Source organism: Mauremys mutica, chromosome 4 (genome assembly GCF_020497125.1).
Source record: "Mauremys mutica isolate MM-2020 ecotype Southern chromosome 4, ASM2049712v1, whole genome shotgun sequence".
In the NCBI taxonomy this organism is placed as follows: Eukaryota; Metazoa; Chordata; order Testudines; family Geoemydidae; genus Mauremys; species Mauremys mutica.
In genome coordinates, this window is record NC_059075.1 from 91,729,816 (window position 1) to 91,864,743 (window position 134,928).

Consider the following 134,928-nt stretch of genomic DNA (forward strand, 5'->3'; position numbering starts at 1 on the left):
CTTATGCCTGATTTGATGACTTGCACAACTAACCAATATAGTGCTAATTGTAAATATATAAACGTGTGGATATACAACATGCAATTCACTTTCAGCCAATATTCAAGCATTCAGGGTTAAAGTTTGCTTTTTGCAAGATTCTGTGTTAGCAAAGCTTGAATCCTTACATTTTTGTGCTCAACTCTGTGGGCGTGGTGGTCAGAGGCACCTTGTTTGAGCATAGGTGAACATGTATTACCTAGGACTGTCTGGAGATGGCATAGGTGAGAACAATCATCTGGAGGTACTGTGGAATGCCTTGAAGCAGAAAGAGAGAAAAGGGTGACACGGAGGGGTAGAAAAGGGAGGGTTTGGAGAATAAAAGAGTGGGGGAGAGAAAATGCAGAAGCAATAGATGGAGAAAAAAGGATTGCCACTTGAAGGAAGTTATGGAACAGACACGTTCACTGGAATTAGACTGAGATAGGCCTGAACAAGAAGCACCAAGCACAGACTGAACTGACAAGGAATCTAAATTCAGGAGGTCCATCCAGCCAAATGGAGTGAAAATCTGAGATTAGATTTTAGTGATACAAACTGTCACCTAATCTGTTTAGTTAGAAAACTGTGTTATTCAATTCTATGGTGCTCCTAATAAAATGATTGGGTTTAAACTTTCTAAAATGGAGTGAACTTATTTGATATCTTAAGAACACTCTCTCACTGTGAGACCCCAGTTCCTTAAATGGCTCCCTCAAGGATTGAAGTCATAACCCTGGGTTTGGCAGGCCAATACTCAAGCCACTGAGCTATCCCTCCCCCTGTGCAGTCGCCTAAAGAAAATAATGGAAAACTTATCCACATTGAAAACTAGATTAAAAAATAGATTGTAATGGACAACTCTGCAGTGGCAATGTATAGCTTGGAAATAGCCTTTTCCCAGCCCAATCTTTATGGGCAAAACACCTCTGGTGATTTAATACCCCAAATCTAGCAGAAGCTCTGCAGAGGCATCTGAGAAGTAGAGCTAGTGATTGCAAAGCGCAAACTGTTGGATTGTGTGAAGTAAAAGGGATTCAGTGGAGACCATGGCCAAGGTGTTCAGGGGCCCTGTAAGCCTGCCTCCTGACTCCAGTGGCCAGCAGGGGAACCCAGGCCCACCCATTAAACCATGTTCCAGCCCAGGAACCCTACAACCAGCAATCCATGTCTGCTTAGACTCAGTCCCTGTTGCTGTTTCCCTGGGCTCCATCCTCTCTATCTTCTTGCCTGTTTCTGGGTTTACCACTGGAGCTTACACGACTCCCTGTGACTACTACACCCTCTCCTAACCCTCCCCCCCCTCTTGGATACAAGGGATTACTCTCCTTCTGGACTTCCTCCTCCTCCTCCTCCTCCTCCCCCTAGGCAGAGACTGCAGACTCCCCCCACCCCATAGTCCCCCTTCTACTTTCAGCTTCCTGGCTTTATAATAGTGTCCCAGCCCTTACTCATCTGCTTCAATTTCAGTTAACCCTGGCCCCTCCCTCGTTCAGGTGATGCCAGGTAATCTTATTGGCCTCAGGGCCTCATTAACCCTATCACGGCTGGTGGAACCCATAATATGGTCACTGGTGCCTTCTTTCAGCAAACTCTTCCCAGATATCTTTTAGCTCAGATGTCCCTGCCAGGATGACTCACCCTGAAACTCTAACTTAATGTGTCTGTTATCAGTGGGTTAAGAGAAAACCTGATGTGCAAAGCAGTCCCATATAATGAAAAAGAAAATGCTCCAAACACTGGCTTCTGCTTTACCAAGTTAAACTGAAATTAAGAAAAGGCTGAATTTATTGAACATGTAGTTGGTGTCATTTCCCCCTCAGTGGGATGGGATACACAAGTAGACACACTCAACACAGATTCCCAAGGACAATCAACTTTTTAATTTTAGGAGAGTGGAGAGCAAGGGGGACAAAACTGCTCTACAATTATTAAGAAGCTACATTCAGGGCAACCCACTAAGACCAAATCCAGTCATCACTTATATCTTTGCAACCCCACTGGGTAAAATTTGGTCCTATATCAGACTCTCGTGATTGTGTAAAACAGATTTTCTTTTAATTTTATAAAAGCGGACACAAAAATAGCAACAGAAGGCTATAAGTCAATTAACACCCTCCTTTGATATTTGACAGTCCCAATCAACTTCTTATAGTTTGGAAATAGATCACCTGCTCACCTATGCAGAAAGACTCCTTACAATTATATAGACAGCTTTGGTTTGATAATGCAAAACAAGAGCTATTTTCAGTGATGTGTGAAAGAGTGTGTGCTTACAGATCAGCATATTGCTCTGCCTTCTGATCTTTCCATGTTTCCCCAGGAATTACAAAAATACATGCCCATCACAAAACCAACATATGGATTGCTGACCACACCATTATTCCAGGATATAACGGACACCCAGTTAATAGCCAGAAAATACAGGATAAGCCTTTATTGTAATGTCCTATAGTTTGCTCATTTCATAAACTGTGACCATTCAATTTCCATTTAGGATTATTCAGAAGTCAAAGCTCCAGCTATTTTTGTCGGCAAGATTCGGTTTGGAGACTTCAGAAGCTTAACACTCTAACTGCATGTCACTGCCACCATTGTCTCCTGTCACAATCCTAATTCTATGTTCTGATAATAAAATTTCATTAGTGTCTGCACATCCTTTGCCTTACCTTTGAAGTACTGTCTTGTGCTGAAACGATTAGCAGTACTTTACGTCATATCACTTGACTATTTGACAGCCATTGTGAGTGAGCTAAATGGTGAGAAATTAAAATTTCTGACAATTTTCATTACATCTAAATTGCTGAGAAATTAAGGGATATTTACTTTTACAAATATTAAAGGTTGTTTAAAATGTAAACTGACTTCATTTTATTAGTAGATTCCACAATGTGCTAATTCAAAATGACTACACAGATTTATTTGAATAAATTACCAACTCATTTTCCAAAAACGAAGGACATTTCCTCCAGGCTGGGTTTTTGACTGTTTGTGTCAGTAGGAAAAGAAAATAAAACTTATGAATATTTCAGAACGGAAGATTGGTGAATCGCTTCCTTGTTTCATATGAGTAGAATAATGAGTTTTATTATCATATGATCCTGATTTTTAGTTTACTCATCAAGGAGCATGCTATGAAATATTGGTTTAATGACATGGCATTAGCTTACCTTGGGGAAAAATACCAGAGATTAAGTCAATGAATTGTTTTTAAATATGATGACATTTTTGAGTTATCTGAAATGGGAGGTTAAGGACCATTTGTTCTCTGCTAAATGGCAACTGGCTGGGAGTGGGGGATGAAGGGGTGGTTCAGGAAGGTGCTCCATTTACAGAGTTACACAGTTGGGTAGTGTATTATGGCAGTGGCAAGGGAGGCTCAGGCATTCCTCTGAAGCACCAGGTATTGGTTACTGCTGGAAGCCACAGGCCAGACTAAATGGACCAATAGTCTGATCCACTGGGAGAAATCCTGTGTACTTAATAGTGTCTCAATCCATGTTCACAAAGCATTGCTTTGAATTCTATTTTTACTTTGGTCTTCCATTTTAGCCAATCAATCATATGAAATAATTTTTTTGGTTGTAATCATACTATTATAAAGTGGGTGCATTACTGGTTGGAAAACCATTCCCAGAGAGTAGTTATCAGTGATTCACAGCCAAGCTGGAAGGGCGTATCGAGTGGGGTCCCACAGAGATCAGTCCTCGGTCTGGTTCTGTTCAATATCTCCATCAATGATTTAGATAATGGCATAGAGAGTACACTCCAAGTTTTCAGACAATACCAAGGTGGAAGGGGTTGCAAGTGCTTTGGAGGACAGGATTAAAATTCAAAATGATCTGGACAAACTGGAGAACTGGTCTAAAGTAAATAGGATAAAATTCAAGAGGAAAAAATGCGAAGTATTCTACTTAGGAAGAAACTATCAGTTGCATACTGTAGCGGGGTGGATCCCCGCTCCTGCCCTGAAAGGGTAAAAACAGCCCTGGGAGGGGGCTGTGGCTGGAGAAAGCAGCTTTTAGGCTGCGTTGATTGGGGGAAGTGGCTGACGCTGGGGCCATGCCCCAATGAGGCCCAGCTGGCCCCTATAAGAGGCTGTGAGCCAGCAGCCCAAACAGAGAGACAGTCTGAGTCTCTGTAGAGAGAGAGGGGCCTGGCTGGAGGGAGCTAGACACAAGGTACCTGAGTGAAGCAGGGCTGGGGAAAGGCAGAGGAGCTGGGGAGCTCTAGCCTGCAAAGCCCCAGGCTGTGGCCTAGCATTGGGCTAACAGGTACTGGGGGTTGCAGAGGGCAGCCTGGGGTAGGCCAAGGCAGCAGATCCAAACCCAACCTTGCCAGTGGTGAGTAGGCTGATACTGCAGTCTGCCCCAGGGCGTGGGGGCTAGACAATGACTGGCAGTAGCCTGATACTGAGGCGAGGTGGGAATAGTGGGTGGGGGTTCCCTGGGGAGGGGAGACCCTAGGACTGAAGGGTTACTGCCAGGGGGCAGAACCCCAGGTAAAAGGGCACCGGGTCCAGGGAGGTACACGGGGGCCAGAGGACAGGTGGATCACTGGCCTGCAAAGGGTGCTCTGGAGCTGGAACTGAGCTAATTCCCAGAAGTCACCAACAGGAGGCGCCGCAGGGGTGAGTCCGCTCATCTACACACACATACAAAATGGGAAATGGCTGCCTAGGACGGAGCACTGCAGAAAGGGATCTGGGGGCCATACTGAAACACAAGCTAAATATGAGTCAACAGTGTAACACTGTTGCAAAAAAAGCAAACATCATTCTGGCATGTATTAGCAGGAGTGTTATAAGCAAGACACGTGAAGTAATTCTTCTGCTCTACGCTGATAAGGCCTTGGCTGGAATATTGTGTCCAGTTCTAGGCACTACATTTTAGGAAAGATGTTCTCCTCTGGACTTTCTCCAGTTTGTCCACAACAAAAATGATTAAAAGTGTAGAAAACATGACCTCTGGGGAAGATTGAAAAAATTGGGTTTGTTTAGTCTGGAGAAGAGAAGTCTGAGAGGGGACATAACAGTTTTCAAGGACATAAAAGTTTGCTACAAGAAGGAAGGAGAAAAATGTTCTTCTTAACCTCTGAGGATAGGACAAGAAGCAATGGGCTTAAATTGCAGCAAGGGCAGTTTAGGTTGGACATTACAAAAAACTTCCTGTCCGGGTGGTTAAGCACTGGAATAAATTACTTAGGAAGGTTGTGAAATCTCCATCATTGGAGATTTTTAAGAGCAAGTTATATAAACATCTGTCAGGGATGGTCTAGATAATACTAAACCCTGCCATGAGTGCAGGGGACTGGACTAGATGATCTCTCAAGGTCCCTTCCAGTTCTTCGATTCTATGATCCTATAAGTCAAATATGCTAAGTGTGCCAGAGCTATCAAGGAAACTCCTCCCATGGCTCTAGCTCAGATGAATAGTCCCACTGACGTCTGTGGGCTAACCTTTGTTTTTACTGACACTGATGTAAATCCAGAGTAACTCCATTAGCTTCTACAGAACATGAGTATCTGAAAGTGAACTTCAATTGTACCACTGACATGAGCAAGAGTTGAATTTAAGTCACTTCCTCCTAACTATACATATCCATTTTTTATTCTCCTTCCTTTCTTTCAGGGTGATCAGTAAGTTAGGATGTTTGCCTTATAGCCAGATACTAGATGGGAACAAGAAAAATAGCAGAAAAAGGTAACAAAGCAGATAATTCATATTCTGAGTTCAAGAACAAGGAATGCTAGAGTTCCCCACTGTTTTGCATTCCATTTTAAATTTTTAGCTAAATAATCTCTTTCATTAATTAGATTTTCCTCACTACTACAAAGTTTATTGCTGTAAATCAATTATAGTATAACATGATATAAGCTTATGAAGCAAACTAAAAGTATTCTCCATTGCAGCTGAGATATACTGTACATCAGTAGTGCTCAACCAGGGGTCCAGGGCCCCTTGGGGGGGAGGGTGCAAGCAAGTTTCAGGGGGGCTGCCAATCAGGACCAGTGTTATACTTGCTGGAGCCCAGGACAGAAAGCCTGGGGCCCTAAGCCCCGCCACCTGGGGCTGAAGCAGAAGCCTGAGCAACTTAGCTTCACGGTGCCCCCTGTGGCATAGGGCCCTGGGCAATTGCCCTGCTTGCTACCCCTTGCTACCTAGTTTTTATATGCAGAAAGCCAGTTATTGTGACACAGGTGGACCATGGAGTTTTTATAGCATGTTTGTGGGGGCCTCAAAGAAAAAGGTTGACACAAGGATGTCAGGAGATACAGTTCCACTGTATATTCACTGCACAGCTGTAGGCAAGTCACTTACCTCCTCAATGACTTTGCTGTAGTCATTGACCTCACCCCACTGTCAGGTTACAGCTTTGGTTTATCTGCTGGCTGACAGGTTTTATTGGTGCAGTTGGTGCATTCATGATTTTACTTCTCCAGCCAAATCAAAAGATCTCCCCTTCCAGGGAAAAGGAAAGTTTACAAAAAATAGACCAAATAAAACAAAAATCCAAATCTTCCATCCAATCTCTTTGTCACGTCACACATTCTTCTTCAAACCCCTTCCCCTTGCAGGGTTTTCAACACCTCCTCTAGGAGTATTATAAGGAGACGAGGCTCCTGTCTACTTTGGGCTCTGGCCCAGGGACATCAACCATTCAGTGCCTGTCCACTCCACTCCACACCCCTGCTTCACTTTTCCTCAGGCCACTTCCTACACTTGCTTACTTACCAGCCTCCTGCACTTTTACCCCAGTACTTTCTCAAGCTTCTTTCCAATAGCCCATTTTGAGTTCCTTCCTCAGACTTCTCAGACCTCTCTCTGCACCTTTCCCAGCTTCTGACCACACCCCTTCCCCCCGCATCTCCTTTTCATGGCATCTTCCCCACACCACAATAGAGACTCCCTAAGTCTTTCATTGTTCCAAGTCGCAGGCAGCTCTTTTATAGCGTAGACCCCTTCCTTCAGCAGGCTTTGTTTTAGGCTGTTGTCACAGGATCCTTCTGGGAAGCAACGAATCCCAGAACAACTGTTCTTAAAGGGCCAGGACTTGGGAGATGGACTGGACTCAGGCCTGCTTTTAAAAAGACAGCTCACTGTGATATTCTTCCTCCTGTAAAATGGGTGTAATAGTTACCTACCTCATAGGATGTTACAAGGCCTAGTTAGTTAATGTTTGTAAAACCCTTACGATCTTTGGACCAAAGGTGATATGGAAGTACATTATCTCAACACAGCTAGTTAGGCTTGCTTAAGACCCTCTTATAATATTGTTCTAGTTTGAAAAACAAATGAGGCTGTGGTATTTAAAAGAAACAGAATGCTTCCACGCTTTATCATTTTTCCATTATCTCCTTTAAAAAAAAACAACTGCTGCTGCTTGAATTTGTTTGGCATCAGCATACATATTCTAAGTGATAAAGAGGGAGGAAGAATAGAGTATGTCTAATGCATAAAGCACATGTGAATAAAGGATGAGTTAGGATGTGGAAGAGCATGCAAGCAATGTTCCATTGTTAACCAAGTGCATGCACCAAGAGAGACAGATGTTCAAATATAAAAACTTTTAAAACTTTGAGTCCTTCTGATTAATGCAGAGCTTCATGAATAATGCAAATTGTGTAAGAAATACTGAGACTTGATTGTGAAGTTGTTAAAGGAGAAAGATTACAATGTTTTTGATGCCTTAACAAAAAAAAAGGAGCAAGAATCACAGCAGGAAACCCAGAGAACAGACCTATTTCCAGGGACTGCTATCAGAACTTATTGTAGTTGAAATTCTTTTTAGGAGGTGTTCAAGCACAAAATGCACCGTTCTCCAGTAAGAATTTCCCTGGTGGAGCTGTGGGTAAACGAGTCTAATGAATCACACAAAACCAATGAGGAGCAAATCAGGCTCATATTTCAGAAGAAAGAAAAATAAACATTTTCTAGAGAAACAAGTAAAGAGAGTTTTGTGACCTACTCAGTTCCCAATATAGCAATGAACCTGAGCATAATCCCAACCCTATTCAGCAAAAAACGTAAGTGCTTTGTTGAATCAGGCCTTAGAGCATATAATATATTTTGATCCTTTACAGTGCTTCTAATCTTTTTCTTTAAAGTCAAAAACATCTTTCATTTCTTTGGTTTAATGCACCACCAAGTTCATTCACATTCTTTGTCAAAATACTCCAGTATAGATAGAAATGTAATAAATTGTTCTCATAACAAGCTAGGTGAAATTCCAAAATAAAATATAAGAAAAAAGAGAGAAAAGAAAACACCTCAGTTTTTTTAAGCAACCAGACTATCACAAAGGCAAAAATAATTTGATTTTTAAAAAATGCTATGACACAAAACGGGTTTGGATGAACTGAACATTTTTTGGTAAGCATACAGCAATATACTAAAGATGAATTTGTGATCAGAAACCATATGCCATAAGAGTGGCACATCTCAAATTTTCCTCTGCTTATTCAAATAGATATGCAAGTTCCAGATACTCATCATGTGGGCAGTGGATAATAAGGGTTTCTGCTTGTTCATATTTGACTTTTTCCTGCACTCCATGTCACATCCAAATTATGCTCACTCTCAAAGGAGTTAGAAATAGAAATATACCAGAATAAAAGTTGGTTTTGTGACGTTTCTGACCTGCCTAGAAGATAAAATTTCATGAGGCAGCATATTTTCTCATGAGATTTCCAGAGTCCAATAGGGTATTTACATACTTAAAATTAAGCACATATGTAAGTCTTTGCAGGTTTGAGGCTCACATTTTGACTCCTAGATTCATCGATTTTTAAGGCCATAAGGGACTTTTATAATCTAGTCTGATCTCCCGAAAGACAGGGCCATAAAATTTCCTGCATCAAATTTAAGAGGTTCAGCGAAGCATTTAAACTTTTGGAAGTTTACTCAACTCAAACCTCCAAAGCTTTTGAGCTTAAGAAGGCAATAGGATAAATTGATGGTTCCACTTTTTTGCAATATCTGGAACAAGGGGTCACATGATGATATGAATGGAAGGTAAGGCAAGAAGTTAATGGTATATAATTATCCTATGAAATATGCTACAATGTAGTTGGATTTCAAAAAGGCTTGAATGACCAGAAATAACATTGTAGTTTTATATAAGAAAATGTAAATTTATATAGGCTCTATTGACATTCATTTATTAAATATTTGGCATTATATCAGAAAGGTTTCAGTTTTATTACTACTTAAACAGTAGTTAATCTCTAGATATTTATAGAGAGCATACTGGTTGGCAGTAGAATTGTGATACTTCCACTTGACTTTGTAATGTTGTTCCCAATGAAACTGCAGTACTGCTATTCCCAATAAAGCTGCAGAATTTATGCTCCAATAGCTTGATCCTGCAAGCAACGACTTTCATTGAAATCAGCTCCTCCAGGAGCTGCTTAGCACTATGCAAGATTGGGTTTTCAGACACAACACCCTCAGAGAAATGCATGCAACTCTCATTGAAGATGGTATCAGAGAGCAAAATTTAGTCCTTAATTTGGCTGGCCTGAAGCCGTCACTCATATTTCCTTTTCAATTGTATTAAACAATTAAGGGTGGTATTTTCAAAAGCATCTAAAAGAGTTACATGCCCAACTCCCATTAACTGTTGCTTTTGGAAATCCCACCCCAATGCAATACTTCCACCGATTAAACATTACTTAATGGTCTCTCCTGTTCAAAGGGCCTGCTTTTTAACTTGAAGAAAATGTAAGTGTACCAGCAAAGCTAACCTCTCTGAAAGTCACAATATTTAAACAGCACTGCTGCGAGCACACCGGCAGAGTTGAACTGACACAACTCTTCAATATTCATTTAGCTTTCAACTTGGCAAACACTGCCACCGGTTCTCCTTTCTGTCTCAACCCAAAATGCCACATCCAAATGCTGCTGAGCTTTGGGAATATTCAGATCAGTATTTTTGGAGTATAGCAACCCCAGCCAAAATCCCAGATCAGCGCATCACTCAACTTGTTTGGCTTGAGCCCATCCCTACATCACTCCTCTTCCCCCACAGAACATTCTTAAACTGTACGCAGACATGACAGAAGCCCACATGAAGACAGTAAATGTACATCTATTAAGCTGCTGGTCACACTTGCTCATAGGGTTCCACTTATAATAATTTATTAGCCTTTTATAAACTATTTAATAGATGTTTTAATAAATAGTTGATCAATTGTTATAGGCCAATAAGCTGACTGATAAGTTTGTGTAAGACCGTGGCTTTTAATTATCTAAAATACCTTCTACTGATGTGTTTTTAACCTTCTATAATGAATATACCCATGTCTGCAACACACTTAGCACATCTATAAATCATTTATCAAACTTCCATAAACTATATAAACCTTATAATAATAAAGCATGACCCACTTGCCTACAGAAGTCCCTAAACCATAAACAGACTTCAGTTATCTCATTCCCTCTATTTTCATTGTCCAGAAATAGAAGTATGTTTTGTGGTAGCTAGAGGGATGTAAAAGTTTAACTGGTTAACCAGTTAACCAATAAGCATCAATCTTATCGGCTTTGGTTCACGATTAAACTCACTGCCGCCCGGCGCCCAGCATCCCGGCTGCTGGCCCTGTGCCCGCAGCCGGGATGCCAGGCCTGGGGCGGCAGCAGAGCCCTGCATAAAACGTGGGGGTGCTGCAGCACCCCCTGAACGCCTAGTTCTCCGCCTATGTGAACTCCTTAAGGGTTAACCGTTTAACCAATAGAATATTAATAGGTTAAATGTTTACAATTCTTAAACCCTATTTACATCCTAGTGGTAGCATATGAATTTTTTGGGCACTAGGACACATGTCACAACACTTAGTTGCCACACAGATGTCCCGCTAGACCCTTGGTTAAGTGAATATTAATATTCCCATGAAGTGAAGGATAAAGTTGTCTATAAGTAAAACAAGCACTTACACTGTTTATATGCTATGTGGTAATAACATGAAATCAGTGTCTAATGTACCTAGAAGGATAATTTAAACTGACATTTTCTTACATCATGTGCGATACAGGACTGTGAATGGTGATTGCAGTTTGTGAGGTCACAGTGAGAAGTATTTAAGTCGAACACACTCAGGTGGGACTTTCCAAAAGCAAAAAGTAGTGTAGCCATATTTTCCTCTTTTCTTTGTTATGCATGTACATGCATTGCATTTCTGGAATCACTACAATCCATGACACATTTACTAAATTAAAAGTCTCTCCCTAATTCACATCATGCAGAAAGCCAGCACTAGGCCTATGCACCACTAGAGACTCATTTAAGTCTTTAAAGTATGGCTGACTTCAGGGGGTGAAAGTAACTTACAGGACTTACTGGAACAGCCGGAGTCCTGAGGGGGTGTGTGGCCTCACCCGGAAGAGGCGTGGCCTCAACAGGAAGAGGTAGGGCCTCTCAAGATTTAAAGGCCCTGGGCGTGGGCTGTGGCTGGGAGCCCCAGGGTGTTTAAATCACCCCGGGGCTCCCAGCTGCAGAGGTGGCTGGAAACCCCCAGGGCTCAGGGGTGAATTAAAGGGCCCAGGGCTCTGGCCGCGATGGAGCCCCGAGCCCTTTAAATCCCCTCTCCCCCGCAGCTCCGGCAGCCGGGCTGGGGCCGGGATTTAAAGGGCTCGGGGCTCCCTGCAGCGGCCGGTGCACCGGGCCCTTTAAATCCGCCCCCCCCCGGAAGCTGGTGCAGTCCGGCACAGCGTACTGGCTCTTGCCGGTACGCCATACCAGACCATACCAGCTTACTTTCACCGCTGGCTGACTTTCACCCACTAATCACAAAGACACAAAATGGATCAGTTAGAGGCAGAAACAGAAAAGCTTACCAGTCTAGGAAATCCAAGCCTTTCTCCTAAAAGCTAAAGGGCCAGACTGTCTGTCGGAGGCAAATTGTACTATGATTGATTATGATGAATGCCTACTTACACCAGCTAGCACTCTGGCCCTAAATATTTTTGGTTTTGTTAACTTTTGAACTCCTTCCCCATCTATTAGCACTCATTCCATACATGTAGCTGAAACCTTTGAGAGAGACAGTCCTCCTCCCACACTGCATAACATGCAAACACTTAAAATAGTATGATTCTTTTTAAAGCTGTATGTATAAGCCAGTCTTGCCGCGACAGATTGATTAGATGACTCAGAAGAAGCTCTTTCCTTTTCCTCTCAAAATAGTCTCAGAATTGAACTGTATTCACATCACTAATAAATGAAATTAAATTAACACCCCAAAACATTTTATTTTTACTCTTAAGTTACTAAAACACTTAACCTTAGCTCCATCTTAACTTAGTTATTTGTTTGGGAATATAAGCCCACACATTGCTCATTCCTAGGTAGAGATGGGTATAAACGCCTGTGAAATATAGTATATTTGGAATCTGGTTGCAGACTCAAATTTTGCAGCTTGAACCATCTCAAATCCCAAGATGCGATGTAGACTGCCACGTTGCAGACTAGGGAACAGTTCTAAAAATAAGGTTGTTATGGAGATGCTGACAAAGTTAATGTAGATTTGTTCTTGAAAGAGGAAAATTGAGGGTTTTAGGCCCTGATTCAACAAGATACTTAAATAGATGTATACTCCCGTTGACTTCAATGAGACTGCTCATATTCTTAAAGTTAGGCACATGCTTAAGTTCCTTAATGAACTGATGTCTAAAAATAGCAAAGGTGAGAGAGAAAAGAATCACAACAGTCATTTCCTGCTCCAAAGTTGTCTTATTCTTTTGTGAATACAGTATGCTTAATAAGTGCTATTACTGATTATTAAAATTATCAAACACTTAAAAAATAAATAAATAACTATAACAAAGAGTCCACAAATAGAGTTTAACCATTGATTTTTTTAGAATTGTAGTTCAGCAGTGGAGTCTCTCTTTAGCAGATTCTCTTTCACATTTTTCAGGCAGATATTTACAGTGATTTATTTATTTATTTTAGAAAAACAAATATATAAAGCAGCGCTCCTTAAGTTAGTTACAAATCACCTTAAATACCCTAATTATTCGGTGATAACATTGCTATTTTTTTCCTCATTTAGATTCACACAGAACACTGTGAATGCATAGCTAGTAAAAACAAAAGATCATTGTTATTATTATCAAACATTTATATAGTGAATAAATTTACACAGTGCTTTACAAGCATAGATAAGACATATTCCCTGCTCCAAAGAGCTTAGAATCTAAATAAGATAAGACAAATACAAGGCAACACACATGATAATAGTTCAGGAGGGAGGGTGTGGGTATTATTAATGAGGAAAAGAAGAGAAGGGGGGATTGTTTGAAGAAGTGGCATAATATAATCTGCTAAAATATAAAATTTGAAGTATGCTATTATATCTTTTAAACCAGAATGAATTAAATACATACATACATTCTTCTCTTTTTATCCTCCAGCAGGTGGAGCTACTGCAGTGTCAGCCTTGACTAGAAGGGATAGTTGCAGTTAATAATGTCATTTCAATCTTGAAACTGAAGTGAAAAGGATACAGGGCGATATTTTCAAACCTGGATGTGTAAAGTTAGGCTCCTAAATCCATATGTAGGCACTTAAATAAAAATATCAGCTTGATTTTGAAAAGCACTGTTCACCTCTAGCTCCCATTGGCCTCAATGAGATTTGTGGGAATTCTGGAAATCAATCCACTTTTATATAAGTGGATAAGTAAATATTTAGGTGACTGATTTTAGGCACCCAGGTTTGAAAATATTGGCCCTAATTTCATACCCCATCTGGGTCAGATCCTCAGCTTTGTGTAAATTGGCAAAGCTCTGTTGGCTTTAATACAACCAGCTGAGGTTTGGGTTTTAAATGTATTGCTCCATCCTACATATAAAGTGTGACAAATCATACCAGACATTGCAGAGCAAAGTCAATTAATTCTAAATACAAGAAAACCCAATTCTGTGTGCAGTTACATTCATGTAACCTTAATAAACCTTCACCTTGTTAACCTTACTAACCAAATCTTAATAGAGTTAACAGGGTTGTGGGAAGTGCGTTAAAACTGGTATCCAGGAAGGTACCATTGAATCACAATTTCTTAGCCCAAACATTGAGATTACATTTCATGAAAAGTGGCATTGAAGTTGTTGAAACTATTCACATAAGGGGTGCAGGAACAGGCTCTAGATGTACTGTAAAGCAGAAGTAGTTCAGTGGTGAGAGATTTTCGCTTGATTACAAGTAGGGTGACCAGACGTCCCGATAAAATTGGGACCGTCCCGATATTTGGGCGGTTGTCCCGCATCCCGACCGATCTTTGGTCAGGATGCAATTTGTCCCGAAATTTCGCTCTGCCAGCAGCACTGTGGTTTTTTGCTCTGCCGGCGGACCCCCCCGCCATGTGTCCCAATATTTTCTTCACCATCACCCTAATTACAAGTGAACAACATCTGGATTGTCCCAGATGTTTGGTTCGATTCAGTGGGACTTCACTGGCACAACAACCTATACAAGTGATGCCAAAGCACAGAAAAGGGTCAGAGCTTACACAAAACGACCTGGGGAGGGGATGAGGGGGAGGAGGAAGAGCAGGAGGATACTTACTGGGGATGTGGGAGACCCCGGCTCAAGTCTCCCCGGAAGCCTGGACGTTGGCATTTATCTCCAAGAGAGGGGCCGGGCTTAGCACATATCCCTCTGGTTAGCATCTCCCATTGGCTAGTTTAGGCAAGGAGTCACCAAGTATGAAGGCTTTTGTGAATCCCATTCTTGGGTGCCAATCTGTCCCCACCCAGTCATTGTATAAGGCGCGTAGGTACAGAACTCAAGCCTTGTGAATCCCAGTGATTTTCCAGGTGCCTAAAAGTTAGGTGTGGCAGTGCTCAGCATCACCATGCCGAAATTCCTTTGTGATATCATCCTCCAACAGCGCTCACTCCACGGCCGGCCGGCCGGCCGGCCAACAACTCTCATGAGTCATGGCTGGCTGTAGAACACTCATTTTAATATGCCTGCAGCAGGTGACCTTGCCCTTTACTGCCACCCAGGAGTAACACGGGGCATTCTCACAGCAACCCAAACAGCAACATCTTTTAAATGACACGAAATGTCAAGTCCATTTTTCTCTTTGTCTCTTCCCATGATAACAGTAAGAGTTAGCCTTGTTTATTTATCACTGACCGTGTATATAAATCAGAGATAACACAGCACCTGCCCCAAAGAGATCACAGTCAGAGACAGATGCATGAAACACCAGCCACACTGGGAAATTCTTAGGCCATTATCTACCATAGTTTTCCTAGAGGGCAGATCATCTGTTTGATGTCACACTTCATAAACAGCACACTGAGTTGAAAGACACTAAAATTAGCACCAGATAAGCGCCCCCATCCTCTATAAAACCCCTGTGAAATAAAACTGTATTACAATACAGTGCACAGACAGCCTCAATGTATGCCAGAAGGAGCCAACAGCACAATTTTTATGCAGGAGAGCACAGTCCGGGAGGGGTCAGTCGGGGGTGGGGGCTGGTGCCAAGAGTTGGGAGTGGATCCTCCGACACCCCTTTCATAGGAATTGGCACACATTGAAACTTCACAAGGGTGCCCACAGCTGGCCAAAGTGTTGGGACCGGAAGTGTGGCAGTAACACCAGTTTTTCTTTTTTAAGGGGTGAGAGTAGGGGGAGTGTGAAGGGAAGAATCTGATCAGCTGGTGCCTTGTGGTGCAGCTGGTGCTGAGAGGAAACTGACTGAAGAAACTGGTGCCCTTCCATCAAGTGATTTTCACACTTACTGTCCAAATACATAGAACCAGCATTAGGCCCACCAGAGAGAGGGGAGAAGCAGAAATATTTGTATTCTGGCAGAGGCTAGCTATCAGAGCCCCCTCGGCTCAGACACCATGCAAACAGATTCTAAATGACAGATCCAGCCTCCAGAACAGCAGTGGAATACTGAACAGTATTTGGCCTGGTAGAATATAAGAATAACACCCCTCATGCTTTCTGCTCACCCTCAGATATGAAAACTGGGGATCAATAGTGTCCCATTCTCCACCAGCCTGTACTAGCGCAGAATTGTAAGGAATCGTTGAAATCAAAGGGCCTGATTCTTCTCTCATCCCAACTTTACCCCATTTTCTTCAGTGGAGTTAGTCCTGATTTGCACTGGCACATCAAAGCAGAATCAGCCCCAAAAGTCTTTAGAAATGCAGTGATGCTGAATTAGTGTCAACACTTTCTCGAGAAGCATCTTTCCAAATAGACGCCCACCCCTCACAGAAGATGGGGGTGCTCTAAATGCAGTAATTAATAGGCAGCACCACAATAAATACCGTAAACATCAATAATACTAAATCTTCAGCAGACTTTTTGCATCTGCTTGTCGAGAGTTTGTTTTTCATGGAAGACAAAGCAGTGACTGTGTGGAAATTACACTGTTGCCCGTGCTGAAATACAATAATGTCGCATTCTGAATCATATAAAAATTACAGCTTTGCCATGTATTCTGTACTATATAGGGTAATTTAATCATTTTGGTGCAGCAAAATAGGCTATTATGAATCCTCAGTGTAGCTCTAAAGCTTGAGTTCTAATAGCAAGTTATGCACCACTTCATTTAAGTCACTGTTCACTTCATCCACATAAAACCTGAGTCATCAGAATCATATGGGGTAGGGAGGCAAAACCCAACCCGCTCCACCAAATTAGGTGCAGGGCTGCAGTGCAGCTGACCCAAGGGCATTATTCCAGTTCACAAAGTTGGAGCAATGTCCACAGCCTCACCTCACCACTTGTGCCAGTGTTAGGGCTGCTATATCTAAAGAATGATGGACCTCATAGCTCCTCCCCCAGCCAATCCTCAATATTGCTCTCTGTGGAGGGTTATGTGGGATGAGTGAGAAAACAGTTCCTCCTCTCAGCAGCTCCCTGCCCCTCTGAAGCCCAACTGGTGGGCTAAGGTGCTACAGAAAGTCTAGCATGGGTCCTTCACACCAAGGTAAATTTCACACAAAGGGAATTTCTTCTTGTTATTCATGTGTAGTTTGGAAATGCTCCAGGGAACATCAAAATCACAATCTGGTTCCTTGGGGAACTGTCTTAGATTAACCAAGCCAGCCTTTTTTCATCCCTGGCCAGCTTTTCTGGCCCATTCCACTACCTTTGCGCTACCCAGTCACTGCCAAGAGAAAAGAGACTACTTGTCACTTGCTTGGTGGGAGGAGTCAGCAGTGGGCGTAGAGTTTGCCTAGACCAATACTGTGCTTCGTTCCTGCAGTCCCAGTCACAGGGAGCAGGTGGGATTTGGCCAGAGCACTATGCATTCCCCTATGCCCTCCCTGTCAGACCTTTAGAGACCTGGACAGCTAGTGTAAGGTACAGCAGCCCTAAATTGCTCTAACGTACTCCAGGGCCACCCAGAGGATTCAGGAGGCCTGGGGTCTTCAGTGGCGGGGGGCCCCCGCTTTGACAATAATTTGAAGGGGGGTCCTTCCGCTCCAGGACCCGCCGCCGAAGTGCCCCGAAGACCCGCGGCGCGGGCCCCCCGCCGCCGAATTACTGCCGAAGCGGGACCCAGCACTTTGGCGGCAGGTCCCACTTCGGCGGTAATTCGGCAGCGGGGGGTACTTCCGCGCCGGAGTGGAAGGACCCCCCCACCGCCGAAGACCCAGAGCGGAAGCTCGGGGGGCCCAGGCCCGGTGAGAGTTTTCCAAGACCCCCAGAGCGAGTGAAGGACCCAGATCCAAGAGGCTCCGAAAAACTCTCATGGGGGCCTGGGGCAAATTGTCTCACTTGCCCCCCCGACATTCTCTGGAGTTGAGGCAGAGAAAGTGAGGGTAGCAGAGAATCTGATCCTCCTTTCCTTCATAAAAGCCTATTTACACTGAAGTCAATAGCAAAACTTCTGCTGAGTTCAATGGAAGTGGACTTCCCAGGGTGTCTACACTGAACTGTAAGCCCAGGGTAGTGGGAGTCACATCAGCTGACCCGTGTTAGGGGACCCTGGGCTTAAGAGTCCACATTGTATTTTAACCCTGGGTTAAGAATTTTTCTGACCTCTGCTTGAACCTAGGGCTCTGGTGTTCAAACTGCAGTGTGCAGATCTGCATCTCAAAGTAACCGCATCCCAGAATCCCTAGCACACACCCCTCCCAAAATGTGGCCATTCTAGCTCTAGGAATGTGGTGCATCGTGGAAAAACTTTACTGCCTGCCCTGCATGCTACAAGGAAGCAGCTTGTTTTGCAAACGTCTTGCTCGGTTCGCTCTCCTTTGCAAACCCAGGAGGCTCTCTGATAGTGTTCTTGCAGATCCACGATCAGAAGACAACCGGTTAATGCTAGCCTGAACTGCTGCTGCCGCCAATTGCCTATGGGGAGAAGTGGGGGGCAGTTTCCATTTCCAATAGAATCGATGCAGATTGTTGAGATAGAGAGGACAAAGGAAGTTGTCTCATGGAGTTGTGGATACTTCTGGCTCACTCCCAGGACCTGAGTCAAGCTGGGCTGTAGCTACACTGCAAAGCAATAGGGGTCAGACTCTAGGTCAGGGGTCGGCAACCTTTCAGAAGTGGGGTGCCAAGTCTTCATTTATTCACTCTGATTTAAGGTTTTGCGTGCCGGTAATACGTTTTAATGTTTTTAGAAGGTCTCTCTCTCTAAGTCTATAAATCATTGTTGTATGTAAAGTAAACAAGTTTTTAAAAAATGTTTAAGAAGCTTCATTTAAAATTAAATTAAAATGCAGATCTTATCATTTAGCGCAGTGGCTCTTAACCTGGGCGCACACACCCCCTGGGGCAGGGCCAGTGCAAGGATATTTTGCGCCTTAGGCAAAACTTCCACCTTGTGCCCCCCCCTGCACACTGGTTCATTGAGGGGCAAATCCCAATGAGCCTTTATAGACCCCAGGGGCCAGCCATGCCCAGGGGCTGCTCCCCAGACCAGGTTCCCCCCTCCCCACCCCCTGAACTCCCCTGGAGGGTGCACAGTCCCCCCGCGAGCCCTCCCAACCCCACCCAGGTGGCCCCCGCCCCGAGTCCACTCACTGGCTTTGCCGGGCTTGGGCCGCTGCAGCAGCTCGGCAGGGAGGAGCCGCCTTCCGGTGGCACTGGAGAGCCAGAGCGTCCCGCTTGCGGCAGCAGCGAGCCTCAGCCATGGAGGAGCCGGCATGGTGCAGGGGGGCAGCAGCCCTGCAAAGGCAGCAGCATCACTAGCGGGGAGCAGCTGCGCCCCCCCCCGCTCCTCCTGCCCAGGCTGTGGCCTGGCGTCCCCCCGGGGGCTCCTGCAGGCTGCAGTGGACGTATGTGGGTGCCAGCTCCCCTTGCCTAGGGTTACCATATTTCAGCAATGAAAAAAAGAGGCGAGAGCCCTGCCCTAACCCCGCCTCCATCCACTCCCTCCCACTTCCCACCCCGATTGCCCGGTCAGAACCCCCAACCCACCCTGCTCCTTGTCCCCTGTCTGCCCCCTCCTGAGACCCCCCAGGGACCCTACCCTGCTCCCCTAGGACCCTACCCCCTACCTGTCCCCTGACTGCCCCAACCCTTATCCACACCCCCGCCCCCAGACAGACCCCTGGGACTCCCACGCCCCATCCAACCACTCCCTGCCCCCTGACAGGACCCCCAAAACTCCCAACCCATCCAATCCTCCCCCTGCTCCTTGACTGCCCCCGGGACTCCCCTTACCAGGCCCATGCCGGTCCGACGCTGGCTCCACGTGGAGTGCTGAGGCAGCGGGGGAGGGGGGGAGCGGGGGAGCTGCAAGAGGGGCAGTGGCGGCGGCTCACGTGTCCGGGAGCCGCAGAACCCGAGCACGGTGAAGGGGGAGCCAGGGGATGCGCCTGCCCGGGCTGCAGCGGATGCATGTGGGCGGCGGCCCCCGTGCGCCCCCCAGCTCCTCCCTCACCGCGCTCAGGCTCTGCGGCTCCCGGGAGTGTGAGCTGCTGCCGCTGCCCCTCCCGCAGCAGGCTGAGGGCCCCGTGCCCCGGCGGCTCACACTCCTGGGATCCACAGAACCCAAGCATGGTGAGGGGGGACCCAGAGGGCACACCTGCCGCTGATCTGCGGTCCCAGCCGCCGGCCCCGCTCAGCCTCTGCCGGCCTGGGGTTCCGTTCACTCAGCTGGCCACGCGCTGAGCAGGGCTGGCGGCCAGGACCCCGGCTGGCAGCCGCTTGCCAGGCAAAAATTGGCTCACGTGCCAAAGGTGGCATGCGTGCCGTAGGTTGCCGACCCCTGCTCTAGGTCCTGGCTTGACTTGAGCTCGGACCCTCCTGCCAGGGTCCTGGGATCCTGGGTCAGCGTAGATGCAAGGGTGGGGTAGCCTTGAGCCAAGGCCCACAGACAGGCTTACATTGCTGTGTAGACATAACCCCATGCCATAGAGTGGCATGTTCCGAGTCAGAGCATTGTATTTTGTTTCAATGGCAAGCAACAGCCTTGAATCTCCTATTGTACCATCCAAAACAGGCCTGGTTACTAATGTCAGCTCCATTTCTACATACATTAATTGTGTTTTGGGATGGTACTATCTTAGGTGGTTAGCCTCTACCATTTGCTAATTTATTCATTCATTATTGTTCAGGTTAGTCAAAAAAGTTGTAATGATTTATTCTTTTCATTAATAAAAGTAAATACAGAAATAAAAATGTTAACTATTGACAGCTACAATGGAACTCTGTCAATTCTTGCATAAAGCAAATAAGATTGCTTTTGCAGTTCCTGCATTTTACAGACCTTCCCTAACAAAACATGCAACTCAGCAACTTGGAAACTCTAATACTTTTCAGTTAAAAGCAGAAAGAAGGTCAGGGTCCCAGTGAAGGTTCAAAGTAATGAGGATGTGGTTCTGAACAGTGACGAGTACCTGCAATGGCTCTGGAAGCCAATGGGAATTGAAGCAGCAGTCTAGGTGAACGGACTGGAATATCCACTTTAGACCATATACAAGACAGTGTGTGTTGCACAGACCCTCTAGAAGATACAGCTTTGTTGGTTCTTTTAGGAAGGACCATTCCCACATCACATTTTCAGTCCCCTTCTGGAAGTCTGGTCTTTTTTATTATTTTGGAAAAAACAGGCCCAGTTTGCTGAGGTCTAGGCTTCCACACTCTCTAGACCGCAGCTGAGCTTGAATAGCTAAACTCCCTCAGCCCAGGGGTAACAATTATTTCTGACAACCAGAGCCACTTCTTTTTATTTTTGACCAACACTGCCCCCACATCAGGAAACAAGAGCATCTGCAAAGCTGAAATCTCTACATCAAGCATTATTTAAATTTGTAAGGCTATTTAATGTTCACCACACATTTGATCCTAATAGTGCAAGTGGTTTTTCTATCAGTGTATTTTTTTTCTTCATTTTAACAAGGAAAACTGCCCCTCCAAATATAAACGCCGCTTGTTATTTTGAGGCAGTGATGCAAAACATACAACACGTGGACCACGTTTGGCTTGCTGAGCAGATGTCTACAGATCACTTGATGTTAATTTCAACATAAAAGCTATTATATTTCTGGCCTTGCCCTATTAGTTGTTAAATAATTATTTATGGTTGGCAGATAAATTCTAGGAACCTTGAATAAAGCCCATCAACCCTACTAAACTAACTGTATTTGACATAAACAGTTTTCAGTCATGGAGGACCCTCGATGTAATGTTTATTTCATATACAATTCCATTTCACGACCTAAGAGGTAATCCTGTATTTATATTTTAGCATAAACCACATATAATGTGCATACTAACACTACTTCACAAGCAAGGAATTAGCCTGTCTGGCTCATTGACATTTACAACTGTGTACTATAGCTATCAGATTATTTAGATAAACTAAATAATCTTCTACTCACTTCACAGCTCTGGCACTTGCTAATATGTGTTTCTATAGAAGTTGCAGCTTTCTATACCTACTACACCGCTATACATGTGATGAATTAAGAGCTGGTGTGTTGCAGCTTTGATAGCTGAAAAACAAAAACAAGATAATTGTTAATTAAGGGAAATCCACATTCCCATTTTTAAAGGTGCCAACCCTTTTTGCAAGTTTGTGCTTACACACAAATACAAAATTAGAACTTTGCAACTATTGTGTATTCTGTTTGACTGGCTTGTAAATTATGAACAGCCAATATACTACGAACCTCATAAAACTTTTATTGTGTGCAAACATGAGTTAAATGTGCAAGGCATTGCATGAAATCTTTCAAACAAGTCTTTAGATGTTCATATGTTATTGTCTGAAGAAATTTAGATGATTTGTTTCCTCTTGCAAGCAAGCTTTTGTCTAATTAAACTTTTGCATCCTTAACAGTCAAGTTAGAATTTTAAAGATCTAAAGGACAAAGAATTTGAATGTGATATTAAGTACAATTCAGTTGAGATGCCCATTTCAATGTAATTTGTTTGTTTAAAAGAGCAGCCTTCTCCATTATTATAGTAATGTACATTACTTGGGTATTTAAGTGTCTGTGTAGTTTATTATTTGTTTATAATTTTTCTTTGAAATGACCTTAGTGATCCAAAAAGAATTCAAATGTAGATTTTTCTAGTTTATGGTATTCTTCACTGTCTGTCCTAAACTGTTGTGCAGTGTTACTTTGCACAGCTAGGAGCTGAACCAAACCTACTGACAGCAGTAGAGCCCTTTCCATTGATTACAGAGGACTTTGGATGAGGTCCTTATAATCACCAATATGTTTCACTTCTGAAGTGGCATTACTTCAGTGGTTTATAGTTATTAGATTTTATTAGCAAACAAAAACTACATTTACTGACAGTTAAGGTTGTGGCAGGACACATCCCATCCACCCAAAATCTTAAAAATACAGACATAAGAAGTTAAGGGGAAAGAATTGGCCATTCCTCTGCAACTTCCTATTGCCTACATCACTGTTAATAACGTATTCCAAGGCTTCATAATGCTGTCAACAAGCAATGTGTACCCCAACTTAATCAAACTTGGACTCTACTGCAAAACCTTAACAGTGAAATTATCATCTTTAAGGCAGAATAACTTCCCAAATGCACAGAATGTGTGACAGCAACTTATTTCCACACTGTAATGGGGTGGCACCCACCTCTTATGAGCACCCCGACCCACTGTGTGCATGCCTGCAATTTTTCTCAGTTTCTCCACTCATAGTGTCCCATCGGACGCTGCACTCATCAGGAGGGTCTTCAGTGACTCAGTCCTCCGGCTGAGACACAAACAGTCTGTGTGCGAAAACAATACAAACCCCTTCCAGAGTATACGGTCCAACCAGGACTATCTCAATGTCTTCAGTAATGTCCTGCAGCCCTCCCCAGGTTCACTGCTTTAACAGTCCAACAGGGCCCATCACGATACCCTCAGCTGGAGTTTGGGTACCTGGCAAAGGTTCCTGCTCTGGAGTGGAGCAGCACCTCCAGACTTCCTCCTTGGACGCTTTGTTTTCATGTTAGTCTTCAGGGATCCCAGCTGAGTCAGCCTCAGTTCAGCCCCCTTCTGGTGGTGGTAGGGTAAAGGGACTGAGGCAGGGGAGAAAGAGGAATCGGGAAATAAATCAGTGACAAACTTTCAACCGGAGCAAGCAGTTTTCAATTCTAATGATATTTTGTGAAAGAACAGAGCTACAAATGAAAGCTGAATTTTCCCTGTAGCTATGATCTTTGTGGGCCCAAAGGCCACCTCCTCGCAGTGCCTATGTAGTTTCCTGCACAAAACCCATTTATATTTGGCCTTTGTGCATGGTGAAGTCACCCTTGATTAAAGCATTCAATAGATGGGGGGGGGAGAGAGAGAGAGAGAGAGAGAGAGAGAGAGAATGTCACTTCTAGTTTCAAGAGGTTGTGGTCAAGAACAGGTTTATCATAGTTTTATAATTATTACTAATGACAAAAGAATTTCTCTCTTCAGGTGTGTTGCTGCATGTGATAATGCAAAGTTTCCTGGAACATCAAGCAAAAGTGAGCAGCCAGTGAGGCAGGAAACTGTGAGGAGGAGGAAAAGTAAATAAAAATTATCCACATAAATCATTATCTATTCAACATGCATCATTTTGACATATAGTTCCAATTTTTATTTTTTAGCCACCTGTTAAGACATAGGTGCTTTGCTAACTTGTATATCTGATCAACATAGCACTTTCACATACTGGCAGACTCTTCCCTTGATAACTTTTAACAAAAAACAAAAACAAAGGTTTAAGCTGTGAAGTATAGTTAGGGAAACAACATTGTTTAATGGTTAGAGCAGGGGACTGAGAGTCATAAAACTGTGGATCTTAATTCCACATGTGGCACCAACCTGCTGGGTAACCTTCTGTAAGTCCCTTCTTTGTGCAGCAGTTTTCTCATCTGTAAAATGGGATAATACTTATCTACCGTACAAATTAAGCTTAAGCAATTCATTTCTGTGAAGTGGTTTGTGATCCTTAGATGGAAGTCATTATGGAAGTGCTAAGTATTGGGTTGTTGTTATTATTAAACTTCCCCAGAAGTTCTTAATAGTTGTGGCAGACATTTCCATATTACACTCGTCTCTTTCATTTTTAATTCAAGTGTTAAGAGTATCTCTCTCCAACACAAAAGCCTATACTCTAAATACCAAAGTAGAGGGGGGTGCTTGGGGGCGAGGGGGGGAATAACATGGTATTATGCAACTGCTGGAGGCCTGCCATCAGACTGAGACCGCACAACCTCTTGAAAATTAGCTATGTTTATTTTGAAAGATATTGTCCCTCCCTGAACGAGTTCAGTATTTCTCCAGAGAAGTCAACCTCAGAATGGGGAAAAAAAACAACCCAAAGAGATGGATAATTATCACCAGAACAAACTGGCCAACTGGTTTCAGAAGGTTTCAGGGGTGCAAATATTAGAAACTTCATTTTGAAAAGGTTCTTCACTTTCATTGATTCCAAGTTTATCTAGTCCCTGGAAACTGAAGGAATTCACCATTCTCTTCATTGTCATCTGGAGTCTGGTGAGAGACCACCCTCAAGGCACCACTGCAAGATTTTTAAGACTGAAGACAGAGAAAGAAAGAAATGACAAATAAGTGTATGGTATATGCAAGGTCGATAAAAGTAGACAAAACTCCAGCTGTCAATTACTTTCAACAGTCTCTGTCAAATAAATTAGATCACTGAGTTTGTAAGTTTCTTTGTGGTGCAGTCCATTTTTATTAAATAGACATTCCATTAGATTTTTGTTCAAAATCTCTAGCTCAAGTCAGGGACCTTTGTAGCCCTGAACACTGTTAGGAGGTTTAACAACAGACTTGATTAACAGTAAATGGGCTAAATTCTGCTCTCAGATTTCACTGAAGTTAATAGAGCTACTCTAGATCTATGCTGGCATGACTGACCAGTATGTGGCCCAGTGACCAAAGTACTAGGTCTCTCCTCAAATATAAATAAGAAAGAAAAAGATTAAACCTTCCAACCTGGCCTTTACAGGCAGATCTGTAAATTAACAGTTCACAATCTCTCTGTACCATACACTCGAGGATACAGATTACTAATATTTTAACTCCATTTAATTTACACTCTCCAACTTTACTACCTTTGGGGTAAATCAGGCTGTTCAATTATTTCACTAATTCGGTCTCCATTTTCTACCACAAGAAGCACAAGTTGTAGTTTGTATTTTTATGACAGAGCTAGTTCAATGCTGGCCTGATAAATAGTTCAATTTGTTCTGACAGTATCTTCCTTGCAAATTGGAATCTAGCTACATGTATCTCTTTCAGCTCCCAGCAGACTCTGAATCTGAAAGTTACCAGAAAGTCCTCTTTAAAATCTTACTCTCTCATTAATGGAAATATCATGACTTAATGGTCTGGGACAGATCAGCCTTTGGCAATCAGTACTTGTGACACTGATCACAGGAATAATACTCACATTACCAATATTTAACTAGAAAGGTGAAATTAATCAGTGGATCACATTCTTTACCATAAAAAGAAAACCTTTACCTTTTCCTGCTTTGGTCTCTACCTCTTTAACAAAAGCCACTAGTTATATCTAAAGTTATTTCTATTATAATCTCACAATGTTATAACTAAAGTCACACAAGGAGTAGCTTATAGGCAGATTAGAATCTGTATAGATTTATCACTCTCAGTGTGTGTGTGTGTGTGTTTGTGTGTGTGCGTGCGCTAGTGCTCTGATTGTGACTCAAAAGGAGTAGTAACTTTTAGCAGCTTCCTCTCTGCTTTCTTCATTTTGGTGGCAATAAATTGGCTCTGCTAAGGCTTCAGCCACAGCAGGATGCTTTGAAAAACAAAGCCACTCTCTCATCATCTCTGTAAATGATTTGGGGAGGTTTACACCTCAGTGAAAACATCTGTGGTTAACCCCCTGCCCAGGTTCATCCCCCACTTCAGTTTTACTTATGTAGAACCTGTGCTTCCAAAATGTACCCAAGTATCTGGACTTTAATGCCCTATGTACACTATGGAAGTTCCACTATGCATACAAAAAGAACAGGAGTACTTGTGGCACCTTCAAGACTAACAAATTTATTTTAGCATCCGAAGAAGTGAGCTGCAGCTCACGAAAGCTCATGCTAAAATAAATGTGTTAGTCTTTAAGGTGCCACAAGTACTCCTGTTCTTTTTGCGGATACAGACTAACACGGCTGCTACTCTGAAACGTATGCATACAAAATTATTCAGGACAGAACCACAGAAGGATTTTCCTACTCCCCCTCTATGTGAATATCAATGAGAAACTAGGACGAAGTCTTATTCTCCCTTTTGATCATAGTGAGGAGGTTGAAATCAAATTTAAAAACAACATGTATCCGGGGGAGGGAAGTCTCTGCAAAATGTTGAAGACCAGGGTGCAAGTACATGCTGTATTAACATCTTCTACCCCCGGAGCTGCAGTAATTTGCACGACATTATCTACCTGGGATGTTGCTATGGTTATCACCATACATAAGTAATTACCAGGGCAAAAGTTGCTTGTCTCATGGCACATGCAGTGCACAGAGCCTGTCAGAAGCAAAGGATCTTTTGATATACTTGAAAATGTAAATGTTTGAACAGACATGAATAAGGAAGACTCCTGATAAGGGAAAACCTTTCATGGGTGCTCCTTAGTGACCTAAGAGATGACATTGTACTGGTTAACATTAACCCTTTGGGTTTCCATAACACGAGAGTGCATCACACATTTATATGCTCGCCACACATTTAGGCCAACATTTTCAAACCTGAGAGACTGAAGTTAGGCTTCTACATCTATATCTAGGCACCTAAATAAAACCAGCCTGATCTTCAGAGGTGCTGAGCTCCTCCGGCTCGTAGAGACTTGAATGAACTTTCTGAAAAGCAGGCCAAAATATGGAACTTAACTCTTGGCAAATTGAAAATGTTGGCTCTATTATCTTTCCACATTATTCCTCTCTCTTGAATGACTGCCACTGAAGAACAAGTCTCCATGTCATCTGATTGTGTGGCATTGTATCATAGGACATTTCATTGTGGGAACAGTTTTGATCCATCCCATTACTAGTACTGAGCTTGATCCTGAGAACTGTTGACTTGACTGACGTCAATGGGGATTGAGGATGCTCAGCATCTCTAAGGGATACCCAGCACCCCACAGGATTCAGCCTACAGTTTGGATATCAGGTTCTCGCTCTGACCCTCCCCCCACCCCAATATGATGCAAAAGAACACACTCGGAAACATTGCTGCAACTAAACCTCCAATAAAAGGCAACATGATTGTGCACTGAGGGTCTGATCCAAAGCCCATTCAAGTCAATGGGAGTTTTCCATTGATTCCAATGGGCTTTTGATTGAGCCCTAAAGAAAAGGTGTGACCCTGAAATATACACTATGCTGTGATTATCTAAGGTTTTGTGAAGCACCTTGGGCTACTAGGAGTATGAAAAGTATTACACAAAACCAACTTCTATTCATTTAATCTAAGTGTGACATTGTCTCCTATCTATCCAAAACAACCCTTCAGCTCGCATACATGCCCATGTATATTACATTACATCTACAGTATAATGTGATGTATTTAATTCCCAATTTACAGTGGTGTAACAGAGTAGAAGTCGGCTTTTTAACACCATGAGCAAATATCCATGATCTTCTTTGCCCATTTGCCCCAGAAGATTTCAGATCCTGATTCTGGGGCCACAGTGCCAGCTCAATTTTGTAAAAAGTCAACCCACCAAAGATGTCCATAAATTGACCCCTAAAATGATAATCTCAAAACTTTACCCATGCTGATGTTTCACACCCAGCCCTCCAAGTTTGTTGATTTATTGCTTAAACCTCAAAACTTCATATAGTTGTGTGGCAGGAACAGAGAAAACTATCTGTATTTTTCTGTAGGTCCATCTTCAGGTTGTTTGGATTCTCCTTTTCCAGCTTTCCTCTGGAGGATAAGTCTTCTTTTACTGATCTTCGGAATGATCTGCTTATTATAGCCATTGGCTTTTCCCTCCCATTAATACTAGGAGAGGAAGAGGCCAATTATTATCAAACTTCTTCTCTCTGACTGAGCTGCAGAATAGATCTGACAGGCATGGAAGGGACCACCATTTCAGGCCATGACCCCTTTAATATTCTTCCCTGGGCAACTGATGTTCTGAGCTGATGGAGGTATTAACCCCTGAAAACCATGATTTTCACTAAATCCTCCACAGCAAATCAGTTTACCTGTGCCTAGATTCCCCCCAGAAAGCCTATGCTTCATAATAATGAAATGCTGTCATTATTGCCAGGACTGTGGAGCTGAATATACTTTCTCAGTCTCCTGATTTTGTGAGGTTGCCTCAAGGTACTGTTAATCATAATGAAACTGGCTATTGGAATGAACATGATTTGTTGATGAGAAAAACAGAGTAATAGATCGACATTTTATCTATGTATCTAGGTATCGAAAAGGTACTAGTTACCATGATCTACTGTACATATTTTGATCACAAAACAAAACAAACCTGGAGCATGAGAAGAAACATTTCATCTTGTGGGAATCTGCAATGGCAAATAATCTTTTGGATAAATGTTATCAGACCCCACAGCAGGAGAAGGAAAAGGATTCCCAGATGAGGAAGAGGATTGAAAGCTGCTTTATAATTGAGGCTTTTTAGCAGAAGACACATAGGTGTAGCATCAGCATCAATTTCACCATCTGCACTCTACCCAAAATTTGTTGGAGTCTTTGGACCCGACTCCACTTCCCGGTTTTATACTAGTGTAACTCCATTGACATTGTTGGAGTAATTTCCGATTTACATTGGTGGAAATGAGAGTAGAGTCAGGCTCTTTGTTTTAAAGATGAAGTTTGCCTTGTCCAAGTAGTTCAGATATTTCAGTGAGAAGCACTCAAATGTTGTCCTCATGGAGAGGAGATGTGCTCCTGAAGGAACAGTGTGGCTGAGACAATGGTAAGAACAGGTTATAGTCAGGAGAGAATGTGGAGACACAGATTCTCCAAGGATTGGTCCCCTGGGATCCACAGGTTTTAAGAGCTAAACTTTTTGCAGAAAGAACAGGAGTACTTGTGGCACCTTAGAGACTAACAAATCTATTTGAGCATAAGCTTTCATGGGCTGCAGGGCTGTAGCCCATGAAAGCTTATGCAGGGCTGTAGCCCACATAAGTACTCCTGTTATTTTTGCGGATACAGACTAACACGGCTGCTACTCTGAAACCTAAACTTTTTGGTTATTCTATGAACAGGCAAAGTTAGTTCAACAGCCCTCTCTCCCTATTAGAGCATCCAGTGGACTCAGGTGAGAGAACCTTACACAGATTACTGTTCCCTACATGAGAGGAGCCTTCTTTGTTTCTTAGTATGGCATAATATAGTTTACAACAAAAGTTTAAGGAGACCTGCAAAGGATATTTAAAAACTGGACTGATGCACTTTCTGGCTTTATTCCCCCGTTTGTTTCTTTACTTTAGGAACACTAGAAAGGTCAAATCTGGTTCTCTCTGGTTTTGCTGGAGGATTTACTGGATGTCTCAGATGATTTATATTGGTAGCTCTCATATTTTAATTCAAGGGACAGTGGAAGTGTGTTTAATCTTTAATAAAAATATCTTGTGTCCAAAATGTTCATTGTAACTTAGAGGTGTTAACTAAAAAAAAACCATTTTAAACAGTCTGGCTAAGGCCTTGCCCATGTTACAAGTCACACTGGTTTAAATTCAAATCAAGTTTTAAATTGATTTAGTTCTACTGCTGCAAATCCTTCATGGATACACTTAAACTGATTTGTACCTGGTTTATAGTGACTTTGTTTAAGTCGGTATGGAATTTACTTAAGAAAAATTGATATAAGCCAAGTTTAAATCAGCATGTTCACACTGGGAGTTGCAGCAGTTTAATGAAATCAGTTGAAAAAGAGAGCTTTAGTTAAATCAGTGCAAGTTATAATATAAAAAATCACATCCAACCTCAACTGCTTGTGATGGAATCATATCACTAGCTCTCTAGTTATCATAGAATCTTCCAAATTAAACAGGCCATGAAACTATAATGTAAACAAATGAAACAAACAAACAAAAATAAACCTCCAAACCAAATAAAAAAACATGCCTCAAAAACATTATAAAACCTTTAAAAAAAACCCAAACCCTCATGCATCTATACATGGTAAAGGAAAAAAGTAGACAAGCCTATTTTTTTTTCTTCCTCTAGGTGACCTTTAAAGCCTGATTCAGAAAAACACATGTTCACAAATGGCCACGTTACATTTTCTGAGGGATTTGCACATAAATCATAGTGCATTTGTGAAAAATGACATATGTTTGACTAAGAGCCAGAATTCTGACATACACAGCAAGTTACGCACAGGAACCAATCTTAATCCCTTTAAGGTCAATATGCAATAGCAAATGTCCCATGGATTTCAACAAACTGAAGACCAGGCCATAGATGTCAAATACAGGATAGATATATAGGGTTTCATGCTGATAGAAGTTAAGTAACTAATCTCGAGCATCTGAGAATTTAGGCCCCAGGAAGATAGGGGCCTAAATACCTTTGAAGATATGGACCATAGGGACAATTAGTGATGATCCGAAATACTTAATCAAGGTTTGGAATGGCTAAATATATCCTTACTAGGATAAATCCAGGCTTATGGCAGAACCATATATGAAGGACCAGCATACCTGCAGCCAAATCCTGCAGATCAGACTCAAAAGATGCCAGGCATACTGTAGACATGGGTATATTGAGTACACACTATTTTTGTTTGCTTTGAACATATCAGTGAAAGTCAACAGGCGATGAGCCAAATGCAAGATGTAAAAAGTGGGATAAATATTGTTAGATTCAGAGGGGGGGAAATGTTATAAACACTAAGCAAAGCACTTTGATTTGCACTGTTTTCCACCCCATAAAACCCTAATATCTGCCAACGTTTCATTATGAGCTTATATACTACTCAGCATGCCTGCGGCTGCATAAATGTTTTGCTAAAGAAATGTTATCCATGTTGCAGATCCAATATTTTGCTATGTACAAAATTTACAAAGCTCAGATGAATCATTAAGAGAAGCGTAGCTTAGGAAAATAATATTTTGAAGTCTAAACCTGATGAATAATCTTTGAAATTCAATAGCAGTGGGTTTCTCCCAGCCAGAAAAGATTATACTTTTATACTATTATGTTCATTAAAATATTTTTAAATCAACTAGCCAGCGAAAACTATGCAATATTTTAAGAAGAAAATATCTGTATTTTGTTTCAGGAATTTAGGGACAGGGGAATCCACAATTTTGTAAATTAAATGAAATGGTCAGTAGAAACGGTGACTTTTCATTGGCTCCTGAGAGCTAAAGATCTTTTATGAGATCATGGCTGCACAACTCCAAACAATATATCTTGCATCTCTGACCTGTGGGAATAAGAAACCTGCAGCACTGAGATTGGATCAATAGTGGTTTCTGATCAAACACAGTTTGCTTTCAGAGTGAGAATCTAAGGAGTAGAGTTCTCCAATCCATTTCTTTTTTAATGGCTACCTCTTTACAATAAACAGTAACAGATCATTAAGATATTTATTACTGCTAGAGAGGGTCCTGTATCAAATCCCTGGGGATCTGAACACCCCTGATTCTCCATCTGTCTAGGTACTTGTATACTGCCAAAGTATCTGAGCGCCTGTACTTGATTTGAACATGGATTTGAATTAAAATTTAGCAAATGGCCCTTTCTTTTACAATAGTCAACCCCCTCAAATCCCAGATGCAATCATCCCACATTTTGAAGTGCGTGAAATGAATAACCATGTTTTGCAGCTTGGGCCCATTTCTGATTATTACTAATCTCTTCCCATAGAAAGAACTCCAAATTTTTGTGGAGGAATCTGTTACAATATTTATTCAGTGTGATTTTCCCACTACCCTCCCATCCCCCCGAACTTCTTATTCCTTTACTAATAAGAACATGTATCAAGCTACAGCGTACATAATTGACTAGTGTATGGGCAATAAAACCAGTTTGTAACCCAAACCCTTTGCCAAGGACTAACTGCATTGCCATTAGCCACACAGCAAATATATCAGCAGAGTAACCATGCTTTTTCCTTCTCAGTCAAGTGAAATGGATCTGGATCCACTAGGATCTAGAAGGAGATCGTGCTAAAGCCCTGATCTTCCACTGTGTTACATCTGGAGGAGAACAGCAGAAGGCTGGAAATATGGAGGTTCATGGATCAGATTAATGTGCTAGAACATGCTCAAACACCTCAGTGATGGGCACAGTATAAGAATCCGAATAGAATATAATAGACTGAGATCAGGGAGTATGGGATAGAATGGGAAATAGCAGGAACTGGGCTGGATATAGGAAGGAGCAACAAGGATCAAGCCTTGATGTCAATGGGAGTTTAAATAACAAAAGTCAGAATATGCAATTGAGATCCACAGAGCAGAATGGAAAGGAGAATTTTGCCCCTTGTTCTGTCTGCCTGAGCATGTTGGTTTGTATTGGAAAGGGTGTCTTAACAACCAAACAGTGCTTTTTTAAAGCTTTAGAATCTGACAGATGCAGCAAGGTCTGTGAGAATGCTAATTACAGGAATTTTCAATGTACATGGATTTCCAGTGTCCCTGAAAAGTCTAACTGAACATTCAGATAGGAATCCAAGACATCTGGCACAAGAGAAAGTAAGCACCGAAAATGACATAGTAGATGTTGCTGAAAGACTTAAGAGAGAAATACAGCCTTGTGGTAATACACACATTTAATTTAATACAAGTTTTTAATTTTAAAACATATGAGTAGTCCCACTGAAGCCAGTCTGCCCACCCATCCCTGATCTGAAATGGGCTACTAACATGCTTAAAGTTAAGTAGGTGCTTCAATGGTTTGCTTTATCTGGGCTTATATAATAAATGCAAAGTATGTTTGGCTTTTTGGATATCTGACACCTGCAGCTGTTGCATATGGTCCCCAAGGATGAGACGGCTGAGCACCTGTATAACTTTCTGTAGACTCATAGCTAAGGTCAAAATGGTTGAAAGCGAGAGAATGTCTTCTGGTACCATAATCATTGTCATTGTAAGTGTAAATAGTTCATTTCTTCCCAAAGGATCTCAGCACACATTGCAAATATACAAGACCACTCACCAGGGCCGGATTTAGGGGCAGGTGACCCAGGCAACTGCCTGGGGTGCGGGACTTGGGGGGTGCCGGGCTCAACGTACCACTTTTGTTGTTAGCGACAAAAGGGAAAATAGAATGTTTGAAATAAAATGTTTCAGGTATTCTATATATGAATTCATTTTTCACAAACATCTTAAAATGTTCTGGACCTTTGTAGAATCTCATGGAACCTCACAGACTTTCTGAGAACTACATTTTCCTTGAACCTCCTAGAATATTGTCAGCCATGCCCTTGCTGATATATAAGGTGCAGGGCATTGCCAGTCAGTCAGTGAGATAGAAGAACGAAGTGAAGTGAAAGCCCACCTGCGATATTGTGAACCTTGTTTTACTGTATAATTGTGAAAGTGTACTTGTGTTTTAAGACTTGAAGAGTGTAAGTAGTGACTAATAAAGGACATATTTAATGAGAGGCTGTGCTTTAATTCATGAGGACAAAGGCGAGAAAAGCGACCTTTTGAACTGAAGGACTAGGGTTAACATTCTATGTCTGTCACCTACTATGATGCTATTCAATACTGGTCCACCCAATGTTGACGCTCAGTTCATTTTCTTGATGTTAGTACCTTTCAGTTATTCTTAAAAATTAAAAAGTTTATATAATCTGAGAGGAAACAAATTTTATTTGCTTATATATGGCATGAAGAAATACAGATTTACAGATCCTAGTGTGCAAATGTATTGTCTTATATGACAGGGATAAATCATGCATGTAAATTGTGCATTGAAGTTGTGAAATGGGCTACAAATGCAATATAAACTAAGGTATTCAAAAGTTTAACAAATGGAGGGAGGACGCCGAAGACGTTCCTTGCCTGGGGTGCCATTTGGTCTAGGGCTGGCCCTGCCACTCACTGCAGTTGCCTCATGTGGGTGTGGAGGGGGGCAGCAATTAGCTCTCAAACAGCAAAGTGCACAACTCAGGGAGAGGGAAGTGTTAGCCAAGGAAACCAGAATAAATCCCCACTCCATGGGATTTTGATGTTCCTGTAGAGCTGTCAGGTCTTGCATTTTTTATCATCTAAAAGACACCTCCACAAGAAAGTGTAGGGTTCCCTGCTTATCTATCTCAGAGGCAAAGGGCACAAAGCAGACTTAAAACTCGCTTTAGAGGCCAGCTAAGGTTTCCTCAACACGGGGACGAGGAGGGGATTGGGGACATGCCGGGGGTAGGGGCACGGCTGGAATGCTGCTACACTCTGGAATCTCCGGACTGATGTAACAGTCCTTAGGGGCCATTAGTATTTGGCATAAGTTAGAGAAGCCCTAATATTGCTCTAACTTACACAATAGACTGATCTGTCTCTCCCCAGAACTGAGGAGCTAAGGCTAGCTTTTTCCCCTTACCCCCCACTCAGATCCTCTGCTGAGTGCAGTTCAGCCAGACCTGAGGATTGGTTCAAACTGATTTATGCCAGTGTAAAACAAGTGTAAGTGAGATCAGATTCAGGCTCAGGTCCAGGATCTCCACACTTCTCCAAAATAAACAATACAGAAAGGAGAGCATGTTGGACTAAGCCCAGGTTCCATTATTAGTAAGCCCCATAAAAAGATACTATACATACAGAATTACTGTGTATATACCAGTTAGAATATCATAAATGTGACTCATGTATCATATGGACTGCACTGAAAGCCAGATATTTCAAACATAAAACTAAATGGGTCTCTGTCCCACTAAGGGAATTTGAAATAGTTCTGATGGTCAATTCCAGGTATCAACAAAGAGAACAATAAGTCAGTGTTTTCATGTGTAGGGCTATAATAAAGTACTAGCAAGGTTCAACTCTGTCTACAGTGATCAGTGTCTCAACATGAAGGAATAATGTGTGTGACGAAGGGGGGGGGTGTCTTGTTTTTTCCTTGTTTTTTCCAATGGTTTGCATGCAGAGGGCATGGGACTCAGTTTCCATGGGTGTTACTAGTTTAACAAGGTGACGGGAGAGAGAGTTTGTTGTTACAGAGAACTGGCAATGGAACTTAGGACCCCAGCCAATGGCCTGGAGAATGGATACCTCAGCGACTGGTGACCGGGAGGCCCAGCTCAGGGGTCACAGACGGTTCTGGCCAGTGGGAGGACAATGGGATGTGAAGAGAGGACCCTGGTGACCTCACCAGCCAGTTCTAGCCAGAGGGGGCCAGAGAACAGAAGAGAGGAGAGGAGAGGAGAGGAGAGAAGAGAGGAGAGGCGGTCGAGGCAACCCTGTTTACCAGGACAGAACACAATGGACAGAGGCGGGGCTTGGGGCCAATGATATCAGATGCCCAGTTGGGGGCTTGGGACTGGAAAGAGAGAGCAGGCAGAGCTTACCTGAATGCAGGGGAGACTTCGGATGTGCTGCGGTGAGGAAGGCCAGGCCTGAGGACCCTGAGAGTTTCCTATGTTGTGTTCAGACGCTCAATAAACCCTCCTGTTTTACGCTGGCTGAGAGTCATTCTGGTCTTGAGATCAGGGCTGCATTATTCCCTCTGGGAGTGGAGGCCCCAGGCGTCCAGAGCGAGGTGGACTGGCTTAATCCCCGAGAGAGAGTGGACCCCCAAAAAGGCTGTCTCACTGACAGGGGTTCCCCCCAGGGACTGCATGGGGCCGAGAGTGGGCACAACCTGTGAGTCCATGACAGTGTGCCTCTGGGAAGTCCTACATTTCCCCTCCTATGTAATATCAGTGATAGATTCCTCTTTCCTCTGCCTGTTTCCCTTCTGTGATGCTGACAGCTGTGTTTTCACTTCAGGCTCTGAGTTATACAAGGAGAACTTCTGAGACATTTCAGGGGTGTTTTTTTCTATCTCCAAAGAAAGAGAAATCAGGAACATTGTAATGGGGTGGTCTGTCCCTTTAGGGTATGTCTACATTTGCCCCGACCCTACCCTACCTATTATAGAATATCAGGGTTGGAAGGGACCTCAAGAGGTCATCCAGGACCAATCCCCAACTAAATCATCCCAGCCAGGGCTTTGTCAAGCCTGACCTTAAAAACCTCTAAGGAAGAAGATTCCACCACCTCCCTAGGTAACCCATTCCGGTGCTTCACCACCCTCCTAGTGAAAAAGTTTTTCCTAATATCCAACCTAAACCTCCCCCACTTCAACTTGAGACCATTATTCCTTGTTCTGTCATCTGCTACTACTGAGAACAGTCTAGAATCCATCCTCTTTGGAACCCCCTTTCAGGTAGTTGAAAGCAGTTATCAAATCCCCCCTCATTCTTCTCTTCTGCAGACTAAATAATCCCAGTTCCCTCAGCCTCTCTTCATAAATCATGTGCTCCAGCCCCCTAATCATTTTTGTTGCCCTCTGCTGGACTCTTTCCAATTTTTCCATATCCTTCTTGTAGTGTGGGGCCCAAAACTGGACACAGTACTCCAGATGAGGCCTCACCAATGCCGAATAGAGGGGGAATGATCACATCCCTCGATCTGCTGGCAATGCTCCTATTTATACAGCCCAAAATGCCTTTAGCCTTCCTGGCAACAAGGGCACACTGTTGACTCAGATCCAGCTTCTCATCCACTGTAACCCCTAGGCCCTTTTCTACAGAACTGCTGCCTAGACATTCGGTCCCTAGTCTGTAGCAGAGCATGGGATTCTTTCGTCCTAAGTGCAGGACTCTGCACTTGTCCTTGTTGAACCTCATCAGATTTCTTTTGGCCCAATCCTCTAATTTGTCTAGGTCCCTCTGTATCCTATCCCTACCTTCCAATGTATCTACCACTCCTCCCAGTTTAGTGTCATCAGCAAACTTGCTGAGGGTGCAATCTACGCCATCCTCCAGATCATTAATGAAGATATTGAACAAAACCAGCCCAGGACCAACCCTTGGGGCACTCCGCTTGATACCAGCTGCCAACTAGACATGGAGCCATTGATCACTACCTGTTGAGCCCAACGATCTAGCCAGCTTTCTATTCACCTTATAGTCCATTCATCCAGCCCATACTTCTTTAACTTGCTGGCAAGAATACTGTGGGAGACAGTATCAAAAGCTTTGCTAAAGTCAAGTAAAGTCCACTGCTTTCCCCTCATCCACAGAGCCAGTTATCTCATCATAGAAGGCAATCAGGTTAGTCAGGCATGACTTGCCCTTGGTGAATCCATGCTGACTGTTCCTGATCACTTTCCTCTCCTATAAGTGCTTCAAAATTGATTCCTTGAGGACCTGCTCCATGATTTTTCCAGGGACTGAAGTGAGGCTGACTAGTCTGTAGTTCCCCAGTTCCTCCTTCTTCCCTTTTTAAAAGGTGGGCACTACATTAGCCTTTTTCCAGTCATCCAGGACCTCCCCTGATCACCATGAGTTTTCAAAGATAATGGCTAATGGCTCTGCAATCACATCCGCCAACTCTTTTAGCACCCTCGGATGCAGTGCACTCTTTAAGTGTGTTTACACTGAAATCACAAAGTGTGATTGCAGCTTGTGTAGACATACCTGAGCTAGCTTTAATCTAGCTTGCATGGGTCTCAGCATGAGCTGTATAAGCCCACCAAGAACTCTGGATAAATACTGAGGTCGCTAACCCACACTGAAGCCTGTGATGCCATGGCTTCACTGCTCTGGTACACAAACTAGATTGAAGCTAGCTTGGGTATGTCTGTTTGAGCTGTAGTCACAGCGCATGATTGCTGTGTAGACATGCCCTCATACACTACTGAGATGTCACCTCTGCCTCCATTCCACCAATGACAGAAGTCCTGGCTGCCCATTTGTAAACTTTACAAAGGAGCATCTTTGCACTCTTTCCTATATCCACCCTTTATTGAAGGAGGTGCTCTCTGCAAAGCCACCTTCTTGAAATACCTCAGTTGAATTCAGGGCTGCCCAGAGGATTCAGGGGGTCTAGGGCAAAGCAATTTCGGGGGACCCATCCATAAAAAAAAGCTGCAATACTATAGAATACTGTATTCTGGTGGGGGCTCCTGCGGGGCCTGGGGCAAATTGCCCCACTTGCCCCCCACCCCAGGCAGCTGTGGTTGAATTTCATTATTTCCATACTGTTTCCATCTTGAGCATGTATTTATGTATGGTTTGTTTTGCTATGTGTTTACATTTTATATAAAAATAAAGTTGTTTTTTAAATTACCTCCTTAAAACGTCCCTCTCTCATGATGCCTACAAAAAACTCAGCAATGGTTAGGCTACTGCTTAACATGCTGACCAGTAGCGGGAGGCGACATTAAATTAAATGGGGCGAAGGAGCAGGGCAGGGCTTGGAAAATGGAGACAAGAAGGTTGAAGTTGAGGAGTTGAAAATGGGTTTAGCAGCGGACAGATTCAAATGAATGGGGAGGGAGGGTGCAACGGGGTTAAAGTGACAGGAAAGGAAAATAATGGCCAGGACTTTTATTTATTTGATGTACACGGTAAAGGCACAGTAATAAATACAAGATGAAACAGCCCAGCCCTACTCTGTGGTGCTGGGTTGTTTGTCACGCTACCCCAGGAGAGAGCTCCAGACTCGCCGGTAATCAATGCCTCGCAGAAGCAGGCCCGGGACGAGCTGCGAGGCTGCAGAGAACATCTGACTCCTGCAGCAGCCAGAGGAATCAGCCGGGCGGCTGACAGCCTGAAGCCTGGTCTACACTAGGCGTTTAAATCGGTTTTAGGAGCGTAAAACCGATTTAACGCCAAAACCGTCCACACTAGGAGGCACCTTATATCGATTTTAATGGCTCTTTAAACCGGTTTCTGTACTCCTCCCTAACGAGAGGAGTAACGCTAGTATCGGTATTAACATATCGGATTAGGGTTAGTGTGGACGCTGATCGACGGTATTGGCCTCCGGGAGCTATCCCACAGTGCACCAGTGACCGCTCTGGACCGCAATCTGAACTCGGATGCAGTGGTCAGGTAAACAGGAAAAGCCCCGCGAACTTTTGAATATTTCCTGTTTGCCCAGCGTGGAGCTCCGATCAGCACGGGTGGCGATGCAGTCCGAAATCAAAATAAAAAAAGAGCTCCCGCATGGACCATGCGGATGTGATCGCTGTAAGGACAGGCAAATCCGTTCTATCAGCGCTCCGTTACAGAAGATGAAATTCAGAATCCTTTTTAAAAATCTCCAGACAGACGCCATAGCAGGGACTCAGCGCACTGCAGCGTGACAAGCGTAACGGAAAGCCAAAGAATCAAATGGATGCGCATGGACTGGAGGACTGAAGCTATCCCACAGTTCCTGCAGCCTCCGAAAATTATTTGCATTCTTGGCTGAGCTCCAAATGCTTCTAGGGTCAAACACAGTGTCCGCGGGTCAGGGCATAGCTTGGCAATCTACTCACCCACCCCCCACCCACCCCCAGAAGCGAAAGGTAAAACAATCCTCTGACTCTTTTACATGTCACCCTATCTTTACTGAATGCTGCAGATAGACGCGATAGTGCAGCACTCAACACCAACATCCTTGCTCCCCCCCCCCGCCATGGGCGGCTGATGGTACAATACGATGGAAATCCATCCTCATCATCAGCATAAGCTGATCGTACAAAAAGATGGAAATCCATCCTCATCATCAGCCTCAGCTGATGGTACAAAAGGACTGGTAACCGTCCTCGTCATCAGCCTATTGGCCCTAATTTTTTCTGGTGGATGGATGGTGCAATATGGCTGGTAACCATCCTCATCATAGCAACAGGGGGCTGAGCTCCATCAGCCCCCACCCTTCATGTGTAAAGAAAAGATTCAGTTGCCCCTGGACTAGCAGTGGGATGCTGGGCTTCTCTCCTACACACTGCTTAATGTCCTGTCTGGACTATCATAGCAGCTGGAGGCTGCCTTCCACTCATTTCTCACTAACAAGTCAGTGTGTCTTATTCCTGCATTCTTTATTAATTCATCACACAAGTGGGGGGACAATGCTACGGTAGCCAAGAAAGGCTGGGGGAAGAACGGAATCAACAGGTGGGGTTGTTACAGGAGCACCCCCTGTGAATAGCATACAGATAATAATTTCTGCAGGCTCTGACACAGAGCAGCTGTGCTCTCTGGTTCTATGATACGGTGGTTCTCTAGCACACTTGCCTATATTAGGCAGCACTGATTCTATTTTTAGATACCGAAAAGGAGGGATTGACTCAGGGAGTCATTCCCAATTTTTGCTTTTGCGCCCCTGGCTGATCGGCCAGGGGCACTTATGACAGCAGCTAATGGTACAAAACGATGGAAGGTGCAATATGGCTAGTAACCAATCTTGGCTTTTGCGCCCCTGGCTGATTGGCCAGGGGCACTAGCAGCAAATGGTACAAAAGGACTGGTAGCCATGATCATCCTCAGTTCCAATTTATGGAAGGGTTTGGATGGTGCAATATGGCTAGTAACCATCTCTGCTGTCATGCAAAAGCAAAAGCATGCTTCTGTGTAGCGCTGCTGAATCGCCTCTGTGAGCGGCATCTAGTACACATACGGTGAGAGTCACAAACGGCAAAACAAGCTCCATGATTGCCATGCTATGGCATCTGCCAGGGCAATCCAGGGGAAAAAGGCGCGAAATGCTTGTCTGCCGTTGCTTTCCCAGACGAAGGAGTGACTGACGACATTTACCCAGAACCACCCGCGACAATGATTTTTGCCCCATCAGGCACTGGGATCTCAACCCGGAAGTTCCAAGGGGCGGGGGAGGCTGCGGGAACTATGGGATAGCTAGGGAATAGCTACCCACAGTGCAACGCTCCAGAAATCGACGCTAGCCACGGACCATGGACGCACACCACCGATTTAATGTGCTTAGTATGGCCGCGCTCCACCCGATTTTATAAATTCTGTTTTACAAAACCGGTTTATGCAAATTCGGAATAATCCCATAGTGTAGACGTACCCTGAGAATTTAAACCTCCCTTCAATGCACAGCAAAAGGCTTCACCTGCTTTAAACTGATCCCAAATGAGGGCTCGCCCTGCAGATTGGCGAGATTTGCGGGGTGACCACGCGCTGTTGCGGTCCGAGCTGCGAGGCAGCAGGGAAGGTTCCCGTTGGTCTCCCTGGGGCTCTGCAATTAGCTCTCAGCTTCGTCAGCTTGCGGGGTCACACAACAATCCCGTTCGCTTTCGGGTGTCACTGTGGGGCTGCAAACTTTAGAGTGTTGGGTGAGTGAGAACAAGTTTAAAAAACCGCCCCCGTGTGTTAAACTTCCTCTGTTTTGTGCAGAGCAACTGAGCTGTGCCTAGTCTGGAGCCGGGAACTCCCCAGCGGAAACCTTACACCCTGCAGCTCAAATCCAGCGCTCTTTGCAGCCTCGCTGAGGAAACCCGAGCCGCCCTGCAAACGTGGCGATCCAGCCCCCTCCCGCAGGCACACAGCTTCCCCTGCCCAATAGCAAGCGCGGTAACATCGGGGGACAGAGCAACCTTGCCTTGCAACCTCTCACGTGACTGGTTGGGGAGGAAGGCTGAGGGGCTTGTGATCACAAGCCCGCAGTGGGTCATTTGCAACTTGCAGCTGCGTTCCCAGGGCTGCCTGGGCGATAGACTCTCAGCAACAGCTGGTATGTGGCAAGGGGTGCCGCTGGCTGTCTGTCCGTCCGTCCAGATGTGGGGAGCGTGAGTGTGTGTGTGCCTGGGAGCTGAAAGGTACCAGGCTCAGCTGCTGCATGTAGGGACCGGTGCTAGAGGTCCCACGCGTGCGGGTGCTTTTGGAGGTGATGCTGCACGTTGGATGACTTGATCCATGTGTCATAAGTTGACATTTCTTCTCCCCTGATTCCTTATTTGTAACAAACTCATGTAGCACTTTTCTCTCCCTTTCTTTCCCCCGGGCTGTGGCGGATCCCGCCTTGCTAGGATCAGAGAATGGGCTTCCAGGCTGCTTGCTGTTTCGTGCTGCTGCTTTGCACAGGAGGGTCACTCAGCAAACCCACTCTCAGGAAGGAGAGGGTCGTTCATCCAGACCCTCCGCTCAGCGACCAGCTGCACGAAGATAACCAAAGCTTCCAGTATGACCATGAGGCTTTTCTGGGCAAGGAGGAAGCCAAGACTTTCGATCAGCTCACCCCAGAAGAAAGCAAAGAGAAGCTAGGGTAAGATGGGCTCCTAGGAGTGGAAGGGAACGGCCTCTCCAAGGAGATGCATTACAGGGACCCTGCCGCAGTAGTTTAATGCATAACTTTTTTTTAAACAAGTGGAAGTGAAATGAGCGTATCGAAATAATAATAGGGCGTTGCACTAGCAAGAACCTGAAAGTGCTTCTGTAATTGTAGGCTGGCTGAGCGCGAGCCCTTGAAACGACACGAGCTTTTACTGGAGAGGGAAATGCCCTTGATTTCTGTGGCTTTACACCTATGTTGCAACAGCCCCTAGTGTGAGGGAATATAGGCTTTCCCAGCCTCGGAGCCTCACTTACTGCAGCAGGGGGAGAGAGGACAGAGGAGGCGTGTCTCCCGCCCCATCAAACGCTGATAACGTGGCAGAGGGGAGGTCCCCTTGCATCACTGCATAGTAGGGAAAGGATTATTTCTGCAGAAAAAGAGCCGGGAAGAAGCGTCAGAGACAAAAGTTTCAATATTACTTTCGCTTTGTGTTTTTGTAACGGAAACTTTGCACCCGAGCTAAGGCCAGGCGTGAAGGGTTGTGTGGCAGTGGTCAGGAGTGAGAATTAACTCAAGTGCCACAGGCATTATGCAGCGCTGGGGAGGTTTACTGACTCCCAGCTGAGTGACAGGGCTTTCTCGAGCCGATCTCCAGTGGCGCTAGTCACTTCAGAGCATTGCCCGTCCACTCACAGGGGACTTGTGGGAAAAGTTACCTGGCAAAATTGAACTTTATAGGGTGACATTTGTTTGACCTCTGCCTCTCCTCCCACAGCCCAAACTGATTTTACAAACAAATGCTGAAAACTCAAGGCTTAGTTTCACTCCTTCTGTTTAAATTATCTTTTTTCTCTTTCTCTCATCCAACTTCTCTGGCCTTGCACTGAAGCTCTTCTTCCTCCATTTGAGGCTAGCTATATGCAGCACCGTACTGAGACCATAGCATTCAAGCGTTCCTTCTCCCATCACCTGAGTGCACTGCTTGCAACTCCCTCTGCACCAGCTCAGCCTTGTCCAGTCCATTTAAAATGCAGCTGTTAAAGTCACTCTGCTGGCCTATTGCTCTTACCCTGTCAGTCCTCACTTTGCAACTCTCTAGCATCGCACATCTAAGCTTCCTGTCCTCACTTTTGCTACCCTTTACAACTTGCCTGTTCATGACTTACAATTAAGGCTAAGATTTAGTCATGAGTTATTTTTAGTAAAAGTCATGGACAGGTCACAGGCAGTAAACAAAAATTCATGGCCCATGACCTGTCCATGACTTGCACTATATATGCCTGACTAAGTCTTGGGTGCTCGGGGGTGGGGAGGCGCTGCTGGTGCTCTGGGGCAGAGGGTGGCCTGGGGGTGCTGCTGGTGCTCGGGGCGGGGGGGGGAGGAGGAGGAGGCGGCGGCGGCGGCGGCGGCTGCGGTGTGCAGCCTGGGACCTCTGCTGGTGCTCGGGGGGTGGCAGCACACAGCCTGGGGCAGCCACTGGTGCATGGAGGGGGGAGCACACAGCCCGAGACCACTGCTGGTGCTTGTGGGGGTGGGGGAGGGACGCCAAGACTGCCCCAGCAGCGGCCAGGGCGGCTGGCCTGGGAGCCGCCTGAGCTGCTCGGGTGACCCTGGGGTCAGTCGCTCCGGCTGCTGCAAAAGTCATGGAGATCCCAGAAAGTCATGGAATCCATGACTTCCGTGACAGACTCACAGCCTTACTTATAATGTTGTCCTCTCCCCTTGCTAACTATGGTAGCTTTGTCCACCTCTCCCACGGTGTGCCTGTTCTTTCTTCCACGTTGCCACTTATTCTTGGGACATCCTCCCTGATCTAGTCCATCACCTTCTCATCCTTCTGATCTCTCCTTAAGACCCACTTCTGTTGTGACATCTATAGGACGGGTAGGTTTAATGGCAGTTGAAGAGAGCTGGTTTTATTGATTTCGTAAAGGAAAAATATTTTCATATTCTTTGTAAGCCTCAAGTTGTGCCCTGAGCTATCTTGTAGAACCATATGACAGCATTACTATTAGCCTCAGCCTGCCTCTCCCTTCCCTGGCATTGTTTGTTATCCTTACTCATTGCATCTTATTTCAGCTGTGAGTGTAAGCTCTTTGGAGTAAGGACTGTCTCATGTAGTACTAAGCACAGTGGGTCTGTGATCCTATTGAGTGATACTGAAATACAAGTAATAATAGTAATAGGTGCTGTAACAAAAATATTTAAAACATAATTAGCATAAACGGGTAACTTGTCCAAATTATTGAAAGGTCTGGAATTAGCAAACTCAGCACTCCCAACGTAAAAAAGCAAACCGTCTCTCTGATTCACATACAATATACAAACATCTTAGGCCTTCTTAGTTTAAACTGGAATCACTTTTTGACCTGAGCTACACTTGAAAGTTATACCAGTATAATTATTGGTATTAAGTTATATATTGGTGCCTTACACCAGTATATTTATTCACCTTCCATATGGGAATAGAAGTACAGATATAACAGGTACAGCTTTCTTGTGCAGACAAGCTTTACTATTTCCATGGAAGGAAGCAGGAGCTCCATGTAATTGTATATAAATAGTATGCAGTAAATTTTATTTAATATTCTAAATCAGCACAAAGTGAAATTTAATTTTCAGTTATTTCAGTTTTCACCCCATGAATCATGTAGAGGAGATACAGACAGACACATGGATAAACACACTAAACCAACCCTACAATAAATAGCATACTAAACAGGATACACAGAACTCTTCAGACTCTCTCACAGAAATACTGCCAATGCATTGTGGTGAAGATTGAGGGGATAATTTATCACTGGTCATGGTGGATTCTCCATCACTGGCAATTTCAAAATCAAGTTTGGAGGTTTTTCTAGAAGATCTGCACTAGGCATTTCTCAGGGGGAGTTTATGGTCTGTGTTATACAGGAGATCAGACTAGATCAGTAGTTCCCAAACTTTAACAACCTGTGAAGCCCTTTCAACAAAATGTCAAGTCTCACGAACCCCCTCCTAAAAATGAGTATTTCCTGGTATTTTCTCCTTTACCTGAGTATAAATTATGAAAGCAGTGATCTTGGAATTATAAAATTTGTTTTTATGACATGCTTATTACACACTATTATTAATTATTTATCATTACAGTATTTTTATTACATTATGAAAATGGCAACATTCTTCCAAGATCTCACTTTTGTAGCTTGTATCACGTTGAATAAGCCTGTTATAAAACAAGTCTCCTATGTTTCATCAAGGAATATCAGATGTGAAACAGCATGAAGATATTTAAGAAGCCAACTCAAGTAGTTTCTCCTACACAAGCATTCAGGGCTTGAGCAGTCCAGGCAAGCAACGCACATTACAACAAAGCTTAAACTTGTTCATAATAATTTTAAAAGCAACACTAGCTGCCTATTTAATTTAAAAAACAGCAAAAAATATCCACCTCTCTTTCCATTTCTTATAAGGAGTCTTGAAGTTTAAATCTCAGTGTAATATATATGCTTGCTTAGCTCTTGGAAGTCCAGGGGCTCCAGGCTGCTGGCCCTTTGCTGCCGGGGTCCCTAGGGACAGCTCTGTCCACCATTAGGGAATTTTTCCCTGAGAACCCCCTGTACCATTTTACAAACCCCCAGGTGTTCACAAACCCCAGTTTGGGAACCACTGGACTAGATGATCACAAAGGTCCCTCCTGGCCTTGGAATCTATGAATCCAGAGTTGTGGTTCCCCGGATGAAGAAGGCCCTTTCTAGATTACACTCGATGAAGTTCAGCATCTCCAAATGATACTGGGATGCAGGGCAGCAGGCACTCTTTCAGTTATTCTGGTCCTATACAGGATTCCATTCCTAACACTGTGTCATATTCACTTATGACTAATAAAAAGCTAGCAGAGCACTAAACTCAGGACCTGAACTCTCCTCTCTGGCACACATGGTTCATATTTTGTCCTTTTTAAACTGAGCTTTAGTTAGGATATTACACCTCTCCCTTTGATTGTCCCCTTGGACACAGATCTGAGGAACAAGGAAGTGTACTGGAGTGTTGCTCAATGACTAAATATCACCTAAGGTAGGACAGCTTCCAACATGCTTCTCCTGTCTACTGTCCATACTGCCTGGGTTTTGAAAGCTCAATCCAGAACTGAGTGCGGCCTCGAAAGAGGAAGTTCCACAGTTTAAACATCCATGAATTAGATATGGAAATACAGGAATACTTAATACAGATATGTTTGAACCATCTTTTCCTTTCTCCACCTCCTCCTCCCTAGTTATGTACTTTTTGGGTTCTTTAAAATGGACGGTGTTGCAATGCCTTTTCAAATCTCTACTATTCTCACTTTCAGAATCAGACACACCCATTGCTCTTTGATTTCCCTAGTGTTGTTGATCGTTAACCATTACTTTAATTTGATCCTGCAGCTGCCTTTCTTTGACAGCATCCAATAGTCTGTACAATATTTAAAGAAAAAAATCAGCCTTGGTATCTCAAATTTCAGACTGCTCTGGGGCAGGATGGTTTGTGACTTCCTGTCCAAGCAGAATTTGAGTACTCTCTGATAAGGAAAACATCTACTGCATTTTTGCTATCAAAACAAATCTCTCCCCAACTCATCTGCCGACAGACTAACTGCTGCTTGCCCCCAGTTCACTTTGGGTAGCTGGAGGTTTGGTAGATGGACTCCTGGCCCCCTTTTGTGGGGTTCAAACTCTTTCCCCATGATGGGAGAATTCACAGGAAATTCTCCTATGCGTTTGCATCACTCTGTATGAGAGTAATATGCATAAAGGAGAAATGGACTGTAAGCTAATCTCTAGGGCTCCAACTTCAGCTATAATTACAGAGGCATAGTTCTGCTTTTTGATTGATGGGTTGTGTGAAGTACAATGCCTTCTGATTCAGTACAATATAATCTTTAATGTAACTAATGTGTGTCACATAATTAAGGGAACATTTGGCCTGATATGGCATTTCTGAGAAATGGGTTTATTCTATGTTTCTTAAAAGAATCCTGAAGTGGTTTTGCTTATACTCCTGGGGGAATTCTGTGTCACTGTGTATGCGCAGAATTCACGTTCCCTGCAGATTTCTTTGCTTCCCCACAGAAAATGACTTCTGGTGGGGAAGCAAAGGGAAGCCCACAAGAGCAGTCATGTGCCGCTCTCTGGCAGCACAGGCTGGTTGGTTCGGGCAGCCGGTAGAGACGTAAATCACCACTGGGATGGGGGGCGGGAGGGCTGGGCAGTCGTGCGTGTGAAAGGGAGAGAGATACTTTGTCCCTCTTGCTTGTTATTTCAGCGTGCTTGGCATGGAGAGGCAGGGCATTGGGGTGTTTCTGAGGAGGTAGGCATGGGGCAGAGCAGAATGTAGCAGCCTGCCTGCTTAGTGAATTGCTCTCATTGTCTTTATGAATTATAAAAATGAAGTATAAAACAGGTGTGAAAGTTTTAAGGCTTCTTTATGTTGCCAGAGTGGCATAAAGGACAGGATGGCCTTATAAATGCTTATGGTGCTTTAGTGATTAGAACTGGTCTAAATTTTTGGACTGAAAAAAAATTCCAATCAAAATGTGCTCCATGAGCTGTTTGGTACTTGCCTTTCTGGAGATGGTCAGTAGCCAATATAAATTGTGATTTTGATTCCCCAGCCCTCACTTGCTCTTCAGTTGCCTATTATGTAACACTGAGCACATGGCTGCATATGTTTGTTGACTAACAACTAGAAATAAAGGGTCAAACCTAGCTACATTACTATTAGACAAAGGGGGCTTGCGGATTTCCTCCAGTGCTCCCCATTCCCATGCTTCATCCATTGTATTGTAGTTTAAATAATTTACCAACATAATTGAAACTTACATGATAATATTACATTATTTTGACAAATAAAATGTGTAGAATTTTGCAGAATTTTAAAATATTGTGCGCAGAATTTTTCATTTTTGGGCACAGAATTCCTCCAGGATTACGCTTACCAGCATTTTGAACAGTCTCAAAGTGGAAAACACATCACAGGACACAAACTGTGCAAATAAAGCTTCTAACTCGATTGGGCATTTTTAGGCCTTTTGCTGCTTTTCACACTTTTGATTAAAATAACTTTTACAACAGAAGAGGAACTTTAAATATTAAAAAGAAGCTTATTAAATCAGGACAGAAAGTACCCTATGCTTTTTAATGCTATGATCCCCAGGAGCTTTAGTCACAAATGGTATCACTTTTCAGCAAGCTGTTGGCTTTAAGGAGGAGGACAGATTTAATTAAAAACATTATTTTTAAAGCCATTGTCTGGGAAATACTTTTAATTAAGCATAAGAATATTCATGACCCAACTCTAAACAAACTGAGTGCAGCTTCTTTAATAAGTAATTCTCACACAAATGAGATGGGTATAAACATAACAAAGTCCGTTGTATACGACTGATTTATAATGGAAACACTTAGGCCTGGTCTACACTTAAAAGTTAGATTGACACAGCTCTGGCACTCAGAGGTGTGAAAAATTCGCAACACCGAGTGCCATAGTTAAGCCAACCTAACCTCTGGTGTAGACAGCATGATCTTGATGGAAGAATTCTTCCATTGACCTAGCTAGTGCCTTGGGGAGGGGGATTAACTACAGTGACAGAAAAACTCCTTCTGTCACTGTAGGATGTGTCTACAATACTGGCACTACAGCAGCATATCTGCTGCACTGCAGCTATGCTGCTGTAGTGACTGTATTGTAGACATGGCCTAAGAAAGCCATGTTCTGCTGTTGCTGCCACGCAAAAGAGAGTTGACTAATATACTCTAAACTTAGGCTCATCTACTAGCGAAGAGAAATCTTCCTGACAAAAAACCCAAACAAACAGACACAAAAGCTGTAGAGTCATGTAGGCCTTCCAGGCCAGCCCAGTGTTAAAGCTGCTGTGCAGTCTGATCCTAGTGTAATAAGACATTCAGGTCTGTTTATTGGTAGCAAGATGCTTATTGAGCTTCTGGCACCATATATGGGCCCAATGTGGCAAATCTTGCTGCTGTGCATCAGACCCAGTCCAGAAGCCAGCAGTGACACCCAACCCAGCAACTAGGCATAAGCAGAAAAGGCTGAAGTTCAGAATCCCTCCCCTTCCAGCTCACATTGTAGCTGTGAGTTGTCTGGCCCATCCTTGTTTCATCTCCAAACAGAGGTGAAAGTAAGCTGGTATGCCCCGGTACGGAGTACTGGCAAGAGCCGGTGCGCCGTACCGGAACGGATCAGCTTCCCTTGGCAGCAATTTAAAGGGCCTGGGGCTCCCAGCAGTGGCTAGAGCCCTGGGCCCTTTAAATTTTCGCCAGAGCCCTGCTGCCAGAGCCCTGGGGAAGCAGGGGGCTCGGGTGGCGATTTAAAGGGCCTGGGGCGCCTGCTGCAGCTACCGCCCCGGGCTCTTTAAATCATCCCCGGAGGCCTGGGGTAGTGGCGGCGGGGTTCCGGTGCCTATTTAAAGGGTCTGGGGCTGCAGCAGCCAGTACCGCCCCGGGCCTTAAAATAGCCGCGGGAGCCCTGCCACCGCCTCCCCAGGGCTCCGGGGACGATTTAAAGGGTCTGGGGCTTCGGTAGCCTCTGCAGCTGGTAGCCTCTGCCCCGGGCCTCTGCAGCTGGTAGCTCCGGGGGTGATTTAAAGGGCCCAGGTCTTCCAGCTGCTGCTACCACAGCCCCAGCCCCGGGCCCTTTAAATCCTGATTTAAAGTGCTGGGTATTTAAAGGCCCCGCCTCTTCTGGTAGAGGCCCTTCCCCCTCCTAAGGACTCCAGAGTACCGGTAAGTCCTTTAAGTTACTTTCACCCATCTCCAAATATCCCCGCTACCATATGTAGTGCAAGGTTCTGCACCTGTAGGTTCTGTGCACCCTCTGTGTCCTCTTCTGGATTTGCCCTCCCTTTGTGCAACAGAATTGAACTGATTTCACTGCTAGAGAGCTGGGGGCGGGATGTTCCCTAAGTGCTTGTATTGAACATAGTCCCACTGAAGTTGCTGGGAGTATATGAGGTTTGGTGCAGCAGGCCCTTTAGCCTTGGGAGAAAGGTTTTTAGTTTTGTGGGCTTGTGGGGACAGCTTAATGAGTATTGTGTATAGTTTTGGTTTTGTAGCCTGGTGGCTGTGTAACCTTCTCTGAATTTTCACTTTGTTAAAGAATTAGCCACTTTAAATGGGGACACTACGACTTTTGTGATTGAAGAATGAATTTTAGCTGCATTGCAAAGCAGTCAGAAGGCTATTGCTCTCTTGCCACATCATCCTTAAAAAGACCTAAGACTTTGTTTCTTACTCACCCTCATTTTAGTGGGAAGCAGCCATAAGTCATATAGATCATGGCAGAGATGCAATTAAGCTAGAAAAATAGAAGACTGCACTTGAGGGAAAAATAAACAGTGCTGACTACAAGCAGCACAGATCTTGGCTCTGACCAGTTCTGGAGATACTGAGGAAGTGTTAAAAATAACAATAGGGTAAAATATTTCCTAGGCCTCTGGCAGAAACATTTCAATTACTTTTAGCATTTAACAATAGACCGAAATGTCAGCCAACTCACTTAGGTTAAATTCATTGTGGGACAACTCCATTGATGAATATGTCCCATTGTGGTGTCAGACTTTCAGGGGAGATTCACTGAGGGGTACATACAAAAAGAAAAAGTCTGGCCAATCAGGTAGCATGTTCTTTTTTTATTTCTCAGGTGAAATTTAGCAGCACTTCTTTTCCGCCCCCTTCAGAAAAGTCTTGGTTATGAATGCAGAAGGCAGACTCTGCATGTGTCTGTACCCTGTGTCTGTAATGAGATCTGTAAAGATGTAATGTGCTACAAATCCAATGACGATAGCAGATCAAACGCATCATTGCTGAAAATTAAGTAAAACCTGTACTTGGTATTGAACTAAAGCAGCTCAGAAAAGAACACTGCTTTCGATGGAGAGCAATTTGCTGCCCTAGGTGGAAGGAGCAGTTACGGGGGAAGACTCACCCATCCTTTTCTCCATAAAAGATCCTACAGAATCATCTAGTCTTCATTGAACAAAATGTCAGCCAACTCACTTAGGTTGAACTCATTGTGGGTCAATGAAGACTAGATAATTCTGTTGGGTCTTTTATATTGCTTGGTGGTGGCTGAATTAAATAAAGCCAATCTGGCTGCACCTGGCAGCTGAGACTTCAGTGACTACGAATTAACCTAATTTCAAGAGTAGGTGAAGACACCACGGTAAGTCGATCTAATTACATCGACTTCAGCTACGTTATTCATGTAGCTGAAGTTGTGTAACTTAGATCGATTTCCTCCTCCTCCCCCAGTGTAGACCAGGCCTTTGTTATAGAGCATCTCTCTGCAGCTTTGGCTGGTACAGTAACTCCTCACTTAAAGTCGTCCCGCTTAACGTTGTTACGTTGCTGATGAATTATAGGGAGCATACTCATTTAAAGCTGTGCAATGCTCCACTCTTACGTTGTTTGGCTGCCTGCTTTCTCCACAGCTGGCAGCCTCCCTATGGCCCCCTCCCCCCAGTGCCTCTGCGGCTCAGCGCCTTCCCCCTCCTCCTCCTGCCCGTGGCAATCAGCTGGCTTGTGGTGTTTTGAGGCAGAAGGGAGGGGGAAGGAGCGAGGACTCGGCGCGCAGGCTCCTGTCTCCTGCCGGCAGCAATCAGCTGGCTTGCAGTATTCGGGAGGGAGGGGGAGGTGCGCCGAGTCCTTGGTCCTCCCGCCGCCCTCCTGCCCGGGGCAATCAGCTGGCTTGCCACGTTCGGGAGGCGGGGAGGGAAGGGGAGCCTGCGGGCCGAGTCCTCGCTCCTTCCCCCTCCCTCCTGCTTCCAAACTGCCCCGCAAGCCAGCTGATTGCCCTGGGCAGGAGGGAGGTGGGAGGAGCGAGGACTTGGCGCACTTCCACTCCCTCTCCTGCCAGCAGCAATCAGCTGGCTTGTGGCATTTTGGAGGCAGGAGGGAGGGGAGAGGAGCGAGGACTTGGCATGCAGGCTCCCCCTCCTTCCTGAATGCGGCAAGCCAGCTGCTTGCCCTGGACAGAAGGTAAGGGGGAGGAGCGAGGACTCGGCGCGCCTCCCCCCTCCCTCCCCTACGTGGCAATCAGCTGGCTTGGTGTTTAGAAGGGAGGGGAGGGAGACAGGAGGAGCCAGGACGCAGTGAGTGAAGGAAAGGGGGAGGGAGGTGGGTCAAGGGTGGGGGTTTGGGGGAAGGAGTGGAGTGGGCGGGCTGAAGGTTGAATCCCACGCCTCTGGTGCTTGCAGAGTAGGGGAAGCTGCCCTGGAACCTAACCCCCTCTATTTACATTAATTCTTATGGGGAAATTGAATTCGCTTAACATCATTTCACTTAAAATTGCATTTTTCAGGAACATAACTACAATGTTAAGTGAAGAGTTACTCTTTGTGGAGAGAGGGCAGGCACAGTCAGGGTCTCATGTAGATTAGCAAAGCTGGACAGGCATGTGCATTTTATTTCTTTTTACCAGCTCTTAAAAATGTCTCTCTCTTTGCAGGAAAATTGTTGATAGAATAGATAACAACAAAGACGGCTACGTCACAACAGAGGAACTGAAAAACTGGATTAAGCGAGTGCAGAAACGCTACATCTATGAAAATGTGGCTAAAGTCTGGAGAGATTATGATGTAAACAAAGATAACAAAATATCCTGGGAAGAATACAAACAAGCCACGTATGGTTATTATCTAGGTAAGATTAGTCAAAAGGCAACATTTTAGGCTGGAATTTTCAAAGAACCATTAGGGAGACTGAAATTTTATGTCTATCAAAATCACTGGACACAGGCACCTAACTCTCTTAGGAGATTCTAGTCTTATATGAAATTGTAAAATTAACATAGTTCAAAGATCAAAAGTTCCTCAGTTGTGCATTTGAAAAATATAGCCAATCTGTACCATGGTCACCTCTATGCATAGGGATTTCAGGAGGGGAAGAATAAGTGAATAAAATTTCAAAGCTAAGTTAAAAGCCTCTGCTCCTATTAGTAAACTAAGGGAACTGTGTTGTTGTTTTTAAACCATTCTTTCAAAAGAAATATGTTGAGACTAGTAAGTATTTGCTGCATTGTTTCTCTGTTTTGGTTTGGATGCTAAACATTTATGTAAGGTCTAAATAGAATGTAATTATTCTGTCAGAACATGCCACAGATTATGATCAATTATAAATGAAAACCCCCTAAAAAGCAACATTTATTTGAAAATATATTTGAAAGATGTGATTCTTTTCTTTTGTCCCCATGGAAGATTTAACCTGATGTGCTTGATATGGCAACAGTTGAGTTTTAGTGTGTTTCATGTACAGAAATTGGATGGCATAAGGGGTCAGAGTGTCTCGATCCAGTTCTTATTGGGCAAGTGTCCACCATTGAAACCAGCACTTCTGTTTGCAATTTCAACAGCAAGGCTTTGGATTAAGGGCCTGATCCAAAGCCCATTGAAGCCAGGCCCTGAATGAATTACAGTTCTCTTCTCCCTCCAAGATGGATGTGGACCCTCCATCATGTGGCTGATACGTATTTGGGTGGGGTGAGGAAACTTGTGCTGCTACTATTGATACTCCAGTTCTCACCAGGGCCATAAGCCCAAGCTCTTTCATAAGCACTGAATTCACTCTGAAAAAAGTGAACCCCCTCTGCATTTAATTGTTTTAAAATGAAAACTGCATATGTATGTTTTAAAAATGGTTACACAAGAAATAAAGTTAATCACTGATGACACAAGGTTAAATAAGCTACAACTGGAATATTCTACTGCACATTTTATTAAAAAAAGTACAGCTTTCAGATGTGATCAAAGGAGACCATCTGAAGGTTCTTTAATTAGGGCAAGTTGTAATCAGAGAGAGACCCAAAGCACTTGAAGGAAGGTATTGATTGAAGTATATGTCAACATACTGACTTTCATTCTGGAGGAAAAGGCCTCCTACAAACTCAAAGGCCACCTCACACTGCTCTACATGACTGGATGAAATTCATGTCTGTGCAGAGGGTCAGCACAATTCTTATGCACCACTTTGATCCCATTTTGAGGGTGTAAGTGAGACTCAGGATGTGCCCAGTTTTGTGCTGACTTTCTACACACACATTTCACCGTGTGCGAGAGCCAGGCTTTGGAGAGCGGCAGATATATCTTGATCTTGTTTTAATGCAAAATTAAAATTCACAAAACCATTTCCCAAAGTAGTTATTTAAAAATCAGATGAGTCTATAAAGGCCTTCATTTTGAAATTGTAAAAGCAGCAAAGAATCCTGTGGCACCTTATAGACTAACAGACGTTTTGGAGCATGAGCTTTCATGGGTGAATACCCACTTCGTCGGATGCAAGTAGTGGAAATTTCCCGGGGCAGGTATATATATGCAAGCAAGAAGCAAGCTAGAGATAACGAGGTTAGATCAATCAGGGAGGGTGAGGCCCTGTTCTAGCAGTTGAGGTGTGAAAACCAAGGGAGGAGAAACTGGTTCTGTAGTTGGCAAGCCATTCACAGTCTTTGTTTAATCCTGAGCTGATGGTGTCAAATTTGAAGATGAACTGAAGCTCAGCAGTTTCTCTTTGAAGTCTGGTCCTGAAGTTTTTTTGCTGCTAGAACAGGGACTCACCCTCCCTGATTGATCTAACCTCGTTATCTCTAGCTTGCTTCTTGCTTGCATATATATACCTGCCCCGGGAAATTTCCACTACTTGCATCCGACGAAGTGGGTATTCACCCATGAAAGCTCATGCTCCAAAACGTCTGTTAGTCTATAAGGTGCCACAGGATTCTTTGCTGCTTTTACAGATCCAGACTAACACGGCTACCTCTCTGATATTTTGAAATTGGTTTTTCAAGATCTTTAATTAGTTTAGTGATGCTGTTTTTCTAGAATTCTCATTCGTTTCATACCACTGAGTTTAAATCTCATTGTTTTAAACAAAAATATTTTTTAGGTTCCACCTAGGAGAGAGGTAGCTGCTAGATAAACATTAGCGAGTCTGCCAGTTTCTGAAACCAGAACTCCCTATTCTCTTCAGTTTTGTTGTTTCTGGATGGCAGGGGTACCCCATAGCTCTCAGCTACCACGGGAGGTGGGGATACCATACAGCTCCCAGCCATTGCGTACTGAAGTCACGGATTCTGTGACCTCCGTGACCAAATCGTAGCCTTATTCATGATGTAGGAATTGGAGATGGTAAGGATTTTTTGCAGGCCAATCAGCAGTTTCCTCTAGCTAAGCATTTTATACTGCATTCATCACTGTGATGCTGGCTGGCTGAGATTTGCAATATAAAATCTTTATGATTTCTTTTTAGAGATATTAGATAATGCTTTTCTTTTAAAAAAAACCAAACCAAACCAAAAAAGAAAAGTGAGCTTTTCTAAACTGCTCACGCGTCGTTAATTACCTTAAGAAGATCAGTGGAATCCTTACACAATCAGACTTGGGCAAAAAATCTTTGTGCAGGAACACAAGGACACGGTTAATTTTGTGCTTATCACAGTCCTGAAGCTGCTTGGCCCAGACATAAAGGATTTCTCCCAGTCATAAGCATAGAGTAAACAGAAATCAATTCCCATCATTGAAAAATATTATCAAATCAAAACGTGCTTGCAATAACCTGCACTGGTGACTCTTATGTGACACAGACTTAAGAGATAAAGACCGAGTGATAAAAGCTTCTGGGTCAACAGATCCACCCAGAATGACTTCCGTGGGATTTGAATTGGGACCCTAAACGCCGTAAAGGCGCACTTTCAGCTGGAAGGGGCAAAGGTGGCAGCACCATCCCCTGCTAAACAGAGGAATCTACTTCTCTAAATCCTGTATATTCTATGCAACAAGATCATGTCCAAAACCAGGAAAAAAACCAGAACAAACATCTCCCTCCTACAAGCTGGGATACAGACTCTTAACTACCTCATCAGCCCTATACAGCAAGAGTCTAAAGCTCTGTACAAAACTCAGCAGATACGTAGATAAACTGGATCTAAACCACAGTGGTTGTTCGAGGACCTTAATTTCTTAGTTTATGGTAAATTCCACTTGCCCACCTGTAGACCACAATTACTACTAAACTGAGCCAGTCATTCGTAAGCACAAGTCCTGTGATCACAAACACACTTTAATGGCTGGCCATGAATTTAAGATTTCACAAGGGAAATCCTGACACTTTAGCAACCATCCTGACAATGAACTATTGTAATTTTAGAATCTACAGGATCTAAGTATTTCAGCAGCTTTTTCTATACACTATCATTGCAGTATTGTATGGTGACAATGCAGCAATATTTTCAGAGATACGCACTTCTGAGATTCTGTCTAATTAATTTCTAGAAAATCCAGAAGAATTTCAAGATGTGACTGATCAACACAGTTTTAAAAAAATGCTGCCCAGGGATGAAAGGCGATTCAAAACTGCAGACCTGGATGGAGACTCAACTGCCACTCGTGAGGAGTTCACTGCCTTTCTTCATCCGGAGGAGTTTGAGCATATGAAAGACATTGTCGTCTTAGTAAGTAGAGTAAAACCAGTTGAATTCCTTTGCTTTTATTCCTCTGAGCCTTGATGCACTTCCCTAAACTTTCAGTTCAGGATTTTAGAAACAGGCTTGCACATAAGTAGTAGCCAGCTCGGGGACAGAAAGGAAAGTGCTTCATGGAATTCACTTCTTTTAGGGCTCGTCTACACACACACTTGCAGTGAAATTAATAAGTAAGAGTCCTATTTCAGTTTAACTAGAGTTTTTTTTTTAAAAAGGGGGGGAATAAAAGTATCCATGGCACCAACTTTCACCGGAATAGCAGGAGTTGTGAACAGAATCTGATTTAGATGTGTTGATGCAAGTTTGTATATAGACAAGCCCTTACTTAAAACTTGGAGTTGGTGTCTGGATACAAGAGTGATAGGTGCCACCTAGATAGTTCAACAGCAAAGTGGCCAAATCCATTCATATGCATGGAATTTCTTCACTCTGACAGGAGATCTGGGCGTTCCTTTGAATACAAAACTCACATTGGAGTTGGTCAGTGTCAAGATTTCTGTGCACCAGGAATACAAGAGCAGGCCATCTCCCAAATGTGAAATCTTCCAAAAGGGCAGTGAGGAAAGCCAAACATGGTACAATAACTCAGGATTTCCCTTAGGATTTCAGTTTTGATAATTTTGAGAAGTGGTACCTACTAATAAAGAGAGTTATTGGAATTTTTGGTAATTTCTTGATCATTTTGACAAAAAAATGTTTTCCAGGAAACACTGGAGGACATAGACAAAAATGAGGATGGTTTTGTGGATCAAGATGAGTACATTGGTAAGTGCTGGAATGGGGTTGACTCGCCTTAATATTTAGCACAAGTACTTTAGAAATCTCCACTCCACCAGTCCATCTCATCTCAAATCTAAGTCAACACTTGTATCACACCTCCATGCCTGTACTCAGTCATTTTAAACAAAGAAAACCAAAAAGTTTGTCAATTTTAGGCATGTAGTGACACCTATAGCAAAGTCTGCCTAATGCTTTCCATTTATAAGACTCTGTTTTTAGTTTCTTACAACTTTGGCAAACTTAAAAGGTGAGGGCTGATTTTTTTCCCCCCATGCCCGTTTTCTGCCTAAAAGTCTCCACCCCCCCCCCCCCCCCGGGAAGTCAGGTAAAATGGTTGTCATTTCCAAGAAAAAGGTTAGAGGAAAATGTTGTTTCTCCCATGTTTAAAAAAAAAAATTACCTGTTTCCTTGTGAAGCTCTAGTCCTTTCATGTTTTGGAGTGAAGACTTAAAATTTGGTGAGGGAGGGGTGGAAAGCGTCACCCTCTCATCAGGGATGTGCCTTTTGCAGCGCCTGTGAAAATATGGCTAAATTGCAAGTTTCTGAAAAAAAATCACAGTTCCCATATGCTTGGTCTTGTTAGCATTTGGCAACTAAATTCTCTGAAGATTCCATCTGCGCTGACCATGATTCATCTTCACGCAGTTCCGTTCAGGTGCGATCCCCATAGTGAGTGATCATGCTCCAACCTTCTGCTGCAGGAGCTGGGGATATGTTGCTCCTCCTAAGAGCCAGGGCTCCCTGCTGTGATGTCAATGCTTCCCCTGATGGAACCCAGGCAGCATGGAGGAGCCTGGCTTGAGTGCAGAGAGACCGCGAAGGGGAGGAGGCAGAGTGCATAGGCAAGGGAGGGGTTGACATTTGGGAGGGAAGTGGATTGGAGCAGGAGCAGAGGTGGGATAAGAACAAAATGCTCAGTGAGACAGGAATGGAAAAATGTGTGTGGTGGAGAGAGCAGGAGCTGGAGGTGGGGAGGATACAAGCAGATTGGGGATTGTTGGAGGTAGGAGGTCCTGGCAAGAGTTGGGTAAGGGGCAGAAGCAGAGGAAGGAGACGGGGGGGGAACAGGAGTAGGAGCTGGGGAAGGCCAGGAGTGAGGGTTGGGGACTGTCAGCAGGGAAACAGGGGCAGAAGCTGGGGAGGGGGTAGGGGCAGAAGAGTCTATAACCATTAGAAAACACTCCCTTACAGAACCCAGAATCGAACCCTTTATGTCTGAGTCTCATCCTTCCTTTGCTGTCGAGAAAATAGCTGTGAAACCCACTGACAAAATGGGCCTCTCCATCCTTTCTAGTGGCCAGTCCATATAAGATAACAGCCTTCTACTGCTACCAATCAGGGCTGTCGATTAATCTCAGTTAACTCACGCAATTAACTCAAAAAGATTAATCACGATTAATCGTAGTTTTAATTGTACTGTAAAGCAATAGAATACCAATTGAAATGTATTAAATATTTGTGGATGTTTTTCTACTTTTTCAAATACCGTATTGTTCCGAGTATAGGCCGCTCCTGATTATAAGCCGCACCCTTAAAGTTTGGTGCTATTTTAAAAAAATTAAATTTTTAACTTTTTTTAACTTAAAGAAAATCTCAGCCGCTGCCGGGACTCAGAGGGCTCTGGGCTGTCTGCCGCGGCGGGGAGCCCAGAGCCCTTTAAATCCCAGCCACGGCGGGGAATCAGAGCGCTCTGGGCTGCCCGCCGCAGCGGGGAGCCCAGAGCCCTTTAAATCTCAGCCGCGGCCGGGACTCAGAGCGGAGCGCTCTGGGCGGCCCGCCGCGGCGGGGAGCCCAGAGCCCTTTCAATCCCAGCCGCGGCGGGGAATCAGAGGGCTCCGGGCTGCCCGCCGCGGCGGGGAGCCCAGAGCCCTTTCAATCCCAGCCGCGGCGGGGAATCAGAGGGCTCTGGGCTGTCTGCCGCAGCAGGGAGCCCAGAGCCCTTTCAATCCCAGCCGCGGCTGGGATTGAAAGTATTTGTATTGGGTTTTTTTTGGCAAGATCCCGCTTATAGGCCGCACCCCTAGTTTAAAGACTTAAATTAGGGGGAAAAAGTGCGGCCTATACTCAGGACAATACGGTATATTGATTTCAGTTACAACACAGACTACAAAGTGTATAGTGCTCACTTTACCATTTTTACAGTGCAAATATTTGTAATAAAATATAAACAAAATAAATAGTATTTTTCAATTCACCTCATACAAGTACTGTAGTGCGATCTCTTTATCCTGAAAATGCAACTTACAAATGTAGATTTGTTACATAACTGCACTCCAAAAGCAAAACAGTGTAAAACTTTAGCGCCTATAAGTCCACTCAGTCCTACTTCTTGTTCAGCCAATCACTAAGACAAAAACATTTATTTACATTTACGGGAGATAATATTGCCCACATCTTATTTACAATGTCACCAGAAAGTGAGAACAGGTGTTCTCATGGCACTTTTGTAGCCGGTATTGTAAGGTATTTACATGCCAGATATGCTAACGATTCATATGCGTCTTCATGCTTCAGCCACCATTCCAGAGGACGTGCTTCCATGCTGATGACGCTTGTTAAAAAAAAAAAATTAAATTTTTGACTGAATTCCTTGGAGGAGAATAGTATGTCTCCTGCTCTGTTTTACCCACATTCTGCCATATATTTCATGTTAGAGCAGTCTCGGACGATGACCCAGTCAGCACATGTTGTTTCTTTTACGAGCACTTTCACTGCAAATTTGACAAAATGCAAAGAAGGTACCAATGTGAGGTTTCTAAAGATAGCTACATCACTTGATCCAAGGTTTAAGAATCTGAAGTGCCTTCCAAAATCTGAGAGGGACGAGGTGTGGAGCATGCTTTCAAAGTCTTATAAGAGCAACACTCTAATGTGGAAATTACAGAACCTGAACCACCAAAAAAAGAAACTGAACCTTCTGCTGGTGGTATCTGACTCAGATGATGAAAGTGAACATGCATCGGCCCGCACTGCTTCGGATCATTATCTAGCAGAACCCATCATCACCCTGGACACGTCCTCTCAAATAGTGGTCGAAGCATGAAGGGACATACAAATCTTTAGCGCATCTGGCACATAAATATCTTGTGACGCCGGCTACAACAGTGCCATCATACGAACACCTGTTGTCACTTTCAGGTGACATTGTAAACAAGAAGCAGGCAGCATTATCTCCTGCAAATGTAAACAAACTTGTTTGTCTGAGCGATTGACTGAACAAGAAGTAGGAGAGAGTGGACTTGTAGGCTCTGAAGTTTTACATTGTTTTATTTTTGAATGCAGTTATTTTTTTGTACATAATTCTACATTTGTAAGTTCAACTTCCACGATAGAGATTGCACTACAGTACTTGTATGAGGTGAATTGAAAAATACTATTTCTTTTGTTTTTTACAGTGCAAATATTTGTAATAAAAATAGGTATTCTATTATTTTTAACAGCGCGATTAATCAAAAAAAAATTTAATGGTGCGATTAATCACGATTAATTTTTTTAATCGCCTAACAGCACTACTATCAATTCTGTTAGCTCAAGTGGAGGACAGTGGTGTAGCTCCAAAGATCCCAGTGCTGCTGCTGATGCATATGTGGGGTTTAGGATGACACCACAGGATGGAATTTTTGGTTTTTCAGTTTTGACTTTTTTTAAACTTAAGAACTGGCATTAAAAATAAACCATTACCAGGACATTAAGTTTGCAAAGGCAAGCACTCAGAAGTTGTGAAATACCTGTATTAAAGCTTAGTCGTGCACCACTCTAGTGGCACAAAGGGAGCAGAATGGGAAATGTAAACTGCAGGTCTATTCCTGCAAGTTATTTTGGTCAAAATTCAGGCACACGGGGTTTTTGTTTGCTCTCTTGCTCTCAGAGCCAGGAAGGCACAGTGGCAGCATAAGACAGGGGCTCAGCAGTACAGGATGTGTGTGTTACACTTGTGAAAGGTCATGCTGACACTGAAGCTACTGTCTCACTCTGTCCCTTTGTGATTGATTTTTTTTTTTAATCAGGAAATTCGCACCATAAAAGCATTGGACCAAACTCAGATAAAATCTTTTTGTTTTTAATGCTACTGTAAAGATCACTTCATCACATACAATCAGGAACAATATCCACACCTTAATTAATCATAGGAGGTTCTATTTCTTGAAATTATATTTAGCCTTAAGATGTGAATGCTTTTGTATGGCAGAAATAACAGAGCAGCATAATTTCCCCGGTAATTTAAGTTTATTCAGTGACACTACCTACATATAATTACAAGGTAGTTGTCAACATTCGTTACCATGTGAATGCTGGTTCCTCTTGTCTTCTATAGATAGGAGCATAGAATGTTCTTGTCACGACCACCTCACATTGGCAAAGATGATAAAATCAAATTGACGGGACGTGTCAGTTGCTTCAGATAAACAATGTAACTCTTGTTTGCCTGCACTTATTGAAAAATAAAATAAAGAGTAACATTGCGTGGTTCTTGAAGTTTTCTTCAACAGTTGGGAAAATTTGTGCCTAAATTATCTCATGTGCTTTGATTAGACTAAATAGAGCAGCAATTTTTTTTGCTTTAAACAATGGCTACAGTACGTCATACCCACATTTTGGCTTTGTGTAGATTAAAAAAAATAAATCCCGCACAGACATTGCACAGCTTGTTTTTCCCCCCCCATCAAGGGCCCAATCTAAAGTCAATTGAAGGCACTAGCCCTTCTCCATTGACTTCAATAGACTTTGGATCAGGTCCCAAGAAAGTTTAGAAACTAAAAATTCCCAATCATGTTACAACACCTAGATAGAATGGGCCACATTCTCACTAAAATGGGCATACACCGTTCTATTAGTCATGGGAACTACACCCACTTACGGCAGTGGAGAATCCAGCCTAGTACAGTACATGCATGTGGTTTTTATTGCTAATTTTGGACCAAATCTTCAAGAGGGTTGCATCTGCACCTCCCATGGATGGAGCTGGCCTCAAGCTTAGCCTGACCTAGAACCATGTGAATAATCTTGACAACCAAAACCATATTGGGCTGCGAGCAGAGGCCAAAAAATAGGTTTCAGTTTTAAACAGGACAGTAGAGGTTGGGGGTGGGAAAGAACGAGCCTCGCTGAGAGGGGGAGTTGATTGGTGTGCGAGTCCTGACGGGAGGACCAGGGCAATGAGCAACAGAACTGATCATCCACTGTCTATCACAAGTTGTTTCCCTAGCCCAGGTCGCCGATGAGTGGGCTGTATCATGTCCATAAGGTGTAGTTTCCGCACAGTAGGTATCTCTCTGATGTATATCAACTCATGCTGCATCACAACTCTTCTGATCTTTTCCTAGTATAGCGCAGCCCCTTACCTTCCAGCGGAGTTTGCTGCAGTTTGTTCAGTAGTCCAGGGTTAAAAAAGGAACATATCTACTCAGCTGTATTTCTCTCGCACAGAGACTTCCATAAAAGCAGGACAAAAGCCATCCAGTTCGATTTAGCAGATTTTTGTTTCCTTAAGTTTTCCTGTGCCTTTTATTCCCTCGTCCACTCTCTGGTTGGATTCTGATGTTAGCGACAAAGACACTTGCTGGCAGGGACAAGATGCAGTGCAGCTGTGGGTCCTCTCCTCTTTCCCTCGTACATCTGAGCTCATCTTGAAAGAGCATGAGTGCAGATTAAGAGAGGATCCCGAAAGAGCGGTACATCACCACATGCTTGTAACCTGGGTAAAAAAAATCACTGGGTGAAGACATTCGGGGCCAATTTGCTTTTCAGTTACAGCTGGGACTGCCCATTAACTTAAGTGGCATTGCTCTGGCATCCTAAAAGGGTGATCTTAGAACGGCTAAAACTAACAATAGTGAAGCCATTTGAGCAAAGCAAGGTGCATATCCATGTGCCCATTCCTTTTCCACCTATGCCCTGCCCCACACAACATACAGTACCTCTGTGCAAGCTATTACTGTGATATTTCTGCTACTAGCCTGTCTTCATTTTGTGCCTAATTTGCAAGCTAAATAGGACTTTGAAACCTTTGTTTCCCCTCTAGCTGATATGTTTTCACATGAGGAAGGTGGACCTGAACCTGACTGGGTAATTACTGAACGTGAGCAGTTTTCAGATTTTCGAGATATAAACAAGGATGGGAAGTTGGATAAAGAGGAGATTCGTCACTGGATTCTCCCACAAGACTATGATCACGCACAAGCTGAAGCCAGGCACTTAGTCTATGAATCGGACGTAGACAAGGTACTCATTGCTCTGGTATATTTCATAAATGTTAGATTAAGAGTTTAACTGGCTCCCTTTAGTGTCAGCCAGCAAGAGATGATTCTTAGTGACTTTTCTTATTAGTACAGTCTGAGTAGAGCTTCAGATGATAAAAATGGTTTTACTAGTGCCTTACTGCAACAAAATAAATTTGAGTTGATAAAAGTAAGAAACCACAAGGAATAGCTGATAAAATAACTATGAACTCAGGTAGGCCCATTGGCTGTCCTAGTGTTAGAGAGCTTCCCAACCTATGTCCCTACACCCAAAAATTGAAACAGAGATTTTTCTCTTTTCAAAGGGGGCATGGACATTTATGTATTAAACTGAACTAAGAGATAAATAGGAGAGATAAAAATAGAAGACTATAAGAAATAAGACAGATTTGCAGCTTAAGGTCTGGCCCATCCCTTCTGCCTCCACTATGATGGGGACTAATAATTCAGCAGCACCTGGATAGGAGCCATTGCTCAGCAGGATTTTTCCCCTCTCTCCAACCCTGCTGATGCTCCACTGCTGGAGTTTGGAAGATCAAGACATCCTTATACAGAGCTGACTTTAGAAGGATTTTACTTCAGTTGTTAAATGTAGGTGATCATCATCACCAACACCAAACAGACAAAATATTTTCCATATTAATAATAAAAAAAGAAAAGTTAAAAACATAGGTGAGGTTGCACAAGTAGACGAGCGCCACACTCCTACTGCTGAAAGTTCTGTGTAGGAATCAGTTAATTATGAAATACTATGAGTGAAATGCAGACCTTAGTGAAATCAATGGGATTATGCCATTGACTTCCACTAGGGGCCAGCATTTCACCCACTGTCTGCAGCCTCTTTGGAGAATTTTCTCCTACTGGGCATCTCGGAAACCTGTACTGATGTTTCTTTTACCTGGTATTTAAAATGTTCTAATAGAGACTTAATTTTTTTTCCCCCTCCCAGGATCAAAAGTTAACCAAAGAGGAGATTCTAGAGAACTGGAACATGTTTGTTGGCAGCCAAGCTACCAATTATGGGGAAGATCTCACAAAAAATCATGATGAACTATGATATTTTTTACAATTCAGTGTGCCACAGACTGTTCAGTTTCTAACCACATTAATGAGGTCACTGTGGTTTTTTTCCAGCTGAATAACTTGCACCAATATGTTTTTAACATAGCAGCTTATTACCTCAGAAACGGGGTAGAAATAGCCTCTTACTCTGCACCATTAAATGCAAGAGCTAGTCATTATGATTTTATTTAAAAAAGACCCCTCACTGTTCTGAATAGATTGCAGTATCACTTTGGGAATGAATGTCTAAGACTTAGATCTTAGGCACATTAGAAGTTTTTCATATTTTCTTTAAATGCTGTTGTTTTTCCTGTAGGGAAATGCAGTTTTGATCAGGAAGAAACTTATTGAATGTTTCAACAGATTCCAAGTTTAGTGTTTCGTTTTTTTAAAAAAATAGTAACTAAGAATTTAGAACCATATTCTCCCTTTCCCATGTAAAGGAGAGATCTTACCTGATAAGAACCATCACCTTTTTTCCTCCATGCTGTAGTCTTTCCTCCTGGTTGGGTCCAGAGGTGCTGAATGAATAAGACCTCTTGGAATACAGGCATGTGCACTAGCCCTATGGATCTTAACCATTTGAGAGCAACACCTACAACTACTCACTGCCCCAGTTCCCTTTCACTAATCAGAAGTAGCACATCTGTCACACTGGCTGTCACTCCAAGGGTGTTCTTTGATGAGCACAATAGAGTCCATGTTGACAATTACTACTACTAACAGCAGAGGTAATATGGGATGGTTGGTGGGCTGTTGGTTATGCTGTTTCCTGAGCAGAATTATGGCACATGGCCCTGTTTTCCAACTCATCCCACACTTTGTATGAGCGACACACTCTACTTTTACTATGTAGGGCCTTTGCTGACTCATTCATGTCACGTGGAAAAGAAATGAGACATCTACCCTCTGGACCCTTCTTGAGATTATGGGCCTTCTGTTCTCTTCTGTGCTGCATCAGGGATGCATGTGGTTTAAAGTGCTGGTTTGTATATATACACACATATCACCAAATTGTACCATAGGTGAATGGTTTTCCTTCAGAACAGTAAACCTTCCATATGGCTGCATTTTTTACTGTATAATATGAGCTGTTCTTTTTTTATATACATGTGTGTGGGTTTTTTAGCCCCTGTACTGAGTTGACATGCACAATAAAACCATGACGTTCTTTTTGATACTATGAACATGCAGAAATGTTAACAGAGGAGTCATATGGGAGGGGGAAGTAAAGACAGGAACCAACAGCAAGCTTTTAAACAGTAGCTCCCAAAACTGTGGTCTCCAGACCATAGGTAGACCACGAAGCACTTGCTGGTGGCCTACAGAGAGCTGGCTGGGCACGTGCCATGGTTCCTTCTTATTTCCAGCTGATAAATCACACCAAAGAAAGCTAAAAATATGTTATGTTCCATGTAAAGAATGGCTGTAGTTACCAGTAGGCTCTAATTGGATCACCCCTGGCAGGGGAATTTATCCACACATGCGTGAATGGCAGGGGAGGCATCCACAAGACATTCCCTCTAGGATGTGTGCTCCATGTTTTGAAAAAAGCTTGAGAACCCCCATTTTAAACACTGAGCAGGGTCATTCTGCTGGTGACTCCACACTTGGGGATATTATTTTTGGATGCAAATTAATTTCAAGGCCAGCTAAAAAATTAAAAAATGATAATCTAGGCCAGAGGGAAAAAATCCTTAAAAATATATTTCTACTTTGAAAAGTGACTAATAGTGACTGTGTAAAAATGGCACCATTTTATTCAATGGTGCATAGGCCTTGTTCTAATCCTCTGCATGAGGTTGAATTTCCCCCCCGTGCATATTCTGAATTATATCTACAGAGTTAAAACAACAAAGAAAAGTTGTGCTCCTTTTTACTCCAGTTGGCAATGCAGAGTCAATGCAGCTATGGGAGAATGAGCTGGAGTCTGTTCTGATTTATGCATTATCAGTCAACAGAATTGTCAATTAAGTTCAAAATGTAGGCTCAAATTCTTTCTTCAGTTATAACCATGTGACTCCAAGGTATACAAGGCATGCATGGGTATCACTGGGAGTGTAACCTGCCTTGCCTAGTCATACACTGGTAATAATACAGAGAGCCAGAAAGAACACAGCTTTTATCTCTGACAGATCGTGTGTGTTTTTTCTGTTTGGTTAGGTTTTTTTGTTTTTTGTAAACTGAGCAGATTTGTTCTGGAAATTGCTGAAAAGGCAACCCTGGAACCACCTCTTCCATAAACAATGTCATTTTTACAGGGTCACTTTTCAGAGAACAAGTGCACTTTAGGTCATCCTCTGTTTCAATTCAAACTAGATTCCATCTAGTTTACGCTAGTATAGATAATTTTGATAACATGTTGTAGCTTCTTGGTTTCTGCCTTACTATGACATGTAAATATCTAAAATATCTGTTAAACCCCCTGCTTCTTACACTAAAATGCAGTAGGACAAAATGTGATAAGCCACAAGCAAACACTTTTGTCTCTGCTCTTCCAGTACCCATGAGTTCAAAGTGATGCTTCAATGCAATGTTATCTGTGAAACAATAAAACTGGGTCTTGGCACAGAAACAGAATTTCTCTGCAGTGTTTAGTTTATTATTTGACTTTGTAGCCACGTTACTGCATACTTCATTAGTCATAAACATCTCTGGGAGTGTTCATCTTGAATAGTGGTTTCATATTTAGATTTTGATTTTTTTAAAAAAACCTTGGAATGCTTCCCAAACACAGCTAGCACATGCCAATTCTACTGCATCTCCTAAAGGTTTCAGACAAAATGCTCTTTTTAAAAAAAACAAAAAAACTCAAATGGGGGCTTGGTGCTGATACATGAGGCATCAATGTCTCCATCCAAACATGACGCTGCTGAATATACCATATTCTGTTCATACAGTGCTGCATGCACGTTTTGACAAGGAAACAAAGTTTCTCCTATAATTTGGATATTTGAGAGCACTAAGATCAAACAGGACACAATTCTGCAGCCCAGCGTCTTCTGAATGTCTAATTATGCAGGTAATATCCAAATACAAAAGTAGGCTCCATTGACGTCAGTGAGATTACTCACATGAGTATGGCCTGTAAGCTTAGGCCTATGAAATTTTACCGAAAGATTTAAATCAAATAAATGAAAATGCTAAATAGATTTTAATATGTCCATTTGTGGAGAAAATTCATCACCTCTTTAAAACTAGATTAAAACAATTAGTTAATCAATATTAGTGAATAATCTTAACATGACCATGCACATTTACATTTTGCTTTACAAAATATTTAAAAGGTATTTAGAAAGGCAGCTTACGATTTCATTCTAAAGGCTTCTCTTCTTTCTGCAGTTCTTTCAAGTTTCACTTACCAAGGCTCAGTAATACAGAGTACATTTTGTGTACTAAATCTTTCTTTCAACCTCAATGCACTAAGAAAGAGTAACTCTAAAAGAGACTAGAGCTTCTGGGTTTAAATTTAACACTATTTAAGGAAAGCAAACCTTTGCTAGGGGATATAACTGTTAACATTGTGATTTTTCAAACCTAAGGTTTCTAATGGGGTTTGACTGTTCCAGAGATAACATATTTTTTCTAGGTAACATATTTCAAGTTCGATTATGAGCAAATGTTACAAAATTTTAGTGTAATGTGAAATACTGTAATGTCAGATAGCATTATTTATCTGCTTAATATGACTAAAAACATTAATTGCTGGGAGCCACAATTCATCCCAGCAACATGAAAATCCATTTTGTGCCTATCTTGTCAGTTATTGCAGATTTTCATAATGAATTGTGAAATGGTGAAATTCTTTTGGGAAATGTGTTTGTATATTTCCACTTGCAGGTTCTGTACGGTCACTTTTATTACACAGATCCTCCATTAACTAAATGTTTTCATTATGGCGGTGCCATGACACATCAAGGATGCATTTTTATCCTTTTAGATATCTGGAATAGTCTTTATTATTGTACATGCAGTTTTAATTATTAGAATTTATGAAATGAACTAAGTGGCTAATGTTCATTGACTTATATTTCCATTTAATGATTCAATCAGGTTAAATCTGTCACCTCTTCCAGTCAAGGTACTATATGTAACTCCCTGAGGAAAGGTAAAATACTGCACATACTGATCTAATTACTTTCCACAATGCTATTAAAATGGTTGCCTAATGCTTTACTATTTGCAATACAGAAGCTAACCTTGCTCCCACTAAAGTCAATGGCAAAACTCCTCTCTTCCAGTCACTTTAAAGAAAGCAAGATTGAGACTTAACTTCTACCTGTTATATAAACTAATGGTAGAACAATGGGCCAATCAGAAGCGAGAGTAGAAACAATCTTGTGCCCGCTCAGGTCCTGATTCTGTTCTCACACCAGTGTAATTCTATTAACTTCTAGGGAGTTTGTCCTGATTTACACTGAAATAAGTTAGAGCAGATTCAGGTCAGGAATCTCCATTTCAGTGAAGCTAAGGTACAATGAACTGTCAGCCTATTTGAATGACAAATCTACTTACAATAGTCTCTTGCTTGCCAAATCACTGAGTGGTATTGGTGCCATTCTTACAGTGCAAGTAACTCCTACCAAATGTAACCAACATTCCTTAGCCAGTCAGCCAATAAGCAGCAAACTGGTAATGCCTATAGTGGAAGGGGCAGGGGGCAATCTTAGCTTCATGGCTGGTCTGACATATAGTGGGAACAGAGGACTTGCACTCAAATGCTTAGAGGTTTCCATCATGAGCAAGCACCATCTTAATTTTGCTCCACCTATATAATTCAGTTTATGCTTCTAAATCAAAGTACCAATGTGTTCTTAGTCAAAAACTGTTTCAGTGTCTTGTGCACAGAGATGAGTGGGTGAGCCAAGGCTGACGACTGCAAATGAGGTGTTAACGTTAGTTGCTCTACTGAAGTTTCTCAGAAACCATGGCATTTTATTTATTTTAAGCCCAGTATTGAGTGCCATTATTACAAATCTGATAAACTTTAGAGCAGTCTAAGCTAAAGCAGGTATTAGCATTCCCGCAGTGAAGTGTAATGTACTGGTTTTTGATTGTGCATGCATGTGTGTACAAGCACATGTGCATCTTCCGCTTCTCCACTTGACGGAACGAGAGACTTTTTTCTAGTGCTTAGGGGTTGCTCAATGTAGGCTAGTCACAACCCCCCCACACACACTATCTATCTATCTATCTATACTCCCTCCCTCCTAAGAGAGATTCAAAATGTTAGGGACTCCTGTTTTGGGAGCAGAAGTTCCCGAGTTCCATTCCTCACTCTGCACATATGCCATTTACATTGGTCACCTTTAAAATCATGCCTATTTTGTCTTAGATAAATATATACCATTTAGCTCAGTACTTGCAATATTACCTAACTTTCTCTGTAGTTATTACAAGAATTACAGAATACTGCAGATATTACAGAAAACTGCAGATATCCAGATAAAAAAAATACTTTTGTCTACACAACCACTTATGTCCGTATAATTTACATCACTCCAGGGTGTAAAAGTAATCATACCCCAAGCGACATAAGTAAACTGACTTAAGTGCTGGTGTAGACAGCGCTATGTTGTCAGGAGAGCTTCTCCCGCCGACATAGCTACCACCTCTTGCGGAGGCGGAGTAATTAAGTCGATGGGAGTGCTCTCTCCCGTAGGCTGAGAGCATCTTCAGCAGACACACTACAGTGGCACAGCTGCGCTGCTGTAGTACTTCTAGTGTAGACTAGCCAGTTACCTGAGGTAATTGGCAAGTTTTTAAGTCTGACAAGTTCAGTTGGTGATAGTGGTGTATAGTGTTTGAAGCTATGATTTGTTTACAAGAGTTTTTTATTGCATGTGAAACAGACTATTTTAATTCCAAGATCGCTATATAAAGCCAAAGGCATGGTATTGAATCTGACCATTAAGCAACAGTGGCATTAGAAATATGTTTGACATTTCATTGTAACAATAGAAACGGCGGTATCTATCATAGAAATCTTTCACTAATTAAATGGGAAATCATTTATTGACATGAACATAGATGGACTGTCCATAAAACAAAAGTACATAGGATCAACGTGGAAAGAAAGGTAAAGACATTATTGCAGCTTCTGAAAGCATCTCTTAAAATCATCTGGTAGGCTTATTGGTGTTTTTGTGGTTGGTGTTACAAAGACATGAGTTGATAATCCAGCACATGCTACTCTCTCAAACATTTCCAGTACTGGACTGTCTAAGAAACAGCCATCAATAAGGGTGTTGTGATGTAATCCAGGTGGGTTCTGATGAGGTTTAGGTAGAAATAAGGCTAGTCAGTAATGTACACTGGATCATCTTATCTTCTCCACTCCTAAGGCACCCAGTGGATTCTGAGGAAATTCGATGGGCCTATGAAATGAACATCTAGTGGTCACCATGAATCCCACCATTGAAGAGGTTAATGTATTGGTATCAAGCCCACAATACCTAGAAAATTAAAAATCATTCCAGATATTAATTTCTAACCCCATATGGCATGGATTTCTCAGAACTGGCATATCCTGGTTCTGTTGGGCAAAAAGCCAGCACATTTTATGTTTCAATAAGAAGATAAACAACTTTATTTTAGTATTACATCAACTGCAAGATTTATATTGGCATGCCAAAGGCCAAGAGATTACTGACTGCACTGACAAGCACCCTCCCTCCCGGCCTTACGCCATACATTTTAGATTCAGCTGAGCTGATGTTCTTTGCTTCCACTCCATCTCACATGGACTCTTGATGCCAAGACACAAGAGAAAGAAAGAAATGCTATCCTAGAATTCATCAAGTGAAAAGGTACAATACAATTGCATCTCTCAAATTTCCTGAATCTTTCATTTGATGATAATGTAGAGATAATACATTTCAAGATCATAAGGAGAACCTCATAAGGGAACCACAAGTGAATTTCATGGGAAATGGGAATTAGAGAAGATAGTGACTGGACAGGTCCTATAACTCTGGCAAAAAAAAAAATAAAAAAAATCAAAGGCTTCTTCCCCCATACCATCACTTTCCAAATTAAAACTTCATCACATCAAAATCTTTCCTTATTCCACTCACTGTTGTGGTAAGCGCCTCCTGACTGAAGCCTACACCTCGCACCCCTTCCCCCAGGTCAGAATCCCCTCCTGCACCAAACTCCCTCCCAGAGCCCACACCCCTCACCCTTTCCTGCACCCTAACAGTCTGCCCCACCCTGGAGCTCCCTCCTGCACCCAAACTCCCTCCCAGAAAGAAACTAATATAACAGCTGTTCTAAGGGAAGACGTAGGCTATTTTGAATTAACTTAACTATATTCAACTTGTTTTAAGACTGAAATGTAACCACAGAACGGCTTTATGTCAATTAAAAGCCAAGTTTAGTATAGTGTTAATAGCCTTGATGCCATAATTGTAATAACTTTGTTTTAAATTAGGAAAAAGACTTGTGTACAGGGGCCCCACAAAATCTAATAGCCCCGGGCCCACAGGAGAATTAATCCGGCTCTGGTTTTATAGTCATTACAAAGGCTATGAATTGACTTTGTAAATAGAACAGAACCTTTCAAACCAACATAAGGAACTAGGGGTTGAGTTATTGGGTCCTTACGTGGACTTGCTACTGAACTTACCCATATGCACAATTTTCTACAAAGTAGTAATATTTTTGTGTAGCTACAACCCTCCAGCTTAAAAGTGGATGAATTACATGTATAAAGCACCACTGAAGTTTCAAAACATCTGTGTGTCCTTTGGAGTAAGAGACACCATATCAATATCAAATATATCTAATAAAGAACTACATTAAAGTTTAACTAGTCAGTCAGGAACATAGGTAAGGCTCTGCCCCCAAAGCTGACCACACTCCTGGTTTCAATTTCACAAACAAGACACTAATAGTATCAGTATCCCTTTATAACATACATTTGCAGCATATACAAATATGATAAAAATGAAACACAACTTGCAGCATGCAGAGCAATGCAGAATATACAACACACAATGAAATACTGCCTCCAAATTCTACTTCATTCAACTGGAAACAAATCATTTTAAAAGGTGCTTGTGGTCCAAAAATTATTTAAAATACCAGCCAAATCAGACTGTCCAAAATCCAATTTGTTCCATGTCTTGTTTGGCAGATGATTTCAAAGATCAATAAAGTTGTCTTTGTCGACAATCATGAAATGTTAACCAGCCTGAGTGTTCTGAAGCTTTTACGAAGTATTCAGCTTCATTAAACATTAAACAGCCTTGAAATATAAATATAAAATAACTGTCAGCTTTCTATCTTTCAGCTACAGAACAAAGGTGCCTAAAATATGGAAAGCAACAGGAAAATATTAAATAGATTGGGAATTCACAGACAGTAATTTAAGAAAGCTGTCAGTAGTAATTGGCTCATTCAGATATGCTCTGCCATGAAAGTAAGACAATGTTATAATGCCAATTTGTGAAACAAAATATCTGGTAAGGAACAAAAAAATCATGTGACAAATTTACATCGTGGGAAGTTCATAAGTACCTCTATGGCTGCATGCATACAGGCCTAAGGCCTGGTACTTATTTACACTAAGGCCAGTTACACCACTCTGCCAGCGTAATGAGCCTTCAAGTGTGTGTAAATGAGAATGAGGTCCCTATACTCTCCTCCCTGTCTTTTATGTGAAAAACCCAGCAAACACAGCAGAAAAGAATGTAAGGTTCACAAAGGAGAAACATTAGTTTTATAAATCACTGAAAGTGACTAGATGTAAGCTGTCAAAATAAGTCAACGAAACGGTGTGGTGATCTACAGTCTGACATGCCACACTCTGTGATCTGAGATACAGCTAAAGGTTACTTACCATACAGCAAGAAGTTCTACTTTAAAGCCTATACCTATAAATCAAAAGGACTTATTTCTTGGGCTTTAATACATGTGACCAATTTAATATTTAAGTTTTCATAACAGTAGCCTTAGGCTGCTGTCTTTAATTCTTCATTGTTTTTGCATATTAACAGTGTAAGATAAAATTCAGCCATGACACACCATTCACTTTGTTATTGTGGTGCTCCTCTTCCCTGCTCATGGAGCAGATGCACTGGCTCATCTGTCTGGGGTTAGGGAACAACTTCTCCTCTGGGTAAGTTATTCCATAGCTGTTTCATCTGGCATTGGCCATTGTTGGATATAGAATACCAGACTAGATGGACCCTTGTACTGATCTCTTACGGCAATTTGATTAGCACTCCCTGTTGTGGGCTAAGAGAAAGAAGGGAGAGCAGGAGAGGGAGGCTGGATTTGGTAAACAGGTATGTTTAACTAAACAAGTGAGACTCATCAAGCTCTCTCATTTAGTGCACCTAAGAATTACATCATTCAGTCACCAACAAAACTATGGAGAGTCCAGGATGCAACCCAGAATCTAAATTCTGAACACCTAGAGGCAGAAGAAACAGATCTTTTTAAAAATAATATGTTTTTACATTTGGCAAGATGTGACATATCAATGTGCTCACATAAAAAATAAATGCATTGGACACATTAGGAAATAATATACAAACAGTATTTGACATAGGTTATTTTTGTTGCATACTCCTCAGAATATAACTAGAAATATACTTTTGCATTTCTGGGTACTTAAGAATGCTCCTATATACACATGCTGTACAAAGAAGAGTGCAGGTCTTCTAACAAAGATTTACGGGAGTATGTCTGAACACTTTATCCTGACAGCACACCCGAATTTCAGAGATGCTGGGCTTCCAAGGGTCTGGGGGGCACTTAGGTCCTCTGACAGTCAGTCTCTATGTTTTTAATGAAAAGGAATTCTGAAGTGTACATGGAAAAGTGCTGCACACTGTGGGCTAATATGGAACCGTGCAATCCAGCCAGACAATACAGGCAGGGGGAGGGCACAAGCAGCTTTATTCTACCTTTGCACCCTCCTATTTCTGGGGATTTACCTGGCCCCTGGTGCAACTCAGAGCATCCCCAAAGGCTACTATATGTTACAGCAACCTCATATTGCCAGACCAACCCTACACTCTCCCATTCCCCACACTCCTCCCTCTCCCGGCATACCCAGGAAATACTCCTGTGCTGGGGCTATACAGGAGGGCTGCTCCATCAGCGCTGTGCCCATGGTGGGGAACCCTGTTATGCACAAGGCATTGCCCAGACAGCTATTCCCTCATTATATCAATGGCATAGCTTAGAGAGGCCATAACGGGGTGTATGTGATTTCCACAACAATCCCATATGTGTGATTTCCACAACAACGAGTACTGTGTGTGTATGTACATGTGTGATCACCACAATACCATTAGGAAAAGGATACATTTCACCTACTGTGCCTTTAAGGTTAAAGTATAAAAATTCCATTTGTTGAGAAAGTAATAAAATAATTCAGCCACACCACCAAATCTCAGCACAGTGGCCAGGACTGGTCCTCAGTACCACATAAGCCCTCTGTGAGGTCTGCACTGAGGGGCTGCAGAAGAAATGGCCAAACAAAACTGGTATGCACCCTTTATATGCTGTGGAAAGGGTTCCTGCACTAATCCCTCACAGACTGGCATGGAGCACGCACTAGGGACAGGCCAGAGGAGGGAATCATAGGGTGCCCAATATCCAGTGTAACTGGCACAGGGACGTATGGGTTGGAATAGCAGACACAGAGAGAGTAGATGGTCTTCCAGGCAGCAGCAGCAGCAGTACTGGAAGTGGTGAGGTGGATTTCCTGTATCCAACCCCTCTGCATTCAAACTTGAAAATTTGGGCTTTATGCAGTGTGACAAAGTTCCTCCTCTGCCTTGGTGGGTCCTGTGCTTTTTGGTGGAATTGCTCACCTCAGAGGTTCACAGCAGCCCTCAGTTTGGCAGCTTCTGATGGAGACTCAAACCTGATGTTCACTCAGCTAACCTCATCACTGGCCAGCATGGGGGAAATGGAGAACAATCCCCACAGTCTCTGTGTCCCACGTAGTGGGTCGGGGACAGGCCAGATCCCTTGGACCAGGTCAACTCCTTCTGTGTCGGATCAGGAGTTGGGGGGGATGGGGGGAGCCTGGGCTCACCCTCTACACTGGGTTCCAGCCCAGGGCCCTGTGGATAGCGCTGTCTACAATGTCCCCTGAATCAGCTGTGTGACAGCTACAACTCCCTGGGCTACTTCCCCATGGGCTTCCCCCAGCACTTTATTCTCACTGCAGGATCTTCCCCCTGAAGCCTGATCATGCTTGTACTCCTCAGTCCTCCAGCAGCACATCTTCTCACTCCCTGCTCCTTGCATGCTCCCCTTACTAACTGATGGGAGGTCCTTTTTAAACCAGGTGTCCTGATTAGCCTGCCTGCCATAATTGATTCTAGTAAGTTCTTAATTGGCTCCAGGTGTCTTAATTAGCTTGCCTGTCTTAATTGGTTCTAGCAGATTCCTGATTGCACTAGGGCAGCCCCTGCTCTGGTCACTCAGGGAGCAGAAAACTATTCATCCAGTGGCTAGTCTATTTGCCTTCTACCAGACTCCTCACTGGTCTGTGTCTGTCACAGCACATAGAGTGAATTTCACCGTCTGTGTTCTGCTCTGCTTGTAGATATATTATGCAGATCTACTCTTTATAAGAGACATATTCCATATTAGTGCCACACCCACTATTTACATCAGGGGTGGCCAACCTGAGCTGGAGAAGCCAGAATTTATCAATTATATTGACAAAGAGCCACAGTAATATGTCAGCAACTCCCCCTCCCTCCTCCCGATCAGCTGTTTCGTGGCATGCAGGAGGCTCTGGGGCAGAGGAGGAGGAGCGAGGGCATGGCAGGCTCAGGGGAGGGGCCAGGAAGGGGTGGAGTGGGTGCAGGGCCAGTGGCAGAGCCAGGGATTGAGCAGTGAGCACCCCCTGGCACATTGGAAAGTTAGTGCCTGTAGCTCCAGCCTCAGAGTCAGTGCCTATACAAGGAGTCACATATTAACTTCTGAAGAGCCACATGTGGCTCCGGAGCCACAGGTTGGCCACCCCTGATTTACACTATGTACACTGGTTGGCATCAATTGCCACATTCGTCCTACAAATTTTTAAGATACCAATCTGAACCTAGTTTCTGGAACCCATTTTTAGAAGTAGTTTTAGTTGTTGCCTAAAATTCCCACATCATAACCACCTACAAGTCCCACCCAAGGAGAAGTTCCCCTACCTTTCACACACAGATTGGAATGCCATATTGCAGATCCTCAGCTAGCATAAACTGGCATAGTTCCTCTGAAATCAATGGAGCTAAACCAGCTTACACCAGTGGAAGATCAGGCCCTTTACTTATTTAAAATGCTTGTTGGTTTTATAAAAAAGTAAAATTCCTGTAAGTTAAGAAGAAAGACCAAATTCCTCCAAGCTGTTTTCAGCTGCTGTAGAGGAGGGAGGTACTGGGCTCAGTACAACAGCATTTTGAAAAGTGACAGAGATGAAAAAACAAATCCTTGCCATTTGGGTTGGTTTGGAGTGGAGCAGAATGAAAGACTGTTTAGAGAGGGCCATCGGGATTTACAGAGGCCTGTAAAAACAACTTAGATCCAGAGCTAGTTTCCCTCTTTCTCTAATAGAAATGGGAGCATATTGGAAGGGGAAAGAAAGGAGATGCAGTCATATTGGGAGCTAATGAGAATTCCATCAAAATGCCAATAAAATTATTTGAGGTCCACTTTCAAAAATGCCTAAGTGACTGAGGAGCACAAGGCCCATTGAAAGCTTTTGAAAATCCCACTCCTAAACCAGTTTTTAAAAAGTATGATGTTCCTTGATCCAGTTTGCCTTTTCCTAACTAGCAGAAAGCTTTTTTTAAAAAAAAAAAGAAGTTAAAATTAGGTGGAAAAAATGTATAACTGGCTACAACTGTTAATTAAAAGAGGCGAGGGCTTCCTGCTTGGCTACTGTCCCAAAATGTCTGATATTCCTTAGCATTTTTTCTTTGTTTCCACACCAGAAGTGATAGGTTTGCAAAACAGACTGGAGAAAACTAATGAGAAATGACCATTGCTGAAAAATGTTAATGTGGAGTGGGAGCCATTTAAAAAACAGTAAGAGATTTTTTAATATAAGTTCATTCCAGTAAATCAGTGTCAAAATGACAACAGAAGCCAACATGGCCCAACACAGCTCTATGGAACAATATATATGATAAACAAAAAGCTTTTGAACCCATCCCCAGAGTAGGAGAAGTGAAGGATTTGATGAAGTGTTAAAAAATAAAATTAAAGCAAGTAAAACAAATTAATTAAAAATAATCAGATACAAATCATATATTATAGCAAAACTCTTAACTCGCAGGGTAAGGTTTTTAAAAGTATACACCAAATAAAGACAAAGAATCAAAAACTGACATTTTAAAATGAGAGTGGAAGATCTGAGATGGAAACAGGAACTAGCGGAGACATCTCCCCCTTTACTGCTCTGAACTGCTTCCCATGCATCAGAGGGCTTTCAAAAGTTACTTCACCCCCGCCCCCCAAACACAGGTTGGTAGAGAGCAGGTAGCCAAGGACATTTCATCCCCCTGGATCAAAAGGGGGAACCAAGAAAGAAATTGTGAATTTCTGAGGCACAGGGTCCTTCCCTGGGCTGTTGCAGCTATGCATTGCCCACCCCTATGAAGGGTAAGACATAAAGGGCCTGGTACTCAATAGGCCCTAATTCTCTGGGGCAGATTCTATACCCATGATTAATTCCACTCATGCAGTATATGGAGGGGCTGCAGGGAGCTGGTTGTAGCTCCCTGGTACTCAGCCACCCTGCCCCGGTGCAAGGTAGAGTTGCACAGGAGCTGCTCTCCCATACACCACTGGTTATATTCCCTCAGAAACATTATCATGGCAGAGAATTGGGCTCCCATCCATCACACTTCCTCCCCTTTGGGTCCTGCCTGTGCATCACTCACAGAATGTTCTCAACAACTTCCTACTCTTTGGTAGGGTGGCAGCAGGCACAGGATGTGATGGACAGTTCCCTTACACAGGAAAAGTTCTCCACTGCCTATTTAAAGGCCACTTTGCACCACATTATGTGGCTTTGACAGATTTGTGAATCTGACCCTCTTTCTTACCCTTTACTAATGAATGAAAGTGCATACGTCAAATTCATCAATGGTGTAACACCACTGAAACCAATGGAGTTACACAAGGGATGGTTTTGATGTCCTTTGTCTAACTCAGACGCTACTATACTGATGGGAGAGTTTCTTCCATCGGTGTAGTTAATCCACTTCCCTGAGAGGAAGTATCCATGTTGTTGGGAGAAGCTCTGTCTACACAGGGGTTAGGTCAGTATAATTACTTCGCTCAAGGGTGTGGATTTTTCACACCCTTGAGCAATATAGTTATAGGTTTGTAGTGTAGATCTGGCCTTGTTTTCAAGCAACAGCACAATGGCCTCACTGCACATTAAGCGGTGGGGACCGCTGTCTGGCTTGCTGGAAAACCTGTGCACCCCTTTAAGGGCTAGAGAGCCAGGGAGTGACTGTCTGCTGCAGATGGAAGCCCCCTGGGTATATATTGAAATGACTATGGAATTACCGGCACTGTACATTTGTATTTGTCAAGTGCTACCAGACATTTAAGAATACAGTTGTGGCCTAATTAGACCACATCCAGTGTATCCTGTCCTTCTTCCAACATAGCCAGACAAAGCTATTTAGCTTGTGAATGCTAAAGAGGAATGTGTAAATCCAAACAAAAAGCTGTTTCCATTAAAATTTGCAATGAAAAATGGAAACATCAAAATTAAGAATTTTTTTCTTTCAATAAAAACTAAATTTTGAGCCTAAATTATCCGACAGCAACTCCAATTCAGCAAGATACTTAAATCTATGCATAACTTTGTAGTCCTGTCCCAGCCCCACTGACTACTCACACATTTAAAGTCAGGCATGTGTTTAAGTATTTTGCTTAATCAGGACTCAGTAACTATTTATAAATTAAGATAGGGCAGATTGCACAATGCCAAAACATGGGGCAGTGGGAAGCTGTGTCACTCCAAGCAGGAAGTAAACTGTGCCAGATCCTTTCCGACTGTAATTTGCTTCCCTATCCCCATCTGCTCAGATGTGCACGGGAGGGGGAGTAGCAGCCTTGCAGCAGCACCATCAGGGAAGGAAGGGGTGATTTATTCCCCTTTTCTACAAAGGGGTGTAGAACAGCTCATAACTGAGCCCTAAGAAAGCACTGAGACCAGACGTCATAGAGAGGAAAAAGAAATGGAAATGTAGAGAAGTCTTCACTAACATTTTACAAGTTCACATAGTTCAAGAGACATCCCTGAAGACAAGAAAGAGACCATCATAATGCCATTAGTTAAGAAAAAGCCTAGGAAAACTGAAAACATACATACGGAAAGCATAAAAAACTGCTTTAGGAGACCAAGTGGGGGAACACGTTAGACAAGCATACTAGTGGTTCAATTAGGGATCTCAAACATGCCAGAAGGAGAAATTCTCTAAGGGTATTACCGCCAGGATAGACAAAGGGGAGAACTTATATGGAGATATTCAGAAACACTTCCCAAAGTTCTATGTTGGAAGTTAAGTGCATAAAGAACAATTTAGAGCAGGAAATAAGTTATTGCAGGGATACCCACAGGGATCAGTATATGTGGAATATGGCTTTTTACCATTTATACAGTAAAAGCGATGGCTTGGGCTGATTATTTAGCAAATAAGATTTACGATGAAACTCACAGAAAAGTAAGCCTAGATTAATACCACAGAGAATAAAGTCAGAACAATTACTCATTGATAAGGTAATCAATAAATCTTTGTTAAAAAGAGGATGCAAGTCTAAAAAGGATGATTTGTTGTACAGGGTAATCTACAAAGGAACCCAGTCCACAGGTGAATGGAAGGACCAGATAAACCTCTAGAGAAGATGCTTGAAATTTCTATCCAAGTATTACATTTGGAAGTAACAGAAGACTTTCCAAAGGAACCCAATGGCAGCAACTAATTGTAAACAATTTGGTCAATTCAACTGGCATATATTTTGTATAAATATCTCGAAAATATAAAACAATCACATTGAACAAGCCACATTATTGTTTAGCTGTAAGGAATAAAGCAATTGAGAAACTAGGGTGCATTACTAGAGGGAAATATAAATGTCACTATTAAGATGATGCTTTTTCAATGCTAGAATACAAAAAACAAATGTTGCAACATCTCCCGTGTCAACAACTGTATGCAAGCAGAAAGGGTAGTGGAGTGAAATACTATAGACCATAGGGATTAAATGTATAAACAGCAATTATAAAACAAACAGAAACAAAAGCAATTATTTGAAGTGTTCTGGAGATGCTGATGGCCCAATTTAAGACTAATCAGTTATTAATCCAGACTATGGCATGGTTATTTAGAGGGATATTATCACAGAGGTATTAGATCAAAAGAATTACTTACTGTACACTAAGCACATGTGCTATGCAGTTGAGATCTCTGAAAAATGAAATCTCTATTAGGAGGGACTAATAGATTCTGGAAGAAAATTAAGGAAAAGTGCATTCGTTTGTTCTGGCAGAGAGGGCTCTGACAGAACCCTCGGGGACAGACTCTCACCTGGTGTAGCTCCACTTTCTCCAATACTTAATTGAATTAATTATGTTTAAAAGTTGATATTTTTCAGAGCTGAAGATATTGTATGTTTAGGAATCACAAAGCAATAAAATCCTTTACTTTTTTTAAATAGAGAAAGGGGATTCCAAAGAGCGAGAGATCTTAAGAGCAGTCTGACTACCTTAGAATCCTACACACATCCACACAGCTGATTCTCTGTTTCCACACACAGTTAAAAACGGGTACAGGCTACCACAAATTGTCAGAGTGCATTACAACTTGCTGTTTGAAGACCCTTCTAGCCAAGAGCATCACACCAAGTTATATAGGCTACCTTGTGAAATAACTAATTCTTTAATTACCGAACTAAATGCTTTACAGTCTAATATTTAGGTAGCAAGCGATATGAATGTGCTCTCTCTGACTTAGTAAAATAAATGGAGATCTTTTCAGCACACAATACCCTTTATTTTACATATCACAGTACGGTACAAAGACATAAAAAAACCTGTAACCTCTCTCTTAAAATGTGCCTTAAAATCAGTTAAATCTTTAAGAAAATATATTTGGACAATTTTATAGGCTTTAGTTTTAAAGTAAACAACACAAAGAAAATACAATATCTTCCTGGGTATGTGCTTCTAAATAAAATGTCAGCCAGGCTTCCAAAATAGTAAGTACGATACTGTTGAAAATAGACCAGACTATGCATGATCCTAAAGTGACAAACCAGCACAGAAAACATCTTATGCCTCAGCCCTTGGTTGGTTTGGTTTGTCTTGACTTGATGGTGGTATGGTTGCCAACTTTCTACTTTCTGAAAACTGGACACCCTCCTGCATCCCAGCTCTTCTCCCAAAGGCTTGCCCCCATCCCACCTCTTCCCTCCCCAAGGTGCTGCCCCATTCCACCTCCTCCCACAAAACCCTGACCCTGCTCTGCCTCTTCCCACAAGTCCCTGCTCCCACTCACTCCTCTTCCCCCACACCCTTCCTCCTCGATTGATCCTCTTCACCTCCCTGCCCACCCCCAGCTGGGGTCTCTCTGCTCCAGAATCTGCAGCCTGACACAGAGCATGCTGCCTGCCTGCTTGCCCAGGAGATTCAGGTAGGAGATGGTCGTGGCTGGGCAGGGGCTGGTGCAGATTGATGACCCACTGGCTCCCCCACACCCTTTGTAACCTGACTTTTGGCGCTGGTCAGTACATCTGACCAAACACTGCCAGGTACCCTTTTTGACTAGACTTTCCAGTAGAAAACTGGACACCTGGCAACCCTAGCTGGCAATAAGAGAAGAACAGGAGACTAACATATTTTTCTCTAAAATTTTAGGGAATACCTTAAGCCTCTTGGTGTCCTGCAAATTTCCCAAAATGTATACAGACAAGGTGGGTAAGGCAATATCTCTTACTGGACCAACTTTTGCTGGTCAAAGAGACAAGCCTTTGAGCTACACAGAGCTAGTTACCCTGCACTGTCCTACTGTCCTCATGGTTTAGTGCTTCATAGCCAGAAAAATAATGGCTTCCATAGCTTCTGAGGCCCACTCACTGTTATAATCTGTATAATAAGTATTAGTTTAGCCTTTAGTATGGAAAGTTAATCTCCTAATAACATTTCAAATTACTGATTACACTGTTTGGAAACAGCTATCGTTCAGGAAACCTTTGCCGAAACCAGACATATAAGATATACAGCATTCTGTAATTAGTGTGCACCTTTTAGACTTGGCTAATTACCTCTTTTATCAATTAAAATGTTTTTCCCATTAGATAATATAGTCAAGAGAGAAAAGTGTATGCTCTGTACTTCTAAAGCAGCTTAAAATTCAGCAAGATAATGTCACTGATTTGGTTAATTCCAGGTGAATATCAGGTTATTCAACCTAGGTGAATTTAATGATTCTGGACAGGTCGTGAAATGAATGTCCCTGTAAATCATCTATAATTACAAACATAAAAATTAAAAATCAGCCTGAAGAGAAAGATAACATAATATTAATGAAGGAGAGCAGTAATCTATAGATAGATGTGCTACTGCTTTAATCAAAGCCATTCTGATGACAAGCCTCTAAACCTCCTGGGGACTGTACTGGAACTAAGAGGCCAGGGCCTCGAATCTGCTATAGTTTTTAATGACTATACTTGATTAAACCAACAGAGGTTTCCAGTATACTTCCCATAGTAGCATGGAATTTTTTCTTAAGATTTTTTTTCTTTTCTCAGAGAGTCTGATATATTTCAGCCTACAGTTTGGTTTTCAGATGGCCCATTCCCATTTTCATCCTTCCAACTCATTTTCTGCTAGACCTAGTCTGAGAAGATTTGCTTGTGTATGTATCCAGGGCCAAAGCCAAGGTTTTGATCATTGCAGATCAAGAATTTCAGATTGCAAAACCTTTGAGTTGGGCCCATCATCTTTCATGATATGTGCATGCAGAGCTTAGCACAATGGGGCCCTAACCTCTGAATGGGGCCTCTAGTCACAATTACAATAGCAATCAATAATAAACAACAACAATGCACTTTTCAAAATGGTTAAAAACCCAAATTAATAAACAATATAGACAAAATCCTGCCCTTTCCTCATTGACTATAAAACTGGAACGGTTCCACCAGGCAAGTTGGGCGTGTATAATTTTGTGCTGGGGATTTCCTCCTCAAAACAATTAGGCACACACCTCCTTAGGACCTCCCTACAGCACTACATGGGCAGCGGGACCAGCATGGGACAGGGACAGGAACAGAGCATATGTTGCCTGTGCTTCCTCCCATCCTTCCCCCTCATCCTCTGCAATGGGAATATTAGGCCAACAGTGGCTACTGAATCGTCAGGTCTTCCTAAGCAGCAACAGTTTCACATACAACTATGTGAGGAAAGATTTCTCCTCATCTTCTTACGGACCCCTATGGAGCAACTCTGCATTCAGCCCACCCATTCACGCAGGGCTAACGATATATGCCCAGAATTACATAAAATAAATAAATAAATATATTTTGCCAGGACTTGTGGATCAAGATTGTTTTTCCTTTGCTTAGCTTTTCCCCAAGGACTCCACAGACAGCAAAAGCAGAACTGGAAAATTACTCTGTGCTCTGGTTTTAGGTATCTGACATTAACTTTTGAAAGGAAAACAGAGTCCTACACACAGGATTTGTCAGGTGAGTACAGGGCAAACTGATTTACAATTTATTTTTTAACTTAATTGCATTTGTAATTTTAAAAAAGATACAGGTCTCTCGCAACTTACGCGCATTTAACATATGCGATTTCAACTTTACACATATGGCCGGAGTGGGGGGCGTGGCCTCAAGCGGGGGGCATGGCCTCAAGATTTAAAGGTCCTGGGGCACCAGCTGTGGCTGGGAGTCCCAGGGCCTTTAAATCACCCCGGGGGCTCCCAGCTGCAGAGGTGGCTGGTGGCCCCTGTGGCGAACTAAAGGGCCTGAGGCTCCAGCCAACGTGGAGCTCCGGGCCCTTTAAATGCCAGCCCCAGCCCAGCTACCAAAGCTGCGAGCAGGATTTAAAGGGCTCCTCCGGGGTCCCCACCATGGTGGGAAGCCTGGCGGAGCCCTTTAAATCCCGCCCACAGCTCCGCTGGCGGGGCCGGGGGGGCATTTAAAGGGCGGCGGGGGAGCCCCGTGGAGCCCTTTAAATGCCCCCCCGGCCCGGCCGCTGGAGCTGAGGGCGGGGTTTAAATGGCTTGGGGATATAATTTTGACTATATGCGTTTTTCACTTTACGCGAAAACCGCGGAACGGAACCTCCGCCTAAGATAAGACTTGCCTGTATTGCATATTTGTGGATTTTAAACAGGTTTCTATTTTTCCCTTTGTTTTAAACAAAAGCTTTCAGGCATATCAGAGATGGGCCAAAACAGAACCCTTGGAATTTTGGAATCAGAGATGGTTCAGATTTGAATCTCAGGATCCAAACCTGCCTATCTAGTTTGGGTTGCTGTTTGAGACTAGGAGAGGCTTATTTTTCAATTCTACTTTGGCTGAGGGTGAAATCTTGCAACAAAAGCTCCTTTCATCATATTTAGTCTCAAGATGACAGAAATATTGTATATGGAATCATATAGTTGGACTTTTACATGTCGTCTTTTGTGCCTGTAATTATTTGTGACCACAGAATTTGGTACGCAGTTGACTGTGGGCAGTGGTGCAAGTAGAATTCATTTCTTACTGGTATGCTGCACTCATGGGAGGGACACAAAGGGGCGGGGCACCAGCTAAAGGGGGGGGTATGTGACCTCCCCACGTGACTCCTCCGTGCCCCATCCTCAGCCTGGGGTCCCTGCACTCTCCCCGTTCCCTCCCCATGATCCATCTCACATTACCTGGGGAGAGGGGCTCTGTCCTCCTCCCATGGTGCTGGAGACTTCTGAACTGCAGGGCTCTTTGGCACAGCTGTACCGCCCCCAGCCCTTCCACGCAGCTGCGTCTCCTGAGTCCTGTCTGGGGTCTCTACAGCAGCCCTGCTTCCAGCCCTGTCCTCTGGCGGGGCTGCTGTACAGACCCCAGACAGGAGACACAGCTGTGTGGAAGGGCTGGGAGTGGCACGGCCATTCCGGAGGAGCTGCCAGTGTGCGGCCTCCCAGCGGCCCCACGTTCTGCTCCTCCTGTGATCTTTCTGGTACAGAGTACTGGCTATAAATATCTTATTGGTACAGCGGGCCGGACCACTGTACTTGCACCACTGACTGCAGGCTCAACATTGGAAGATTAATTTTTAAAATTTGGCTGCTAGGCCAAAATTTTCAGAAGTGGACACTGGCTTTGGTTGCCTCAGATTCCAAATAACCAACTTGGAGCTACTTTGGATTGATTTTCAGAAATGCTGAGCATCTGCAGCTCCCATGGACTTCAACCGGAAATGTGGGTAGTCAGCACTTCTAAAAGCCAGGCCCAAGATGCTCAAGTTATGCACCCAAAAATTAGTAGCACTTTTAAAAAATGTGGACTTACTGCCCACAGTGATAAGCTGGGACCCATTCCTGGGGGAAAAGCTGACTTCTTGGTCTAGTAAAATTAAAAAAAAGAAAACCAAAAACCAACAACTTCTTCCCACCCATCATAAGACAGAGGTATTGGAATATTTATATTGCCTCATATTAATAGCATATCAGTCTTTGCTTTCCCCCCATTCAATACTAACGTGTAGTCACGTTAGCACATTTCATTGTATGTTAGTAAAAACGAATGTTAATATGACCTGATACTAATTTGCCATGACAGAAAATTCCTAATACGATAAAACTTTCATATCATATTAGGAGGAAAAAGTCTGTTCCTGCCTGTTCCAGGTCACTTTCAATGTTGCCTTTGAGCATAAAGTAATGGGAAGCATTTGTCTGGCTGTGTAAAGGGTCCCTAATATAGTTCAATGGCAAAATGAAAATGATATTCAAGTGTACCATATCTTTTTCTATGTGCAATTTAGTCCAATATAAGAACACTCACAAATGCAATATATCAATTAGACTTCATTTAAAGGAGGCTTCAACTCCTATTAAAAACAAAGGACCCAGTACAGCTGCAAATATCTGTGGCCATTTGGGTAGTGCATGTGGCAGAAGGCAGAAGAGGAGTACGTGTGTGTGGAGAGGCCATTTCCTCCCTTTTACTGCCCTTTTATTTAGGTCTTTGCTTTGTTTTGTTTCTTTTTAACAAAAGCAAGCTGGAGGATATATCTTTGAGCCAAAATGGCTACCTTCCTCATCTCTAAAAGAGAATGGTCAGCCAGGGAGAGTATGTTCAAGCAGTGGTTCCTTTTAAAGGTTTTCCTAGTTCACAAGCTGCCATTTTATTTACTCTCCAGTGTCTGAAATTGGCCTGGTCAGAATGGGGAAACAATGGAATGTCAACAAAGGGACAACATCCACCTCAGAATACAAAGTAGCCATCTTCAAGTTGTGAAACCTAGGAAACTCAGGAAGCTTTCATGGGCCAAGAGCCAAGGAGGCTTATGTTGGCTGGTTTGAGTGCTATAGGTGAGATTCTCAGCTGCTGTAAGTCAATATTGTTCCATTGACTACCCTTAAGTCAATGGAGCTACATCAGTTTACAACAGCTGAGGATCTGACCCTATGTGTTTTTAACATTTGGCACATATGTACTTGTTTAGAATAGGGTTTGATGGGTGATTCTCCAGTTCTTTAAGGCTAAAGTAGTAGGGTTCATATAAACACTATACAAATAAGAGAGAATGTTTCCATATCCTTCTTGGGTATTTCCTGCTAGGGCACAATTTGTTTCTTTTGCAAACAGAACCCTTTGATAGAAACATATTAAAAGGTGTTCACATGCATTGCTATGCATTTTAAAGGGTGGTGATGGAAAGGCTTTCTTCAAACTGTAGAAAAGAAGTAGCAGCCAGACAGACTTACTTCCTTTGTTCCTTATAATCCAAACAAACACTTGTCAGCTAGTGTAACATCAGCAGAGCTCAATTTAAATCAATGGAGCTACACCAATTTACACCAGCTGGTGAGTGCTCTTTCTCTGATGTATTTTATATCATCCCTGGAATGCCTCAGCAGTTATGTCTTCAGATAATCTGAAGAGCTGCAGATAATGAGTTTCACTAGGTAGTTTGCATAATTCACAGAAATTTTGTAGTTACCTTTATGCGAGAAAAATTTTTAACTGATATATTACCCACATTCTATAATTGTATAAAGTGAAACAGGTTAGAAAGTCAAATGTTTTTCTTTGTTGTTTCTTACAGAGTGTGATAGGAACAGAGAACCAAATGTATCCCTTGTGTAACTCCACCAAAGACAATCAATTTGCACTAGCGGTGCATACAACTTGGAGAATGCACCAGGAGTAAAACATTATAATATTTATTTACAATCCATTTTTTAACTTTGGGTAAAGGGTTTGGTTGTTAAATCCATTACACATTGAATACATGTTTTAAAAAACCCATCAAGTAAGTCTGCCTCATTGGTGTTCCATAAAAGGGGAAAAAATGACTGGATTTAAAAAAAAAAAGTACAATTTTAACTGTATTATTGCTTGTGAAATATTACAAGTGCAAAATATAATTACTGTAATGCTATTTTTGATATCATATCAGCAAATTACACTGAGTCCCTACTGTGACACTTATATCAGGATAAGAACTATCCTGTTGTGAGTGTCAATCCCAGGGGAAAATGAGGCAGTACAAATGGCTGTGATGCTTCAGCAATTAGCTACCTCAAGAGTGCAAACTCTTATTTAAAAAATACTTATGGAATGTTCAACTTGTAAACATCTAGAACATTTACCTCCTGTTTGTTTTTTGGTTTTTTTTTAAGCAATTAGGCTTCCAGAGGATCATTCTATGTAACAAGAATTACTTCCTTATTTTGCCACCCATTTTACTTTTTAATCATGAGAAAATCCCTTTCTGCTATTAAAAGGCACACCATGAAATCTGGACCATTTGTAATAACTGCATCTTTTCATTAGTACTAATACCTTAATGCCATAGGACAACCATGTAATGTGCTGAAGGATTATATAACTTCACATCGAGCAAACAAAAATTACGAGTTTCAATCACCTTTGGGAGCAAGTGATTTTTCTCTTTGAAAGTTCTTAACTATTAGAAATTATAGGGGGAGGAACAGAAATATGTAGCATTACAACTCTTTGTAAATTTTCTGTGTTTGCTCTGGATTCAGACACAGTCTAGCCTAAAGAGATCCAAGTCCAGACAGTTGAATGAGGTTTGAGACCAACAAAGGCTACAATAAAGTATGAAGACAAAGACACAGGTTGGAGAATACCCCTGTTGCCTGCACCATTCAAGCACTGCTCAGTCCTTAACTTATCCATTGTGTCAACATTACAATTGCAAAGGTTCTTTGACCACAATACCAGACTTATAAAACTGTAACAGATTTTTCTTTGACACCATCATGGTTCTGAAACACAAGGGCATAGTATTCTTCCATTGGCATTATATTTGCTCTGTGGCTGTTTGAATAAAATGGCTCAAATTCATCCTATAGTGCAACTCTGACTTCCTTGAGCTCCAAAAACACGGAACCAAATCCTCACCTAGTGCTAAATCAGCACTGTCCCATTGGCTCAATGGAGCTATTCCAGTCTACACCAGCTGAGAACCTGAACCAGAGATTAAAAATGGAACCGAGAATGGACTTTTAATAGTAGTATTCTGTGAAACAGCATTATACCTGAGAGTCAAGTAATTTTAAGTAGAACAAGAAACAGGCAGGGGTGTGGTTAATGTCCATTGTAATAGTAGGCCTTATTATAAAGTTACTTGAAAACCAAAACTATATTCATAAGAATAAAAAGCTATGAGAAAACATGCCTGGAACACAAAGACTGTATTTCTTCCTGGTAGTTTTTAATTCTCTTAATATAATCGTGTTAGTGAGATAGAAGAGACATAACAGAATGAAATCTAAATTATAAAAGGAAAATAGATTTCTGATTCATCTTATATGTGCCTTTTATGACTCCCAGGTTGCTGACAATGACTAAGTCATATCGGACAAGTTATAATCAAGAAATATATGTTGCAAACGTCTCCTGTCTAGCTTCTGAGATGATGGCCCTCTCTATATCTTCTGCATTAGTCAGAGGAAAGAATCTGTTTTGAAGCAGTGACCAGCTCTGGAAGTCAATTAACTAAACTTGCTCTCCACAAGAAACAAATACCACTGCTGAAACTAAAAAAGAAATAGGATTAGGATATCAGTATAAAATTAGGGTTATCTGGATTTTGGCTGGCGGAGATTTTTCTACTGGCCACATTTTTATTGCTTAATAAATAAAGGATAACTGCCACCTCAGAGAAAATGCTCCTGATCAGATTATCTCCAGTCCTCCTCATATTGCTTGATGCTTCTCTTTCTGCTGTGCTGCATAGCCTCAAAATGCACCTTCCTCTGTGCTATTCTGATGTAGGAATCTCTCTTTTTTAGATGAGAAAGGCATCAAAAGAAGGGAAAAAATCCACATGTATCATGGGGCAATAGTAGCCAACTTAATCATACTCCAATACTGGAAGCTGAAGTAATGCCAACAGTAAGAAATTGGCCAAATCCTTAACAGAAGCACTCTCATATGAGAAAATGATATGCAGTTACAAAACAGGAAGGACAAATATGAGAGCATTTGGGGTTCTTTTTTTTTTTTTTTTTTTTTTTTTTTTACGGGGAGGACATTATTTACTAATTGTGTTTTTCATATGTAGTGTTTCCCTTCTTTTATTCTCCATCTTTCTTTCTTTTTTTCTCCAATTTATCTCTTCTTGCCACCCTTCCATTAAACTCATATAGTTAGTGCATATAAAACAAATATTTTAACCTTATTATATTTTTTTCTATATTTATTTCTGTCACTGTCTCAGATTCTTTAAACTGGCTGCCTCTCCATGATATGTTCCCTTTCAGTGAAAAATATTAAAATAAAATAGGATTATTTCTTCTGTGAGCCATGTCATATATGGAACTGTAAATACCATGCAGACTTTCCGTAGTCAATTGTAATGAACCTCCTTCATGGTGAGGACACTGAAAGCTGATTTTAGGGATATCAGAAATTGAGGTTGTTTTAATAAGGCTCATACTTCTCTTCTGATGAAAATGACTATTTGAAAATGAGGGCATTAAGTACTGCTTCCAAAGCTAGCCATTATCACTTGCAGTATTAATGAAGACTTTATACTAATAGAAAGCTAAGAATTTAGTATGGATCTCTAATGCATACAAGATAAATTATATACAGCAGTCTCCCGCAAAACTTTCCAATTGTCTTAGTTAACTAAATAATGCAATGTTTGAAATTGCTGTATCCCTACTAAATATCAAGATGTAAAAGGAATATTGTGAAATACTGAGGTAATCTTATCTAATTACCTAAGGAAAAATTAGAAGGTTTTTAGGGTAAATATTCAATGATACAAAACTGAAAAAAAATACTTACAAGAGAAGAATGATTTCCGTACCAATCTGAATAATCAGAGATGTAGATGTAGCAGGACTAAGGCTATTTAAGATAGAAAAATTACAATGATAGAAATGGAATAATGTTTTGGCATCATATGTTCCCTGCAAATTTATGCTGGGATAGTGCTTCCTGTTACAGTATATCTGTTCCTTATCTGGAAATACTAGAGCAGGAAAATACTCCCAAAGCAACTCTTGTGGGTAAGGAGGAACAAACAATAACCCTTTTTGATATTTGTTACTGATAAAGGCTGGTGAGAAATGTAATGAATGACTCCGATAATTGCATCATTACCTCCAGAAACCGGATAAGGGAATTGTACAGAGAAAAACGGCACACTTGTTATTGTTAAGATTCATGGGGCATAATATGGAACTAGCACAAAAATTTCTGCAGCATAACAATAGGATATTGCCTTGTTTTACTCTGTAACTGATCAGAACACATCTAGGTCTAAGATGCCCTTCATCTACAAAGAATGGGACACATCATTCTCCATCCATGCATTAGTGATCTGTTAATCCTAAAAGGCTCACTTTTGCTCCTCTACTCCATGGAGGCACACTGTACATGATAGCTCCCTCCTCTAATCTATACTTCAGGCTATTACTGTCAATCTAATGTTAAAACTATGCCAGTCTAATCCCCACCAACGACAATGAGTATAATTAATGATGTTTTGTGCTGTGTCTCTGAGTGTGAATATGAGTGTGGGGACAAATAGCCATGCAACAGACTAGTGTGTGTATTAGTATTAATAATACTTAGTTTCTATATAGTGTTTTTCAAACACGCTCTACTACTTGCAACATTCCTGTGCTGTAGGTAATTCAGTATTATTCAATTTTACACACAGAGAAACTAACAGAGAGTTGAAGTCATTTACCCAAGGCCCCACAGTGAGTTAGAGACAGAGATATCAGGAAAGCCTAAGAAACTTTCAAGATTTCAAAAATTGTCCTGTTCCACATTGAAAGGTCTTGGCTTCCTCCCAAAGTTTTTCATTAGAAAACAAAAGAGAGCAGAATGCCTAAAGTCTTGTGGGTTAGGGCACTTGCATAATATGTAGGAGACCCAGGTTCAAATCCCTGCTCTACCATTCTCCCACATCCCAGGTGAGTTCCCTAAGCACTATAGCTATTTTGGGGTGGGTGTCTGTCAATCTCCCCTGTTGGAGCTGTTCCACTTTGTATAAATAAACAAACATTCATTAGAGTAGGTTCATTAACCAGGGTCTCCCATATCCTAGGTGAGTGTCCTAACCATTGGGCTATAGGGTGGGAAAAGAAGAGACTCTCTGACCAGAAATACCATCCTGGATATGAGAACCCTTTCCCAACAAAAATTTAGTCAAACTGGTTTGTTCCCATGAAAAGTTCTGGTTTCGACGAATCAGCATTTCCCGACAAAAAACGATTTGGTTGAAAAGTTCCTGACCGATTCTATTAGTAACTTCCAAATGCCCGAATCAGGATCAAGCACCCTGTTGTACTAGATGTACAACCACAGAAAGAGACAGTCCCTGTCCAGAGGACCTTATCACATAAGAAGAAAAAACATACAAAAATAGAGAAAGGGAAATAACATTAGCAAACTGATCAGTGAAGACATGCACATATCTGGTTGGTTCCAGTCTGGTTTTGACATGACATACAGAATTCCCATTTTTGTTATGAGACCCTATACTTACCCGCCACTGCCTCTATTATTATTATGTTATTAATTCAAACTCAATATAGCAAGTTTGCTATTTTAAACTTTTTCTTTTTTAATTTCATTTATTAATTGTTGTGCAATTTTAAATGTTAACCTACCTTTGTGCATAGAAGTACATACACACACAAAAAAATCAACCCGCACCATTGTATTTCAAATTGCCTGTCAGAGTGAAATCTTGCCTCCCTGCCTGATCCTCACATTCTCTCTCCACTTTAAAAAAAAATTGAACGTTGACATTTTTACCATAAAGAATATTAACTTATTAAAATCAATTTGAGTAGTTCTCTGAAGTGCAATATTCATGGTTTTTAAATTCTTCTGGTACTGATATTCTAAGCATTCTTCCATATGTGTGAGACCATTATTTGTCATTCAGGATCATTGTGATACTTCCTTTTTGGACTTCCATGTGTTGTCTGTGTAAATTGAGGAGATAGCTGGAATACAATCATAGTGTCAGACAGGTAAGCATCAGAATTTCTCCTGTGGGCTTTTACAATAAATATAAAACAACATTTATCTACTGGTAATTGAGCTAGGATTGTAATATGACTGCCCTGAGTGATGGAGAATATTATATATTATTTATGATAGGAGCCCCAATCACAGACCAGGATCCCCATTATGCTAGGCATTGTACAAACAAGAGTAGTGATCCGTCATCCTCAAGGAAACAGTAAAATTGCATCTGCTCTTCTCCTCCTCCTCCTCCAGGGTTAAACATATGGCTGAAATACCCCTCCCATATTTTAGAACACCAAATACCAAGTTTAACTGTAGTAATACACAATACAATTTAGTTGTATATCTGTCTTTCAAACACAATATCAAAAAATGCTCCAGAGTGAGGGTATGTCAGCACTTAGCTGTTGAACTTCAGTGCAGACACTCACTACAGCGATGGGAAGGGTTCTCCCATTGCCGTAGTTAATCCACCTCCCTGAGAGGCGGTAGCTAGGTCAACAGAAGAATTCTTCCATCAGCCTAGCACTGCTTACACCAGGGGTTAGATCAGCATAGCTAAATCTCTCGGGTGTGTGAATTTTTCACACCCCTGAGAGATGCAGCTATGACAATGTAAGTTTTCAGTGTAGGCTAGTCCTAAGAACCAACCATAAACAAGAGAAAAGGAAGCTTTAAGATGTCAATTAAAAAAATGAGAGAATGGCAGTGGATCTTGTTGCAGGAGCAGGGAGTAATATGGAAAGGGAAGAATTCCAGAGACATGGGGCAACAGAAAGGAAACAGTAGCCTCTTCCCACTCAGAGGAGTGAAGTAAGCAGATGAGGGAACAGATGGGAATTAAGTTAGAGGTGCTGGTGGGACAAAACTTTGAAAACCACAATGGATGTTTTGAATGAGATTTGAGATGTACAGATTTACGTGAAGCCATTATATCAAGTGGGAGGAGAATGTGACCACAACATATTGCACTTGGGAAGTTGAAGTTCAGGAAGACCAGAGGAAGTGAGGATTCATCACCAAAATGTAGCCATCTGTGAGGAGGAAATGTGACAGCTATTTAACAGCACACAGCAACACAAAACAATAGTTTACGATAGGAAATAATGGAGAATACTGTATTCATTTTGAACTGCTTGGGAATTGAAGAAGGCCAGTTTAAGCTTGATGTTTTCAAATAAGCATCAAATTCTAAGTAACAGTGGAACAGGCTCACAAGTTTCTTTGAAGTGAGAATCTTCTTTTTATAATAACTGGAAATATACCAATCTCCTAGAACTGGAAGGGACCTTGAAAGGTCATTGAGTCCAGCCCCCTGCCTTCACTAGCAGGACCAATTTTTGCCCCAGATCCCTAAGTGGCCCCCTCAGGGATTGAACTCACAATGCTGGGTTTAGCAGGCCAATGCTCAAACCACTGAGCTATCCCTCCCCGCTTATCCCTTCTTTCTTTGTTACAGCAAAACAGAAATTTCTCCTACCTGTAAAACAAAGTTCTGTAAATTCCTTTGAACCAATCAGCAATGGATGAGTTACCCTAGATTACAATTCCTGCAAATTCTGGCATTATCTGCTTTCACACTGATACAGTTAGCCAAATTTGAGAGTCAAGAGTAAAAGGCTTTATAAAAGAAGTCTTGCTGTCAGTATTTCGGAATCTGGAAGAACATATCTATTACCTAACACACTACTATTGGAGCCAGGCCTTCAACTATGGCCCAGAGACTTAGGGCATTTCTACACTTCCCTCCAGAGTGATCGATCCAGCAGGGGTCAATTTATCGCATCTAGTGAAGACGCGATAAATCGACCACTGAGCGCTCGCTGTTCGACTCTGGTGCTTCACCAGAGCGAGAAGCATAGGTGGAGTCAATGGGGGAGCTTCAGCAGTCGACCTACCGCAGTGAAGACACCGCAGTAAGTAGATCTAAGTAGGTCGACTTCAGCTACATTATTCACGTAGCATAAGTTGCGTAACTTAGATTGACACCCCCGCCCCACCCGTGTAGACCAGGCCTTAGCTTCTGGTTTCTTCCTATCATACACCTCGCTGTTGAAAGAGTTTGGGGGAGAGTGGGGACTGCATGAATGTTCCATGTCTGCCTTACACACACTGAACCAGCTTCTTCTGCAGCTATGAAGTTCAGTCCAGAACTGACAGATATTCTGACCAGCACTGGGGAGAGTTCACTAAGCACAATTTTGCCTGGCAGTGTCCTTTGTCAGCCTTCATTTTGCTTCTCTCTCTTTCCAGAATGCCCAAGAGTCATGGGAAATCCCTATGGCAACTGATGCTGGAAGCTCTTCCTCCCAGCGCCCCAAGGAACAAGGACCAAACTTGCTGTGTGTAAGATGAAAAAGGAAATAATCCTTGGAGCAGATGGCAGTCAGTAAAGAGGGTAAAAGCAACCTTTCAAGGCAATTTCCCCCAAAGCATGATTCCACAGAGCTTCAAAGTGATGGTCAGCCACCTGAAAAACCTAACTTTAAGACCTTACCAGATAAAATTCAGACTTCTAAGAAAAAAATATAAAGACTTAATATAATTCTAGTGCCACTCTAGGATGGCAATACAGTGATGGAGTCAGCAGTGAAGAGCAGGGTTTAGGTATCACAGAGGTAGACACGATATAAAAACCAAAAAGAAAAAAAAACATTTTTTCAAGTACTTTAGAAGTATACAGTAAAAAGCAGCAGCCCAGTCCGATCTCTGGAAATGAGGTCAACTTCACAACAAGATTTGCAACTTCCTTAGTTCAGTCCATGGAAAGCAATTTTGCCACAGACCCAAAAGTATTCTGTTTCTCTGCTTCTCTTCCATAATTCACTCAAATCCATAATTTCTTGGTGTCAAGCAGTATCTTCAAGCCCTAATGGGTATGATAACACTGTAATAGATTATAGCACCAAGCTAAATCGAACTGTTTATTTCATGAATAATTTTTTAGAGTAAGATCTAGTAGTATTAAAGGATAATTTATGACCAAGTATTTACTCAGTAATGTAACACTGAGTTTCCAGCAGCTGCGAACTGCTAAGTATCATCATCAACAGCCTCCCTGCTCAACCCGCCAATTAAGATCACCCCAAAAGTGCTACATCAAAAAGAAGCAGGAATGACGTCTCCTTTAAGTTGACCTTTAAATCTGAAGTTTACAAGGCTGTAGTAGAAATTTAACATCTTCGTTTACATTAATCTTCTTCTGAATTACAAGATATGTTTTATCAGAAGAGCCAAGCAAGCTGAAGGATAGAAGAAAACTGTGAGCCTGTAGCAAAACATTCAAATCCTAGTCATCTAACAAGTTCCCATGGACAGGTTATAAGTCACAAAAAATGCAATTACTATTGAATTCTGCAGGGCTTCCGTCCCTATGGCCAAGGACATATACTTTATCTAAGAATCTCCTGCTGCTCTTAACATACCTTTTAAAAATATCCAACTAGATGTAGGGAAAATACATTTACAAATCTCAAACTATTTGGACTGTTTATGCTATTTGGAAATAGAAAGTGACATGACATATATTCTTGGTATCAAGAAATGCTGCTCCCTTAGCTAGCTCAATGGAAGAGCATTTGATTGGAAGCTGCCGAGTCCAGTTCTAGCCCCAACAGCATCACAGACAATTAACTTCAATCCATCAGGAACGTTGTGATGACCGTTGGACTCAGAATACTTTGGCTAAAGAAATTTTTCCCTCAATGCATTTTAACACACAGGACCTATCACATACAGTAGCATCCCTTGACAACTGTGTGAAAAGACAGACTGAACCCCAGATATTCAAAACCCTGAAACTGCCTCATGGATATAGTTAATTAGAAAACAGAAAAAAAGTTTTTAAATGTAGAGCAAGAGCTCACATGTAAACAGTTAATTCACAGAGAGATATAGTAATATCTGAAGAAATGTATGCAAGCACCTAAACACACGTCAACATTCTATATTAAACTTCCACTAACTTTTAAATCTAAATCTCTGATGTGAAGAATTTTCTATTACTATTCTTCAATGGAAAACACAAACACATTTTTGTCTCAGCTACCGCACTGATCACTCCCTTTGTTATTCAACTGCCCAAAGGCCTTTGCAAGAAAGCTGAACAGGAGAGAAAGACAAAGCACTTAGCACCTACACCTGTCCCAAAGAGGCAAAGAGGTTTTTTCCCTTCCACATATTAGTTAACACGTGATAACTAACATGTTAAAACTATAACTGCCTTGTCCACACTAAGATTTTTCCATGAGTTAGCTAACACATGGTAAAAATCCACCTTGTTTTCCTCATGAGGATGCACACTAAGAGGAGAGAGGACAACAGGGGTTGCTGAGCAAAAAGCAAAACAAATTGACTACAGAGCAGTGAGAAACACGATGCTTCATACACTATTAGATTCTTCTATGGCTGAATTATGGAGATTCAAATACGTTTTTAAAAAAGACTTTAAAGACATTAAAATATACATATTTAAGATTTGCTTTCCTTTCAACCATCATTATTTATACAGGTAATAAGAGTTCTAAGAAGTACACCTCTACTCTGATATAATGCGACCCGATACAACACTAATTCGGATATAATGTGGTAAAGCAGCGGGTCGGGAGTGCGGGGCTGCATGCTCCAGCAGATCAAAGCAAGTTCGATATAACGCGGTTTCACCTATAACGCGGTAAGATTTTTTTGGCTCCCGAGGACAATGTTATATTGGGGTAGAGGTGTATTTATAATTGCCTTTTTCAGTTCCCAATAGATAACACATTAATGGGGCAACTTGAGATCAATGAGTAGGTTCCCCTTGAAACCACATACAATATTGAGTTCCAATTCTTCAACTGACTGCATGACCATCAATGAAAAGGTGCAGACCTGCACCCATGAAAAGCTGCATTAACTTTGGTCACCTGTTGGCCCATGTGCTGCCAATTGGGGGTTAACATCTTATTAAGCTACTGAGAGAACAAGATGATGCAAAACAGAATGAGCATTTGTTTGGACCCAGACCCCACATCCTCAAACCCAAACTGAAGGCCTGATCCAGCAGTGTTTACTCACATTGAGTAGCACTTACTCATATGAGTACTCCCACTGAAAGCAGTTTGGTTTTCCAACTAGACCACTAGCTTGTTCAGGGGAATTAAAGAGCTCACTTCTGTGACAAATCTATTTTCTCAATAGATTAATAGAATCCCCAATTGATTTACATTTTATATGTGAATCTAACCAAAAGTGTAAATTTGCTTACCTATCTTACTAAACAGTCTGGTTTACTGACCAGAAATTTTCATCTGGTTGAGTGTTTATTGTAATTCACAATTATAGCCTAAGTCCCCTCAGTTCCACTGAGTTTATTATTTTTTTTTGTCACATAGGTTTCAGTGCTCCTAATGAACTGTTAATAAGCTGTCAATTAGATATGTAAATTAGAGGAGAAAACATTGCCGGTTTCTGTAACTCAGGCTGTGGCTACACTGGGGATTTCAGCCATGAGCGGCCACCACGGGTACAGCTGCACCGTGGAAAACCCTAGTGCAGACAGGCAAAGTGGCTGGAAGCTGTGATTTGCCCCAGTGCATTGTACCCTGATTTCAAGCAAGAGTAAGCTGCACCAGAGCAAATTAAAGATTACAGTGGTTTTGTCTTTCTTCAGTAGGGGTTTGCTCTAGTAGTGCAGCTAAACCAATGGCCAGCTAGCAATGGCCGAAATCTCTAGTGTAGACAAGTCTGTGCTTAAAAAAAAACAAACAACAACACACCACATCGCAAGATGCTTTACAAAATAAGGATACTTAATCTTATTAATATGCTACATTCTTCTTAAGTATATGCCTATCTTTCTAATCTTATCCAGATCTTTAAAGCACACACTCAACACCATGGCCTATGAGCATTTCTTTATCATATTTACTACATCAAAATGCCATTCTCTGTTCAAGGCTGGTAGTTACAAATGTGAATTAAAAGCTTTGACAACACTGGCATTGCAGGTTAAAGGCAAAACGTCCTTCTCTCCTACCAGCAGCCAGCCTAAGTAGTTGGACTCATTGCAAGGAGGGTTTTGTGGCAAGAAGGACTCTTCCCCTCTCCCTTAACAATGGTGGATACATATTGCTGTGCCCTGCTGCATTCTGAGCAATGGCTGGTTGATTTGCTTTGCCTTATCAGAAAATCTGGGAGGTTTTTCACTTCTAAAGGCCCCTCCCCCAGCCTAGTGAGAGGGACCACCTGACCCAGGAACCAAATGATTGCATGGGACAACTAATGAGAAAAACAGGATCAGGAGTGGTGGTCAAAGGTTCAAAACAATGGTACCAGATGGGTTGGGGTTTGATTTGCTTGGCAGTGGATCCAACAGCATGGCCACACAGAGAGGCACACGAAATATATTGAAAAAAAGTTCAGTTCAGCACCAGGGAAATAAGGTGCAGGGTAAAAACACCAACATGGGTACTATTCCTGTCCACCAGTAGTAGCCATGTAAAGCCAGCACAATTCTTTCTTAATCTAATGCATTTTGCTTGACTCAGTGTTCTTCCATATGATTCTGCAAGGAACAGAATTATGGTGTTTGTTAGAGTAAGACTTGCTGATTTACCTGTAATTTGGATGTTGGTTAATTTGTCTTGGTTAGCCCACAAAATTAAATACACTCACAGTTCATTCACCATGAGGTAACTTTGCCACATACAAAAAATACAACAGGCATAAAACAGTTGGAATATTAACTCACTTAATTTGCCTCTGACTATTGTAGCATGGACAAAATGGATTGTATCATATGCAGGTTGAAAACAGACTCATGTACTAATATGAAAAGTTACCTGGCTAGACTATAGAATTTGCTGTAAATGTTGATTTTAGGGAGGGAAGGGGTGGGGAGAGAGAGTGAGAGAGAGAGAAGCAAGGCTTGATTTGAGTTAAATATAACACTCAACATTTATTTAGAAGATATCTGGCTTTCTTCCTCCTTTAGCACACCTTCATTTTAACATCTTGCTTTCCTCTACAGTGACATACTACTTTGGGGACTTAAGCACATGCCTTTTCTAAAATCCTCTCATCCTTTCACTGAAGGAATTCCCTCACAAGCATCCGACCCATGTAGAGCAATGCAGATATGGCTGTGTTGTGTGGTTCCTTTGCCTTCTTCTGAAGCATCCAGAAATATTGTCCAGGAAAAGGAGACCAGTATCAAGGCACATACTTTGAGTGAGAGTTATTTTAATGAATGATTTTTAATTATTTTTAATGCACCCATCACTCTCTCTCTGGGCACATTAACACATCCAGTGACAATATTCAATACTGTAAAAGAGAAACAAAAAAGGCTCCTCGTCTCACAGCCAGGTATTAAACATATCTCATCCCACCCCACTCTGCCCTCCAGGCAAATGCCTGAATAAACAGATCAACTTACACTGTGCCCTGAAGGTTAACAAATTCGGATTGTGTCATATGAACAGGGCAAGGGAATTCCACAGTTGAGGACCCACTTCTGAGAATGCCCAGCTAGCTCCCTTTTGTTCAAATGTGAAGATCTCTAGAGAGAGAGCACATTAACTAATCTCAGATACCACAGTAGCGCACAGAGAGAGACTAGGCTATGACTACATTGCGCACCTTATAGCAGCACGGCTGTGCTACTACAGCTGTACCGCTGTAAGGTGCGCAGTGTAGCTGCTCTTTGTCGGCAGGAGAGAGCTCTCCCACCGACAAAATAAATCCACCCCAATGAGAGTTGGTAGGTATGTTGGCAGGAAAGCGTCTCCCACCAGCTAAACACTCTCCACACCAGCAGTTTTGTTTTTTTCACACCCCTGACCGATAAAAGTTTTACTGACAAAGTGCAACACAGACAAAGCCTTAGACATGGCAAAACCTAAAAAGGGGATGTATTTGTAGCAGCAATAAAAGGTTTCTTTTTAAATGCAATTTGGAGACCAGTGAGCGCCTCTTGAACTAATGATCAAGGAAAAATGCTACTGAAAGTAATACTAATGATTTGGACTGTGAAGATTGGTGAGTAATTAAAAGAAGGGGCATTCCGTAATGTAAAAATTAAGATTTTTTTAAAAATTAAGGAAAAATAAGGAATTCAACAAGAACTGCAGTCACTTTAGTGAAGTTTTTATAATTTCTTAAATAGGCCATTGAAGCCAATAGCACAAATGAGTCTGAAAAACAGCAGGTCATAGAAAGATATAGTGACAAGGAAGGGTTAGATTTCAATATGGATTTGTTGGTACAAGTGTCCATTTCTCATTGGATATTTCCTTTTGTCCATAAGCAAACTCACATCAAGCCCTCTTATGGACAACTGGTTACAAAATAATGACCACACCTATGAGGTTAAATGCAAAGAAAAACATAACCAGAGAACTATAACTATTTAAATGCCGCAGTGCTGAATAATAATGTTCATCAAACGCACTTCTCCAACCTGGATATACCTTTGGGAATATAAGAATGAGAGATGAGAAAGAGCTATTTGATCATGGAATCCACCTCACTTCTCACTCAAAGGGTAGAATATATCCCCATTTAGGGAATGTATCAGCGAATTAGATATTCAGTTGATACTTGGTTTTAGCCAGAAATCCACAGAGGTTTTATAGAAAGTTCTGCAGCTGTAATACATGCTTGTGATTGTTCACCCTTAAAGTAACCTGCCTTTCTGTATTTTTAGGGGCTTTTGCTGCTTATATTGGCATTTGGTTGGGTTCAGTGGGAAAATTACAGGATAGAAATGTATGACTCTCCAATATATTCACCCTGAAAAGGAGAATTTCACTTTAAAAAGGGTGCCCCAAAGCCTTTACAAAAACCTGAAGAAATCAATGTGTAAGGCAAGCCTAGATCAGGCTTTCAGTTCCCTCACTCCTTCCCATGCCCTCTGACTCTTCTGGGGGATTTAATGATCTTAAAATAAGTGTGTTACTGGGGGCAAGTGCCTCCTGTGAGGTGCTGAGTGCCCTTATCTCCCACCCATTTCAATGGAAGTTGTGGGAATTCTGCACCAATCTGTACCGGGGAGGATCAGGAACAAGAGTATAAACTTCCTGTTGCAGCCTACAATCAATTCAATAGATATGCATGTCAGGGCAGGCATAACTGAATAAAGCCTATGCAAATTCCATCTCTAGCAATACTTACTGCACTTGTCATGGGGAAAAGTATTATTCACACACAGTACATCAATAAATCTTAATTCTTCCCAAGGCACATCTCTCACTGACTTTAGTCAAAATTTGTGAATGCCTTGAACTATTGAAAAATCTTATGTAGATGCAAGTATATGTTTCCACATATCTAGCTTACATGTCATTAGCAAAACAATGAATCACTCCATTTATCCACATCTCCCGCACCGCAGGAACGTAAGTGATTTTTTTTTAAAGTGGACCGGGAATTAAATCTTAGTTATACCAGTCTTGCTAGGACACCAAATATTCCTCTCTTTCAAGGGTGAAATACACAGCATAGGAAGAAGAAAGAGCTTCAAGGGTCATGTCATACAAGTGTTAGTATAATGTTCACATCAGCATCACTGTGGCGTTTTAATTTAAAGCATGTATTCCTTTGAGAATTACCATTATCTCCTTTTTTTTTTTTTTTTTTAAAACACACTCTACCTATTTCATTATACAATTCTTTTCAGATATCTTAAAGTAACTGTCATGGCATCTGAAAAGAAGCATTCCCTACTCCCTCCCCCCACCACACATACCACCACCATCCCTTTAAAAGGGCCCGGAGGGGAAAGTCAGCACATGAATTATTATAGCTTTCAATGCGTCTTTTTGAAAGGAAGAGTTAAGTGTTATTTTATATATTTTTCATGCAAAATGTCAGTTATTTCTTAGCAAATATTTACTGCAGGCTTCAGGCTCTTCATCATAAAAGTTTAATTGAAAAGTTGGATTAAATGTAAAAAGGGAAAAAATAGAGCAGGGGAGAAGAAATTTTATAACCATAAGCCTTATTTCTAACAGACTGCAAACATGTCCCCGGATATAAACAAATAAGGTAGTTACAAAAAAAGGTTACAGGAAAAGTCTAACAGTGGGCTAGCTGACCATCAACATCAATACATTTGCTCTGAAAAACAAACAAACAATTGCTTTAAAAAATAAAGCCTAGAATCAGTCACAATAGCTGCCTTGAGTACAACCTGTTTTAACAAAACTGAAAGGGTTGCACTTTGTTTACAGTAGGACTGTGAATCTATTTGTGGCTACCTCATGCCCTCTAGTGGAGTATTGAAGTGTGTGTGTTTTACTTGACTGACAGCAGGGTTCACGTATGCTCTTGTCAGCCCCAACAAATCCTTCTTATTACATCATGAATTTTGATAAGCCCATTAGCCAGCCAAGCAGCCAGGAGTAGAATGCCTTTCCCACTTGATGACTACACAATGAGGAGTAATATATTTTAATTTAAACACCATAAACCTATTGAGTGCTTAATTAACTTTAACCGTCTTTAGGGGAATGAAGCCAATTTGAGGGGGTCAAAAGGAGTTGTTTCAATATCAAACAGTTTTACATAGTCAATCCATTCATTCAGCCTACAGCTACTGATTAACACACAAAATTAACATGTTAGTAAAAATTCATATTCAGGTCTCTGGGGAAATTAAGATGCACATGCACAGAGCATGATTAGCACAACTATTGTTTTCCCCCAACAATATAATTTAATGGGTTTTTAGAATTACAGAAAGGGAGACTCAGTACTGGTTTGAATTGATTATTTACCACAAAGCTTTGAAATATAGAAAAGATAGAAAACATCATGAGCCAAAAGGCCAGCAACAGAGCAAGACAACGTTTCAAAGGGTTTGGTTTGAGTGAAAGAAAGGGACTAAGTGTCAGAATCTTCTGCATAATATATTACAGTTACATGGCATGTAGTAAGCCTCTCCAAAAAGCAGTTTCTCTTTCCTCTTGTTTTCTGCTGTCTTCCCTTCCTTCCTCCCTCCACTCCGTATGGTATCTCTATATTATTTTTCATTACATCACCAGTCTTACTGAGAGAAGAAGCACCCTGAAGCGTCTCAGTTTGCCTGTAAAATGCTGTGCACATCAGCAATGTTTTAAAAATAAAAATACTAATAAGAGGACAAGGAAATGAGGAGAGTGGACAAACTGGGCGAATGAATGAGAGGTGAAAGTTAAAAATTATTTAGTCAATAATAATACAAGAATACACAGCATTTAGGGCCTGATCCAAAGCAGGAGTTAATGAAAGACTCCCACTGACTTCAATAGTCTTTGGATCAAGTTCTTATATATGCACATTTCATCCACAGATCATGCACACTTTACAAAATAGATAACTATCATTAGTTCTCAGAAAGGCAGAGGGAAAGTTAACAGCCACTGAGCTACAAACTGGATGCAGTTGGGTGAGACCAATGGAAGTAGAAGGCAAGCAAGTCAGAGTGCAGAATGTCTGTCTTCTCATGTGGGGGTATGTAAGTATGGGTATGTATGCTTACGGTTTCAGAGAGAGAAACCATCTAGGCCTAAAACACCCCAATGCCATTAACAGAAATAAAACCCATTACTGCTTTTCTTACTGCATTCAGGACCACCAAGTGATAAGCAGGTGGATTCATTAGCAGGTTAACCAAATGGCCAAACAAATGGTGCATGGGCTTTCTAGGTTTAACAGACCTAGTTGTGCTATGAAGATAGAATGATAATGATAGGGAATTCTGCTGTCATAAATAAAAGCCGTTGTGCATGTGACTGTCAAGAAACTTGCCTACCAAGTGTGAGGCTGTTGGATCTCACATCCCATGTATAGGTTTCTACAGAAGTTTATGGCTGTGGCTTTTGTTGATACCAAAGATGTAAGATATTTTATGAGGGAAGAAAGCTTAAATTTAGGGCCTTTATTATATCTTTTTACAGCCTTATCTGGAATTCTCCACAGTCTATGTGAAAAGCCAGACAAATTGAGGAAACCTAAGAGTTTCCGGTGCATGGACACGAAGATGAAATAGAGAAGAGGGGTTTGTTTATCTGGTACTGAGGAAGCCTTTGGGAAGAGAAGATAAAAATGAAAACTGGTCAAAAAGAGGTCCATAAAAGTGGGCACCCTATTACAGACAAATTGGGTCAAATTTTCAATCTAGCCTTGAGACCTCTATTTTTACACCCCCCGTTTGCTAACTATGTACAATTTAAAGCACTTAGATATCTTTCTATTTTATGGCACCTACAAATCAGATACTTTGATATCTAACTGAACAAAATTACTGTAGCAAATACACCTCTACCTCGATATAACGCTGTCCTTGGGAGCCAAAAAATATTACCACGTTATAGGTGAAACCATGTTATATTGAACTTGCTTTGATCCACTGGAGTGTGCAGCCCCGCCTCCCGGAGCACTGCTTTACCACATTATATCCACATTTGTGTTATATCAGTGGTGTTATATCGCAGTAGCGGTGTAATTGCAAATAGCATATGCATAAATGGAGACCAGGCCAGAAACCTACAAATATCTTTATACATAAGAGTGAGAAGCTTAAAAGCAAATGTCTGAGCCAGAATGATGAGCACTAAAAGATCTAGACAAAAGATATCTCTGGAACAAAAAGGCATGTGAATAAGCAATACCATACTGTAATTCCCATTTGTATGTAGTCAAGTTAGGTCATAGATGTGGGAGTTGCTCTCTACATGAAGAATTCTGCAGGCCCTGTGCTTTCTTCCCAGAATTTCTGGAGGCAAGATACTAAATATATCAGCATATCAGCCTGCAGATCAGAACACCAAGGTTAATGCAGAATGTTGAAAGAAATTAGAGTGGCAAACAAGTTGAATGTTGCATCAGGACATATTTTAGTGAAATAACATTTGGTACCATAAACAAACAAACAAAAAAGATAAGTGAGTCTGGTGGATGCTCTTTTCTAAGCCCAGACAAACACACATGAGACAGTCAGAGTGTAAGTGCAGTCCAGCCACTTCATAGCAGTGACCATAGTTAAGTTTGACAACCTTGCAGGGGGATCATATCAAGAAGTAGTAATGTCACAGGAGGAGATTCCTGTGAATCTCAAGGAAGGAGATTTACTTATTTATTTAAGATGAGGAAGTTAGATAGAAACAGCCTAAAGAGAAAAGTTAAGGAATCAAAAAGTAGCCTTTAAAAGTAGAACTCTAACTCAAGTGATGACATCAGAAGTGAATCTAAGCTTTGGAAGGTAGGATGCAAAGTGAAGATGATGATGTAAAAAAGGGCTAATAGGAATTTGCAAAGTAGTCAAAGCCAGAGAAACCAGTAGTAGAAAGCCTGCAGGAGAGCCAGTCCGACTGTTAGACCACCCATGTGTAAAAAGAACAATTAGTGAGGATAAGGAGATCCCAGAGAAGCAAAATGATTTATTTCCATCCGTATTGACTACAGAAAGAGAAATATCAATCTTGAAAAACTTTTACAAATACAGGAGGCAGGATGCTGCTAGATAGCCTACTCCGAAAAGGGGTTAAGCACCCATAGCTTTCCTCGATGTCAGGATCAGGCCCATAGAGATATCTAAAATAAGAGGTGGTGGAGCAACTCGAGAAATTCATTTGCAGTAGCATTCCAGAACTAGAATTCATCTCAGAATTCTAACAGAGGAGGGAAGAAAGGCCCAGTTCTTGTAATCAAAGTATGTATTTAAAATATGCTGCAATATCAGAGAATAGCCAAACTTGCACCCATCTTTTTTTTTTTTTTTTTAAGTGCCAGTGGTGATCCTAAAAATTATACATCATGGGCCAGATCCTTGGATCTGTCTGAGCTGTCCTTTGTGTAGCCCTAAGGGGACAAGATTGGCTCTAAATTATCTCTTACTTTCCTGAATTCGGTGGCTGACTGGAGGCTGATCAAGCCCCTAATATACGTTAGAGCAGACTCAGGATTTCTCTAAGATAGTGGTCCCCAAACTTTTTATATTGCACCCCCCCTTCACCTGTAATAGAATCTGGCTGCGTCTGAGAGCCAGAATCGGAGCTGTGGTCGGGAGCAGAGCCACGGCTGGGACAGGGCCAGGGTCAGAGTCAAGGGCCAAGGCCGGAGCTGCAGCTGGGGCCATGACCGGGAGCAGAGCTGCAGCTGGAGTGGAGCTGGGGGCAGAGAGGCGCTCCCTCCCCGCCCTCCCTGGGGGCTGGCCCAGGCCCCCCAAATGTTTCTCTGCACCTAGGGGGGCATGCCCCACAGTTTGGGGGCCACTGCTCTAAGATATGCCATAAGTAACTGCTCCATAGAAAAAATTCTGTGGGTCAAGATAACTGGGGGGCTGCGGTGTTAAGCCATGCCCCCTCCCACCTCTGACCTCCTCCCAAAAGCCTTCCTTCACCAGAAATGCTAGGAGTTGATGGTGTAGTGCTGGCCATACCAGCTTTGCATCACCCATCAATTCCCCCTACACAAGGGAAATACCCAGATACCCCACCCATTAGGGCAGCTCTCCAGGTGCGTTCTGCTGCCTGAGCAGAGCAAAGGAACAGATTGGGGAGGGGATTGAGAACCTGGCCCTGAGCAAGTCTTTGAGAAAATATTTGAGAAAATAACTAGAGACATATGAATCCAATAAACTAATGCAACATGATAGAGACAAAGCAGCACAGCATGCGAAAGGGTGAGTCTGATAGATCCTGTCTAAAATGTCAGAATGGTTTGAAAATGTAAACAAAACTGTAGGTAAAGGAGAACTGGTGGTATAATTTAGGTGGACTTTACAAAGGTCTTTTGATAAAACCCCTCTTCCACTTCCCAGAGCCTATTAATGAAATTAATTTGATTATAAATTCTTCATGTCAGGGATTGAGACTTCTGATTCAGGGATGTGGGCACTAATACACTATAAATATTAAATAATAAACAACCACCGCCATCCTGGGAGGGTGAGAATTAAAATACTATCACATACTAAATCCTGGTTAAGACACAGGAAGCAAAGAGTAGGGATAATGAACCAGTTCTCAGCACAGAGATTAAAAATGGGATTGTTCATGTATTTCTTTATAATGTGGAAGGGGTGTATGTGTTAATTTCTAGGTAGTAAAATTTGCTGCCATAACAAAATTATATGTATTAGTAAAGACTAGAAAGAATATTCTGAGGCTCTCCAGGAACAACTAACAAAGCCATATAAGAGGGCAACACAATGGCAGGCAAATTTCAACATTAACTAGACCAACAACACACTTTGAAAGGAACAATTTAACTATCTGTACAATATACACTCATTGGTTCTGAAATTAGTTGCAACCTTTCATGGAGGAAATCTAGGCATCATTATGGATCATTTTAATGTAGGCATTTGCCCACTGTGCAGCCATCATAAATTAAAATTAACAATACAATTAGGTTGTATTAGGGAAGGAAGAAAATGCTGTTATATTAATTGTTGGTTTACTATCACCTTGGCCCCTCATCTCAAAAGACACCAAAGTTCTACAGAACTTTATGAATGGACATAGGATTTTCATGGAAAGAGAGATTAACAAGATTAGGACTACTGATTATGGAAATGTGAAGAGTAATAGGATCTAATACATATAGCCAGTTGGATACGTCTGCTATCCCTTCTCATAACCCAAACGGCACATGAAGAAATTAAAATGCAATAAGATTAATACAGATAAAAAAAATTAAAATATATGGGATGTAGCAGTAGGACTCATGGCTATAAGATATTTTTGATACCAATATCTTAGTAATATTTAAAACAGGTTTAGTCATTGATTTGAAGAAGAGAACTTCTGCATTTGCAATATATAAATCTGGATAAAAATTCAAATTATATTTCTTCTCATACTTTAGGCCACAAAGAGAATGAACCGAGTTCAGGAAAAAATTCCATCTCAATACAATATTGCATAATTGGACGCATTCTGGGAAATATGCACCTTCCACAAAAGTTTCTAAGGGTCATCCCCACACTACACCACAAGATACTGGACTAGAAGATCTAGTCCCTTAGATCATCACAGAGTTCTACTGAACCTAGTTCAAACAGGAATTATCTCAAGGAAGTTCTATGGTTTGTGTTATGTAGGAGATCAGACTAGACAATCACAGTTGTCCCTTCTGGCCTTATTACTCTATGACTTGTATGAATAAGGACAAAGAATTTAGCAATTTCATTCATTACTAGTGTGGCTCATTCTATATTAGACACCAATTATCAACACAATTATAGTTTACCTCATCAACTTAATTAGAACACAGCAAACAAAATGTAGGTAGCCAGGTTCTTTACAGGCTGGTATCATATGAAAACACAAAGATAAGGTCCTGGAGTCTAGAAGAGGTAGGATTTTTTTATGGAAAAAATAATTGAGAAAGTATGTTCCTCAATAGCATAAATAAATTAGTTTCTGATCTAGAATGGGCGACAGTGGAATTTGTAAATTCGGTGTGTGTGGACCATTAGAGTTCATGTAATGATATTTACAGGAAATACAATAATGTAAGGGATATTGGTAAGATTAGGTGGCTAATACAGTATGCTACAAGTAACTAAAAATCTATACAGGAAAAAAACTTTCAAACGTACAGCTATTCAGGAAAATAAAATCCATTTTAGGTTACGTGTTGTCTGGCAATTATTTAATTGAGTTGAAGATGGAAATAATAGTTGATTTGAGAATATCCTTCTATGAACTCTTTTGTAAACTGCAAAGTGCCAACGATGGTTTGAACCCCATTTAGAAACAAAACAGAACAGCAAATCTTCAATTATGATCTTTTCAAGCAGAACAAGTGAAGAGTTATGGGAAGTTCATGGCACTTCTAAGATGTTTAAACACAAGTACCATAATTGTCACTTAATGGGTCAGGAAACAAAGACAGACTTGTCTCCGTGGTGTTGTCTGTTCTCTATAGATCACACTTATTTCACTTCCATATTTAGGAAGTGTAATTATGTCTAATTCAAATTACAAGAGAAAATAACACAAAGCTATTCCTTCTTTACTGTTAATCTTCTGAATATTTTATTTGCCCAGCCATACCATTTTCTAAAAAGAAAACATTAATTTATGTGGCCCATATGGAATTGAATTGTACTGTATTCTAACATGATTCATTGTAATTTATTACGTTAATTAGACAGATTATGTGACAATTAACTCTCTCCCCAAATGTAAAAGGTTTTCAAAAAGGAAATGTACAATGAACCACTTTCCCCCAGTTGTATGAGACAACAGGGTTGAATCCCAGACTTGCTCCTACTTATATCAATGGCTCAGAGGTTTTCAAGAGCCCCAGTGTGTGCATCTTCATGAGATCACAGTCTACACCAAAAATGAATACTGGAAACACTCTTGATTTAAAAACAATGTACAGTACTCCAACTATCAGGCAAAATGATATTTAAAGAGAATCCTTAACCACTCCACAGCTCAGTGTGTGTAAATCCTTTTTTGGAAGTTGGCCAAGGAACCAGACTAATAAGGAATTTCACAGAAAAACAACTTACTACAAATGTGATCAGAGAGCGAGATCATTGTAGTCAAAATGATTTCCTTTGAGTGTTCTGCTTCTACAAAATACCAAGTAAGCCCCACTGCCCCTGAGGTATCGTTTCAATCTTCAGATTAAAGAAAGATGTTTTTCTCTTTTTAATAAAATGATCAAAGCACTCCACTTCTTCTCCATGTTTTTCACCAGTGGGGGTCACCATGCATAGTCACATATAGGGAATGTTCTGTCATTGTAGTCTCAGAAGCCAAGGCAGGAAAAATAATTCCAGCAGCAGCACCTGGACTCCTGGCAACTTCTGTATTCAGCTTTGGAATTGTCCCTGGGTCTTTTGTTTTGTGTTCCACATATGAGACTTTTTCTTTGTATGAAAATAATGTACTCACATAATATTTATCTGCATGACCCTTTACTATCAGGATGAGATATCTCCAGAGGCAAGCATCTGCTTCCATGTTCAGAACTTTGAACTAAACACATTCCATCAAGTGGCCTCCCTTAGTTCTCCAAATTCTCTCTGACAGTGAGCTGACAGTGAAGTCCAGTTTTGATGGCTTCAAAAAAAACCCCAACCCATTTTTTAGCCCAATGCCACACTAGGTAACACAGAACAATATTTTGTGATGGGCAGGATAAAAGGCAGAACACAGTCATACAGATTAAAATGCTGGTCTACTGATGTGAATATGTATGCATACTCCTGTATTGTACAGTACAACCTTGAAATAGTGTTTTGCCACCACAAGAGTCACTACAAATAGAGTTTCTCTATAACAGAAGAACCTACCTGGCAAAAGATTGCCACGCAATCACACAGACAGTGTCAGGGCCTTATTTTCCCCTTCCACTATTACTAGGGGGCAACCATTTGTATGGGGAGGAGAGGAAAGAGAGACAGGGTTCCAGAGGGATAATTTTACTCATACAGAGGTGCAGCAGAAGTAAGACAGGCTCTTTAGCTAACAAGTAAATTTCTATCCTGAATATATTTCCTCATGCATCACATCTCACCAAAGATCATACAGTTTATGGATACAGCTCATCTGTAAATATCTTGGCACTACTGAAGTTGGCCCAAACATCAAAGGTCCTTGTTTAAATTTGTCCCTAAATATTATGTTTATTTCCCCACCCCCCAGGTGGAAGTGTTATACTGAGATCAGAGCATTGTGGGAAATCCTGCTGTGCTCATGTCCATTCTCTGAGACTCAGCTAGTATCCAAATAGTTTCAGATAATCCTGATTTTTTCACCTAACCATAATGATTATAAAAACAGGTCTTAATTTCCAAATAAACAAAACAGGCTGACTTGCTACAATCTGTCACCATGTTCCCAAGTCAAATCTATTTCCATTTGTAGGCTTCGTACTTATAGGCTTACATGACATTAATTACACATAAAACATTTTGAAGTAACACCACATGGCTTGGCTGAAATTGTGCCAACATGTCAAGGTGGGTCAAAATTTTATTTTTTTGTTTGCATTTCTAAGGACAATGGAAGACTGTTAAGACATAAATGTTTACCTATTGTAGGTCACATACAGGCAAACCTCACATTGGCTCCACTGGGCGTTTGGCCAGCATTAGATCTACCAAATCTAGCCCTAAATTATTAAAGATTATGAACATATAATTTAACCAAATCCCAAACATATATTATATACCACATCTGCATCTCATAATATAGAAACAAAATCCTAGCCCAAATTTAGCTTCCAACATACAGTTATATTTCCAAGTGTTACACAAATATATTTGGGGTGGAATTTTACAGTAAACTGGTCATTTATATTCTTTCCTTTATTATAAAATGCAGCAATGATCAATTTAAAATAATTGCACTTTTGAAATCTTTATAGTAAGAGTTGAATATAATATTAACATATTACTGTAGTACTTTTCATTTCAACAAGTAGTTAAAATATGTGAATCAATGTTTTAGAGCTCTGCAAATATAATGAACAAGAGCCTCATATCCAACTGAAACTGAGAGGAGATTCAGTTAGTCAAAATGTAGTTGCTCAAGTTGGAATTTGACCAGGACATCAGAACAACTTTCCTACTCTTCTGAAAAGTACCATATCATAAGCGACAAGTCGTAAGGGACATCTCATTGGCTAGGCCCTGGTCTACACTACGAGTTTAGGTCAAATTTAGCAGTGTTAGATCGATTTAACCCTGCACCAGTCCACATGACAAAGCCGTTATTTTCGACTTAAAGGGCTGTTAAAATCGATTTCGGTACTCCTCCCCCGATGAGGGGATTAGCGCTGAAATCGACCTTGCCGGGTCAAATTTGGGGTAGTGTGGTTGCAATTTGATGGTATTGGCCTCCAGGAGCTATCCTAGAGGTGCCCGTTCCTGCTGGGCTGTTTGCCTGTGGCTGAACAGACGTGTTTCCCACTGTTAGCCACGTGGTGGGGGGAGGGGTGAAGCGATCATCCCAGAGAATTGGGTTTGTGTGTGTGTATGTGGGGGTGGTTGTTAGTTGGGTTTGTGCTGCACGTTAACCTGAAAACTGCACCCCCTCCTCCTTTTAAATGGCCAATCCATTTTAAATGGCCAACCCAACGGCTGCTTGGTGTGGGAAATGAGGGCACTGCTGTTTGACATCATTCCCACACCTCTGAATGTCCCCTTAATAAAATCACCCTATTTCAGGGTGACCAGGTGACCAGGAATAATATCGCTCTCCTGAGGATAACACAGAGAGATAAAGAATGGATGCTGTTTGAATGCCAGCAAACACCGGGACCATACGCTGCCATGCTTTGTTATGCAATGATTCCAGACTATGTGCTACTGGCCTGGCGTGGTAAAGTGTCCTACCATGGAGGACGGAATAAGGCTGCCCTCCCCAGAAACCTTTTGCAAAGGCTTTGGGAGTACATCCAGGAGAGCTTTATGGAGATGTCCCTGGAGGATTTCTGCTCCATCCCCAGACACGTCAACATACTTTTCCAGTAGCTGTACTGGCCATGAATGCCAGGGCAAATTAATCATTAAACATGCTTGCTTTTAAACCATGTATAATATTTACAAAAGGTACACTCACCAGTGGTCCCTTCTCCGCCTGGTGGGTCCAGGAGGCAGTCTTGGGTAGGTTCAGGGGGTCCAGAGTGAGAAACAGTTCCTGGCTGTCGGGGAAAATGGGTTCTCCGCTTCCTTGCTGTGAGCTATCTTCTTCGTCCCCAAAACCTGCAACCCTGTTGCGTGGTACTCCATTGATGGAGTCAAAGCACAGGGGTGGGGTAGTGGTGGCTGCATCACTTAGAATGGCATGCAGCTCATCATAGAAGTGGCATGTCTGGGGCTCTGACCCGGAGTGGCCGTTTGCCTCTCTGGTTTTTCGGTAGGCTTGCCTCAGCTCCTTAAGTTTCACACAGCACTGCTGCGAGTCCCTGTTATAGCCTCTGGCCTTCATGCCCTTTGAGATTTTTTCAAATGTTTGGGCATTTCTTCTTTTGGAACGGAGTTCTGATAGCACAGATTCATCTCCCCATACAGCGATCAGATCCCATACCTCCTGTTCGGTCCATGCTGGGGCTCTTTTGCAATTCTGGGACTCCATCATGGTCACCTCTGCTGATGAGATCTGCACTCACGCTGGCCAAACAGGAAATGAGATTAAAAGTTTGCGGGCCTTTTCCTGTCTACCTGGCCAGGGCATCGGAGTTGAGAGCTCTGTCCAGAGTGGTCACAATGGAGCTCTCTGGGATAGCTCCCGGAGGCCAATACCGTCAAATTGTGACTACACTACCCCATATTCGACGTGGCAAGATCGATTTAGTGATAATTCCCTCATCGGGGGAGGAGTACCGAAATCGATTTTAACAGCCCTTTAAGTCGAAAATAACGGCTTTGTCGTGTGGATGGGTGCAGGGTTAAATCGATCTAACACTGATAAATTTGACCTAAACGCGTAGTGTAGACTAGGGCTTAGACAAAGTCTGTAGAAGTAAACAGAAATGATGTGACAGTCATATGAATAGGCAGATAATGTTTTCATCACCCTTTAAATGAAACATTCTTTTGTAACGTCTCTCAGTCCAAAGGTACAGACTATTACAACACATAAACTGTTTTGGCCACTGACTAAATTGCCATATGGCTGACACATCAATACACCACAGTCCTGACCTGGGGGGAACTCTTCTAGGGATCAAAGGACAGTCTCCATGACCTATTCAGTCTGACCTCTGTGCTGAGACTGTAGTCAATGTGGTCAATTAGTCCTAGCTGCAGTCTGGACACTTGTGCCATGGGGAATCAAACAGCCATCATGTGACAGCAATTTTAATTCACTACTCTGTATCGCATAATCAATATCCTGAGCTTTCCAATTCAACAAAAACATAAGTCCATCCCTAGCCTGGCTGGTGCAACAAGGGGGAAAACAGAGATATTGACAGATTAGGATTTCTCATGAGTAACCCTAGAACATCAACCTGGACAACTGCTTTTAGGAGTACAATCACACTGCACCCCGTACATGCTACTGACTAGCACTTGCTGCTCACTACAGCATCCTTGCTAGCTGGGGGTGAGGTCAGAGGCAAGACACATGCACACCCACCCCTGCAGATCACATCCCCTGGGAGACAAGGATCACAAGACTTCATGTGAGCTTGCTCTCTCTTTGCATTCCTTAAGTACTAAGGTAAGAGAGGCCTGGCATGCTGTTTACATGTAAGAGGTTTCATGCATTCTTCTCCCGTTCCAATAGTCTGTGAACCAGTGGGTATGATTTATATCATACTTTGAGTTACAGGAGTTTAAAAAGTCATGAGAAATTCAATTTATCTGGATTGGGGACCCAAGAACATGACAACTATTACACATACATGAGTTGCCGGGGAGTAAGGTTGTTTGTTTTAATATAATTTTAAGAAAAATTCTTCCTGAGAAAACTTGTATGCCAAGTTTCAGGAGTCCCAATAATGTTTTTTTTAATGGAGTGCTGCTATAATTTTAACTGAGGTGACAATGAAGAACACATATTCCTTCCATCTGGTACCATACACTTGAAGACACTACTGATAGTTCTCAAAAGTTGTGAACTGAAATGGTTGTCTAGCTATATATTTAAAATAATTAAGTCATCATTAATTCAGTAAGTGCCATAATAGACTTTATAAGAATTACAAAAGAATTATTTTTAGAGATGTACCATCAATATTGATAGTTGTCTAACCAGGTGGTGTCCTTTTCATGCACTGGTTTCAACGTTTTCTGAAAATACATGGTAACAAAATGCACAAGTGAACAAAGTTATCCTACTTAATTCTTTGACACTACAAGTTGGGAATTTCCTGACATGCCAAACTAATTAAAAATGCATTAGCGCTGACATAGGACCTTCCAATTCACCTGGCACCAAGGGGTTAATCACACACACTTAATATCCTATCTCAAACAGCAATAATTGTAGCAAGGAGCAAGCTTTTATGGTAACCTTAGTAAGATAGTGCTGCTTCTTCAGAACACAACAGTAAAAAAGCCATGCAAATGGAGATGAATGGAGCACAAGCCACTGAGGTAATTAAAAATGTATTTTCCATCTCCTAGTAATTGAATTGTGTACAAGCTGCAAGTTAATGAGGTCATCTACCCTCGAGCACTGACAGGAAAGCAGGAATAATTATCTTTCAATTTTTTCTTATGTAGCAATTAATTTTAACCATTCGCCTGCACCCCACTCCCACTTCACTCATTCCAGTCAGTCAAAGTCATAGCTAAGCTGAATTGACAAGCAATTGATATGGTAGCGGCACAAAGCTGCTGAGGCGGGTAAGGTAATCAAGGGGCTGCAGCTGTTGAGGGCTAAGCGCTTCCAGGTGAATGTCACCTGAGATTTTGCATTCTGCCACTCGGAGGACTAGGGACATACAGTGGTGGCTGACAGCACATCTGGTGCCAGGTGGGCAGGGATGGGACATTGCTGATTCGGGAAGGGAACAGAAGGATGGACTAGGATTGATGAATGGACAAGACTCTGAATCAAAATGTCTTTTTTTTTTTTTAAGGCTCAGCTACTAGTGTACACAGTATCCTCTTAGAAAATCTCATGTCTTTGGCTTCAAATGAAAATTCAGGAACATCCACTAAACTCAAACTCTGCTTCTTCTGGAATTATGTAATATGGCTCTATAACGTAAGATCACTTTAAAAGAAAAAGTGGATGCAGACTTAGAAGTGAAGTTGGGTAGGTTGAACCTGTGAAGTGCCTCAGCTCAAAAGCTCTGAGTGTGCATGTGCATGCCTGCTCGCACACACACTTGGAACTGGCTTAGCAAGCTGTGAAGTTATTATTTTCCTCCCATGCCGCCTCCATTGATTACAATGATCATTTTTGTTCACTACAAAGATGGAGACTGAGGTTTTCTTCCAATGATTATAACACTAACAGGTGTACAAAGTTATCTAATTCAAATGTTTCACTGAAGTTATTGGAACTATATGTAGGAAACTAAGTTTTAGAGCAAAAAGCATACAACCTAAATGTATTCTTGTTAATGCAATTCCCTTCTTTGCTCTGAAAACACATTATTGGAAACATTTTCAGCACATTGCAAGAAGTGGTGCATGACTCTTATTCATTAGCTGAGTTCTGCCCATAATTCTCTGCAAACCAGAATGACAATTTACCACTACTTTACAGTTCCTGTATTTAGCACTCACAGCTTGCATTAACTCATATTTCTTCTATAACTTTCACTTATTTTGTTTTGATTTATTACTACATGAATTAATCTTTTATGGCTTTTCACTTCATGAGTTATCCAAGTGCTCAGGTGTTGATCACTTTGCTCCATCACATTCTCAAAAATGATAACTAGAGGTGAAATTTCTTTTCACATTAAGACAATGGGCTACATTTTGTTCTCACTGTCCTAAATGCAGAGCAACTTTATCAAAGTTAGTGAAGCTATTTTGGATTTACAGTTGTGGAATAGGAAAAAAAGGGCCCTTTTTAGTTGGACATGAAAACTACAGCCCAGTTGTTGGTTTTTCTTTTGCACCCACAAGGCCCGATCCAAGTTTTACTGAAATACACTTCAATGGTAATTGCCTCATGCCCTCAGTAATTTGCAGTAACTTTATTTACAGGTGCAAGGCTGTGCTTTTTAAAGTGAAGTTTGGTGAAGAACGTGACAGCAGACTCAAGAGCAGCAGTTTGACCCCAAAAGCTCAGTTTGATTAGGAATGCAACTTTGTGCTTAGTAATTTGGATCAAATTCAAATTGAGTGTATAATTACTGAAAAAGGTCAAGGTGGCTTCGGTTTAGTACCCTACATTCAAACATTATTTTTCCTTGGGTGCTGTTAGAAGCTAATGGCACTGGGAAATTCTTATCCCAGATAAGGTAAGTATAAAAGGCATGGAAATGGAGCCAGTTTTCCCTGGAAGTGAGACAGAATTCTTCTTTTTAGTGGGATACTCCACCTTTCCGCCACCACTCTCTGGTGGTTTCTGCTGCTTATGGAGATGTGCATAGCACATAATTGCAGCATATGATTAGCATTATAGTGCAGATCTAAAGAAAACAGTCTCACAATGAGGAGCAGAAAGATTCTGTGACACCTGCTGCTTCTTCCGCTCTTGCTTCTTCCTTAATGGTAGAGCTGCACCCTAATGTCAAATGATGACAAGAGGGTCACACCTTTGTGATTCACAAATTTAAACTAAGAAAACTAACTTCTGTTTAATGTGTTTAGCCCATCAGAGGCAAACACTCTAGGGCAGTCATGAAAGAAAATCAGCTTTTGTTTGGGACTGTAAGAGGAAGCTTGCACCCAAAGCAGCACACGCTGTCTAACTATCTTGCAATCGGGTGCCATCCTGAGATAGTTACTAGCAGAATGTCAGTAATGACAAGCATAAATAGAAAGATCTCTGACACAGTTTTACAAAGATAAGCACATTCTCAAAACTAGTTCTCATCACTTGTATTAACCACATTCTAAAATACTATACACGTGGACATGGTGGAAAGACATGTATTGTACTACAAAGACAAAGTCATTCTTAGTAGTTAGTTAAGTGTTGTCAGTCAACTCTAACCATACCTTAGCCAGCTCTCTCTCTGTAATGGCAGATTAAACTTGGCAGATTTGATGAGGCATGATATACTCTATGTAGTTTCCACTCTTCCTGAAACAGCTTCTTGCAATGCTGGGCATGTTCTCCCCTCCAGATCTACTTCAAAAACCCAGAATAAAAAAAAAAAGATCAGTTCCTATGTCCTCTAGAGTCTCTGCTAGTTTCCTTGGAGACTAAAAGTGCAGGAATGTCTATACAAACTAAGAAATTTACTTTAGCGTCTCCTGTGTCTGCAGTAAAACTAATACAGCAGTGCAAAAACATAGGGCCAGTGAACAAGCATCTGAATCTGCAGAAAGATCCCATTGTTTTATCTAATCTAGGCTCCATCAAAAAACTGCAAGGACAAGACAAGAAAAGTTAGATCTTCTGATGGGAGTCATGCAGAGATTTTTCGGTTTGCATAGAATAGGCACAGTCTGAGAGATGAGAGTAGGACCAACTCAAGAAAATTATTGCCACCAAAGCTGAGGCCCATGCTGATTTACACCAGCTGAGGATACAGCCTTTCATATTTATCTTCAGAAACTCCACTTTACACATACTGTAGGCTGAAGACCTCAGACTAACCTGTTTCACCATCACAGAGAACATGCCTCTAGATGTATTGCATTTCCCTTTTTGGTTAATGACTTCAAATAACTAATATTTGTGGTGGTTGTTACAGAAGCAAATCTCTGATGAATGGTAGGTGCCTTTACTGGTACAGAATTAAGTTTGTTTTTTAAGTATCTTACACTGGTATGTTTACATAAGAGACGGTATGAACAGTATCTGAGGATGTATCTTCTTTTCTATCCTTTGAAATGTTTAGTTTTTTTAACTGAAACATTACTTAGCGTTTATACATTGTAGCAACATTTATGTTAACTTTTTTTTCAGTTAATCTCTTTGTTAAAAATACTGGCTCATTTTGAACCTTAGGCATTCCACACTAACTAATCCAGGTACTTCAGATCACAGATAACTACGATATAAACCTAACATGCACATGAGGAACTAGCTGAGGCTAGAAACATTGTCCAGCTTCAGAAAGAAAACACTTCACTTCCCGTGCTAAATAATTCTACGAGCTAGAGCAAGCTGATGATCCCTATAGCCTATTTGAGTCAACCTCTAGAGGGCAAGATCACAGACAGACAGACACAGTTAATCTGTTACCAAGTCACTCTATATTCAGGAGAATAAAGCAAATGCAACTCTCTTCATGCTGTGCAAAACACAACCACATAAGCTAAGGGGAAATCTCTCCTGTAGTGCTGAAGTATAAAAGTCTCTAAACTGCAACCAGCCACCAGAGGGCAAATTGCTCATAATACGCTAGAACAATTACAATTCGATATTAAAAGTGTTAATAATTCTGTTTAAATACAATCTACTCTCTTCAATTACAGTCTGTGCACAAGATGTGAGGTGATTGGACTATGTGGAAAGTTTGAAGCGGTACTAATAAGCCATTTTTTAGCTACAGTAACACAAAGAAACAGACACGTCAAAATGCAAATCAGGGTGTGTGTTTTTTTTAATGATGCTGGGTGCAACCCCATAACTATATAGGGACTAGTGTTTTGTTAATTCTATTTTTGCTTAACAAGGGATATTGCAATATTCCTATTTCTTTTGTTTGCCTCTTCTGTGTGTGCACACTGTATTTTCCTATTTAATTTTCTCTTCACTATTGTATATAGTTACTGTGTTTCACACATGTGACACCTATAACATAAGACACTAACAGAAGTGACTTAGCCAACTGGCTATCCAACCCTTTATTATATTGGTACTGTGGTAGCATCTAAGGGCCCCAGCCATAAAACACAGTCCCATTGTGCTGTAAAACTACATAATAAACAATGGTCCTTGCCCAAAAGAACTTAATAGTCTACATTTTATTTTAAATTAAAACTTTACATTAAACTTTAACTTCAACCTATCTAGTACCAAACTACTCTCATCCAACTTATAGTCTTGCTATTGACTTTCCAGCTAACGTAGATGAAGCTTTTAATTATTAAATAAATGAGATATTTTCCAAATTATGCTCCTGAGCAAATGATGTTATGACATTTAGTTTCTAATGCAATTTTATCTAGGAAATAATGCCCTTCATGGTGGCATTAATTAATTTTATCATACTTATGGGACAATTTAGGGCCCAATCCTGCAAACATTACTCATGAGAATAGTCCAAGATCAACGGGACGACTTGCAGGAGTAAAGTTATGTAAGTATCTGCAGAATGGGATCCTTTTCATTTCAGAATAGCTTGTTTCAGAAATGTGTGTATTCAGGAAAGATTTTTAAGCTCTACAATTAGTTTTGTTTATCTAAAAAGCTCATCTATCAGTCATCCATTTAATTATTGTACAACCTCACCTTGATATGGCTTTAGTACATGGTGAGAAACTTGCACAGGTACACTGCACATATTGCTCCAGGTGCTTTTATCCCCCCGGAAGGATAACTGGGGCATCAGCATTAACTAGATTAAAATCTTTTCAAATATTTAACATTTAAAAATTGCAGAAAAACAAATGTATTTTATTGAAATGCACCAACTCTCAGGAAGATGTTGACCGCTTTCACCATCACGGCATGAACATGTAGAAGATGCCACATGGAAATTCCAGGCTCATAAGGAGCCTAGAAACTCACACACCCTTACCGGCTCCAAGCCAGTCTTTAGAGTATCCTTGTAGGTCACCGTACACACAAAGTGGCATTGTGAGTGACTCTCTTCCATGCCAGGGGAAAGACACAGTGATGCTAATGATATGAAAAACATGAAGATCAGATTGAGGCCCCAGAACCAAAGGGCAGAGAACAAAAATCAGAGACCCAGACTTCATGAGACGTCGCCTCGCTGTGGTCCCGCGCCCGCAACACCACCCGCCGACTGGGAAAGCGACTGGGCTGCTGCTGGGTATGGAGCGAAGATCGGCGAGAGCCAGGAGTCCTGGTACCACGGATCGGGATGGAAGACAACACCATCGTCAGCCCTGGAGCCAGAGGCATGCTGGAGAAGACCCTGAAGGCCGCCATCCACGCGCTCTACGTGGACACCCTGAGGAAAAAACCCGACCAGGGCAAGGCCTTCGAGGTGACCAGCAAGTGGGACTCCAGCAACCACTTCCTCCCCGCAGGCAGCTTCACCCGATTCGCCGACTGGCGGTTCATACACCGCGCCCGGCTGAACTGCGTCCCTCTCAACGGAGCCGTCCGCCACGGGAACCCCGACAAACGCTGCCGGAAGTGTGGCTACGCCATGGAGACCTTGCCCCACGTCCTATGCAGCTGCAAGCCCCACGCCAGAGCCTGGCAGCTGCGCCACAACGCCGTCCAGGACCGCCTGGTGAAGGCCATCGCCCCGCACCTGGGAAAGATCGCCGTCAACCGCGCCATTCCCGGCACCGACAGCCCGCTGCGCCCGAACATCGTCGTCACGGACGAGGATCGGAAAAAGATCATCCTTGTCGACGTGATGATCCCGTTTGAAAACAGGACCCCGGCCTTCCGCGAGGCCCGAGCCCGCAAGCTCGAGAAATACGCCCCCTTGGCGGACCTCCTGCGGTCAAAGGGCTACGAGGTCCACACCGACGCTCTGATCGTGGGGGCCCTGGGCGCCTGGGACCCTTGCAATGAGCGCGTGCTTCGGACCTGTGGGGTGGGCCGTCGCTACGCGCAACTCATGAGACGCCTGATGGTCTCGGACACTATTCGCTGGTCCAGAGACATTTACACGGAGCACATCACCGGCCACCGCCAATACCAAGAGTGAGCGGGCATGACTCCGTGCACTCGAAGGGGGGACGAGACCCATGGACCCCCCCGTTGGACTCTATCCCCTAAGCCCTGAACCCACCAAACCGTACTCCACCATGTGAGGGTCGTCCTAACCCCATTACTCAGCCCGCTTATTCATGCCCATGACTATCTGTAACCTGTTTGTATGAGAGATGTACCCTCACTGTTTACTGACTGTATCTTGAATTCACCCACCGTATACCCCGCATTGGGGACATGACAGACTGTGTATATGTATATGCTGCCTAACACCAAAACATTAACATCCCCCCACAACCTGTATGTAACCCCCAATGACATATTAACTGATGCTTCAAACACTTTGTATCGTTTATTTTAAATATTCTCTTGTGATAGCAACAAGGCAGGACTCAGCTGTAATGAATACAATAGTAACTCTTTACTAAAGCTGCTGGACATGTACAGACCTTGTGATTCTCCCTGGCTCTCTAGTTTCCAGAGTGACTAAAATACACTCTTTGCTATTTGGTGTCATTACATGGGATCGCCTTAAACCTTGAACTAAACAGCTATAGAATGGGCTGCTGACTACACTACTCTGGAGTAAGAACAGCCATTTCCATTCAATGTTGTCCAGTTTTTTATTTTCAAGCTATTATAATTCCAAGACATTTCCATTCACCAGCTGGCTCATCATTAATTTTACCTCCATTCCCCTCCCTCCCCCCGATAACATACAAAACTTAGGGGATGTGCAGTAGTAAATGCAACAACAGAATGATTTGCAATAGATGATCAGGCAGCAATCTATGAAAACAGTGTGAGTTTTTGTCTAAAGCAATTGGAGAGCTGTGTTTCCTCTAGCCTCCATGATTAAATCACTACATATTAGTTCCAGCAAAAGTCATTTTCCCTTAAATTGAAAAGCACAATGTAATGGAATTTCATCAAGAATTTCTAAATGACTTTGTACCTTACTATATTCAGACTTGACTAGAGACCACATACAGTCAGTCAGAACAGACTTAATATTCTATTAAGGCTTCTGTACAGGCTTAGTCCTTTGCTAGTGTCTCATAACTTCTAGGCAAATTTTTCCCCTTTATATTGTTGCCTTGAGCCATGAATTTAGCATCAAGAATTACTTAGATTTTGGTAACAGAGTCATTTCTTTATAATTCCTGTACTCCTCACCCAAAATATTCTTACTTTCCTTCCCAAGACTTTACTGTTTATCTCCTGGTAATTCTCTGATAAAATAAAAGTGATTTTAGTTGGTACTGTACCTTTCCATCTCCGTGCCTGATATCTAGCATAGAGCCTGTATTACCGATCAAATCACATTTGCTCAACATGACTGCCCCTTGCAACTCTGATCAATGTAAGTGCTATGTTACACACTTCTACTTTGTGTGTTTAGATAAACTAAAGAATTTAGTAGCCAATCTTTAAAAATATTACATTGTTCTTTTCTCTTAAAGATATATAATATAATGTGGTATTTACAGTACCTGAATGGCTTGCTGCTTTTCCCTGACATGATTTCTCTATATGCTTATTCGCAGATAACTCAGTAGCGTCAATATATTATTTCATATGGAGTGAACTCCATCAAAAGTGGTTATAAGACTTACTGGAGGATTGCACAGGATAATTTGCCATATCCGTCTCATAACCCATGTTATGCTTTTATCATAAGATTCCTGATAGAGGAGATGAAAAACTGAACTTGCAGTTGAGCAGGGTACAAGGCAGGCATCACAGAAGTTAAAAGGCTTTCAGTGAGACCACCGAACTTCTTCAGCAGCAGTCATGTTCTGGACTATAATTATTTCATTAATATAACTGGCATCTGATCCAGAAATGTGCCAAGGGCCCCTCAACATCCACTGAGCACTATGCAGGATCAGACCATGGATGATTAGAACAGACCTGCAGCACATCATAGAACAAGTTCTCATAAAAACAGACTGAGAAAAGACCAGGCTGGTAAGACATCCCAAACACCTTTATTCCCCCTCTCCCCAATGATACTTCCATATACCTACATTTCTTCTATGTTGGATGGATAACTGGTAAAGGAGAAGGGATAGTTCAGTCTCTGTGGACTTTCATTTTTTATCTCTATGAAAATTTCTGCCCCGAGATCTAACTGATACTAATTGTGGTAGAGTTTTTTGTGATAGGAACACCTGATCAGTAGCAGACTGACTGCTACACTGAACAACAGTCAGAAGGGAATAGAGTCCTGGGTTAGATTTGAATTGGAACACAAGAGAGAATTGCTCCTGTGCACTAACGAAACTTCTGAAATCCCCCAACAAAGAAAGCAACTAACTCTTTCCGGTTCAGAATCATTACTGGGTTATTGTCAGGGTATATCTAGGAACTGAAAACCTCTTTGTAACTCATGAAACCTACAATCCATGACACCACAATCAACCCAACACCTATTTTGCTAAAAATACACACACTAAATTAAATAGTAAAAATGTAACAAGAGAAGTTAGAACAAATCTTCCTTGTTTTTCTTCCTTCCCTCTATTTTATGTGGCATAAACCAGCCTGCAATAATCAACCAGAGCCATTTAGTGTATAGTAGTCTAGTCTTGCTGTGACTAATAGGATGATTGGTTGTATAGCTTCTTTATGGTTGTTCATTATATCACCCTTACATAAAGTAATTTAATTTCAGTGGGATAATTAGGGTATTTCTAATCTAACTGATAGTCTGAATGAAATGAGATTCTCGGAGGGAGATTTGTGTACCAGGAGACTGGTGACCTTTGGCCCCAATTTTCACACAAACTGACAGCCCTACTTTCAAGCCCTGCTGTACTGCATCTTCACAACTTGTGCAGATCTATGTGCTGTAGATAGCAACCTTAAATGAGGTTCCTTTATCCTAAAGAAATCCCATTATTAAAGGAAACCATAAGATCTTAACTGAATTATAAAAAAATAATATAGAGCATCATTCATTAACTAGAAATGCTGCACCCAAATCTCAAACACTATGCACTACACAAAGCACCCAGCTAAACACTCACTCTCAGGCAGTCCCTCACAAGTCAATTGCTAATATTCAACACTAGCATGGGCTTATCCGGTAATTATTTCATACATACGTCCATGAAAATCTGCTTTTTTCCAATTTCCCAGAAACAAACGTATGAAGTAGTATAAATGCATTTTCTATATCATTGGAAAACTGGATCAGTGCTATATTGCTACGTATGAGCTAAAAAAGGAGCAGGTTTCAGTATGTACACTGTAGCTGTCAAGCAGTACAGAATATCTGCTTGATTTTAACAAATAAAGTTCTCCACAGCTTCATTCCTACTTACATATTAGCTTTCAATTCCTCCTACTTCCTCTCTCATTCCCCTATGCTCCGCAAATGCCAATGTTGTAATCTCCTACAGTATTTGTATCTTTCTAATTCAGGGCCCAATCTAGCTCCCACGGAAGTAAAAAAGAGTATTTACTTCAATGGGAGTTGGATTGCACCCTTAAAGGCAAGTCCTCTTTACTTTACATAAGTACTTCCACTGGCTTCAAAGGCCCTACACTACTCACATGAAACTGGATTTGGCCCTTCGATTGCAAGCTCCCTGATCAGGGACCTTGTCTTCTTTAATCTTTCTAAACCACCATGCACATTTGTGCAGTTCATCCCTAAATCTCTGAAAAATATACTCCCTTTGATAAATAACCAGCAGTCCAATAGCAGAGTTTATAATCTGAATAGTCATTTTAGAGGTCACACAAAAGGCTTTACAAACAGGAAAAAAAATCTTTATCCAATTTTTTTTTTTAGTTTTTAAGTATTTGGATTACTTAACACAGCCAGGAATTAACTACAGGTTATGTTGTCTTTCCGACTATTTTGTACCAAAGCACCACAAACAGCGGCAGCAAGGAGCTGAGAACATTCAAATTTACTTCAGTGAGACCAGGATTTCACCCATACAGTATAATTAATTTATACACAATAAAAACCAATTCAAATATTCAATAGATGGCATCATGTGACTATATACTTTTTAAATGTAGTTATTTACTACTTTCCTTCCCTGTTTCACCAAAATTAAGAATTTAAACAGACAATATATGCAGTTCTTCTCTAGCAGAGAAACTTTAACATTTAAGGTTAGGGGTTGGGAAAGTACATATGTTGATATTTAAGTATTTAAATGTTATGTTCAGATGTCAATATAAACAGTAGATTTCATACAGCAGACTTTTTTTCTCTACAATGAGCACCTTCTTAACACAGATGATTTAAAAATATATGCTTAAAAAACTCTAGCAAACTGCTACATGTTACAGTTACCTGAAGACTCCATCTTCAATCTGAAACCATAAGAAAATCAGTGAAGGATAAAATAGAGATGGAGATTCCCATTTGTAACTCATGTTGCTAAAAAAAATTATTAAAAAGACAAAAACTGCCAATTTAAAAAGAACCTAGCTTAATTTTTAACCTTCACTCAGAATTTCTTGGCTTAATGTTATTCAATAATAATTATTTGTGTTTTTATTTTCTTCACTGCTGCTTGTATATTCTATAATGTCAGACCTTTTCCCTGGGAATTCGTTGTTAGCAAGTCACTAACCTGAAAGACGGTAATGGCTCCTTTGCAGCAGTAGCAGTCTTGTCAAGGCCTATTTAGGAGACTCTTTAGTTCATGGTTCACTGACCTGATAAACTGAAGAAGCCATTATAGTTTAATGGGCCAACATAGATCTCTCATATGAGAAGTAGAGGGTGTATACTAAAGATGCAGGGACATTTTCTGCTTTTGGACACAACACAAAGTTAAGTCTAAAATTAGTTTTTGGAAAGAAGAAAAGAAAGTGCTGATCAAAAAGCAGTTTAAAAAGTAAAGAAATGGTTTACAATGTATTTTTATCGATGGCCTTACAGGATGGTTTTCTGAAGGTCTGTCAAAATATTCCTGGCGGTCAAAGTGAAAAATATAAGAATGAGCTTCATGGATTCAAGGTTGAAAAACTGTTTCACTATGGTACTATGACAGGGTGTAGCAACCCCACACCGGGCCAATGGGGCCTGATCTATCCCCGTGGGCTCAGGAGACCATGCCCCCTCGCTCCTGCTGCGCATGCTCCAGGCGGAAGGGAGAGATAAAAGGAGGCAGCCCAGCCCAGTCTGGGCTACCTGAGGAGGAGGAAGGACATGTGCTGGAGTCCTACAGAGGAACCTGTGATGCTCCAGGTTGCTGGGAATGTGGACCTGGACTACACTGCAGCCAACCTGCCGATTGTGAAGACTGACTGGGATGCCGAGCCGCTGCCAGCCGAGTGTCCCTGCCAGCAGGTATATAGGATCTTGGGGAGCAATTACCACATGGGTGGGGTGCCAATTAATTTCTTTATTAAAGGAAAAAGGAAGTGATGAGAATTTAACAATTAAATACGATGGGATGGGGTGTATAGGGTGTTTACAATAGACAATGATGGTGGGGAGTTTCTTATTGAACAGTGTAGGGAGTTCTAACAGTGGGGTACAGTAAGTGGGGTTTAGCACAATGGGATACAGTACAGTTAATAAGCAACTTAACTTTATATAGGAACAGCTCTAGATACAGTGTGGAATGTAAAACATGCCAAAAGGAAATGCAAAATAAAATAGTAGCTTCTATATAGAATGGTCAACAATCTTAGATAGAATGTATTAAGTGGTTGGTGGCCTTATACACAATGTAACACAATAGCAAATACAAAGTATATCAGAAAGGTGGAAGTAAAATGTGAATCACAGTGCAGTAATACAATATGAGTGATAAGTGAAATTATGCAGTGTAGACTTAATTTGTGAGGCTGTGATAGCAAGAGTATACCCAAAGGCTGGGTCAAGAAACAGGAGGGGGGGGGAAATGATAGTGGCAACTGATGAGAGATGCAGCTGCAGGCAGCGAGAGACTCTGAAGCCCTGCGAGGTAAGGACAACAGAGCAGTGTGTGTGGGGGCGGGGATTTGGGAAGTTCAGATGGTGATGCAGACACAGGGGAAAAAGGCAGCAGGGGGTTTGGGAAGTTCAGAGGTGATGCAGACACAGGGGGAAAAGGCAGCAGGGGGGTTTGGGAAGTTCAGAGGGGGAGATTGGAGCAGCAAGAACCTTATCTATCCTCTAACTTAATTAAACTTACATAAAAAGACAAGCAGCTTCTACAAAGTAACAAAACAGGTGTACAGAATACAATCCGGCAATGACTTTTTAAATCTATCTTAACCAGTGATTAGGCAAAACAACAAATATCACAATTCTAAGCAAACTACAACAAGCAGCTATATGGAGCAACAAAACAACGAACTATAGCAAGGCAGGTGAGACTTACAAGCTTTATAATCTTAACAAACTATGACTTATTAAACTAAAGAAACAAAACCTATGGTGCACCTTATGCTATGGGGAAGTTACAGAGGGCAGAGCGGTATGTGCCCAGAATACAGCTCCCGAGGCAGCCCCCAAGGAAGCCAAGGGAGGTGGCTGCAGCAGTGGATACAGCTGAAACAGTGAGTCCAAGGCAAAGCCCACAGAAGCAGAGCTTAGCAGCAGCACAAACTTACTTTTAGTGGCAGAGTGCCACGGAGTTTAAGAGAGAGGTTTTAAAACACAGACCAAGGTTTAGCTTGAGTCTGTGTGCTGGGGAGACAGAGCCAGCAGCTAAAATAATAAAATAAAAGTACAGAAAGTTTCACAGAGGGATTCTTACCAGCCCCCAAGGCAGCAGCAGAGGCAGAAGCAGCAAGCACATCAGAAGGCTCGGTACAGTCTAGATAATCAGGAGATCTCTCAGGCAGCAATTCGTTCATTGGGGGGGGGTCAAAAAACGGGGGTACGCTCAAAAATAAAACGAGAGCGGAGAAAGGACCCCCAGAATCCCCTGGTTGATCAGACCAGGCAGCAATGCAGGAACCTTTCTAAAGTCTGTTCAGAAAATGTCTGTTTATAAAGGCAAACCTGGGCAGCTTCCCACCAGTAACTCTGATTGGCTCCCCCTCTTACAGGGAGGAGAGAAGGCTGCAGGCAGCCACAGGCATGTCTGGGCAAGTCCTGTGTAATAGGTGACTCAAAAGCACATGAGGTCTATGACTCATACCCAGGACCTTAAAAACACAATAGGCCTTGCAGCTCTGGACATTGCCTACCCTACACCAAGCCCAGGTTTTAACAAGGTGATAACAGGACCAACCCTTTGAACAGGGTAGTGGTCCCACTTAGCACAAGTGGCCATCCCTTTGAGAAGGGCAATGGCTCTTGTTAAACAACTTAAGGGGCCCTCCCCTTGAGAAGGGCAGAGGCCCTGGTAAACAACTTAACAGCCAGGGAGGGGCGGCCACAGAGGAGAACAAGAACAAAATGGAGTAAGGGGACAGCTTTAAGAAACAAAATGGAGCTGTAACAGACACCGAGGAGATGCCGAAACGAGCTTTATGGTAGGAAGTGACCCAGGGAATGTATTAGAAGCCCATGCTTGAACCCTTAACTGGTAATTTTCCAGCTTCATAGGGCTCTGTCTGGAACCTGGTGGAGTAGGGTGGGCTCGGATTCTTCTACCCTCTATCCCCCGCCGCACCTGCCACTAGACATGGCTACCAGGGGTCCTAACAAGAGACTGACCATTTGTTCTGCCCCACCCCAGGGGCTGCAGATTCTTTGTTTACTCTAACCAACCCGATGGGTCAGAGTCCCCAACTCCTATTGTTTGCCCAAGCCAGGAGGCTCAGGAAGCATAGACTGAGTGTTTGCTTGGCCCCACCAGGGGCCCTGAGTCCCCCCCACCTCGAAATTGCCTGTGCAATCTCATGTGTGGGCATTTTGCATGCACAATGGAAGTAACTGCTCGCCAGTCCTGTCAGCAAGAGTCTCTTTTCATGTCAAAATAAGACAGCCTTTTACCACTGGTCTGCTGCCACATTCTGATGCTATTCTGATTTTTCCCTTCCACAAGCAGCACCTTTCATAAGATGTTTCACTGAAACCAACTGACTGTGCAGCTCCATGATGGCCAAAGGATCGGCTACTTCAGCAGGAGAAAAAAAGATAATCAAGAGACCCGATCCAGCAGTCCACTGTTATTCAATCAAGCACTTAAGCATGCACTTAAATACTTTGCTGAATTGGAGTTTAGGAGTCCTGCATGTAAAATTCAGGCTAAAACTATGATTGTTTGAAGGGGTTGAAATATAATTGTTAAAACATTTGACTAACAAAGCTGCCCTTGAAACATATGGTTTCTTTTATGTAAGGACCCAAACTTGAGAAGAATTTGATGCATGGTTTGGAGCACTCTCAGCACATAGGCACATTAATCAGGGCTGAAGGCGTTCAGCGCCTCACAAAAAGATGTTCACCACCTTGCACAACTGGTCCCTACAAAGGGACATAGAGTCATTTTAATTCAGTAGCAGAAAATTACATTTTTGTAACAAGTGATGAGTATGTCTATCAGAATAAAGGACCAATTACAGACATCTTCCCTCCTTCCCCCCCTTTTTTAAATAAAGCTTTTCTTTATTGTTGGTACAGTAATAGAGTGCCAAACTGTTATGATGTACACAGATATCAAGGAAAGGGAAGAAACAGCAAGTCACAAATATTTCAGCATCATTCAAACCATGCCAGCATTAATGAGGACATACTTCAACCATGAAAAACCTTACCACAGAATCATTTTTAAAAACTACAAAGACTATAACAATTGTCTCTCAAAACTGTTTATTTTCTTATCACTGAGTAAAATAATGTTTAATAATAAATTCAGTCTTTCAGATGAAAGGTCCTGACCAATTATGGTTCTTTAAATATTCTACGGCACTTTTCTTCTCACTTCTCCACACCCCCTTTTTTGGAGGTAAGAGTAGGGATGCAAACCCTGAAGTTATAGCCAAATTCCATTTAATTACATTCTTATCTATCAATCTTTCAAAATTTCCTGTGTGTTTTCATTTAGATATGATAGAGCTAAACTGTTGTATAATATTGTAGTGTTCTGTCAGACAATTACCACATTTCATCTCAGAAGATAACTGCATTTCAGTAGTAAATGATGCAATTTCTGACTGTAACTTGTTAAATTCTTAACACACTTTGGGATTTTCCAGGATAAAATTGGATATAAATGTGAGATATTACACCAAAATTCAATAAGTAAATTCTTGCACTTGGTTATAGTGTTTTAGCACAAGATATATAACTACTTGAGAAAAACATCATGCCAGGAAGTTATTAAAACACAAGAATTTAATCATAAAAAGGTAAGTTTTACCGTATTCTTATGGAAATCTATACAGCACTCATCTACATACATTCTGATGTGTTATTCTCCCACCATATTTCAAGACAAAGAGATTGTTTACCTCTTTTCTGCAATTCTGTTGTTTCCACTGATTACTAACTTCACACTCTAAGGGTAAACAAGGTGGAAAAAGTCTCATGTCCATTGTTCCACTTTCAGTCAGGGAGATTTGAAGCAAACTAGGCCTCACAATAAGTTTTCTAACCTAGATAAGCAGGCCTAAGATATCTGACAGTTGTTTCACGCTCTTCATCATCATCTGAAACAATCAGTACGCATTAGAGAGTACTTTTCCCTTTACAAAGGTGATAATTAGATAACAAGCTGAGATTAAAGTAATTACAGTTAGACAGCTGGCAAGGCAGCACAGTCATGTTGAAATATTGTTGATACTTCAGCATCTGGTTCTAATAACAGCACAGGCTAAAAGATTTTACATTAATTACAACACATAATTTAATATAAACATATTTAATTACAATTGATGAGCGATAAACTGTTCAAGAATTACTTAACCCCTTCCACACATCAACATGATTGGAACTTCATGTAGTTCTTTCCACTGTATTAGACGGCTGACGTCAACATGAAAGGTTAAGAATTTCTCGCCCCTTTTAACAAGTGACTATTTGACAAACTGCATTATTGATATGTATCTGACGCCAATTTCTAACCACATTTAAAATGATGGCATACTATAAAATTTGAGTTTAGAATTAGGGACAGACACAATTTGCTGTAAAAAAAATTGCTCTGCCTTGATCAATGTTCTTTTTATGCCCTTGTCTGATGTCTCCTAGAACCAGTAAACTCCTGTTCCTAGTCATTCTTCTTTTCTCAGATACAAACACATTTTCACACTTGTATTTGGTGAAGCTCTTGTTTATTTTTTAAGTCAATTAGGTATCTTTTTAATTAATCCTCTGATTTCTGAGAATTTCTCAGGTGACAAAAAGAGCCAAGTACATTAGGTCTAGCCCTCAGCACCATGATAATCATTAAAACAAGTTTGAGAAATGTGTACTGAGTGTAGCAGGGAAAATCCAGTTACTGAATAAACAAACACAATCAGTATTAACTCTGACTTGCATAACCAACTGCCCCGTACAATATTTCCAGCAGCCAACCCAGAGAAGGTGAGACTGTAAAATTAGCCAAAAGGACTCCGAATATATACTACTGCATATAAGAAGATCACGTTTCCTAAAAATGTAACTTTGTCCTCTTTTAAAAGACAAGAAAGAAATCTGCCTGCTCAATTTTCTGCTTCAGCAGGAGAGAAATAGAACAACTGGTTCTGAAGCAAAGGCATGAAGAGCACAATTTACTCTCCAGGCTGTCCTGCCATCATAATGTCAGGTATACTTCAACTCTGAAACACAGTGTGTTCCTTATGTACATTCTCTACCTGGTACTTACTCTTTCAATGTCTAAAACACACAGCCAACATGGCACCTATATGAAATTAAATCACAGTCACAGTCTGTTTCGTTATTCACTTCACAGATGCTGAGTCAGACTAAACTTTTTTGGCAAGCCTGCAAAACTTTTTGTTGTGTGTCCACATTAAAATAAATACATTTTAACAGGGACACACAACTATATAACAGGGACACACAACTAAATAAAAACACACTCCTTTCCAACATTACCCCACCTTACTAGAGAGGATAGCCTGATGATGGGGGGAGGGGAAGGGTAGAGGGCCTTATGAGATGATTCTTTGAGATATACAATGTTAAATGACACATTTTACATTAAAATTGCGAGTGGGGGTGGGGACTTTTAGGTCCTACAAAGCCTACTGTTACAGGAGAAGAGGGCCAGTTGTTTGTTCTTTTCGACTCTAGTGATCGGTCTGTATTGGTTTAGGTTTTCAGGACTGTGACTATTTTAGGTGGAGAGCATGACTGTAGGTTTTGCTGGGTGCATACAATTAGCAGGAAATAACATTCAGACTACTTTAGGTACACGAAGGAATTTAGGCCTCACTAAGTTCTGCAACATCTAGGTTTGCAACATGTTATTGGACAACTGAATCACTTTAAAAGGCCCCAGTTTTCTAATATCTAACTGTGTTATTTCTTCTTCCTGTAGAGGAACTATGAAGACATACTTTTCATTGGCATACACATGCACAATACTGTGTTAACACAAGGAAATACCAACTACTAATAGTGGAACTGTGAAGGATGTTTATTCTATTCAAAATTCCAAATTAAATGAAAAACACATAATAAAAATGTAAGTCTAAAAGCACAGGAAACTTTTTGGTTTGTTTGATAAAGGGTGGATAGCACTGGGTCA

The 134,928-nt window shown here is 41.8% G+C and overlaps 1 protein-coding gene and 2 long non-coding RNA genes across 4 annotated transcripts; 2 read left to right on the plus strand and 1 right to left on the minus strand.

The window, feature by feature from the left end:
- The first annotated feature begins 2,669 nt into the window (after window positions 1-2,669).
- LOC123368875 lies at window positions 2,670-23,986 on the plus strand. The gene is made up of 3 exons (XR_006578920.1): window positions 2,670-2,777; window positions 5,649-5,720; window positions 23,876-23,986. It is a non-coding gene; the product is annotated as an uncharacterized LOC123368875 (long non-coding RNA).
- A 17,500-nt stretch (window positions 23,987-41,486) lies between these two features.
- Window positions 41,487-69,165, plus strand: RCN1 (reticulocalbin 1). Of its 2 annotated transcripts, none has more exons than XM_045016051.1 (7): window positions 41,487-41,680; window positions 42,374-42,609; window positions 53,104-53,297; window positions 56,918-57,096; window positions 57,831-57,891; window positions 63,929-64,128; window positions 65,095-69,165. In XM_045016051.1, exons 2-7 carry the CDS (start codon window positions 42,383-42,385, stop codon window positions 65,200-65,202), a joined length of 969 nt encoding a protein of 322 aa, XP_044871986.1. In that variant the 5' UTR covers window positions 41,487-41,680; window positions 42,374-42,382; the 3' UTR covers window positions 65,203-69,165. The 2 variants fall into 2 exon arrangements, with proteins under 2 accessions (XP_044871986.1, XP_044871985.1); XM_045016050.1 differs by lacking the exon at window positions 41,487-41,680 and adding an exon at window positions 41,707-42,078.
- LOC123369949 lies at window positions 62,493-119,631 on the minus strand. The gene is made up of 4 exons (XR_006579214.1): window positions 119,500-119,631; window positions 118,987-119,062; window positions 116,600-116,661; window positions 62,493-63,601 (listed from the first exon to the last, which is right to left on the minus strand). It is a non-coding gene; the product is annotated as an uncharacterized LOC123369949 (long non-coding RNA).
- Between the last annotated feature and the right edge of the window lie 15,297 nt (window positions 119,632-134,928).

Bases quoted from the DNA above. Each gene is read 5' to 3' on its own strand.
- RCN1 (XM_045016051.1), top strand. From the start codon at position 42,383: ATGGGCTTCCAGGCTGCTTGCTGTTTCGTGCTGCTGCTTTGCACAGGA. The intron at 57,097-57,830 runs GTAAGTAGAGTA...AATGTTTTCCAG, and splicing joins TGAAAGACATTGTCGTCTTA to GAAACACTGGAGGACATAGA. The intron at 64,129-65,094 runs GTACTCATTGCT...TCCCCCTCCCAG, and splicing joins ATGAATCGGACGTAGACAAG to GATCAAAAGTTAACCAAAGA.